The 113,881-nt window shown below is 39.3% G+C and overlaps 4 protein-coding genes across 7 annotated transcripts; 2 read left to right on the top strand and 2 right to left on the bottom strand.

The window, feature by feature from the left end:
* Positions 1 to 27,572: 27,572 nt before the first annotated feature.
* cth (cystathionase (cystathionine gamma-lyase)) lies at positions 27,573 to 39,483 on the bottom strand. The gene is made up of 12 exons (XM_029429008.1): positions 39,203 to 39,483; positions 35,931 to 36,012; positions 35,680 to 35,775; positions 35,370 to 35,479; positions 34,551 to 34,685; positions 34,360 to 34,417; positions 33,973 to 34,050; positions 33,639 to 33,791; positions 32,891 to 33,012; positions 32,522 to 32,574; positions 31,921 to 32,059; positions 27,573 to 29,032 (listed from the first exon to the last, which is right to left on the bottom strand). The coding sequence occupies exons 1-12, from the start codon at positions 39,386 to 39,388 to the stop codon at positions 29,015 to 29,017; spliced, it is 1,230 nt and encodes a 409-aa protein (XP_029284868.1). The 5' UTR covers positions 39,389 to 39,483; the 3' UTR covers positions 27,573 to 29,014.
* Positions 39,484 to 41,475: 1,992 nt separating this feature from the next.
* On the top strand, positions 41,476 to 70,333 carry ankrd13c (ankyrin repeat domain 13C). The gene is made up of 13 exons (XM_029429007.1): positions 41,476 to 42,177; positions 44,117 to 44,158; positions 51,014 to 51,118; positions 57,129 to 57,214; positions 58,291 to 58,336; positions 59,280 to 59,346; positions 61,533 to 61,677; positions 62,324 to 62,455; positions 63,319 to 63,480; positions 67,201 to 67,280; positions 67,702 to 67,800; positions 68,219 to 68,319; positions 68,445 to 70,333. Exons 1-13 carry the CDS (start codon positions 41,796 to 41,798, stop codon positions 68,573 to 68,575), a joined length of 1,578 nt encoding a protein of 525 aa, XP_029284867.1. The 5' UTR covers positions 41,476 to 41,795; the 3' UTR covers positions 68,576 to 70,333.
* Positions 70,334 to 71,012: 679 nt separating this feature from the next.
* On the bottom strand, positions 71,013 to 79,803 carry LOC115006998 (serine/arginine-rich splicing factor 11-like). Of its 2 annotated transcripts, none has more exons than XM_029429629.1 (12): positions 79,433 to 79,803; positions 77,552 to 77,685; positions 74,679 to 74,782; positions 74,362 to 74,451; positions 74,226 to 74,272; positions 74,004 to 74,137; positions 73,645 to 73,726; positions 73,383 to 73,496; positions 73,062 to 73,151; positions 72,198 to 72,269; positions 71,931 to 72,108; positions 71,013 to 71,807 (listed from the first exon to the last, which is right to left on the bottom strand). In XM_029429629.1, the coding sequence occupies exons 1-12, from the start codon at positions 79,552 to 79,554 to the stop codon at positions 71,586 to 71,588; spliced, it is 1,389 nt and encodes a 462-aa protein (XP_029285489.1). In that variant the 5' UTR covers positions 79,555 to 79,803; the 3' UTR covers positions 71,013 to 71,585. The 2 variants fall into 2 exon arrangements, with proteins under 2 accessions (XP_029285489.1, XP_029285490.1); XM_029429630.1 differs by having other exon boundaries at positions 71,586 to 71,795; positions 79,433 to 79,554.
* Positions 79,804 to 80,856: 1,053 nt separating this feature from the next.
* On the top strand, positions 80,857 to 101,857 carry xxylt1 (xyloside xylosyltransferase 1). Of its 3 annotated transcripts, none has more exons than XM_029430369.1 (5): positions 80,857 to 81,300; positions 82,279 to 82,921; positions 87,057 to 87,204; positions 93,803 to 93,935; positions 100,752 to 101,148. In XM_029430369.1, the coding sequence occupies exons 2-5, from the start codon at positions 82,382 to 82,384 to the stop codon at positions 101,146 to 101,148; spliced, it is 1,218 nt and encodes a 405-aa protein (XP_029286229.1). In that variant the 5' UTR covers positions 80,857 to 81,300; positions 82,279 to 82,381. The 3 variants fall into 3 exon arrangements, with proteins under 3 accessions (XP_029286229.1, XP_029286230.1, XP_029286231.1); XM_029430370.1 differs by having other exon boundaries at positions 80,857 to 81,328; XM_029430371.1 differs by lacking the exon at positions 80,857 to 81,300 and having other exon boundaries at positions 82,382 to 82,921; positions 100,752 to 101,857.
* Positions 101,858 to 113,881: the final 12,024 nt, after the last annotated feature.

Raw genomic sequence — 113,881 nt, 5'->3', positions numbered from 1 at the left:
TGTTGACACAATTTACGTAAATCTGGTCAATAAGGAAACATGATATTGAGTAAACTTGAAATAATATGATTATGGAAACAAAGTGACATGTAATATCATTGTTATTTACATAGTAATGTTATTTTGATGCAGATAAAAATGAATGAAATCCCCCAAATTAATCTAAATCAATTTAATCCAGATATTTGGCTAATTTTACTTAATTATAGCCAGAGTTTGTGTAAATATTAATACATTTTCCTTGTAATTTTCCTCTAAGTTAATTAGTTACATACATTTTGTTTTGTACATTTCAGTAACTGTTTATTAGCCTACATTTTAACCAAAGTTGCAGTACTCTCTATTCAATAATAGTATGTGTCACTTTATTGCCATACTATTTTGATCATTGATGGGATTTTTACCGTGAAGTTTTTGTTCGTGTTCCTCAGCAGCTGGGATTGTTCAGCTCTTGTGCTTAACTTGACCTTCATGGACTAATTAATCCCCCATGCTCCCCATAGGCTTGCACAAAGATATATTATTTCCCAAGTTATCATGAACATGTCAGACACTTTCCTTAACGGTACATGTAACAAAAACTAAATTAAAGATAATTGCACTGATAATCCTTTCCTGGAATTATAATGTTTATATTTTTCAGAAACCACTCTTCCTTCTCCAACCTCTTGTTAATAATTTAAAAAAAAACATTTTAATTCAGCTTTTCTCTGGTCCACCTCCACAGGGCACAACTCATATTGCTACTTAATTAACATATGTTAATAATGTTTACACAATAACATTTGTTTTGAAAAACATCTATTATCAGCATTCACTCAGAGTAAAACCTCTCACTTCAAGAGGGTGGATGTTTGCCATCGGGGCTTGAACCCTGCTGCTCTTGTTGAAGGATTGTTGAACTGCTTTCCTCTCTTCCCTGCTGTTATGGAAGAATGTTGGCAATTGTTCAAACAATGAATTACAACTTTGCACAGCTTGTTCTCTCCTGACAGCACGCTGATGTCGGAATGAAATGTGGAAAAGAAAATCAAATGTTTTTTGAACCTGCACTTCAGAACAGCAGCCCAGAAGAAGAAAAACACAAAGGGACAGGCTGTTTAATTTGAAATGTAACAAGATAGTCACATGTTTGTGACAGTGCAGATGGACAGCTCAGAGAAAACAGCTGTATAAACATGCAAATATGTGGTCATCGATTTGGAAAAATGTCACACTTCGAACAGCAAATGTAATTGCTGTAATCTCCTTTTTTTGGTTTTAACCATTGGACAGCAGGATGAGCAAAGAGACTACCAGTCCATCCAAGTTCAAGTCCAAATGTTGAGACATTTCAGGTCCAAGCCATGAATCACCTGTTGGTGGCAGTCCAAGGATCACTAAAGTCATTAGGATTCATCTTGTGAGGACCATGACCAATAGTTTTTTTAATATTTAAGTCTGGAACAAGCTGCTATTATGGCTAAAAATAACTGTTTTAGGGGGCCTTTGTAAATGTTAACATTGATTGGGAAACATCTGTTTATACTAACCTAACCAACGTCATTTGGTAATTTAGTCACTAGAAAAATCTGAGCTTTTGTTGTGTCATTTTGCGAAATGTAATTTTAAATCTTTATGTGTAATTCTCTACTTAGTAAACATTATAACATTATAATCAGGCTAAATTTGAACAGCTGGTGCTTCTGGTCCAGTGCCATTGACAGAAACACTGAAACCAGGGAGTTGTGGCTAGCATCTGAGGGGAGGAATAAAGAGATATCTGTTGCAGGGATCAACAAAGGATCATATAATCATTATTTTTCCATGAGACACCATGTACACACCTTGTATGTTCTTTCTCAGAAAATCAGTGCTTCATATTTAAACAGCTATACCAGTCAGAGCTGCCCAGAACAAGCTGGCTTCAGTCTGAAATCAATTCCTGACTGAAGGTTAAATGAGCAGAATTTGTTTAGCAGTAAGGAATTGTTACTAATTCACTTGTAAAGCCAGCATGTGGATAGAAATGATTAATCATGCGGTATTGGACGCACTTCTCTAACCTTTTAGGTACATATGTGGGACTGATTAAAACAGTCAAATCTTTTGAATTCATACTCAGTCACAGAAGAATTTTGATCTCTCTGGGCAGATACTTCAATAGAATAATCAAATAATTGTACGGTCTTGCATCAGTTTTTATGAGGCCAAACCTTTCTTTGGACACTGAAAACGTCTCCATGCCACTAATGCCCTGATGTCACAAAGTGACGGACTGCTTTCTAATTGCTTCACAAGGGGAATAGTCATGGTCCACAGCTAGCCGGGCCCCCAGCGCAAGCTCAGTTCTTGTTAGCTAATTGTTTTGGGTAGATTGTCCTGCTGTGGTTTCTAAGGAAATCCTCTCAGAGAATTATCTTCTCTGCTCACCCGGAGTGCTTCTGAAAAAACAGCTCCAACAATGCTATATCCCCTCATTTGCAGCATGTTATTTTCCCAATTGCACTCAATGGATCATTGTTTGTGAAAAGGGATTTCTTATCTTCAGATTAAGCTACAGCCTCAGTGGCTCTTTCAGCAGTGTGGAAAAGCCTGGCAATGTGGAAACATTGGACAGTTAACCAAGTTACTCAAATCCTCCAGAGTAGGACAATCTGACTGTGAATGTTCCCATTGACTGCAGTAAGATAAGCATTGAAGTACCATTTACTGACATTCATCTACACAGTCATTAGATACCATCCTAAACATACCTGACCGATGGTCTAAATGGAGGATGTTTGTACTTTGTTGGACTTGAGCCCTGCGTAGCAACTCTGTTGGCCCTGGCAACACATGTTTTGAGGACACAGTTCAGCCTTCTAGGCGCTAAACACTTTGCAGCTTGTTCAAGCACAAAGGGATGTGAGCTGACATTTAGATGGAATTGGGATATAATGGAGCTGCTCCAGTAATACATCAATGAAGGTGGGTATAGAAATATGCACCCAAGTTGTAATAAAAAGGCTTTTGACCCAACAAAGTTGACCGCCGTGCTGAACAGAGGGGCAGGGTTTTCGATTACAGGACGTTAGGTATAAGGTAGTTAGTGACTCATGTGTTTCAGTTAATCATAAACCAATTACATTAAAACAGATGGCTGGCTTGGTGCATGGAGGCCATTGGCTTTGGTTATTGTGTTACCATTAGTGGTGGACCACTGCTGCTCCTGCCTCAGCAATCTCATCATGTCCGAGCCTGTCACCGTAGTTGCATGAAAGCTAAAATCAATACTAAGCGAGTCCATACTATATAAATAAATAAATATGAAAAATATATAAATAAAGAAACAGCAGTATTATTACACTTTGTACAATAAATTTCATATAATGGGATTTTAGTGGCAAGTGAAAATAAATGAGAATAGTTTTAGCCTCAACTACAATAAGAAACATTTAGAGTCACACATTGTACTCTTCTCTATCACTAGTTGAAAACCACAACAACCCAAAATAAAGCATGAGAATATTCTCCTCCCTGATTACACTTAATTAGGACTTAATGTTTCGAGGCATCTCTTCTTCTTTTCAATTCTCAACGACTCAGTAAAAGGTCTCATGCTCCTGAACGGAGACTGAACTGAATCGCAATGAGCCTATACTGGACCAAATGGGAGCTAATTGCCATAGCTTGCACATGCCTGCCAAATCGCATAATTCCATGTACTATAATAAAATGCTGCTTTCATTAGTGAATATGGATTGGATCACCTCCAGTTGTAATGTCCATGATGGAGGCAATAAGGTTTGCATTGATATGTGACTGGAGTTAGAAGTGTTTGTGTACAGTTTATCCAGGCTTACTGAGTACTTCTACCAGAGCAGCACAAATGAATAAACAACTTTCTGCATATTCAGTAACATTCTAGTCCTGTTTGCCAGAGAGCGGGTATGCTGCTTTTCTCTGTTTTATGTACAATAACTAAAAAGTAATTTATGTTTTTCATATTTTATTGTTTTACAATAATAATTTCCAGTCACTTAATTCTGTGAAGCTGTGTTTTTGACATTTGATAGACCAAACAATTAACTCATTAACAGAGACAATACTGAAAATAATCTTTAGTTGCAGCCTTAATCACATACTTACATGTCTTTGTCTCTTTCTACTTGCATTATGCACATATCAAATTCCTTCTACGCCATTTAAGATTCCTTGTTAGATAACTTGCATTCTGTTCTGTCTAGTTCTTTTTGGACAGTTCCCTTTCTGTTAAAAGTAAAGACTTTTACATAAACCGTTTTGTCTCTGTCGTGCTTTTGGGTCCAGTTCCTGCTGGTGCCGGAGTAACAGCGTGATACCGTGTTGAGATTTACTAACTGCTTAGTTAAAGTAACACAGGGCTGGATGCTGCAGATCTATAATCAATCGTGACTGTAATGACTGTGTTGTGGCGATTAGTGCTTCTTCCCCAGAAAAAACCTGCCCATAGAACAGATGGTGTTACTGCAGCCTGGGAAAGCTTGAGCTCCTGTTTAAACAAATTAGACTGTAGGCGAAACCTTGAATATTTGACTCTTCACTGCGCAGACGTGTTCATAAAATCATCCATATCAATGTTCTTGAGCCTGAGCTGGTCTGCAGTTTCTACCAGATGGCTACAATCAGTTGAAGCAGGACCAGATGAATGCAGCCGGAGTATTATTGGCTTAACTGATGGGGATAATGGGTGCTTTTGCTCAGTAAAAGGTCACTGTTCATATTGCAGTTATTTATAGAGTAAAGATTTGTATAAAGTTAGAATGAGCAAACGTGTTTTTTATACGTTATCTCTTCCATTGATCTTAACAGTGTGATCAGTTTGCACCGGCTGAGGCTTAGTTTTTCATTTGACCACAGGTCGAACATCTGCACACATTTGTGTTTTTCCAGCAGCATTTTTATTTTGGAAATAAATGTGTTTTTGTTAAATGCACCAATATTAAAAACTTGAAAGCACCAAAATGTGAGGAGATGACATCCGTCAGTAGCTGCAAATTAGGAATTAGGAATATATTAGGAATATTCGGCCTGTGATTCGGATCCATTGCAAAACTTAGTGGGTTCTTCCTTGGCCAATGCTATACCCTTCCACCAAGTTTCATGAAAATCAGGCCAGTAGTGTTTCCGTAATCCTGCTGACAAACAGACAAACCAACAAACCAAACCAAAAACTTAACCTCTATGACAATCCATGCTGGGTTGTTTCTTCTTGTGCTTCAATCGACTTAAATCTGTCAACCTGAATTTTCATTTGAAAAGGATAGACATATTTATGACATAAACTCACAACAGATTCCAACTCTTTTATAAAGTAGTAAGGAACCGTTTTAAACATCTAGCTGTTCACATAAACCAAAAATGAAACTGTAATTAACATTTAGCATCATGTAATGGTCATTTATTTTCCTTTGTTTATAGTAGAATTCAGTTTACTGTTACCACAAACTGATGCAACTGCAAACTAACATGATAAGATAAAAAAAACACAGGTGTTCAGGAATGAAATGACAGTCCAGCTGCAACACACTGGGTGTTGGCCTTGAATGTCACATCCATTGAGAAATGGTCAGTTTATGACTCGACACATAACACACAGTATAACATGTAGAATGACTGATGGTGATGGTGACTACAATTTATGTGGATTCTGAGTCATTAATCTTATGGTTCAGAGGTCTCGACTGTGTCAGTGTTCAAGTGATGAAGGTCAAGACTTACTTAGAGGAATTAAAGGTAATTAAATACTGCCGGAGAAAAACTCATCTTGTTATTAAATGTAATATTCCTATTATCTTTCATGTGAATGAGTAGATTCTTCTCTCACCAGTCACGTGTAATATCTGAATATTATCAAAATAGGAGGGATTTTTAAACGATACATTTAACAAGAATTTAATTTAAACCACAACAAAAAAGAAACATCTTACTTTATAAGCAATTCTGAAGTCCATGAAAAGAATAACAAATCAGCAGTTTCAACAGTTCACAACCTATTTGAATTTCCATTAAGCAAAGCAAAATCCAGAAACAGGAATAATAAATAATTAAGTAATAAATCAAGCAATGACACTGGTTTGTATACGTTTCAAAGACCAGAGTTGTGTAACACAAAGTAAATAAATATTACATCTGTTCTGAAGTCCAAATGTATTTTTAAGTAATGAGAGAAATGCTTACTGATGTTGACTTTAGCAAAGACTTTGCATACTTGGCCAAATACATCTGAGGAGCATCATTCACCCACTCACTACATGGCCAGTCAATGAAATCACTGTGGAAGAATTATTGAAAAGTCTTCCATATAAAAAGTAACTTTTATTAATGAGTCCATAAGTCTGACTGAAGCTTTTATGAACTAGTTGAAGATTAATCTCATTGAGTGACTGAATACAGCGAACAGTAGTGTATAAAAGTCACCGGGCTAATTTTCAACCCAGAAGTTTATTATGGAGCAGATGTAGTTGGCATGAGGCACAATAACAATGTTAAATATTTAGAACAGAATCTAAATATGCAGATCTTTAGGAGATAATCATAAATTTGTTTTTGGGTGAGGATGTGTCTCTGTGGGATAACATACTAGAGTTTAGCTAAACAATAATTTCTCCCAGGCAGAGCTGTTTACCAGATATAATCACAGAGTTAAACCCCAAAATAAACAGAGAAAAACAACTGCACTAGATAAAATGGCTTTGCAGCCATAGCTTTAATAGGAAGCTCAGTTAACTTATTAACTGTCAGGAACATCACCCTCAAATCTGATAATCATAGTCTGATTTAATCCTGCTGCTGGTAGTGGTGGTGGTGAGGATGGAGCTGGTTGGATGTTGTGGTGACTCTTCCTGAGGAGGAGGGACTGTGTTGCAGATGCATTGAGCTGAAAAAGCACGCTGATTGGCGATTGGCTTCTGGGTGATTTAGACCAAGGAGTGGTATTTCAGGGTTAATTTGATTGGATGGTTGGAGATTGTCTCTTGAAATGATTTACAGTAGACGAAAGCAGGAAAATATAAGACGAGAATCTGATTAAAATGTAATAGCTGAGAGGAAGCAATGAATGGAGAAGAGAAAAAGGTTCATTATGAAAAAAATGTTGGTTGATAGCAAGAGCTCTAAGCTTTTATCATATTATTATTATTTATTCGGGGCTCCAGTCGGATATTATTTATTCAAAAGAAAATAATTCACCCATTATGTCAGGAAACCGTACTCCTGGATAGGGGTTGGACTCTATTCTTCTCCGGAGTTGCCCAAGGTGTGAGGCGTCGGGCCGGGGTGGGGATACTCACTAGCCCCTGGCTGAGCGCCGCTACGTTGGAGTTAACCCCGGTGGACGAGAGGGTCGCCTCCCTACGCCTTCGGGTAATGGGGGGGAAAACTCTGACTGTTGTTTGTGCCTATGCCCCAAACCGCAGTTCGGAGTATTCGGCCTTCTTGGAGACCCTGAATGGAGCCCTGCAGGGGGCTCCGTAGTCTTGCTAGGAGACTTCAACGCACACGTGGGAAACGATGGAGACACCTGGAGAGGCGTGATTGGGAGGAAGGGCCTCCCTGATCTAAACCCGAACGGTCGTTTGTTGTTGGACTTCTGTGCTAGTCATGGAATGGCCATAACAAACACCATGTTCGAACATAAGGATGCTCATAAGTGCACGTGGTACCAGAGCACCCTAGGCCAAAGGTTGATTTTGTAATCGTATCATCTGATCTGAGGCCACATGTTTTGGACACTCGGGTGAAGAGAGGGGCAGAGCTGTTGACTGATCACCATCTGGTGGTGAGTTGGATCAAGGGGTGGGGGAAGACTTTGGACAGACCTGGTAAACCCAAACGGGTAGTGCGGGTGAACTGGGAACGTCTGGAGGAAGCCCCTGTCCTGGGGATCTTCAACTCACACCTCCGGCAGAGCATTTCAGACATCCCTGTGGAGGTTGGGGGCATTGAACCTGAGTGGGCGATGTTCAAAACCTCTATTGCTCAAGCGTTGATGAGCTGTGGTCTCAAGGTCTTAGGTGCCTTAAGGGGCGGTAACCCTCGAACACCGTGGTGGACCCCGGTTGTCAGGGAAGCCGTCCGACTGAAGAAGGAGTCCTTCCGGGTTATGTTATCCGGGAGGACTCCGGAAACAGTTGCAGGGTACCAGAGGACTAGAAGGGCGGCAGCCACTGCCGTGTCAGAGGCAAAGCAGCGGGTGTGGGAGAAGTTCGGAGAAGCTATGGAGAAGGACTTTCGGTCGGCACCAAGGTGCTTCTGGAAAACCATTTGGCACCTCAGGAGGGGGAAGCGAGGAACCATCCAAGCTGTGTACAGCAAGGGTGGGACCCTGCTGACTTTGACTGAGAAGGTAATCGGCCGGTGGAAGGAGCACTTTGAGGAACTCCTGAATCCAACTAACACGCCCTCTATGGTAGAGGCAGAGTTGGAAGCTGATGGGGGATCATCGTCAATTTCCCTGATGGAAGTCACTGAGGTAGTCAAACAACTCCACAGTGGGAAAGCCGCAGGGGTTGATGAGATCCGTCCAGAAATGTTGAAGGCTTTGGGTGTTGAGGGGCTGTCTTGGTTGACACGCCTCGTCAACATTGCTTGGAAGTCTGGGACAGTGCCTAGGGTTTGGCAGACCGGGGTGGTGGTTCATCATCCGTGAGAGACTCGGAGTAGAGCCGCTGTTCCTTTACGTTGAAAGGAGCCAGTTGAGGTGGTTTGGGCATCTAGTAAGGATGCCACCTGGGCGCCTCCCTAGGGAGGTGTTCCATTCACGTCCAGCTGGGAGGAGACCCCGGGGAAGACCCAGGACTCGGTGGAGAGATTATATCTCCTCACTGGCCTGGGAACGCCTCAGGATCCCCCAGTCGGAGCTGGAGGATGTGGCCCGGAGAAGGGAAGATTGGGGTTCCTTACTGGAGCTGCTGCCCCCGCGACCCGATCCCGGATAAGCGTTCGACGATGGATGGATGGATGGATGGATGGACAAAATTCAACCCAGAAGATACAAAAACAAACATAGCAGGCGTAGAAAACAGACAAGTGAGGCATGTTAGCAACAACATGTAAGAAAACATTGGTCATTATTAGTCCGTTTACACACAAACAGCAGCAATAAACAAGTACCAAAATATTTTGTTTTCATCCGAAATGAGCAGTTGTCAGCCCTCCTGGGTAAATCAGCTTTGTAACTCAGACCAAACCGTGATTAATTGGACATCATAGGAGCTCTTCTAAAGGGAGGCCTGAAGTTCAAAGGGACTGTTGATTTTGACTCATGCTCTTAATACTTCAAAATCAACAGGAACTCAAATAAATCACCTCACCCCTCAATCTACAACCGCAGTTAGCAGAGCGTCTTTAAAGTGCAGCTATATTTCCCTTAACATCAAATGCTCATGATGGAGTCCAACAGCAGTAATATTCAGCTGTGATACACCAGAGCAGGATCAGACATGTTCGCTCACATACATGAAGTGGGAGAGCTGCTCAGAGGAGCACAGGAATAATGGAGAGGTCTATAATGTGATTCTGTGCTGATCAAACATTTGCAGCGGTTTCTGCTTCAGACGGGAGCTGCTGATGATTTCAGACCTTGAATTTTCCACAAAGTGTGACTGATCACAGGCCTTCTCAATTTATGAAAGAAAATGGGCTCCAGAAGAGAAATAATTCTCCAATTTCAGCTGAACAGCAGAGTTGGTGGTGGACAGAATCAGAATAAATGGATTTACTGCCAGGAGACAAATGTACAGCATCTGGTTTCACCTCATGATGCTCCTTTATATCCTTCTGGTCATGAGTAAGTTAACGAGTTTACTTTTGTTAACATTGCGAGACAGGGCATTTGTGCTGCATTCATGTGGTGTCACAATAGTCAGAGAAATTAGTTCCCAGCTGGAAAAAAATATTGTGAACACCCCCTCAATTCGGAACAACAAATTAGAAACAGTGTCAAAGTGTTGTTTAAACAAGCAATAAAATACAACACATCTTCTTTTTAGCATCCATGTTGTTTCCACATTATGACTTGAAGCTCATGAACATACCAATTGGAAGAACGACATTCCAAATCGGGACATTGAATCATCCCAGGATCATGTGAATGCATCATTGGCCATGGCGGAGGTCTGCGCTCTCTGAGTGCCATTCTAGTTTGGTAATGAATACGGTCTTTTTTTGGAAATCTTGGTGGACAAAACATTAGAAACATCTTTCAGTCCAGTACATTCCCAAACAACACTGCCACAAAGTACAACTTAAAAAGTTACCATACAGTCAACACACAAACAACCAAGTCAGTAGTCTCAACGATGTTATGTTTTCGCAGGCCTCTTGTTTAAAATATCATAACATCTTCCGGCTGCTTTTATTCTCTTGTACATATGGTTGTAAAAACTCTGCACCCTGCAGTAAATCCACTGGGGGGTCACAGAGTCTGCCAATCGGTGGTACAGTTTGTAGTTGTTATTTTTTTAAGAGACTTCTGCCTGTCCTTATGCCAGCTGCCTGCAATAAGAGCTAACAACTAATGTATTAACTAATGTATTAGTTCAATTGATTCACCTTCAACATATATGACCAGACAATGTATATTTACAGCCTGCAATATGTTGTTTTCACTCTTGGCTCATAAAAGTTTAAATGAGATCAGAGACTGAACCACGTGAAATTATTTATCCTGTTAAAGGTCACAGAGTGAAAACTAAAAGAATAAACAACTGGCTAGAGGGTCAAATATAAATCTGATTTATTGTACATTTGTAGCTTCAGTTTGTGCTGAAGTGAGTCCTTAACAAGAATTTACTACACAACTTAACTTAATGCACCCTGTATTTTATGATCTATTACAACATAAAGAGTATTATTTCGAGCTATAACAGAAAGTAAAAAGAAAAGCAGGACAAGTCTGCAATTTATTACACTCTTACACTGTAGTGGAAGAATTTTGTGAACCAAACATCGATAAATATGCTTCCTCTGGCCCTAACAAACTCTCCTCTCCGCTCCACTCATGCATGGCCCGGGAGAATAAGCAGCACTTTTAATGGCATAGTAAATTGGTGTTGTCAAATGTTGTCAAGAATGAAACTTCAGCATTAATGGTGTGTGTCTTCCATCCTTGTAAAGTAGCTGTTTCATCATTGTGGTCATGCAGTAAATAGTTCCTTGTGTAACTGTAATTCGATCAAGATCTTAAAAGAGTCACCAGGTTAATGTGGAGAAAGAATTACAGGAAACTTGTATTATTCTGATGAGTAACAAAAAGTCCCATCATGGATGATGATCAACCTACTCCATGTCTTTAATAAGTCAATAAGTCAATCATTGTTATTACGTAGACACCACCATGTCATAAAAAAAATATTTAGTTACCTGTGCCTGTAAACATCCCATGATAATCTCAAACATCACCCATTATTGCTGTTTTTGTTTTAAATACTAAACTAATAATACATTAATGCAATCGTCAAATTACAATTATTTATCATCACAATCTCTTGGATTACAAACTAAAATTTAAAAATGTTCTCTCAGAGGTGATTATTGTGTTTACAGCTCTCTAGCGTCACAGTATATTCGTCGTTGCTGTATTTCATGATGCAAATCAGCCATCTGTTGCCAATCGAGTTTATGTCCAATGATTTGAGGAAAAGGCAACACATTGTAATGACATTAACATAATCAATTACGGCATGCTTATTTATTACCCCGGGTTGGCTTTCTTCCCTCAATATGACTTTAGGAAAAATGTGACACCATCAAATAATCACCTGTGCCGTTTTTAAAGAAATTATGACAAGTCCTGTGACTTATATTAATTATTGAATGAATTAAACACATTCCAATTCACTGCTGTGTTACATTGAGAGTCTTTTAGAGTGATTAAATGTTGTATATACTTCGAAACTAGATTTCAGAGCATTTAGATGCCTCCAAACCTTCTCAAACAAATTCAACACCATTGCAGATCTGTCTGCTATAGTAAAGGACCTTATAACTCAGATGTGCCCTAATAGGTCCAAGTATTCAGGTTTAAATTGCTGACTCAAGCCAGAGTTTGGAACCTTCACATCTCTGTCACAGTTTAATATTAAGGTTTGAAAATTGAGTCCAAAGCTGCAGAAGGCAAATTTGCACAAAAGAACAACCCTATCACCAGACAAGACCGTCGATATTGGACAAACCCTGGATTACAGTTAATGAAATACTTTTTTTTACAGCCAATGTCCCCATTTAACAAAAAGAAAAACACAATCTACATAATCTGCAAATGGAAAAGCAAATTGCAGGTCTGTCAATGGACATAAACTCCAATCTCCTGCAAGAACGTCAGACACACTCCACACTTCGCTGCATAAAGTGCACATTATGCCCTGGGTACTGGGTGTAAAAGATGCAGAATTGTCCAATATGAAACTCATTTTAAGGAATACGGTGCTGAATGTATCAGCTATCTGTTTATCAAACAGACACACCAGACTGGAGTTGCAGTGTGCATGTCACCTAAGTGTTTGAAAGGTATACCTCTTATCTTATTTGCATTTATATATATATATATATATATATATATATATATAACCTTTAGTTCATCATGTAATCTCATTGAGATCACAGTCTCTTTTGCAAGAGATTACAGCATGTTTCATCGAGGATTTGCGCAAATGTCAGAAAGAGACATAATAAAAGAGGTTGATTATGTGTTCTGTTGGATTTAAGGTCACACAATTTGCCACAATCAATTTTGTGAGATAAATTATCTGCTTCAGAAGACCAGGCGTAAACAGCGCAGATGGAATTTAACACAAGCCACACGATAGGTTTTTTGGAGGAAAAGAAACATGCATTAAATATAGAGTTGTATATAACTACAAACTGATTATTAGACAGAGAAATGAAGCAGTTAGGCTACTGTTAACTCAAACAAATAGTGGAATCATGGTTTGTGTTCATGAAACTTGAATTTGAACTCACTACAGGCTGTATAGACTGTATAAAATAAATGGACGTAGTCACTGTGAATGTCATCCATTTGTTTGTGGAAATGACCATATATGGACGAGAAGGTGTAGCTGGGGAGGAATACGCATTGCTACGACTCTATTATGATTGACAGGTCGCCATGGTAGTGACTTGTCAATCACAAGGTAGCTACGCCCTAAAGCAGGGGTGGCCAACCAGTCAGAGGTTAAGAGCCAAAAATGTTACTATGTTATTGCAAAGAGCAACATCATACACACAGTCACAGATGCTCACCCCCCCCCCCCCCTTCTCTCTTTTGTTCTCAGCCTTTCTCTGTGCTCCCTCACTCTCTTCCTCCCCTCTCTCGCTCTCTCACACAGACAAAATTAAAATCTAAAACTTTACACACACACACACACACACACACACACACACACACACACACACACACACACACACACACACACACACACACACACACACACACTCAAAGACCCTCCCTCCCAAAGACACACACACCCTCACACAGACAGACACACATAGCTCTGCTCAGACAAATTTATTGTAAATGTCACACACACTATAATATTGAGAGAAATTGAATTAAACCTCTCCTACCAATATTCAGAGGCCAGTTATTATCAACAATGAACATTGTGTGCACTCTCTCACACAAACTCTCAGTATGTTGCTTCTTTAAATTAGTGGGACTTCTGACTTTCCTTGCCTTGAACAATCCTCCTCAAACCTGGCTTGTATTCCGTTGTGGTCACTCGAAGCAATTCTTTCACACGTGTGTCAGAACAGATCAATACTTTGATTGCATGTGTTTCAGGGTAGGTAACACCAACTCACAGACGTATGTTGACCCAAACATTGATAGTAGCTTGAGTGCAGCCCGTTTGACATTGGGAAATTTTTTCCAGTGGCACAGTTTTCCAGAACTCAAAGGTCCCTTCCCTCAGAACAGGTTTCAGTTGTTCTTCCTCAGAAAGTTCAATCATCTCCAACTGGGCCACCGCCTCGTCCGTGACTAGCGCATACCTGTCAACCCTCCCGTTTTTCCTGGAATTATCCCGTATTTTTAACCTTTCAGAAAAAATAAAATAAGCAGAATTAAAAAAAGTGTTAAGTGGCCTCCGGTAAAGCAGGTGGCAGGATTATGTTTAACTTTAGCTGAAAAACGTTATCCGCGAGTAAACACAGAAGAAGAAAACAGGAACAATAACACAGAAGAAGACGAGAACATATGGATGAGAGTCACAGTGAACGGGAGATAGATGGAGATGCAGCTGTACCTGCCAAACAAGTTAAAACTTTATTCAAGTACCTGACAAATGAGAGGAGACCTTCCCTTATTCATTAAAAGCAGAGTCGGGCAAACTTGTGCTTTTTGTAAAGTGTGCCATTCAGATGGAATAAGCAATGTTCGCCAGCAAGAAAAATCGTCCAAGCACAAGCACGCCAAGAGGCACAAAACACACACTGTCAATGACTTTATGTGTGACAAGAACTGTGTCGGAGGCTGACCAAGTGACCAAAGCTGAGGGAAAGATGTCGATGCTTTGCGCTAAAAATAATGTAATCTTCAGCTTCTGCGTTGATTTCAGTCGCAGCGGACATGTTTCCCGACTCTGCCATCGCAAGGAAGTCCTCGTCGGGGGAAACAAAAGCCGCACAACTCATCAATCATCAAATAAATTGATGATAATAACTTTATCTTATAAACATGTCTGTACAAGTAATACATACTTTAAATAAACATGTATTTCCTGAATGTATATACCTGTCCTTTATGTGTTTACGTTTACATTGGTGGCTGAGAGCTGTTGGAGAGCCGGGCGGAGTCCGGTAAAATAATTCCCTTATTTTGAAATTCCAATGTTGAAAGGTATGGACTAGCGGGGCTTTCAAACAGTCCGTCTCAGCATTAAAAGGGTCGACGAGGAACGTAATCTGTGACCTTTTCAGCTGTAGATCATGGAACCGGGTCACAAAGCTTTCGTGCAGGGTTTCAACCAATGTTGCATTTCGGCATTTCGGCTTCCCTCTTGCTTTTAGCAGAGAGGGAAAATGCGCTAATTCTCCCTTTTGAAGAAGTGTTTTAAACAGTTTCAGTTTGTTAACAAACGCAAATACACTTTGCACTAGGTTAGGCAGCATTTTTATATGAATATGAACTCTCCCACTCTACTAAAAACGTCCTATGTTCGTCTTCATATTTTCACTTAGCTGTGCATTTTTTCCCTGACATTTTAGGATCGAACTCAGATGGTCAGATAGTGTTTACTCAACGATAGGTTTTTCCCCCCTCGAAGGTGATTGGTTCACTGCATCGCAGGCATTTTTGTGATTGGCTCTTGGGCCACATCAAAATTAGGCGCACTGTCATGCTCTCATACTGACAGCACACATACACACAAATAATCACAATCACAAATAAAATTTGATATGAACTGAAGAGCCGCATGCGGCTCGAGAGCCGCGGGTTGGCCACCCCTGCCCTAAAGCATACCCTGCTTCATCGTCTATTTTACTCTAAACGTTCCTTTGTTTTGTTAAGACATTTATGTGTGTGTTTGGCTGCTTTTACCTCAGTAATAAAATACACTTGCAAAAACATCCACATCTCCACCTTTTCCACTCTGAGCCGCGTCACTCTCTCTCTCCTTCTCTTAGACAGCCCATAACTGAACAAAAGTAAAACGTTTTAACACAATATTTAGACAGAAATCTATCCAAGTCCTGAATTGAATTATGAATAGAATACAACTTTATTGTCCACCATGTTGGAAATGTTTGAATTTAACCGTTGTATCCACCTGTATTGTTGTGCTTCTTTGGGTGTGTCCTCACAGGTCCAAGGTCTGGCTACTCATGACACACAGAGGTGTCTCCACGTTGTATTGAGGCCTGGTTTTTTTGCCAAGCTCTTCTGGGTTCAGTTTGAGTTGTGATTTAATTTAATTCCCTTTGATGTTTTTCACGTCTGGCTGATGCTCACTCAAGCATCCAGCACTTTGATTCGCTTGGGCTTAAATCATGTTGATGCGCACACATATTCCTTTTAATGGGGCACTAACCCATCAAAGGATACTGTTGAAGACATCAGGCCATAATAAACCCCTCACCAGCTGATGGAAATGTGACAGGCCTGAGTGTAAGAGAAGGTTTGTGTCTGATGTCTTGAGTGAAGTTATCATCTGCCAACATAGATGCTTCTTTGTCTTCCCATGCAAATATCACATTGATTCAATTTTAAACTGCGACAGCAATTAAAAATCACTGGTGGAGAAAATCAATAAAAAGAGACAGAGATGCATTTTGGACTGTTTCTGTAACCAGGGAAGTGCCAAACTATGATTACTTTGGCTTTGAGTCAGTTTAATTACTTTAATTGTAAAATATCTTCTTGAATACAAATATGTTATATTGGCCTGAAAAACATTGAGGACCCCTGTGTTATATGTTATTTTAAGCTAATAAGGGTGAGGGTGTCCCTGTAGCAAATCTTGAAGAGCGTCATTCTGTATTTTGGTTCAACTTTTTCACCTCTTTACTCCGAAATATGCATCAGATTTCATTAAGATGATGCTTCAAGAAGATATAATCATACACTTTTTTAACATATAGTTCAATTTATTTATCTTATACTGCAATGTTGTGTGTTGATATTGGGAAATGTCCTTAAGACTGTATAATGTTGTTCTCAGAAGAAAGAAAATGACACAGTGAAATGCCAAACAAATAAGGATGATCTTTCACATTGAGTGAGGCCTTGAACGTGGGATTTTTCCCAGCCTGAGAATTTAAAAAATAACGTTTTAAATCACCTGAGGCAGAGAAATGAATCACTAACTGTCCAGTGTGCTGAAGATTTGCTCCAGCAGACAAGCGGACTGATCAGGGGACAAATATCAAGCCTATTTATCCATCCGCCTGGAATACAAGTCCAGTCAAAATACCACATGGCATAGTATATAGGGATGCGGCAGATGGGTGACAAAAGAAATGAACATTTCACATGAAATACTGAAAGTAAAGTTTCATCTCAGGCCTGATAACTAACTAGCTAACAGCTGTTTAAGGGAGGAGGAGGGAAAACAGGAGGGATGAGGAATGAGGGTTGAGATGAACAAGTTTAGGTCTGTGTGGATGTAAAGCTCTGCAACCTGCGTAATGTGGACTACACATGTGCTCTTAGATCTATATTCTGCCTGTGAGTGCATGCTTTTATGGAAACTACAGTAACCTCCCGAGCTGATAAAAGGGAACATGTCTGCCAAGTACCAGTGTGTTAAAAGGACCATGCTCTGTGTGGTTGTCGTGACAACTCAGACATAATGTGACTATCGAGGTTTGCTGAATTTACAGTTTTAATCTGTATGTATTGATCTAACAGGGATGCAAATGCTTGTTTATTTAGAGCCCCATTATCCACTGTAACAACAACACAATTCTGTCATTGTGCATATGTAAACATATTTACTTACGACTTTCCTCAAACACGTCAAGAGACTGCTCAGTTCACCGACTTCCCAGCTTTGGGATGATATATTACTATAATAATATATACAAGCTTTCATCTTCATCTCTGTAAAAACTGCATAACATTTAACACTGTATGACAATAACGCACATCCATCTGCAAATACACAATACAGTTGTACTTAAGGAAAAGGTCTACATTGTAGGACAGGGATATTTTATATATATATATCATAATATATATATATATATATATATATATATAGAGAAGAAGAAGAAGAAGGAGAAGAAGAAGAAAAGAAAGAAGAAGAAGAGAAAGAGAAGGAAAAAGAGAAGGAGAGAACGAGAGAAGAAGAAGGAGCAGAGAACGAGCAGAAGCATGAACAAGACGAAGAAGGACGAGAGAAGAAGAAGAAGAAGAAGAAGCCTCCGCCGCGTTGAGAAGCCTTCGAGAAGCAGGCGAATTGAGAAGAAGTCCGCATCGCAGAAGAGAAGAAGAGTGAAGAGCCTTATAAGAAGCTCAGGAGAAGAAGAAGCAGAAGAAGAAGCAGAAGAACAAGGCGAAGAAAGGAGAAGAAGGAGGAGAAGAAGAAGAAGGAGAAGAAGGAGAAGAAGAAGGAGAGAAGAGAAGAGAGAAGAAGAAGAAGGAGAAGAAGCAGAAGAAGAGAAGAAGAAGAAGAAGAAGAGGAGAAGAAGAAGAAGAAGAAGAAGAAGAAGAAGAAGAAGAAGAAGAAGAAGAAGAAGAAGAAGAAGAAGAAGAGTATTTATAATATAGGATTTTTATTGTGGTTTGCTTTACAACTTTGTTGGACCAAAATGCATTTTTATACTTTGAATTTATTTCCTTCACATTCCCTTTTTTCTATTTTTACTCTTTTTCCTTCAATAATCTTCATCTCACACTAAAGAATGTTTATCCCAGCCTCGAGCGTATGCCTGGTATGTACTTACTGTACATAATGTGATCATACACATCTTGAGTCTATTCTGCAGAGCACAGGTTCTCTCATGGTGCACCAGTTTGGCTGTCATTTAAAATCATTTAGGAAAAACACTTCAGATACTCAAACACAGTTTGATATCACTAAATGTTGATGGTTGTTGCATCACAACTTCGATTATTTTGTGTTGTAATTACAATTTATGGTACGCTCACTGACTCAAACTGCCTGAGTGTATTGCTCAAAACATCTAACACAGATTTGATCAACTTTTTCATAATGCTTGCAGCAGGAATAAAGCAGATAGCAGCAGGGTGATAAATGGTACAACAGCCTAGGTAAACAGCAGGTAACACCACCACAGAGACAACATCCCCTGCTAGCTTTTGATGTGCAGATCCAGGTGCTGTGATTGGCTCCCTCAGGAGGATGTCCATCAATGTGCATCTGGTGCAAAACCACACATATCCTCTTCCAAAAATCAAAACCTCTGGGATTCTTTTACTGGGTTTTCATTACAGACACATCATTGTAAGAAGCAAGGCATTCTGGGTCCCATGTCCCTGTCACAGATTGTGCTCATTGTATTACAGCTCAGCATCGGGATCACTTCCATATTCACAACACCGTCAGCAAGAGAGTGAATATGTCTCTTGAGTACCTGTTCGTATCAGAGACATTTAATAAACAGAACAAAAAGTGTGGATGATCTGGTATAGTAGGTACCAGATCATCTTGTTGAGAAAAAAAGCTCTGTTTTTGCTTTTAAAGTTTAGCCTAATCTCCTATGAATTCAGTTCAGATCATTATTGTCCCACAAGAGGACATTCTGTTTGCAGCAAGACAGCATAAAAAAACCAAAAGTAAAACATGAAACAGTCCAAACACACTTGGACAAAACAATCTCCGAGGGGACCCAAGACTCAATTTATAATGTATTAATATTAAGAGCACTTATTGCTCATGGGATAAATAAAAATGTGCCCCTTATTTTAATACATTTTTCTTAAGCTTGTCATTCTTTACAAGAATTATAAACAATTTTAAACAGTTGTCGATGTTAGCAAACTGTTCCTTTTTAAAGATACTCAGAGTTGTCATCTGATTCAACAAAACATTAATCATAATGTTTTGTTTGTGGTCTCAGTATCTGGCAACATGCTGCTCTGTTGGCTGTGAATCACATATGTCTGAATGACTGAGAGTCAGACTTATCTGAGAGGACAGAGGGGGGCGGTGTGCTGCAACTCTGTACGTGATCTAGATGATGATCCAGCAGCAAAGACGAGGACTTCTGGGGAACAAATGAAACATCAGATTGAGACTGAGGGGAGAGCACAATCTGCTCTGTCTGTCCCCTCAACAACACCACACACCTCACAGTGTAAATAATTGATATGATACCTCACGTCCACAGGGTCAGGAGCAGGTAAAATATTCCCTCCAGCTTAACCTGCTGATGCATCCATCGCCTGCATGTTAACACCGACAACTTAATTCCTTACTCAGTAGTTCATTCTACGGTTTGATCTGATGGACTCCTGGTGGACATGTTCTCTCTGAGGAGGCAGCGCCAACACATGGCATATTGGCGACCTCTTAGAAACATGCACAGATGACAGATCCCATACATCTCAGCAGACGGAGGGTAATAATGAGAAACAAGCAATTTTCTGCTTCAGCTATTTCCATGTATGTATAGTGTGCAGATGGCTGCATATCATTGTGTGCTGGTACAGATTTTAGCCCCAAGTAAAGAACATGCTTAGGTATTGAATTTGGCTTGACATGAGATATGCAAAGGCCTCCAAGTCATTTAGCTACAGTATACCGTCACCAAAGTGTTCACATACAGAAACATAAATCATATAAACTAACGTTTCTGTTAGGGCTGCAACTAATGATTATTTTAACAATCTATGGTACGCATAGTGATGCCACTGGGAAAAAATGTTTGGAGTGTTTTTTTTGTTATAGAATAGACCAAATAGACATAATCTAAAGAAATTTCCAATAAATAATTTTGGGGGGGGGTCTTTTTTGGGGTACGTTGCCTTGAGGCAGCACTGTACCATAATGGTAAGTAATGAAAAAAGAGTGTTATTGTTTCAAATTTGAACAACATTTATTTAAAAACACATGGAAAATACTAAATAGCCTCAACAGATTAAAATGCATGCCACTTAAAATATGAAAATAGTTATTTTTAATATTTGAACAAGATTACAGGTCTGAATGTTGCCTGCAGGCAGCATTGTACCATTGTGGAACCACCCATTGGAATGAATGGGTCGAGAGTTTAAGCGTATTTTATCTAACTCTCACTGATTATGGAAATTCATGAAGCAGTTCTTCTCAGCAGTGAAGTATAGATAAGTGACACACTTTGAACACTGCACTTTCCCTATACCCTTACAAACAGGGTATTTGCACCGGCCCTTTTTCCCCACCCACAGAGGCCTAAGGTCAGGGTTGACCTGACACAGAGGCAGGGGCTCTGCCCTTCTTCTTATCCAGGTCTCAACATTCTGTGATGATCAACCCTCTACTTCAAGACTTTCCTCTCGTTGCAAAGGCAACTTGCAACTTCAGCTTTGAATTTCAGCAAGCTGTACAGGAGCCACTTGTTCACTAGAGTTAAATCCATCATTTATCCAATTTACCTTAATGGTACGGTGTTGCCTTTAGGCAACATTTGCACTTTAGTATGTTTCCATTACTTAATTAGCAAATAAAGTACATTAAACTATTAGAAATTAACCTTTACTCATCTATTATTGTGAATATATTTTTTTCCAGATTGAAAAAGGGCAGGAAATGACGTTTTCAGAACATTTTTGTGCAGAGAAATGGCTGAGCTGATCCTTGTGCAACAGACTGCAAAAAAAGTCTTCAGCATGGCCCCCAGAGACTCATGTGACAAATTTAAACACTGCAATTGTTTCCTTATGGTCCTGCCTCTTATTAAAAGTATTGCATTATACATGGGGCTGTATTGTGTGAATGTAAAAGGCCCAACATGGGTATGTTGCCTCGAGGCAACAAGGTACCATAGAGGGTTAATTATTGATTAATTCCTTTTTGCATGAAAAATAGGTTTAATTAATTATTAAAAATATTAGATTTTCTGTCAATAGACTTGATTTGTCGACTAATCGCTACATCTCTATGTAGTATCTGCACAGAGACACATGTCTAAAAATGGAGACCCATGCACACAATAAAAAAATGCATCTCGTTAGATTTTCTTTTATGGCCATCAGACGCCCATGCAGTTTAGGAACGGTTTGTCTTTTAAGTGGAAATTTGCAACTTACAGTCTGTCCGTTTTATAGCGTATGCGTATGGTACCTTCAAGTGAAAATTAGTTTACCGTGTTCATGGTGTGTATGCATTTGAGCAATCCTCTTAAGACGTATTAAGTGGAAATCTTCTGATTAAAGTGCATGACGTTCACTGATGTTTTTAAAATGTAAGAGCCCATGGAAGTTACTTTTTCCTTTTTTGTTGTTGGTTACTCTCCTAGTTTTTAATGTACTATATATTATAGTGACACATACTGTGCAATGATGTCCTTTCATTGTCACATGCACTTAAAACACTTATTATCCATACAATATTTATTCTTTATATTCTTTTCAAACTTGAAAATGGAACAAGCAAAGTTGCTTGAGTTGTCTGTTGCTACATTTGTATGACTTTAAAATTCACTGAGGCAGCTCATGGATAGAAGTATCCACCAAATGGTGCGTACATAAGCACAATTTCATTTTCATTGTAGATTGGTCTCCTGCAAGCAGTCACTCATGACCTTTGGTTTTCAAAGCCACAGGACCATGCTGCTGCCCTGATCAATACCTACTGTAACAGGGATGCAGACATTAGAGTCTAAAGGCTGGTTTTCATAAAGATACAAAACAAACCCAGGCTAAAAATATATGTTCAGTAAATGTAAGGTTGTTCAGTAGCCATATAAATATATATTTATCTTGAAGGTGGAATACTTGTGAGAGATAATGGTGCCATTTACAGAGTCAGTATGTTTTTTTGAGATTTGGCATTTAAACATTATTTTCAGCCATTCGTTGAGTACATTTGATTATACCCTGCTGATTCCATTTCCGGTCTTAACGTTATTATCTTTAATGGCAGCAGTATTTCAGCAGACATCTACTGAATGAGTCATATTACAGAGAAACATCAAAGGTCCAAACATTTCTGTTTTTCAGATCGCTGACATCTGTTAACTTAAAAACAACAGGGGTGGAAGTGTCAGCTGGTGGGATCCAAGTCTGCGTGAGAGCAAGGAAGTCAAGGGATTGCTGGGAGGCGTAGCCAGAGATGAACTTAGTCTTGCAAGTAGCTGACCAGCAGTTCCACAGGCCCCCTGTGACAAAGTGTTGGTATGTGTGACGCGGGTGGGATAGATGAAAGTCGAGAGGTTACGGTGACGTTGTGAGCATGTAATATCTACGAGAAGATATATGTACAGGAATGGAAAGTATACACATATTTGAATAAGTTGAGGGAAGAGCAAACAGCATAAAATACTTGTTTGTTGCTTGTTTAATATTGGCTTTGCTTCCCATTTATCCTCCCACGAAGACTTCTGTGAAAGACTCATTTTGTCTTTCTGAGTCTTCGTCCGTTGTGGCTGCCGCTCCAAACAAATCTTGTTGTTTTTAGACTTGATTACTTGGGGGGCTACAGCTGTGCTGGCCACTTCCACTTATCCGTTACACAATGCTCCTGGCGATGATAGCTGGCAATTGAAACTCGCATCACCTTAATCAGGATGTTTGCCCACGAATAGCGGTAAACAAATACAGTTAAGCAGAGAAGCCTTTAGCAAATATACTTTTAGCTTAAATCCTCACAGTCAAGCAGTAATATTCTGCCAGAGTCAGAATGCACCTGTTCAGTTGTGGGAGTAAATTGTTAAGCATAATTTACCACTTACAAGATCAACAACTGCTGCTGTTGCCATTTCTGTTTTTCCCAGAACAGCAGCAACATTGACATAATTCAAAATCAATACAGGACTAATTAGGTCCTTTCCCTTTTAAAAGAAAAACGAGGGCTGAAACCCTTCAGACATGTAATTATCGTTTTCTCTACACACAGTTAGGATTTCAGTAAGGCCTCTTTGGTGTTTTTAGACCTAAAAATATATGTACTCTTAGTCACCCTCTGATCAAAGAGTAGAAGTAAAAACTAAAACCATTTCCTGTTGATTTTCAATTTCCTAAAAACATTGTTGAGTGTGAGAGCTGGCAGGGCTGACATTTATAACAGACAAGGCGAGGCGGTGATGCGCTGAAAATGAACATTAATGTGGACGTCCATTACAACGACGCTATATAACATGACACCTGTACATGAAGTGTAATACTGTGAAGGTCAGCTACACTGCAGTTATTTTTTGTTTGGTTCATTTGGTTGTCTTATACAATCTACTACTTCTGTATGCTATACATTTAAGGGCTAATACATCAATTACACTAAAATTAAAGGACAATATGCCCTATTCAACATATTTGTAAAAGTGAGAACACACAGATCTGTACTGGGATTATGACTTCTGTTGTTCTTCATTGGAACTCTTTGCTGGTCCTTGACACACATGGGGCTTTAGTCAACTGCAGAACAGGTTTATTTACCTACGGTCATTCACTTCATTGGACATTGGTCTCTCCTCAAACAAACTTTAATGTTACAGAGAGTTAATGGGTTCAGAGATAATTTATTGTCTCTGGCAAAACGATCTACTCCCAATGTTTGATCTGATACAGATTTGCTTCACCAAACAGACAACTTTATTGTTACAAAAACAAACTATGTGCGAGTCCACTAGCAAAGTTGATGAGCTCACCCAGTAAGCATGAGTTTGGAGATTATCAAGTCAAAAGACGTCTAGGTTAGAACTGGACTAAATGTGAGAAAATGTTTGTCACGGTGGGGACAAGGTGAGGACCCAAATGCAAGACGGCAGACAAGGAGGTTAACAAAAAGAGGGCTTTATTTAAAAAAGCTTACAAAAATACAAAAGTAAACTGAAAAGACAAACCGGGAAGACACGAGGGAACACTGGCACGCACGAGGAAGAACGCCGGGGACCACCAACGTAACAGGGATGATGAACTGACAAGAAACACTTGGACAGACAGGGTAATATGACACAGACACTAAACGAGGGGACGAGACACAGCTGGGAGAGAAAGGCAAATACACAGGAGGACCAAATTAACAATCACAGTGGGAGGGAAAAACACAAGGACAGGACGTAAAACAAGACATGACACACAGGGGAGTGAACATTTCAAAATAAAACAGGATACAGAAAATCACGATCATGACAATGTCTCCACATCCATTTAGTAGCTGTTCTGGAGCTTTTGATCTTATCACATGCATTTTCCCAGTTGTCATAGAATTGTAGATTGGAGTAAATTTGGTTGAAAAGTGAAGGTTTTTAGATAGTTAGGTGTAATCTAACTACACATTGAAATACAGCCATTAAAACTTTGACTTTACAAACAAATTTAGAATTTTTCTACTTGTCTAAATGTTTTTTGACCACTAAATTAATGTTTTCCAGTAAATAGTGCTTACTGGGTAGTGCAGCTCAACATTAAACCCGGTTTGTAAAAGTTAACAGCCTCCCAGGTTGTTATCCTGTGTTTCTCTGTGTGTAATGACACAGCTAGAAGGAAGAATGCAGTGATTAAACTGACAGAATGCGAGTCAACCTGAGATCTTCTCAACTGATGATTTGCACCTTTAACTTTTAGGGGGCAACCCTAATAATAATAGAAAATTTGCTACAATTGCAAAGTGAGGCTGTAACAGAAAACAGCAACCCATTCCCATTGGTTGAGGTGCTTTACTTTCATCTCAAAGGAATAGATCAATATTTTGGGGACTACGCATATGGCTGGTTGATATGGAAAAAATCCAATATCACAATATTTTTGACCAAATACTTCAATATGAATATTGTATGGTTGACTATTGGTGCTTTTACAATATATTTAAACAATTAGATTTTTTATAAATAACCATCAGTGTTGTGGATATAATGCCTAAGTGTGAAGAGGTAAATAATAGAACAGCTGGAACTGTTTTGTAAGTTCAGAAAATTACACCACTTTACAGTAATCCACACACTTGTGCCATATTACGATATACAACATCTAAGACGATAACTAGTCTAGTGGATATAATTATAGTGCTACGTATATTCACTTTCTTGCTGAGACTTATAAGAGATGGAAATCACTCTCATGTCTGTACGGTATTAGCTGGAGCTAGCAGCCAGTTAGCTTAGTTTAGCACAAAGACTGGAAAACAGGCTCAAAACTGGCTCTGGCTCCACCAAAATATGTTCACTTATTAATACGTTATACCTTGTTTTGTTCATCCGTACAAAGAAACTGAGGTGTAAAAATGACATGTTGTAGTGGCCAGGCCAAGAACAAGTCCAGCACATAACCGCACGCAAAACTACAATTTGTCGTTCATTTATTTGTCCAGGATAAAAAGCCTGTCCTAAAAAGCACTTCATGGAGAGAAAGCTGGACTCACAACCACTTCCATCTTTTGGTATATTTTGTTAAATTACTGTAGTTCTTACACTCTCCAGACTGACAAACATGACCATGCTGTTTGCAGTTGATGTCACTTAACAGGATTTCTGGTAACCAAAGCCATTTCTGGCGTTGCAGTCTCTGACACACAGCATGTCGCCCTCCAAGCTCTAAACCTCTTATCTACAGATTTGTGTAAATGAATGTCATCTCTGACTTCAGATGTGATGGAGTGCAGACGGCTTCCAGTCAATGCAAGTGGGTGGCTTTAAAAAAAATGTTTTTTAAACCAAACATTATGAGTCAAAACCGTCACTTTATGTTTATATTGAAGACTTTCGCCGCACAATGTGTTTTTTAAACTGGTGATAGCACACATTATTTAGCAGTGACTGTTATTCCAGTCATATTTGTAAAATAAACACCAGAAGCCCACACAGCCACACCATGTACCCTCTTGGTGGTATCGTCAGAGACTTGTATCGGTGTTTGAGGTTCATCTGATAGATGTGTTCTCCAAAAAATACACTGGCTGACTGAAGGGGCTGACAAACACTGACAACCAGCACTGAATGAGGATGTGTTTTTAAAGAAAGTCTAACCACACACTCAGTGACAAGATCCCTCCACATGAGCAAGGCTGGGAGAGGTGAGAGCTGAATTTCAAACATCTCAGTAGCACCTCTACTATAAATGCAGAGCCTCCCCACAGCCCAGGTCTTCTGGGGCACTGTTTGTGGCTGCTAAATTATCACATCAGCCTTTGGCAGAGACTGAAAAGGTAGCCGCATGGCTTACACACAATCTTAATGGCTGATTGAGAAATCCCTCAGATGTAGAAAATCCATTATATGGTCGTAAGTAACAAGAAATTACAGTTCCAGTGAACTAAAACCTTTTAAAAGGTTCAATGTGTAATTCCGAGCTGCCTGCTCCAAAGAAATAGGAGGCAGTATTTCACCTCTAAACTGGGTTCATATTTTAGTTGTAGTAGTTTGGCTTATTTTTTGTATTCTAATTTATTCTTCATACTGTGTATTGCATTTACTCCTGTGTAATGCCTGTCAGTCAGTCAGTCAGTCAGTGGGCAAGAATACCAACATTTGAGCAGACTGCTGAAACTCTGAGAGCCGGTCAAAAAACACTGCTGTCTTATAATCTTCACATCTATCCTTGTTTACTGGGGCACTAATGTTAACCGGGGGCTGTAGTCCGACTAGTCAGTTAGATGCCGATTTCAGTAGATATCTCTGCAACACAACACAGAGACGTCTTTGACATAACGTCAATACTGTTACCTCTTCACACTCTGTTGATGTTAGTTCATTGTTTTAAGTTTATATTCTGACATATCTTACACATTGAACCTTTAAAGATTATAACTGATCGAGTCTCCTCATGGAAATGCTATTGATGGTTTGGTCATTAGAATGACAACTAGCTCACTTCATCCATCAGCTAAAACCCCAGTGTGCAGCCTACCACTATCCAGGCTAAATTAGATGTGGCTTATCGACTGTCTACGGTTATTGATGCTGAACTCACTATTACACTGCTTGAGTTTGTAAAAGCAGGATGGTTGAGAGGAAGTGAGAGAAACAGAGACTTGTACTGCAAACGGATTTTAATGGATTTGTCGGCTAAATAAATGACATTGATCGTGAGTAGCCCCAGGTTGAAATGATTAAATGAAGCGTATATTTGAGCATGTATACATGTGAATACAGAGCAGAAAGTGGAAATGCCTGAATGAAACATTTTTACCATGAGTCCTGACTTGGGGGAAGTATTTGCTTTTGTCTTTGGCCACGACTCTTTGACTTGAGTTCAATAACACATCAACTGTTTCATCACATAAATTCATTAGAAACATTAGGATGAATACTCCTGTAACAGCCCTGAGTTGTTACTATAAAAAAACCTTCATCATCGTCATTGCTGGGAAATTCTGCTCCAAATAAGGTATGTGCTTACCTCATTTATTGGAATATGAATCATATGACTATTCTGTAACCAAATACACACATTATTCTCCATTTTGAATGGAGATGTTGTTTGTTCTTCATAAAATGATTTGAATGGTTTTGAAAAAGCCTCTAAAATCTTTTAAAGAGAAAATATTTCTGACTTTTGAACAGTAGGTGGCGGCATTAGCTTCACCCGTATGAGTTTGTTTAGTCTGACTAATGAGAGCAAATGAACGTCTTAATACAATCTTTTACATAGGAAACTATGCCTGCTAGAATTATTAATACAGAGTAAAGTTGTACTAAGGGCAGTGACGTTTGGAGACATCAAAACTAGGATACAGCCTGAAGTGCACAAGTTTTATTAGATTAAAAAGAAAGAACAGTTTAAAAACAGAAGAAAGGTCCAAGGAACTCTTCTGGCCAAAAGTTTAAGAGCTTTTAAATCAGATGGCATTGTGAAATACTAAACACATAGACAATGCTTGTAGGGTGTGAACACCTTGAAGCCGCTACATGTGGGTTGTTCTCTCAGCTCCATTTGAACTTTGTACAAGCATTGTCTATGTTTTTAGAACGTCACCATGAAATAGCCATCTCATTAAAGACTTTTTAATTCAAGAATAGTGCCTTGGAGCACCTTCGGGACACTTGATTGAACTTTCAAGCACTCCAGACCTTTACTTTTTTGAAGAAAACCATGTTTGTGTTTTTTCCTGCAGAAAGTCATACTGAACAGTCTTGACTGAATGATACTATGACTCTATTAATGCCGTCCAAACCAAACAGAACAAATACAAACATGAAAACAAAACAAATTTAGCATACAGCAAATAAGATTAGGCATTTAAACAATTATCAGGTGAAAATTATTTCACAAGGTTAATTATTCACAAGAAGCACAATTTTTATTTTTAAAGAACAAGTTGTTCCCTGAAGAATGTTGAATCTCTGCCGTTTGTGCGCTGATCTGAGATACCAAGTGTTGGTTTGCAATGATTTGATTCTTCAGCTAACCACCGGTGTTTCATCCCGACTTCGACTTATTTCCCCCTCAGCCTCGAGGAAGCCTGCAGACATTTCACTTCTTCTTTGGATGCTATTAAAAGACAACATGACAAGAACAAAAATGACCAGTGAAATCAATACTGTATACAGTCCACATCCAGGAAGCACAGACAGACAACATGAGCTTCCAGGTGATATGCTACAATTTTTCTGAAATGACACAAACACTTCCTTGGAAAGAAAACAGAACAATCTATACAGTCATTCCTCCTCTTTTCAGTTAAGGTGCTAAGGCGGGATGTCTGTGATTAAGGCAAGTCAAAATCAGATGAACAGAGGGGCAGTTTGAAACTGGTCTATAAAACACAACAGACCCAGCATTATAGCAACAGCAGTGTAAATGGCACCGACCCATTAGAGAGTTCCAAACGATTAACCAACAGCAAAGTTTGTCATTCAAAACTAACCCTGGGATGAAGGCGATTGACCGGAAATGTAACCGCCTTCCCCAATCTGACCTGCCGTCTCATCCAATTGCAACGATTCACCCATCAGAGGTGCCTTTTACCCCGACTACACACCGTCATTAGAGATATTTGTCTCCATTTAATTTCCATTTGCTGCAGATGAGCAGCAGAGCGATTCAGAGACATTATCTGAATCCAGAGGAGAAGAGATGCTGCCCGCCATGCAGGACACGGCTGCATGAGGTGGCAAAAAGGGGTTTTAGGAAACTGAAATTCAGTAATGCAGCAAATCTGTAGGTGGGAATTAGATTAAATCTCAAACAGCTTCATGTGCCAAATTCGATTCTAAATGAGCTGTTGCATTCTAGCAGTTTCATTAGTTTTGTTTTAGTTTCCTCTGAATGCATCTATGAATAATATAAAACACACTAAACAAATGATTCAATTGAAAGACTGTGTATTTGATTAAACCTCAGCTGCTATGCCATATTAGGGCAGAAAGAAAGACAGAGGTGCAATAAAACCTCAGATGTCGACCAGCCATTCGAGCAGAGAGAGGTAATAAAAATGCAGGTGTCCGAACTGGCTCAGGCCAGATCTGAGGGCCAACTGTACACAGAAGTGAGAAAAGCTGAAACTGAGAACATTGAAAATAGATTCTGGGAACACTGTAGTACTTCTGACGAGCCCTCTGTTGCTGTCTACAAAGAAGAAATACTTCAAGTCAAGTATTTTAAGATATTTCCAAACTTCAAGAGGATAAGACATAGACAATATTAACCATCAGGGATTTGATGAGTATGTGCAAATAGAGGAATATCCCTAGTGGATCTTAAAGAGTGACTTACTGCACAGATACATTACAGTGCATGACGGATCTGGTCATGCAGCATGGAGAGGGGGTTTGTGGGATGGGTGGATACACAACCGTCCTCAACAAAGTTCACAGTGTGCAACCACTGCATACCTAACTCAATCCTGGTCTGCAACTCTTCCTGTCCTGGCTCTCCCTAAATGTTTCCCAAGATAATTGCCACTTGTTCTCCAGGCCCCATTTGTCTTCATTTTACCAGACGTGCCTTATTCTGAACTACGCAGGTCAAATATATAGTTATGTGCCTTTTAAACTAAACACTTGGCAGCTTGTTGCAACTGTAAAAGGGAACAGTTTCTTGGATGTTAGAAATTCGATCATCCACTCTAATTTTCTCTTTAAAAAGAGACTTGAATGTCTATTTTATTTTTTTAATTTATATTACTCACAAGTGCAGGCAGTAACTCACGTGACATCCCATACAACTCTGAGATTAGATGTAACCTTCTACTTGTTAAGCACACAGACGCATGGGTGCATTTATCTTCAGTTTAGTCATTAGCAAGCCACACGTGTGGCATCTGGATCTCCTTCACAGCATTCACACCATAAAGCTCAACATGTCAAGTGAGCTGTGGTTAAGTAGACAGACTGCGATGCGTTAAATACCCATACGTCTTTGCCGACATTTTCTGTTTGCCACATTTGGAGTTCAGTACAGGACTTGGTGGAAAACAACTAGGCTATTTTCTTAGAAGTTCATTTGAGTAGGCTGGGGGTTTGTCAGATATAACCCTGGACACCGCCCGTCATCATCACGCTCACAAGATTCTGAGCTTCAATGTCAAAAAGTATCAATAGTTCATCATGAAAAAAGTTTTTAAATTTTCATTATCACAATTTGTCCTAATCCCATTTGGTAGGTAACCATGCTTTAAGTTTTGGAACTACAGTACCCATAATGCTGTTGGGCGTGTAGAAATTCCTGTTTACAATGTACCCATAGATGTACACTGGATTACTTTAATACTGAAATAACTAACGCAATCAATGTTCACTGTAAAAATAATAATTCCCTAAGAATTCTCTGTGCTAATAGATTTACATGTTGTATTGATACATTCAACTTTCTAAAACACAAAAGAATAACTTGCTGTGATTTTGACAAAAACAATGATTTTATCGGTTGCAGCGGTAGATGAAGAGACTCAGTAGTTCACACCTGAGCATCGAACATCTATGTTTTAAATAGTTCTCAAAAGAGATCATGACCAAGTGATGTATTTTCAATTTGAAACTGTCAGTCCGGTTTCTGTGACCTGACTGACAGCTAACTGGCGGCGGTCACAGAGTCGCACGCTGAAAACCTACACGGCCTGACGTACGATCATCGATCAACAAAGCGTTGATTAGAGAGCCTGACGACCTAATGCCTTTAAAACAGCCATAAATAAAACAGCCATTTTTTCCTCATCAGATTACACATTAATACAATCCAGAACTCATTTTGCCACAGAATACAGAGTCATCTTGTTTGTTCTGCATATTATTCTGTATAAATCAGAAGTTGACGCGTGCTCTTGCTTACAATTTCTGAAAAATGAATTAGTGTGCAGTAGATTCCCATCATTTATTGAGAGAGCTGAAAATAATTTAATGTTTCTTTGCTCTGGTATTCCAGTGTTGCATGTTACTTACAGCAGCTGCCAGGGCTTGCTCCAGGTCGTTAATGATGTCGTCCTCATCCTCCAGGCCCACAGAGAGTCGGATGAGTGTGTCACTGATCCCCAGAACAATCCTCTCTTTTTCTGGCACTGATGCATGGGTCATAATCGCCCTGAATTATGATAGAATGGAAGACAGTGCCTCTTATATACGAGCCATGAACAGAAAGACATCCTGCTGTTATAAATTAGATTAGAGCAGAGACATAGACTTTATAATGAAAATAAAGTGTCTCAATTAAAATCTGATTCAGGGAGTGGGGTGTGGATCTTTGGCCTGACCTCTGCTGCCCCCTTGTGGTGCTACTTGTAACATTACATCTTGGATTACAGTTGCTCAACGTTTCAGTTACATAAACCAGTCAAAAGTCAAAGTTGTTTCGTTATTTAACTGTACGGCTATTTCTGTCATATATATATATATATATATATATATATATATATATATATATATATATCACTTGTTTTTCTAAACAGTGTTTTTAGTAATGTTGAATACCGAAAAAAAAAAAAACAATGTACTAAAATAATATCTGTTTAATATGTGTAGAGTAAAATTCAGCAGGGATACTTACGGATGTTCTGCTAAACTTTCATAACCACCAAGACTCTCAGCTATCGCAAACAACTGAAACAAACAGAGAGCATGAAGTGAAACATAATGCAGGATATGAATAGTGTGTACACCACAATAGAAGGAATTGAAAAATTTAGTCAAAAGATAAGTAACCAACTACAGAAAATAACCAAAGCCATGGTCATATTTTGTGGTTCAGATCATTTTCCTACATAGCAACACTGAGCATTTGGAAGTCTGTCAGCCAAATACAATCTTGTCTTCTTGTGACAACATAAACTGAGGCAAAGCAGCATGAAGCTAAAATAAGTAATCCGTTTATTGAGGATAGTTTCCCAGGTGAACAAATTTAATGAAGCAAAATTACTTTGAGGTTACTGAGGAAGGTGCTGGCGTGCTCGAGCGTGCCCTTAATGTAGATGGTGATCATCCCCGGACATCCGGTGCATTGTTTCTTCATCACTTCATGCTGGGGGTGAGAGGGCAGGCCTGTCGAGAAAGGGAGCGTATGAAAAAACAATCAGCTGATTCCAGAAAGTTACAGAAAGCATGGACACATCGGTGTGATGGGCTTAAACACACTTTGTTAATTTGCATTGCTTATTGTTATTTTTAAATATACATGCATAGACTCGAGAGCTTCTTTAAAGATGTGTGAAAGGGCATATCTACTCCAAACATGCTATACCTGTTTATTCTAACCCTTGAGTGTTTACTCCTCCTTTGGTTCACACTGCTATTCAAACAGCTACAGGTGTAGATGTAGGGTGTAGTTTCAGATGTCATAAGAGGCAACGATAAAAAAATGCACGGGTTAAGGGGAAGAGGTGGGTTAAAGACATCTGGCAGCCAGCTGTTGTGAATGATGATTAGCAACCATTACATAACAAGATGAAAGGGGTGTGTGTGTGTGTGTGTGTGTGTGTGTGTGTGTGTGTGTGTGTGTGTGTGTGTGTGTGTGTGTGTGTGTGTATGTGTGTGTGTGTGTGTGTGTGTGTGTAAAATTAGAGGTAGGAGTGCTGATGAAAAAATGATCCTTACATGAGACGTTACGCTTTTTCTGCATAATGCTACTTGTGAGAAGATGAAACTTTTGTTAATGAGCCCTAGTTTACCTGGGAAGATGACCCGCTCAACCCTGGGATCGGCCTCCAGAAACTTGGCAGCAGCCATGGCGTTCTTGAAGTGCCGCTCCATTCGCAGGTGTAGCGTCTTTAGTCCTCGATTACACAGGAAGCAGTCGAAGGGAGATGGTACACAGCCCAGTGCTGAACCAGGGCATGGTGACATGGGGAGTGGGGAGACTTTCTATCAACTGACTTATTGTTTTATCACTCTTCTACTATAAAGTATATCTGATGCTTTCTGTCAAGGCAGTTATTCACTGACATATCCTGATGAACGGCCTTTTATGGTAATGTTACCCAACATGTTGTTCTTTCCACTCACCATTCTGCAGAAACTTCAGTCGCTCATACAGATCGTCCCGGTTCATTGAGGCCAGACCCATTACCACATCACTGTGCCCTTTTAAAATTAAAAGACAGGAATAAAAGAAAGGTTCATATTGTATACAGTCCAACATTTTAAGTATAGGAGAGTTTGTTTTGTTGAGAATATAGTCATAATATTTCTAAATTTACTATTAAAAAATGTTTGTATGTAATGATTAGATTGGGTTAATTAGATCACATGTGCATGTTTTAGCTTTGTATGACTGTCTATGTATATATACAGTTACTAAACAATGTGTGAACTTACTGACTCTTTGGTTTAGATTGTATAAAAGTTTAATGAAATCTTAAAATAAGTAAATTCTAGTAAAACACAACCTACCATTCATGTATTTGGTAGCTGAATACATGCAGATATCAGCTCCCAAAGCCAAGGGACGCTAAGAGTGCATAAGACAAACACACAAGTTGACTCATCAATGACTTGTTTATACATGAGCTGGAATTTGATTGCAGTACAACTATTAAACTGCGGTTTCAAAATTAAAAGAGCATGAAGTGCACATCTGTCACCTGGAAGAAGGCAGACATAAAGGTGTTGTCTACGACCACAACTATGTCTTTGTTGTATTCATGGGCCACGTCAGAACAGGCCTGGATGTCAACAACCTTCATCGTGGGATTGGTGGGCGTCTCAATCCAAACCAGCTACACAAAGAAGCAACATGTTTAGTAAGGTGCATCAAAAATGTGGCAAACACTAGGGCTGCACGATATGAGAAAATAAATAAATAATAATAATAATAATAATATTTGGTTGTGGGTGTGTGTGTGTGTGTGTGTGTGTATATATATATATATATATATATATATATATATATATATATATATATATATATATATATATATATATATATATATATATATATATATATATATATATATATATATATATATATATATATATATATATATATATATACACATACATACATATACATACATATACATATATACATATACATACATACATACATACATACATACATATACATACATACATACATACATATACACACACATACATACATACATACATATACACACACCCACAAGTCATAACACAAAGTGCTGATTCACAATGACTGTTGTCACTGAATGTTTCAAAATTGCGAAACTTGAAATGGACACACCCAATTGCCAACCCAAATTAGACATGCAGCAGCTATAAAAAGGACTTGAAATGATTAACTCTGTTTATAGCTCTTGTGTTTGTAGTTTGGTCTTTCTTCCAACAAACAACACAAAGAGCACTTTATTCTTGTGGCATCATTTGACTTCATTTAGTGTATCTTTCTTTGACTTCATTTAGTGGATCTTTCTTTGACTTACTTTAGTGTTGGCCTTGAGAGCGGCCTTCAGCAGCTCTGGTTTTGTACAGTCAGCAAAAGTCACCTCCAGGCCACTTTCAGATACAATTCTTTGGAAGTAGCGGTTTGTGCCTTTGCAATCGACAAAGTGAAACTAAGTTAACATTTCCACGTGGGGTTCAAAACCAACCCACACAATATGCTTCCACTTTCACACCAACGACCATTTTGTACAAGTGAGTAAATGGGGGCTTTCTAATGGCATATGGAAACATTTCATGGTTGTATAATTTTTTTTCTAAACTGTAGTCAATTACAGAGGGGTGCCTCACCTCCGTACACGTCATCCATGCAGACGATTCCATCCCCCACCTTGAGCATGTGAGTGATGGTGACTGTGGCTGCCAGCCCTGAGGCAACAGCAATGCCTGCAGGGGAAAAACACAAAAGTCTTCAGGACCAAAAATCCTTCTCTTGTCAGAGGAATCAAAGAAAGCAGTTTGCATACATTTCCTCCATTATGATTGGTGCATGATATGCCTGCCATGATTATGTGAGCGTCGGTTATAATAGTCTTACTTACAATACTTTGCTCCATCCAAAGCAGCCACAGCCTTCTCAAGACAGTTTCTTGTAGGGTTTCCACTCCGGCTGTATTCAAAGCCCTACATAAAAACATGATTAGAGGACCTTTCAGCCAGATAAATCAACATTAGACTAATGCACTGTGTTCAAACAACAGCAACAACAACAACAACCAGTATTTTGGCTGACAGGTTTCCCAAGCAACATTGTGCATTGATAAAATTCAGTGGTGGGCCGTCAGGGCCAGCAAGGCCTTCTCTGCTGGCCTAAACATCATCAGAATATAAATTTAATTTTTATATATTTTTTCCACAAATATGTATTAAATTATTCCCCATAGTCTATTCTCTTCATTTCATAGCTTTCCTCTTGGTTGCGCTGCTTCCAGCCTCAGATCGAGATTTGGAGGTCTGGCCTTTATGTTAGAGCTTTTATCCAATCATATTAATGTGTTGCCAGGGTCCAAGAAATCTGCCCTGAGGCCTTCAGAAGCAACAGTGCGGGGGCCTGTCGCTTAAAGTGAACGGAGACAAAACTGTGGCGTTAACCAATCAGATTTCGAGTTGGCAACACCGGGGCCAGCTAGCAGGCGTACGATAACGTCAGCACGTCCACGTCTTTACAACTAAATGTTTCGTAAATATAAATATAACTCTGTTGTTAGGGTGATGCAACGCCCAGTTATACTGCGTTTCTGTCTGTATAGTTTCTAGAGCCATGGCGTCATAATGATGGTATTAAGAGGGGGAATAATTCAAGTAGGACTGTGTAGGACATCACTGGAGGCCTAGGTGTGAAATGCACGGCCCGCCACTGATAAAATGAAACACTGGATGGCAGGCCGACGGGCGGGGTTTAACAACACACCATCAAAACGTGTATTGGCTTGCCACCTTCACATGCAGACTATGCCAGGGTGTATATTTTGTTTTAGTTGGATTATCTCTTAATTAAATGGATTTGTGCCCAAGAATGAAAAGCGTGAGAACCACCATTTAATCACATGTAACAGTAACTGGTGGCAAAAACAAAACGTTGTTCTGGTTTAACTTAATGTAGAAGATTGCCTAATGTCTACTACATGTACACATGGTTTAAACTGTAAATATGAGACACATATAGAGAGATCTGCTGGTTTAATCAAAATGTAATGCAGCTTTTAGATTCTATTATATTAAAGGAAAAAAAGACAAAGTTCTCAAATTCCAACTTCTTAAATGTGAAATTGTTCTGGTTTCTTTACTCCTCTATGACAGTAAAATGAATATCGTTGAGTCATTTGATGAATGTCACCTTGGGTAACAGTAATCTGTTGTTTTCTGTTTTTTTTTAAAAGTATTTTCTGACAATTTATAGACAAAACATTTAATGGAGAAAATAATTGGCAGATTATTGGACAATGAAAATAATCCGTTAATTGCAGCCCTAATTTCCGACACAATAACACTAAAGCTAGACATGTGTCTGGATAAAAATAAAGACTGGATGCTGTTGCTTTCATACATTGAGCTTGAACAACAAGTAAAAAAGCAGTGGTAAAGAAAGTGGTGGGTAAGCTCAATTTTAAATTCTAGTCGCACCAGTATACTCAGTTTGGTTTGAATATTTCTAAACAAGCAGCAGCTGCCGTTTTGAAAGGTAAAATAGATTTTCCAAACATTGTGAAACGGAGGCATTATGAGCTTGGTCAGGATATTGTGGGAGTAGTAGGGCCGAGCATACCAGGGTTTACAAAACAAGGTCAAGAGGTCAAGAGGTCAGGATATCAGCGTGAGCGTTGGGTTGGGATATTTCTTTTACATTTTTTCATTTCGTTGAGGATGCTGATTTAGCTGTTAATTTTGTACATATACCTCGAGATTAGTCTTTAAACTGGGAAACATTAAACAGTACTCATCCCCCATCCAGATGGATTATACCTTTGGGGGAAAATAATTGGCCATTCTGTGTGACATTGTGTAACAATATTCCTGTCTAACCTGCATTGACACATTGACACAAATGGTAGTTGTAAAAGTTTAACTTTGTATGCAAAAAGGACTACAAACTAAACCGCCTGGGATAATATTTTAGTGAGTGGACTAACTGGACATTTAACCCACACACAGGTTTTAGTCTGGTTTCCCAGACATGGCCTCAAGGTAATTTCTACAACATGGCAGAAAACAGTAGTCAAGATGGCTCTTTTAAAATAGATTAAGCTAAGTTTTACCTGAGGAACTGCAGTACAATTATGGTGGTGATTTGACATTTAGCAGGTATTACACGTGTATGACACATGTGCATTTTGACGCTAAAATGGCCATTTTTCATTAGGATAGAATTAACTTTGTTCTGGACCAATTTGTCTGATATCTCTGTCTCAGCAACACACTTTCACAATACAGCCCGTTAACGTTAGTCAAAACTGTGTCAAAAGGTTTTAAGCTAACATCAATTAACGTTCGCAAACACCTTAGCTAACAACTTTTTGTAATGCTAAACATGTTTGTTAGCTGTGTAAATATCCAATGTTAGCAACATTTCATATCATTAGTGCCACTTGTGTCATCTTTACTTATAGAGCATCTTTGGCAAATGTAAATTATATCATTATCATGTGTTCCAATGTAATCTTGCAAAATGTAGTTTTTGGCAAGAAAACACAGAACAAAAAAGACCTAAATAAAATAAATATTTTATTATGTTTATTACCAATACTCCAATGTATAGAATATTACAGCATTGGCATGATCCTAGTTTTTGTTATAATATTTTAGTTATTGTATTTTCTTTATTTCTTGTTTTATAAGAATGAACAGTCGCTGTATTTATTTAAAATGGCCATGTAATTACTAGCCATTGAAGTTAAATCTCAAGTTTACTATTCTTATCTACCTTTGTGTGTGTTTTATTGGAGTTTGTAGTGTTATTCGTGTTTGATGTGGCTGCTTTGAGGCTGGATTGCCTATTGGGATCAATAAAGTACTCTATATTTCCATCAGAGGCAAACAGAGTGATTCAATCAGTATTGATTACATATTAAAAAATACTTTCTGATAAAAAAAATATGTAGAAGAGAGTTTATCTTTATCGACAAAATATTTCTATATTTTAAATTATATTTGAGTAAATATCATTTAAAAAACACCAACTTAATATGTTCGTTTATTGTCCACTTAAATCCTCGTGCAGTGACACTAAATAGAGTCTGCTTCACGCATGTGCACACCACCGGTACAGTCCCATCACCCCCCGCCTTGAGAAACCCAGGCATATCGGGCTACTTACGGCGTGCTTTCCTGGTCCAAACTGTTTGAATGTGGTAGACAGAGAAATCGGCGGTACTACAGCCATCGATTTCCATTGCTCCGGCTCCTGACCGACGTGAATTGCCTCTGTGGCGAAAGATTTGTATGCTGTGCTGAAGCCGGCGAACAAATCGCTCTGCTCGTCTTGCTTGTGGTTTTGATCCATGGCAATGCGCTCCTCGTAATGTGTAGAGTACTACAGTAGATTGAGAGTGAGTATGCATTACCACTGTATGGTTACGGGATAGCTATGTAACGTGGTCATGCGCGGTGCTCGTCCCTGTGAGCCAATCAGCGCACATCGACAAGCAGAGGAAGTGAATGATTGGTGGTTCAGCGGGGGCGTCCAACCCACATGACACTGAACGTTCTTTTTGAGTGTGCATGTGTTTGTGAGTGTGCGTATGTGTACTGTAGTGATGCAACGTTTCCTCAGTCAGGAAGGGTACACGTTTTCTTTTTAAATCTGACTTTATTACAGATTTACTTCAGTTCTATTGAGTGTAATAATCTCAATGTTTAAACAGTCTCAAAATGATAATGAACATAGTTCCGTTAAGTCTAATTTGGATTTTAAAATGGTATTTTATAGGGACGATGCAATTAGATAGATATTTATCTTTATTGATCCCGAGGGAAATTTAGACATCCAGTAGCTTAAAAGACATATAACATTACACATCTGCCCCCCCATTAAAAAGTAAGTAAAAATAAACATAAACATAGTTAAATACAGAGCATGATGTGCTGCTCAGAAAGTGTATAGCTACTGATCATTTTCGACTCTTGTTCTTATTAGGCTTTTACAGTCTAATACAAATGTACAGCTTTCTGTATCATAAAACCACAATACACTACAAATATGGAAATACAGCTCTGGTTTTCTTTTTGCCAGCACTTGACATTTGTTGTAAAGGATTTTATATCTGGAATTAATTAGATTTTAGTTGGTAATGTGTTCCAGACTTTACAGCCCTCTATGGAGAAGCTGAGTGTCACAAATTAGATCTACAATATATAGATACAGTATTTTACAAATCTAAAAGAAATTAACAAAATCTAAACTTCTCACTTTGTAGTTCTCCTCTCCTTTCTTCCGCACTGTCTCTAACTGTAGATGTGTGCGCACTTGTGTGTGTGTGTTGGGAGCGGTGCCTCGCCCCGGAACAGCAGATCGGAGAATGTGAATTGCACTATATATTTATAAAGTAACACAACAACAAAAAACACCTCGAATTTCAGGGAGGGTGCGGCGGCGCAGCGCATTGGATTTGTGTTCCTCGTGGACAACAGACACGTTTAGCTGTGTTTCCATTTTTGAGCCATAGGGGGAGGAAGTGTTCTGTTTTAACTCAGTGTTCATTGATTGGAGTGTTCTGCTGCACCCTGCCTAAACCAGTATTAGGGCTTAATGATTTGAAAATAAATATACAATTGCTATAATGTTGACTGATATTGCAACTGTAATGTGATTTACTATATTGTAGTGAATTATAATATTTGCATTATTATTCTCATTTTCATTGAAATTTTTTTTGAATCTGTACCAAACAAAGATCTGTAGAGTACTTGTAGGCCGGGAAAACTCTGCAGCACCACAGTACTTAATTCATAATGACATTTTGATGCATATTTTTCTTTTTACAATTATTGCGCCTCCTGCAATTTGGATATTGTACTAGTCCATAATGCAATTTTGATAAAAATTATGATTAACTGTTCAGCCCTAGAGTATGTACTGTAGCTAAATAGTATTGTTACTGTATGTTTCTGTGATGTTATGTTATAACATAAGGAAATGACGATCGACTTAGGCAGGCCATTTTCTCAAAATTATTTTTTTCTCATACACTGAGACAGAAATCTCCATTTCAGTAGCACCAGTGTATACTATATTCTGAAGGTTTTCACAGATGGGATTGTTCATGTCATTCATAGCCTAATTTATGTCATAACATTTTATTCCTAAAAACATGGCAACAATTTATTTATTTATACAGTATTTTCTGATTATTTAATGGAGGAATTCAAAAAGAGATATCCAAAATTCCTTCTTTAAAAACCTTTGACTCAACAAAATCAAGCAATCATTTTTAAAGTGGCTCTGTCTAATGTTCAGATTATTTTTCTTTCGGAACTTTATGTAAATTAGCAAATAGGTATTAAGATAATGCTTTATTTGTTACAAATGTTTTGAAGGAATAGGTATTAGATAGCGACCGTTTGTAACCTTTCCTGAACTCTCGCGATACTACGAGGCGGAAGACATCAGCCGAATCTTCCGTACTAGTCAACTGGAGGCGCTTATGTTGTGCATCCACCAGCATCAGTTTTGAACGATAGAAGGAGAGTGAGGTGTCTGTTTTTTTATAGTAAACCGGTGAACTATAGCCGCTACTTGTTCGTCTTCGAACAAACTGTCGTTTTTGCCTGTTGGAGGATTAAATGTGTTTTCATGTTGTGCAGTTTACTGTGTCTGAGTAAAGACCTCCAACTGGCGGATCGCATCAGTTCACCAGGAGGGTCATCGTCAGCAGCGACGACACCCTCTGCTCCGTAAACTGTTCAGAAAAATGACCGGAGAGAAGATCCGCTCCCTGCGTAAGGATCACAGGCCGAGCAAAGACGAGGATTTACTGGAGCCGGACGAAGAGGCTGCAACCGGGACGTTCACGGCATCCAAGACGAACAGCAAGAGCAGAGCGAGTAAAATCTTCAGCAATCACAAGTTAATCAAGTCTTCATCCACACAACAGCAACAGCAGAACCAACAGTCGCAGGTTAATGCTAACGCCAACACGCTGTCAACATCCGATGTCATCGATGACAACAACAAAAACCCCATTATCCGAACCGGGCAGGACTTCCCGGTGCATGAATGTGTGTTTAAAGGAGATGTCCGACGCCTGTCTTCACTCATACGGACACAGAATATCTCCCAGAAAGACGTCCATGGTGAGTATACTAGCACCTTATCTCTTAGCCCTTAAGGCAAGAGCCCAGAACCTATCACAATCCACCAATTTTAAGGTCCAGTGAAGCTTAGTTTTAGTTAGCTATTAGGCCATCAGTCCCCAGCAGCGCTGAAAGTAGGCGAGGCTTCTCCCTACCCAAGGCCAAAACGAGGAACATTTGTATTCTATACAGTCTCTTCAAACCCAGTGCCCCTCAAGTCAACAGAACAGAAAAGTGTTTAGGAATGATAAATCACTGAAATTCCTAATTAACCTGAGATGGTCACAAAAACCCTCTCAGATAAACTATCTTTGGTAAATGCTTATTAGAAAGTTGGTCTATAGCCATTGTGTGTATTTAGGGATTATTTGCAAGACCTTTCCCAGACTGAAAGCCCCTCTTCTGCAGGGCAAAGTCTTCTCAGATAACACCACAATTCCCACAGAAACCATCTCTGAACTAACAAAAGGACGAGATTGTTTTGTTCCGGTTCATGTGCAGAGCCCAAACATGGCCTGTACTTGTGCTCAGTGTCACCACTGGAATGTGTCTTTCTTTAAATCAAAGCTCAGGCGTGGTGTAACGCAACAAGGTGTCAGATAGGGGCATTGGCCACTGGTGTTGTTTTGGCACTTGAACCTGTATTTCTTTTCAATGATTGTGCACGTTTTGTTGAGTGTTGCTTTGGTTCAGAGGCAGCCGTTTGTGTGTTAATGCACTCATTCGTTTAGCTTCCACTGGATACAGGATGAAGCCTGACTGTCACATAATGTCATTAAAATCAGTCAGTGTGTTTACACTTTCAATAAAAATGAAAAAATTAAGCTTTATTATTCTTCACATTAGACACACATAGCAAGTATAATGTATTAATGGTTATAATAATGTTGAATGATGTGATTATTGATTGGTCGATTCATACACAAACAACATTTTCTCACTTACTGCTCCAGTATTTGTATCAATCCATTCACATAATATCAGTATTAATGCTCAGGTGTTTTGAGTTGTCCAGTGTATAGACTGCAACAATTATTTTTATTTTTGATTAATCAGACTTTTTAATAAAACATTTTTTTTATCGGTGTCTGTAAAATCTCAATGAATAATGAAAAATTAAGTTGTTAAATTACTTGTCTGTCCAACTAAATTTAAGATATTCCATTTTTAAGCAGGAGGTCCTCACATTTAAGAAGCTTGAACAATTAATGGTTGTCAATTGATGACAAGTGTAATGGATTTTATTGACTAAATGTTTCAGCTCTACGTTTTTCATACGTTTTGTAGAAGAAATAGTGCCATTGGAAATACTGCCACCAAGATCTAGAGTAACCATGATGCATACAAGACACATTGCTTATACAAATGAAATTCCATTCATCTCCATTCTGTTTATCACAACATTATCCAGTGGGACTGCTAGCTGATCCCCCAGCTTGTATTTTCACACACATCGGGGCTTCTACAAGGCAGGCCCTCTTTACTCTGGATGCTTGCCCACCGCTCTCTCCCTGGAAAAGAAGCCTGAAGGAGCTGACCGGGCAGTTTGGCTTCCTCTTGAGGGATTCTCCAATGTTTATGAGGCACATTAGGGGGAAAAATCATGTGCTTTTCCACACCTGACTCATTTTCATTTTCCACGAATGCATTTCCGTTGTGCAACCAGTACCAATCAGTGATTACTTTATGTCTGTTAACAAGCCATGTCCCTGCCCGCTAAATGCATGTTATTCCGGGGTTGTGGTAGGTTAATAGACTGTAATATTGCTTGTCATGGTAGGAAAACACACAATAGGCATATACTTACCATATAATTTGGAATTTAGTGGATTCTGCCTCCTAATTTAAACATCTAAGTCACCCTGAGTGTGACGGTCCTAGAGGAACAGTGCTTATCACTGACTCTCGTCTCTTATTGTGTTTTTTTCCTCTTCTACAGGAAACACACCGCTGCATCTTGCCGTCATGATGGGGCACAAAGGTGAGTAATGTTTAAAAGCTCACCTCCATGTGGTTTCTGTGGGTCTGCAAGTCTTTTGTTTGTGTTTCTCTTTATCTACCAGACATTTGCTACAGATCACTACACGAAACCCAGACAGCAAGATGCTCATGCATGTATAAAAAGATTGTGTTTGTGTATGCTTATCTTGCTTGGTCAACAACAGAAATGGGCGAAACAAAGATTCTTCCTTTCTTATGGTATGCTATTTAATACGTTTATAGAGAAAGAACATATTTAGTCAGTGGGGATTAGATATTGATGACACCGCACTGCAAGACATGGGATCCTCTCGGTGGCTTAAGTGTCTTGTTCTGACTGATGTTCTACTGCTGGCTCAAAGACTAATAGTTTGAGGCTGACGAAAGGGTTAATTAGTTGAGATACGAGAAGTCATTTTCAACTTCCATAATATTTGCGTAGTATGCTATTATTGCTTTTCTGCTGGCGTTTCTTGTGCTGAAGAAGTTACTTGGTTATTATCATATTTACTAGTTGATTTTAAACCGGTTGTGAAAAAGATGGTGCAAACAATGTTTCACTCGGATGGTTCAGCTCTGTGTAGTTTCCCAAAAGGAAATCAGAAAGTGGGTTGTGTATTTATGTGAGACCTAGAATAACAATCAGTTTGGCGTATAAGATGACTATGTCATGATGTATCAAGGCTTTGTAGAAGTATTTAGTTGATTGTGTTCTTAGCTGAATTGCACTGGCTGGACTGAAAGCATGTGCATAAAATATTAATGCAATGCAGCAAGTTCTCAGTGAACAATTCAAGCATAGGGTCCACTCACTGCACGTTCCCATTTATTTAGTGTCTGTCAGTGTAGCATGGGTTTCAAATGATTTCAGAGTGAAGTCCCTGTCAGTGGATTGCCGAAGTGCAGTGGTGGATGGGACGCTACGGAATTGATTTAGCTAATGAGGTTGCCTATCTCTTGCCGGAGCTGCTAGCCTTTCCTCCAGGGATGCTCAGGCCAGACAGACTGAAGGCTTCAGCATGAGATCATAGTCTGGGTGTGGCTGGTCTGTTGGGGCTGGACAGGGAAAGGCTCTCTTTGTGTGGGGTGTGTATTTACCTCTCACTAGACTTCCAAATACAGTGGTGCGTGTCCTATAATTCCATAAATTTGACCTTTTACTATTGCACTGGGAAAAATAACTTGTAGAAGAGATATCATTTTTGTCACTTAACCAATTCTGCCCATTGTTAACAAATAAAACACTGAGAAAGGAGTGTTGTATGTTCATAGGTGCAAGGCTTGTTTAACATTTGTCCAAAAAGGAACAGCACTGTGTACATTTAGTCTTTTATTCTTGTGAGATACTACAGTGTCTTCACCAACTCTCTCGCTCATAATTATAAGAACTGGTCATAGCACATCCAGGAAACATCCAGGAAGCATCCAGGAAACATGGATTACGCTGTCTCTGCTGCTATTACAGGGAGCTTTCTTCTCTGGGGGAAGCCAAAAGTCTTCAGGGGAAATATATATATAGCTGCTGCAATTTACAATTATTTCATAAGCGATTAATCTGCCACTTATTTCCCTAATTAATTTCAGTTATTGTTTTTCATAGCCCAAGCTGACATCTTCAAAAATCTACTTTCCACCCCAAATACATACAGCTTAAAATCATTTAAAACAAGCAAAATTACATTACAAAACACACAATAAAGTGCATGTAAATGTAATTATTCCTTTTTATATTATGCACATTATTTGATTTTTCTAGATAAAATACCCTGCAGACTAAAAATGTTTACAATAAATATTACCAACACAAAAAAAAACCTCTTTATGTGCGGCCCGGTACCAAATGTTCCACGGCCCGGTACTGGTCCGCGGCCCAGTGGTTGGGGACCCCTGAGTTACACAACTCCTAATTGAGGTGAATGAACAACAATGTGTTTTTCTTTTCAATAGATACTCTCTCGGTCACTATCTGACTCATCATTGACAATGTTTCCCAAGTGCATTCTCTGGAAAGTGAAATGACTAAAGTGCACAAATTATTGAATTTCACCCCCAGTTTCTTTTGAAATGACGCTGTGGTTAGAAGAATGAGATTAACCCACTTTTCTCCAGAAGCCTGTTTCCTCTCAAATGACAGAGTGTTTTCCTTTTGTCCAGAGGTTGTAATGTGTGTTGCCAGGGCCACAAAGATAAAATCACTAGATATTTTAAATGGGTTTCAGAGATACAAGATAACAACCTAGTGAGCCAAAGTGCAAGTCTGCAAAGTTAGTCTTCCTCTAAAACTGCTCATAGGCACATTTTATCAGGTCATCACTAATAAAAAAAATAAAAAAAGAAGAGCTGCCTGGATCAGAATGGGTGGTGGTGATGTGGTTTTTAAAAGCCCACAGAAGTGTCCAATCTGTAGCCACTGCAAGTAGTGAAGCACTTTATTTCTCCACTGTGCTCCGCCTCCCTCATTCCTCCGTTAGAGTTCTATATGACTCGAGCAGGTCCTCCACACAGCTGCTGCTCACTCAATCAATCCAGAAACCCACAGGGAGACTTCCTCTTATCAATACTTTAACGACTGTGTATCGAATCGGACAGCAAACCATTGCTTTAGAGTTATAGGCTAGATGTTAATGTATCAAAGCTGCTCTTTTCCATTCGATTCAAATGAATCACCTTCTGTTTAATTATTCTTTAACAGCTTCCAATTAAGAAAATACAAATAACAACAACTCAAAAGAACAGTATTTATATAATGCAACTGTCTTATTATTATTATTATTATTATTATTATTATTATTATTATTATTATTATTATTATTATCATTATTATGTCTTATTTTTCAAGAACAATTACCAAACGTTCTATGGTTTCTAGCTTCTCAAATGTTAGATTTGCTGCTATTCTTTGCCATATATGTTAATATTTTTCGGACGGAAAAAAGACGTAATAAATATGTATCCTTGGGTTTTGGGAAATCTGAAATGATGAGGATTAACATGATTTTGTAATTAATTGTAAATGATGTTCCATCATATAGGACTTCTCTTGTAGATTAATAATGGACAATAAGAACTGTGTGAGTTTTCTTTTTGTATCATGCAGCCAAAAAGTTGTAGCATGAGGTGGTTTGAGTTCATTGGCCTTACTTGACATTACATGCGCACAAAGCAATGCTGATGCCTAAACAATGTTGTGTAACCCTCACTCCAACCATCAAATATATTTTGTCTATCAGTTAATCCTCAAAGCCTGACAGTCGACTCGTGGTACCTTAAAGTCTGAAGCTAGCAGTTTGGCAGCTCAGGACACATGGCTTGGCTGTTTTCTCCATAGTTATATAATGCATATATGCTCAATGTAGTCATTACTATTACATAATCATTGGTTTTAGCAGGGTGATATAAAGTTCGAAGGCCAGAGGGGAATGCAGGGCTTACGTCAGAAAGAAAACGCTCGTGCACTGGGCTGCCTGTGTGTTCTGTACATCAACCTCTGTTATCAGCTGCTTCATCCCCGAGCCCGAGCACGGGATCGGACTAATGCATAAACACAGAGGTTTGCTGATGTAAGGCTCTTTGTGAGGCACTCTGCAGTTACATCCACTCTTTCTGGTGCCAACGCAGCTTCTTTATTTCATTAAAGCATGCAATATGGCTGATATTCGTCAAGCTTTCTGAAGTGCTGAGCCTCGGACAATATTCAGAGTTTAACATGCAGATCGCGTCGAGCAGAAATGTGAAGACATTTAATAAGAAAAAAGTCTTTGAACCTCAGCTGCTTCCCATTGGTCTTTGTACATTTTTCTTTGCCATGCTGCACATGGAAGAAAACTGTAAATTAGAGCAATGTGTTGTGTTTTTTTACAATTGCTTCTGTAAAGAATATAGACGGAGTGATTGGGTCCTGTCACAACTTTTCATTCATCTGTAAATGCACTCCTGGTTTAGCCACATACCTCTTTGTTGTGTGGATAACATGTTTAATTAGGAAGAGTTTCAAAATGTATTCCTCTCTGTCATAAAGAATGCATGAGACCCTGGCCTCTGTGTCATTAATAAAATATTGCGAGTCTGTAGATCAGAGGGGTGATGTGGTATTTTAGACGATGTGACAATGTTGTGATGTGCTACGCTCTCTTTTCAAAAGGCAGAAGTTATTACTTCTGGTGTTGGGCACCAGGTTGGCATTGTGAGTACACTACTTGAGGCAAGTTTTTAAAAGCTTTCATATGGATGTTAAGCAGAGAAACACGTCTGAACATGAGGACAGTAACCAGTTTGAATTTGTTTACATGACTAATAGGGTTGAGTCAAAGGTTTGAAATGAAAGAAGGGCTGTATTGAGAGCTTCTATGCATCAAGTGAGAGCCCTGCATATCCACTCAGCAGCAGACTGTTAGTAGGTAGCCTCTGCTTTGCGTTTTGACTGGTTTGCTGCTCACAAGCCTGTGACTGTGTCAGCTACTGGCCAGCACGCATAGACTCCAACACCATCATGAACGATGTCACGACAAAACTGACAGCTGAGCCGGAACAACAGGCTTCATTTTTGGCTTGCTGTAGTTTGTTGACAGGCTGCCCAGAGAGGGAAGGGATTTTGCGCTGCACTTACTGCTGATCTCGCCATTGAAAGAGGGATGAGCCTCTTTGGCTGTTTTCCCGCTGTTAGAATTCAAGCACAGCTCTGACAGGATTCTACACAGTACTAGGGGATGTTTGACATTTTATTCACTTATAACTTCACTTTTTATAGCAGTATAGATTCTAAAGTAGGATGCTGAGCGTTGTGTAACTGTAGGTCCCATATGGCCCTTTGGTTATTGGGCCAGCTGACATCTCAATCCTGCACACAATCTGCCCTTCTATAAAAGCAAGATTACACTTTATCATTGATTTGATGCTTCAGGAAACTTCACACATATGTATAGCAGTCAGACAACAGTTGCATCTAACATGTACAGCACAGAAGGAAACAATAAAGCCAGTAAAAGCATCTTGGACTTAATCTTTTGCTAGTTTGTCTTATGAAGAGGAGCTGGACGCAACATTAGAGCTGGGCACAGTGTTGACATGGAGTTAAAAATAGTTTCTTGAGCTTTTCTTGGGCTCTGATTATGAATTAAATATGTGTCACCATAGCAACAATAAAGGTGGTGACAAGAGGCAGCTCACAGGGAGAGATATTGGTGAGATATTGGGTCAGTCTCAACTTCTTACAGTAATTGTCACAAGTCCATTTATGGTTTTCAAATATACATGCCCTGTCCATGTTTGAAGCCAAACAGACTAGGCACGTCATGAGAGTCAGGTAGTTAACGTTAGCTGTTATTGAATAAATGCAGTTGTTTTGAAGGAGATGTTTTCACAGCAATATAAATCTAGAAAATAGATATTAGAGAAGGGATTATGACCCGTTAAACTTTCCTACCATTAGCTCTAAGCAGCTCTAATTAAGACTATTAATGCCAAGATCAAATTTGCTTATTCAAAGCAAATGTATGTTTATGTTTTTTACCGTGATATTGAATTGGGTATCCAGAATTGTGAAAATTCACTGGCATTTGTATAAACTACTAAATTTCTGATATCGTGGCATCCCTAAAAACAGACATCATTTTCCTTCATTCTGTGTCTTAACATTTTAATTCCTGGGTTGTGGATGCGTAGCATTAGGACATCAGAAAGTCAATTGAGGAAAGCCATTAAGCAGAAGCACTATAAAGCTTGTTCACCCATTGGTTTTTGGCCTTTTTAATAAAGGTAATTCTTGCTAAATACCACACCACCATCCCTTATGTTTCTCTGTGTATTGTTTTATCTCTCTAGTTAAAAGAAACCCATTTCCTGGTACCTGTGAGACACTTTTTATGATTAAGTGCAGAGTCTTGTTTTGCTCTGGTCAAAGAAATCTGTTAATCTTTTAATGGGGCTGCATTTACCACTTAGCAGGAATCTGCTCATCGTTGTATCACCTCTCTTTTTATTGCCTTAGTTGATTGTGTCTCTAGTGCCTCCTGTTAAGCAGAAAGCAGCCGCCAAGAGTTTAACCGTTAGTCAAAACAAAAAAAAGAAGACATGTTGGACTTTGCTTCACTGCTTACTTTACCTGTTTGTAGCTGAACCACCGTTTACATATTTGCTGATGTCAAGGTTTGTATAAAGTCTAGAAAGTTTGGTAATTTTCTACCGTTGGTTGAACACACAGATATTGCTGGACTCGCTGTTCTATTCAAACATTTAAACTCTAACGATTTAAAGACTCTGTTCTTCGACACCCTTAAAGATTCAGAAAAGGAAAGTTATATTCTTGTGTTCACTTGTCATTTATGGCTAAATAAGTCCTCTGTTCATCCCTTACTATGGAAATGAGCAATCATGATCAAAACACACAATCAAAGTTACTATGAACAGCTGTCAGTATTGCTTTGTTTCTTGCATTTGCATTTATAGTAACACTTTAGGTGTGATGATAAAGGCTTCCAAAGTCTGGACATGTTTTAATTTAGGTATCTTGAAACTGCTTTAATTTTACTTTTAAAGAGCTGTACAAACCCTGTAACCTTTTTTAATAAACATAGTAAGTTGACTGCTGTTTTATTCCAGGGATATCAATCTGCAAATTCTAAATTTAAAACTAAACCCACTTTGTTTTGGGAGCACCTAGTGAATAATATTTGTAAGCCATATGTGTGTAAAGATGTCTCTCTTGTCTTCTTTTTTTCTGCTGGTCTTTAATTTGCATACTGTATGTTGTTGTGTGTCTTGTGACGTCATTAGTTAAACTTATCATTTAAAAAAAAAAGTTATTATGATTTAAGCAGTTATCTATCTATCTGACCTTTTGTGCTTGTCCTTCCTACAGAGTGTGCACACCTGCTGCTGGCCCACAATGCACCAGTGAAGGTGAAGAACGCTCAGGGATGGAGCCCCCTTGCTGAGGCCATCAGCTACGGAGATCGACAAATGAGTAAGTATCTATGACCGACTGAGTGGCAGTGCTTAGTAACACAGTGAAACCCAACCACCGCTGCTACCAACTGGGGTGACGTTGGTCGGCCGGCGTATTTACTGAAATCAATGTGGCTTCAATTGGGTTTTAGTTTGGGTTTTTCACGTGGGAAACCAGTGATAAGGAGGAAAAAAAACGTCCAATCAACAGATGCAAATCAACAGTTGCCTCTGCACATTCTTCCACGCTGCTGCCTCCAAGTGAAACCACGACACCGACTTGCCTCCTTTGTCTCTCAGAGAGAGGGGGGGGACATTCCTCAAGGTCCTCTGGCTTTTGTGCTCCAATAAAAGGTAATTCATTAGACGTTTCTCTCTCATAGGCCGATTATGCTCAAGCCCTTGACTCGCCAGTTTTCTACCCACAGTTCATAGTGACTCGACAATTATTCTTAAAAAAAACATTTCAAATTGAAATATCTTCGTCTTTATTCAACCAAGGGCTTGTACAAAAAGCATCACTGACATGCAAGTGAAAGCAATCATGTTTTTATACGTACTGGGCGTTGGATGAAAACATGTTTGTACTGGCATATGTTTTTACTTATCTACTATTGAACTTCTGCTTATGAGCTTTTTTATTTAATTTTTGACTGCGCTGTGCCAAGTCACATTTGTTTGTACATTGTACGATTGGTGAATAAAGCGACAATCACAACTCGCCATCTGACAGTTATTCCCCTTTTTGTACTGGCCCTTTAAGACTGTATAGTCGTTTGATATCTCAAAGCCTACTTTTAAGTGACACATGGTACATTTAATCCATTATCTATTTAAAGCTCTTGATATTCTGGTCATGGCAACAGGAAGGCCTGAGGTTTCGTCTGTGTGGTGGAGCTCTGTAGTCAGGGTGAGAAACTAAATGGAAGTTGAAACTGCCATTTACCTACAACAATATTGCTACCAAACGTAACCCACACTGAGATGTTGATGGGCCAGTGTTGTTAACTGATATTGGCATATCACAGGTATATGGGGTTGTAGCATTATGTTTAAGCGTATTAAGTGTTTCTTCCAGACAATCCCTTTAATTCAGTAAATATAATAAGCCCTTGATGAATTATTATCTTGTTTTTTAGCCTTCTCCATGGTCTTTATTTGTATAATATATGTATCATTTGCACATTAAAATGTAAAAAAACAACTAGACCTGGGTTATGTATTTACATTAACCAAAATGTTTACAACAATTTTCAAACTTAGAGAAATATGGGTCAAGGGGGTCAAGAATAGGGTATGGCAAAAGTACTGCTGCAACTAGTTAAAACTGGAACTTGCTTTAATTAGTGTGGCCATTATCTGCCAGACACAGCCCCACTTCCTCCTTACCAGTTAACTGCTTTCTCTCACAATGAAAACCTAGGTCATCTTGAGGTCATATCTTCACACTGTAACATTTCCAGGCCATGGAAATGACGGCAATGGTTGTGAAGATGTCCTTTGTAATTGTTTTTGAGGTAGAGACTTGGGTTGTGTGCGACGTTATTCCTGCAGATAACTTGCCTTGACATTAATGTGACAATATTACATTGAGACATTTAGATACAGCTACAATATAGCTAAAACGTAAAGATAATACTGTTGAATTGACTGAAACGCATGATGAGTGTCAGTCCATCAGAGTGGAAGAGTCGGGGCTTATTAGCCCAGCAACTTGGCAGCAACAATAAGCAGCTTAAAGTGTCTCCATTGACTGCATCGTCTCTTATGCCACTTACCTTCGCTTGCCAGGTTTACAAGTGTCTGAAGCCTCCAATGAACTCTGTAACCCTTTTGTACATTACCGTGGACAGGTCCTCACCTCATCTAGGTTGTACAGATGCTTTGTAATGCAGCTACATGACATACTGTGTGTTTCTTGCAGCTGCTGCAGTTTGCTCCTTGTGTCTGAATATTGTTAAAATACATTCTTGGAACTAAAGGAAATCTCTGACTAAAGTTACGGTTAAAGGTTAAGTTAAAGGCCTGTTGAGAGGAAGCCATTGTACTATAAAAGTAATTCACTTCATAACAAAAAACTAATGTAATATAGTGGTGCATGATTATAAGACTGTAAGAGTATCTATGGGTTTTCTTTTAAGTAAAAAGCATGGAAGTTCATTGTTATCTCCGCCAAGCAGGTTATGTTTTCAGTTTGGTTTGTTGTTCGTCTTCTGTCAGCAGGGTTGTGGAAAAACTGATGCACAGATTTGCATGAAACTTGGTGGAAGGGCGTAGAAATAATAATAATAATAATACTCAAAGTACACTTACTAGCTTTTTCAAGGCTTCAAACGCATCTCAGGGTCTTAAAATGTGAAATGTGAAAAATCAAGGACTAAACTACTTGGGGTTGATAAAAGAAAAAGCCCCTCATTATCTTGCTCAAAATGGATTTCCTGGATTATATTTCATTGTCTCAGTGGTACCTGCAGCAACACGCACCTAACACAGCCCCCAGTATTGTTTTGAAGCGGGGCTGCTACTGTCTGTAAGCCTCCCAAATTATTCATTTATTTCAATGGGCAGAAGTTATTGTTTTCTTTGTTGTGGACACTATACGGCAAATGTACACCAGGTGAGGGGACAAACTAAGAATGATTCATAGACCTCTATGTTTGGTCAATGAACGAGCAAATTCACCAGGACTATACCTCTCTTGGCTGCGGGCCAGTAAGAGGAGTTTGTAGTCCAGATCAGTGTAAGAGATCAGTAGACAGGTCCGAGGTAACCCTACTGGCAGAACAGGTACAGTAGGTCAGTCTAGTCATTCCAAAAAGAAGAAATGCAGCTTCTGTTGCACTAAAGCAAAAACTCTGCTACTGAGAGACTGTTGTTGTGGTTTAACCTTCTTTGCCTCTCGGTGTTCTTTAAAGTCGCTCCAAAGTACAGAGCACGGCCTCTGTTGTGACAGCTCAGCTACAAACGGCTGAGTCTGCACACTGTAAACTAGACAATCGCATACAGAGTTTCACCTGGCTGCCACAATGACATGAAAGGATGGCGCTGAAGGAAACTGTGAATGTTTTCCCTATTCGGTGCAATAAATGTCAAGTCCTTTTACTGGCCTAGCCCAGCAGAGCCCTGCCGAGCTGAGTCAGCGTGTGTCAGGAGTCTGTGAGGGAAGTGGAGTACTAGGAGCTTTGTTTGTTTGATTTACAATAAGGCAAATGTCCAGGGCTAGACAGGGCATCATTTTATCATCTAGTTATAGAGGTCTGCTTCTCCATGTAACGGCTTCTTCTTTCCTGAAAGTGATTGATGAGAAACGATGCATGTTATTACCAATGTTTGTGACTAATTCCCATTTGGCAACCCGCGTTAGTTTGTGATGTGATGCATTGATCACCTGAGCGTTTGTCACATGCGGCTTTATCATTCGAACAAGGAGCAAAAATGTGTCTCTGAAATAGTATTTGTCATGTGTTTTGTTCAATAAGAGCTATTTCTGTCCTTCCACTCACAGCTGCAGGAGCTTGTTTAAAGGCTGCCACAGTCATGTCTGTGTTTATTAGATGGGGGAATTGCTTGCTTGCTTGCTTTCATTGTTTATTGCCTTATTTAAAGAACATTGGACCACGTTATACATTTACAAGATCAAGTGAGAAAGATTAATGATAAATGAAGATTATTATTGCTACCGTGGTTCTTTATGGTACTATAAGTGTGCCTGTAATATCATTTTCATATTTGAATGATTTTATTTATTTATTTGTGGACGAGCATTGGGGTTAGGCCGTGTGTGCCGTGACTATCACCAACCACTGCCCAAAGTTTGATTTAGTTTATGTCTAATCAGTTTGTCCACTTTTACAGACAATTTAGCTCGTAAGCAGCCAACATTTAGAAGATTTGCAATATTGTAAGTACACTGCATGTTGCTGCCTAGTCTGTACTGTAGTCATCTATATCTATAACATTTAGTATAGTTTCAGAGCAAAGTGAAGTCCTATTCTATTTGAAACGCAATAATACCAAAATTAAAGATCCAGATCCGCTGTGCTGAAGCTTTACGAAATATTTTCTTCCTCCCCAATACATTCAAAGCAGCTTATGAATTGTAATCAAAGATTAAGAACTCTCGTCCTGCACATGGTGTGTTATCTCCAGTTAATGTTGCCATTTTGAGTCTTTTAGTGATGTCTTGTTAAATGAATTCACCGTACCTCCAGTAAGTTTAAATATTTGAAACTATATTCAGATTGGCCTGTTTGCTACTGCCTGCCTGCTTTGCTCCACCACACAGTGACGCCACAGCGTACCTGAGTCAATATTGACTGTTGGAGACCTGCCAGCAGTTGTCCTGATCCAATGTCTAATTGTTAAATAGTAGCAGTTTGTGGTGATGTAAGTGCAAAATGGTGCTGACTCAGTCTCTTTTCATTAGTGTGTGGACGTGAAATAACTAAGATCACTCATCTAATTAATGCCAGGAAAGTGCCCTAATCAGTATCTGGGTGAAGTAGCTCCAGCGTGGAGTGTCAGTTTGGTTTAGTGTTAGAGCGGGCGCCTTTGGTTTCTGGGTCTGTGTTGGCTGGGTGGTCTGTGAGCAGATGGTGAGATTGTATCTTTTTCCTCGTCCCGCTGAGAAGCGGCGAGGATCAGGAGGAGCCCCATCCAGAGCTTGTCCACACTCATTAGGCAGCCGGGCCACAAAGACGCCCTCGTCACTTCACTTGTGTCTTTGTCAATTGGGCCGTGTGTCGTCATGCGTATTAGTGTGTGTGTGTGTGTGTGTGTGTGTGTGTGTGTGTGTGTTGTGTGTTGTGTGTGCGTGCCTTTGCTCTCATTTGGCCATATTTTACCATCGAGCCCTCTGTGCTGCCTCGTTGGGAGCATCAATAATACTATATGAACAACATGTTTGTGTATTTGACTCACCACATGGAACACACAGTTACAGTAGGCTAATGATTATGTCCACTATTGCTTTTAGTTCTATTCAAATGTAGGTCACTCTGAGTGTCACAAGCCAAACATTTATTTTTTTGAATTACTGTTTCCATTAGTTTATAAATCATGTTGTCATTTAATCCGCTCCTGGCTTCCTCAAAGCTCCACAATTATGTCAGTGAGCAACTGATGCTCCCACTCCTCCTTATAAACAGCAACTAACATTTTAATAAATGCTTGCTAGTTGGGTGTTGATCGTTTTTTTTTCTTAACCCTGTTTTGCTTTTGCATAAACAAGCAAGTCTCCTGCTTTCAATAGGCTTAAAAGCTGTGAATGCTTTTTAATCTGCCCCGCCATGGTTAAAAGTCTCCTGTGAGTATGTCTCTCCCCCAGGTCGTTAAGGAGGTTAAAGGCGCAGCTCATTAGCAGGAAGCTTCATATCTGCCAGGCTGGTTGTCTTTGAACTTCCTGGAAACGTTTGATCCCTGCAGGCGGTGTGCAGGGACGCTGCTGGGAGTGTCCCCTCTGGCCCCAGAAAGTCAACGTAACTTTGAGCTGAAAGCCATCGTTACTGTAAACTGCGGGATCTTTACTTTAACACGTCACATTGCTCACCATAGTGAGATAATGGTGGTGACTCGCAGTACATTCATACAGGCATTAGCTTAAGCCTTAACCCTCACACAGACCACCCTTGTCAAGTAAAAATAATTTTTTATAAATGTTTTAATGAATTTATTAGTTTTAGATTTATTTTCAAATGAAAAATGTTTTTCCAACTAATCATGATTAAATAGAAGCTGGATGTCATGCCATGTAGAGAAGGATACTTGCTGGTTGCCAAAACAAGAGCAACGTGGTAGAGAAATTAGTTTTTGAATATAGGGAATAAATCTTGGAGCAAGTTAAGTGGTGGGGTCAGATTCAGTAAAAGCATTTGGAAAAGATTCAGTTAGACGTTATGGGAAAAAGATGACATTTCTCTAATACACTTAATATCATTTTCTGTGTAGAAAAGGCTCTTCAGCCATCCCTTTTACGCTGCATAAATCTGCCTCATTGTTGATGCTGTTGCTCTCACTTTATTGTCTTTCAGTCACAGCGCTGCTGAGGAAGCTGAAGCAGCAGTCCAGAGAGACTGTGGAGGACAAGAGGCCCAAACTACTGAAAGCCCTGAAAGAAGTTAGTCTTGATGCTGTTCCTTGTTTCTGCTCATCAGATCTTCTTACTTCTCATTCCCCTGCCATCTTCTCTTTCTCTTCACATCACAACAAAACCAAGCCACGAGGGACACACACATACACACATTATGAACAAGGCAGAGTAGTAGTACCAGTTAAATGGTAAAGAAAAGCTCAGTGCTTTTACGTACATACACACACTGTAAACATGTAACTGCTAACAGACAGACAATTACCCTTCAGGGTTTCTCGTGTCTCTGTGTGACATGATGTCCCACTTACATAAACACACACTGTAAACATTTAGTCGCGTACAGACAGACGGCGAGGAGCCTCTCCGTCTTGTTGTTGCTTACAGGAAGTTTTGGAGGCCAAACTGTAGGCGTAATTATCTGGTGATTTTAGCTTCCAGGTCAGCTTTGCAGTCACGCTGCCCCCACAAGAGCGTGAGCAGATGGGCACAAAACAAGACCAAAAGCAATCGACTATCCTAAACCCTGTGTGTTTTTAACTGCATTTAAAGAGGTCTCTATAGTACAGGCTTCAGTCTTAATGTAAACGGCAGGTTTTTGATGTCTGTACAAGTTGGGTAGCCTGTTTTTGACGTGACGGGATGTGATCCTTCCTGGATGATGAGGCAGAGATGCCAGTCAGGAGGTTTTTCTGCGTCATAATCACAAATGAGCTCTGGGAAATGATGATCCGCTTCCTGCCCGACGTCATCGGCAATAACTGATTGAGAGCGCCAGTGATGGTGATGAGTTCAGATCATCCCATTTTAGTACCTGGCAGGATAATTGGGCTGCATTGAGTTGCGTCAGTCAGGCGTAATTAGTTGTGGATGGAGAGAAAAGCTCATGTTTACTCAGGTCCACGTCAACTGAAAGGTTTTGATGCATCAATAGATTTCTATTCTGCAAAGATGTCTTGTTTGTAAAAATTGGTCTAGTTTCTTATTTTTTCAGTTTTTGTTGCATGCACACAAAACACATCTTTTCACAAGTAGCTCTGTATTTTCCATCTTTTCCACTCGTGTAGTTTCGCTTGTGATTGAGATGCATTTGTCTTTGTTTGCAGCTCGGAGACTTTTACTTGGAGCTACACTGGGACTTCCAAAGTTGGGGTGAGTCGACCAACACCTTCTGCTGTCTTACGATAGTGACATCATCCACTCTGGAAATGAAACATGTGTCCTCAATAACAGTGTAGTCTGAAACACCAAGAGAAGAATGCATTACAGACAGAAACATGTGATGGGGGGGGGGTCTGCCAAAGTCTGCCTGGTTAGTGAGTGTTTATGTGCCTTAAAGGACATTGACTGTCAGATTCATCAGTGGCTGCAGGCTGAAAATGACTCCTCCTGCTGGACATGAAGTGACACATCATCCACTAATGTCAACATCCTTCCTTTTTATGATTATATCAGAACTAGCTGCTGATAATAGAAGCAAAATGTTTTCTCCTGCTGCACAGATCTGACACCTCATTTCACCTGATAAACTGGATGCAGATGAAATGTACCGTGTGACTAAAAGCATCTGCTGGTGCTGGTGTAGAAGCATTTGCTTAGTCGGCACAATTCTGGCCTCAGACTGTGAGCCTGGACTGAATTCTGTGTACTCTGTGTACTCTGTGAATTATTGACAAGGTGGACAAGATTATTACAGGAACACGAGATAGTAACTAAATGTAAACTGCATAACAGTGTATTTGTAAATGGAAATTGTGTATGAAATAAATAATTTGTAGGTTAGAGAGCTGAATATTTATAGAAGCATTTGGTTTTTTGTTCAATGCAGTTGTTTACAGAATTATATTTGGTCTTTTTAAAATACCTTCTTGAGTTTTGAGCAACGATAGAACAGCAAGGGAAGTTTCTTGCTCTGTTACTTCAGTAAGTATTACATATTTAGCCACAGACGTGCACGGTATACAGCCCTCTAGTCTACAGAGCTATATGATACTGAGGATGAAGTATCCTTTGGAGGATGATGGTCTGCATTATTGAGTGTGCTTTCTAAATATAGACATTTCACATGTCCTTACTGTATTTCTTCATGTTACAGTGCCTTTGCTCTCCAGAATCCTGCCTTCAGATGCATGTAAGATCTACAAGCAGGGCCTCAACATCAGGCAAGTCCTGTCCACAAATGAATTGCATTTTAATAAAGTGTGTGATGTTTGAAGACCATAAAAGGTTATTCTACAGCTGCTTTGTATCAGCAATATATTGTGTGGTTTTGTGTAAACAAGAATACCAACTTATGGAAACCACAGCAAAGTCTTTCTTTGAAAACATTTTATCGAGACACTTTGTTACTTTTTAAGTCTTAATTAATTAATCTGTCATCTTGTGCTGCAAATACCAACCGCTCCTCTCCACCGCTCCATTTTCTCTCCTCAAACTTGTTTGGTTAGCTAAGACTGTGAAATCAGTGCCCGGCAGTGTGAGGAAGAATCACAAGAGGGACACCTCTGTGCACAGATCTTTTACTTCTGTGTTACAGTTTAAATCAGAGCCTCATAGAAGGAGAGTTACAGTAATGTGCCGCACAGCTCGCTTACAAAGAACGTCAGCAGAAATGTGTCACACTCTGACACGTAGTAACAAAAATGAATCTACATCACAAATCCACGGTGCTGCGTTTCATGGCCTTGTGGGCAAAAAGCTAACACCGAGCAGCGTTCAGCAGCCTTGAGGTTCAGCTCTCACAGCGAGGGCATATACACAGACATCAACACTCACTGGGTTATATGTTAGACCAGGGGTCGGCAACCTTTACTATTATATTATATTTATATATATATATATATATATATATATATATATATATATATATATATATATATATATATATATATATATGTATGTATTTTATATATTATCTAAAGAGCCATTTGGCCCCTCTTCCACCAAATAAGATTTGTCTGGAGCCGCAAAACATATTTGATAACACAGCTTATAGATTTAACATATAGTTATACTACATTTGTTGCATTTATGAAATTACAGAATGACAATTTGTACCTGTTTTAACAAGACAACACACAACTCTTTAAATACAGTGGCATGTTCAGGCCTACTTTGAAATAAATGAAACACAGAACTCTGCAGCCTATTTGAGTCCTCTCCATATTTGTTGAATAAAATAACTCAAGATAAGCCCCCTGCAGGGAAAGGCACCGCGCCCGTAGACGCAGGAGAATGTGACGCATTTTTTAGTTGACGAAATATTAAAAAAAATATTATATTTCAGTGTCACAATATCACCTCAAACTCCAAGATAAGAGGCGTTCCCTTTGAAAGAGTGTCCACTGTGCAACAAAAAATACATGTTCCATGTTTTGTTTTTTTGTCAAAGCTACAGGGAGCCACTACAGAGGGGTTAAAGAGCATGTGGCTCCTGAGCCGCAGGTTGCAGACCCCTGTGTTAGACAAACCAGGGCAGCTCTTTATCCAACACACACACACACACACACACACACACACACACACACACACACACACACACACACACACACCGGTGCTTCTATATTTGGGTATCAAAAACATATCGACTACATCCATTTGAAAAATGAAGTCGACACATAAAAGAGTGTGTTCGTGTCTCTGCATGCTGCATGAGATATCCTTGATGTGGAGCTTGTCATTATTCTTTGGAACTGCTCCTGGCGGTGTAATCTGGTATTCAAAATGCCCTCTTATTAACCGGGAGTTGCAGGGAGAAAGCGAGAGAAACTGTCACCGCAAGTTCATTTACATTTTAGTGCTCCAGTGTGTCAGGCCTGTCATACCTACCCATAGCACCTACCACTTTGTGTCTGGTCTTCACAAACAGAGCAGATATTCTCTTTGCTGGCGCACCTCATTTTAGGATTACCCACTTTGACAAAGTGAGGAGAAAAAAAAAAAGATTCTTGAATTGTGTTGTTGGTTTCCCATGGCAATGATTACCATACACATGGTCTCTAAACTCTCAGAGCAAAGGTGTGACATCCATCACAGGTTTTTCTTTCCGCTTACAGTTTTGACACTGTGTGTGCTGGCGTCTTAGTGTTGGCTAAAGTTAAACTCTGTGCAGCTCTTTTGTTGTCATCCTCCGTTTCCTTTTTCCTTGTTTGGCTGTCTTCTCCTTTCATGAGTCTAAAGTTCCCACACTCAACCCACTCTGTGTGTGTGTGTGTGTGTGTGTGTGTGTGTGTGTGTGTGTGTGTGTGTGTGTGTGTGTGTGTGTGTGTGTGTGTGTGTGTGTGTGTGTGTGTGTGTGTGTGTGTGTGTGTGTGTGTGTGTGTGTGTGTGTGTGTGTGTGTGTGTGTAGACTGGACACTACCTTGATAGACTTCACAGACATGAAGTGTCAGCGTGGGGACCTCAGTTTCATCTTCAACGGCAATGCCATCCCCGCCGAGTCTTTTGTTGTGCTGGACAACGAACAGAAAGTCTACCAGCGGATACATCATGAGGTGTGTGTGTGAGACACGAGCTGATACAAGACTGAAACACTGCAACTGTCAATTGTTTTCATCATTGGATTTATAGTTTTGTCTACAAAATGTCAGAAAATAGTGAAAGATTGCATTCATATGTTGCCATAGCATATTGAAATATCTTGTTTTGTCCAACTAACAGTTAAAAGCTGAAAAACATTTCATTTACTGTCACCGTAGACAAAGAAAAGCAGCAAATGGTAACATTTGAGAAGCTATTTTTGCTTGATGAATCACGTCTAACTATTAATTGCTTATCAAAATAATTGCAGATTAACTTTCTGTAAATCGTTTAATTGTATTAACTCTACCGCATTAGAGGTTTTTGGTTGTGGGACTAAAACATGTATTGTTTGTTCTGAAGGTGACGCTAGAATAAAGGCTGTTAAAATATAACAGTATGTTTACGTTACATAAAACATTCCTATTTTGACCTGAGAGTGAAACTAGACAGAAGGTCAGATGTCATTATCACTTAAATATTCATACCATATTGAGATCTCCTGCTCTTGACCAAAGTGTTGGAACAACAGACCGACATCAACGTGACGCTGCTCTCCAGACACTGAGTCCCTGCTTGTGTTGACCTCTGTAGTTTCCTGACTCTGTGCTTTCTGCTCAGGAGTCGGAGATGGAGACAGAGGAGGAAGTGGACATTCTGATGAGCAGCGACGTGTACTCCGCCACTCTCTCCACCAAGTCCATCACCTTCTCCAGGGCGCAGACCGGCTGGCTGTTCAGAGAGGACAAGACGGTCTGTGTCTGTTCTTATCATAATCATACTCCCAACCACTACACCTCTTCAGAGTCAGCTGGGGGTCACAGGGTTTCACCTGGATGTGGAATTTCTGGAATTTTTAGTAGCTTGACTCAGACAGAATTTGATCAATTGTCTGGGTAAGGCAGGAAATGGAAGTTACACAGATATACATCAGAAGATATATCACAGGTTATGTTTAACATAACATCAGTAACTATATATGAAAGGTTTCAGCTGGTTTACTTAAAAGGAACCCAGACTGTTGAGCCCTTTACGACATGTCTGATCTGAAGAACATGGACAATATAAAGGCCTTACAATATTTGAAGGTCAGGGGAAGTGCTCTGACTGAGTGCTGCATTTGCTGTTTTATTAAATTCACAGAAAGATATGGATCCCTGGAGTCTCCCTTTTTACTTTTACTTTACTGTAACAGCAATAGTGGCAAAAGATTGCAGATAAATTAGCAATCGTTTGACAGGTCTGGACTGAATGAGCCTTTTTTCTCTTTTCTCTCCATACCTAAGGGCAAATAATACATTTTGTCGCCATTATGTGTTATTAGCCTGACCCCTCTGCGTCTCCTTGTTATCTCACCGTGTTAGAATATGACTCTTGTTTCAGAACTACAATTCTGCTATTCATTGCGGTAAATAAATCAGTGATAACCCCGGGAAGGAACCACAGGTGATAGGCTCAACGTTAACTGAGACGGGGCAGGGGGCAGGAAGGAAGGATGGGTTCTGTGGGTATTGCTTTCCGTCCTCTCGCTCCTTTGTCCTTTTTGACATGTGTTTAAAAGATGATTTGGTGACTCGGCGGGGAGGGACTCATCTTACTGTTTCTTCTACCTCCAGGAGCGTGTGGGAAACTTTCTGGCAGATTTCTACTCTGTGAACGGTCTGGTGCTCGAATCCAGGAAGAGACGGGAACATCTGAGCGAGGAGGACATCTTGAGGAACAAAGCCATCATGGAGAGCCTGAGCAAAGGAGGGAATCTCATCGAGCAGAACTTTGAGGTGAGTCAGCTTTCAAATATGGCTGATGGAGGAAGCAGAGGGACTTCCACCAGAGCATCAAATGTACAGCCTCAGTGCCACAATGCCCCGCCAGCATCACCCAGGATGTGATTTTTGGGTTTATGGGGCACCACAGATTATCACATCACAAACATCCTGTCATAGATTGGTGCTCTAAACATTGACATTACACAGGAGCCAAAAGGATTAACATCCACCTTGACTTTTTTTTAAAGACACATAATATTTAATGACTCCCACAGTGCTGTTATGTACTGGACAGTACAGTCTGTACTTTAATACGCAGTAGAGCATTTGTACTTGTGCACCGATGCATCTGCAATTAAACCTTTCTTTGCCAATGGCGACTTAAACTGAGCGGATCATGTTGGAGCTGGAGCTGGAGCTAATACATGTTGAACAACAGTAGTACATCAAATGATGAAACATGAATATATTAGCCCTTCAAAGTCTCAAAAAAGGTCAATAACTAGCTTTGTTGGCAGTATAGAAATACATCAGCAAAGTTATGCGCGTAACAAACCAGGCTGCAGCGGCTAACCATAGCTACCAAGCGGACCAATCACAGTTGTCTGCGTCGCCGCAGCGTGCCGTTACATTTCTCTATGGCGTACGGTACTAAAGTATAAACCAACATCCAGTGTCAAGTGTCTCCAGCCTACAGATCACAACACTGTAGATTTAAGATTCTCTATCTGACCTATGTTATTGTAGAATGTTTAATTTAATTAGTTTTATGTATTTCATCAGCCCTTTTTGACCAAAATGTTCCAGGAACCAGAGGAACTTAAAGTCTCTTTCCTGTATCCCTCTTTGCATTTCCCCGTGCATCTGAAGAACCCTGAAGAAAAAACGTTGGTTTTAAACATTCTCACACCGAAGAAACAATAACACAAAGTGATTCTCTGAACAATCGGCGACATTCTGCCCCCGCAAACGAAGTAGGGAACTAAAGGTTTCACACCTGAAACTATCTCACAGGATCTAAATGTAGTCACAGAAATTCCTCGCAATGTATCTCCGCTACATATCCCCTCCGGTTGTTGTCGGAACGGGTTCTCATTCTGTAAACAAGCAAAACCTCACTAACAAGTTGACAACTCTGTCTGCTATCAGGAGCAGAGCAAAGTACAAACGAACAACCATGTCGGGCAATATCGAGAAGATCTGGCGTTTATGGTGCAAAGTAACCTTTAGCCCCCTGCGGCGCTCATTGATTGATTGATTCTTTTTTTTAACTGAGAAATCCGGATGCCAGAAGAATCAGTCAACTCGAACCCGGTGGATGAGAAGGTCCGGACCCAGAAGAGGCTTACTCAGTATGAAACAGAATACATGAGGGCTAATGGAGAGCAAAGACGCACATTTAAACATTTGAAGTTACTTTGTGACTCACTTTTTTTTTTTTAGTAAAAATGAGAACCAATTGGAGCATTGCTCTGTCCATAAACATCCTGTTTACTTCTGCCTTCAGCGTAACCACCAGTCCAGTCCTGAAACTGTCCTGTCCCGCTGGAACCTTGGGGTAGGACTTGAGTCTCCGACAAAATAAGCCTCACAGTTCTCACTATCTGCACAAAGATATATTCTTTAGAATCAGCACCTGACTTCCTTTCAGACCCTGTCAATCAACTTTGCATGGTTTATTGAAACATTGCTGCCTGACTCCCCGTGGTCGTTTCCCCCCCCCCCCCCCTCCTCATCCACAATGCATGGATCCCAGCACTGCCACCTAGTGGTGGAATCTACACAGCCGCACATTCACAGGAACGACTCTCCCATCCATTATCCGTCACTGTAGTATGTTCCAGAGCTTGCTTAGAAAGCCCTCGTCTGAACACTGACACATAATAAAGCCACACAGTGAAGTCAAAGCCTCTCGACACTCAATGGATGCCTTTTAACTGCTCTGTTTGTTTTTCTGTCGACTCTCCCTTGTTCTGTGCTGGCCTTGGTCTCATCACAGTGTCCTCTGTTGTCTGTCGACCTATTTATACTCTTTGAAATTACTCATGTTTAAAGTGGAAAAGCTGTGTTTCAGTGGGTGTTGGTTTCCAGCGGAAAACGATACGTGGAAAGTGGGTGAGACGAAAATAAGCAGCTTCTGTGACGTTGCTGGAGAGCGGGTCAGCTCTGCGGCTGTGGACCCAGGGAAGCCTGGGGGGCTTTTTAACAGAGCTTGACACTATTGGTCACATGGATGAAAGCTAAAACCCTGTGCGATGGAATGATGGAGGGGTGGGACCAACATACCAGCAGATCAGGGCCTCGGCAGGCTGTGTGCTCTGTCCTCGTCACAACAACACGCCAGAACTGATACACACAGTGTGAGAGCGAGCCCTTAACATGGCCGCAGCCCACGGTGAAAACACCAAAACATTTCTGTGATGACTGCAGTGTAGATAGGGAAGAAGGGGAACTAAGATATCGTCTCCATTTGTATCGCAGCAGACTCTCGGCACAATCAGACGCCTCGTCATCCACAACATGTTCCCACATTATTCTGCCCTAGTTGCCTTATTTAACCACAGCTTACAACGGAGGTCAGCTGGTCTGATGCAAGGTGAATGTTGCCAAGAACAGCGAGTTCATTTGAGGAGAAAGTCACATTTTAGGAGGGATGTTCAGTTTTAATTCAGGGTCAGCGAGAGCAATCTTAAAATAAAGTGACGCTGAAGTAGAACTTGTTTATTCAAGAAGGTTTATTTTATCTGGGTGTTCTGGTGAGAAGGTGATTACAGTCACAGCTGATGATACAAATGATCAGAAAAGCCTGTTCTGTTATTATCAGTATTTTGAAGTGTGGGCGGAAGGACAATCATATTTTGTACCAACTGGAAGCAAATCTTCGAGTTAGTAAAAACTGGCCTTGCTTTTCATTATTATGATTGACTGATGATCTGTCAGTATCATACTGTATGTATATTAGTGTATGAACTGCTTCCTCTGACGTATACTGCCATGATAGATGTTGATGTCTAACATTCTGATCATAAGTTATTTTCTTTCTTTGTTACAGCGATGGGTTCGTACATGTTCTGTTTGTCTCTCCGTCCGTCCGTCCGTCCGTCTGTTTGTACGATGCAAACAACAAAATTCCTAACCCTCAATTTGTGCTCCCACCTCAGCAAACATTCATATTGAGCTGCAAATGAAACCGACTGCAGTCTGAGTCTTTAAAGCTTTTCTTTGCTTACTGTTTACTGCTGCTGTGTTTGTAGAAATGTGATCCTGTCGAGGATTCAGAGCAGAAACGCCGTTGTTCAGGGCAATATGTACGAAGAACACTGTTAAAGAGTTTCACGTCTCAGATATCGCATGTTTACTGACGTACTAAATGATAGTAGTTCAGGTTCACTTTGTGTGTGAAGTCTGAAAAGGCCAAACGGAGGTTAGTGGGTTTAGTGATGCAGCGGGGCCCTCTAGAGGCCTGTGCTGTGCACGTCATCGCTCTGTGACAGTAAATCAAGAAGGAGATTCCACTTTCTTAACTGAGGTCTTCTTGTGACCTTTCTCAGATCTGCTGACGAGCAGAAATGTCCGTATTATAAGCTCGACTTGTCAGTTTAATCAGGAATCTTTCTGTTTTGTCTGACAGCAGCGTGAAGTTGAGCCATTGTGTTGACCCGGTGTGTGACCCTGCAGTAGTTTAGTCTTCAGATCTGCTTTTAACTTTTTTATTTTCTTTCTGCTCTTCAGCCGGCGAGGAGACAATCTCTAACTGCCCCTTCACCCAACACTATATCCTGGGAAGAATACATCACTGCTGACAATGGAAAGTATGTTTTAGAGCCGAGCCCGAGCATTAAAGAAAAACACTGTTCCTGTAATTCATAGACAAAATGTTTTTGATTGTCCTTCCAAATGAACCACTATTATCGTTTCCCTTTCTGAAAGAATGGAAAGTTAGTTTCTATAGTGAATATATTTCTGCAGTATCATCGTTGCATAATTTATTACATTTCTATACACATCGTAGACGATGTTGTCTTCTCGCACGCTTTATTATTTACATTTTTGGGGGGATTTTATGGAATTCTTTACAGGTAAACATCCAAGTTTCAGTGTCACACAAAGTTTAAGTTAAGTTGTTTCCTCTGACTGATGAGTCACACTCAGTTTCTGTTTAGAAAAAAAGAAAATGAGTGACGAAGCATGAAAATCCATTCTGACATGTTGTTGTTTATCTCTCCTTCTCAGAGCTCCTCATCTGGGAAGAGAGCTGGTCTGCAAAGAGAGCAAGAAAAACTTCAAAGCCACGATAGCCATGAGTCAAGAATTCCCTCTGGGCATCGAATCGTGAGTCTTCCCTTCGACGCGGCATCCAGACTGCTATTAAAAAGCAGAATCCCTCATGTTATTGACTCCTTGCATGTGCACCGTGGTGATAAAAAAGGCAAATTAGTCATTTGTGCAAATGACTGAAAAACCTTTTCTTGGAATGATTTGTTCCTTTAACAGTAATTGGAGAAAGACGAGTTACAGTTCTGTCCTGTGGAGCTTAAAATAAAAGTTGATAAAAGCAGCCAATGAAGTTAATACTGTTGTAATCAATATTATAAACTAAGACATCTAACGAAATACGCCAACATCTATCTATATCTCTCTATAACCAGTAAAGTTAGCCTTATTTTAGTTTTTTATTTCAGCTTTAAGTTTATTTTTTAATAGTTTCCTTTCTGTAAGCGTCACCATTTGTGTTTTTGTTCTCCGTCAGGTTATTGAATGTTCTGGAGGTGATCGCACCCTTCAAGCACTTTAATAAGCTCAGGGAGTTTGTTCAGATGAAGCTCCCCCCTGGCTTTCCTGTCAAACTGGGTAAGTAAAAGTAACTCAAAGAAGCGTTCTGTGTAAAAGAAGATTGAAAGGGATTTTTTTTCATTTGAGACTTAAAAATATATCTACCAAAGATACGATTTGTGATTCTGCTCGTTTCCCTGCAGACATCCCCGTCTTTCCTACGATCACAGCCACCGTCACGTTTCAGGAGTTTCGCTATGATGAGTTTGATCAGTCCATTTTTACCATTCCCAACGACTATAAAGAAGACCCTAGCCGCTTCCCCGACCTTTAACCTCTCAAGCTGGAACAGGAAACAATCGTGCGAAAAGGGAACATTACTACAAAACATACTTTTTCAATTACAAAACGGGGATTATGGATTTCCATCGCAGAACCCAACGCTGAACACAAACGGCAACAAGACGACCAGAGTTTGACATCCAGGACGTCATCAGAGCTGCTGGAAGCCCGCCGTGGCGGAGAGGTCGACATCTCCTCGTATTAACAAAGTGTTTTTAAGCTCAGTGTTGCAGGTTTTTATTCTCACCTTTTTTAGATTTTTGTTGAATCAGCGGCCGAGGCAGGAAGTGCAACTAACCTGGAGCTGAGAGTCATCAGTGAGAGGGCATTGAAGTTAAAATGAGTTTTCCGTATACGGGGTACAAGTAAAGTTCAGTTGATGCTATGTATTTAAGTATATAAGCAATGTTTATAAAGGGAATGTGTTTAACTGACCTGTAGTGAAGCGCTGATATAGTGTGACACGTTGGGGAGAAACTCCACCAATTCTACAATGAAAATCAATTTTGGAAAATGTTAAGGGAATTGGCATCTTTTGTAGGTTGAAAACCTAAGAATCCGTTTTTGTGTGTGTGTGTGTGTGTGTGTGTGTGTGTTGTGTGTTTGTGTGGGAGAGAGGGAGAGATGGGCATGGAGTAGCATCACTGAACTTTCGGGCACTATTTAGAATCCACTACATTCAGTTGAGTTCATAAATACTTATTTTGTGATACTCGACCTTTAACCCTGCATTTGAATTATTATTGTTTCATCGAGTAAATGCTGCAATTTTTATGGTACCACAAAGTTTTCTCTTAGTTTGTTGGAGTGGCAGCATGTGTAAGTAATTATGTCTAAGCCTTGTGTTTCTTACTACACCTTTGTAAACTATGTAACTAACTGTACAATCGTGCTAAAAAAGAGAGAGAGCTGGGGATTGTATAGTAAGTAGATATTAGGGAATGAATGACGTTCATGCCATTTTTACACCATAACAAGAACCAAACGTTTCCCCTGCACATTATGTAAATACATGTTTCATGGGTTTTGGTTTTTTTTATGTTCTCTTTTCTTATTCTTTGTGTTGGTGAGTTTAAGATGTCCTCTGCAGGAAGAGTTGTGTGGTGTTTTTTTTATGTAGCGTTACAAGTTAATTGAGGGTTTGTTGATTTGTAACATGGTGGCAGTTGCTATTTTTGTACATACTTGTAATGTTTTAAAGGAACAATGAATCTTCTTAATTCTTCTTCTTCTTCTGTCATTATTTCACCTCCAACTATATCTGACAAACCTTATGAACCTCCTCCAGATGTGTTACACAGACAATCTTCACCACAGGGTGAAAAGCTCAAAGCAACAAACTTCCTCTGGAAATGAACTTGACTGGAGGCTGGAAAAGTTAAACTCTTGGTTCATGAGCTCTTAAAATGTGTTTATTAAAAACAGATGTTGTGCTCATGTTTGTTTAACTCTCCTGCTCCTGGAGTTTAAAGTTAAGGTGTTATATTCAGTATCACTATAACCAAATACAGTACATTTAATTTTTCACATAGCTTTGTACAGACAGGTGCATCTAACGTTATTGGAAGTGCGCCTCGTCACTGACAACACTTCATCTCATCCTCCTTCCTGTCAGCAGCTGCTTGAATTTTCCATGTAATGAGGGAATTCCTCATTCTACATGTCCGTTGCACGGCAAAAACTGTACAAGTCTGCAACACTATTTTCATATGAAATGTACTAAAAAATAAAAATTACACATAACTCAAGAGTTTGGTCTCCCGTGGTTTTTTACGCCCATAATTTACCGTTAGACTGAAACCTTTTGATTTAAAGCTCACGTTCTCTTTGCATTAGAAGAATGATAAAGATAAAGTTCATATCTGTCTGTTAAAGCTATAGCTAGCAACTAGTTAGCTTAGCAACGGTCAACACTAGTCCAGCGCATGTCATAATATAGTGGGTCATGAAAATATAAATAGTATAGTGTCATGAAAGTCATAAAAATAGTATGCCATAACAATCATTAAAGATATGGTAGTGTTAAAAAATGTCATCAGAATATCAATTATACAGTATGCCATAAAGATTATAAAATGTAATGCAGAGTAATTTGTCTGTTGGGTCTCTGTAAGTAATATTATAAAGAATATGATGTGCTAACCTGCTTTGTATAAAAAGTGCCACAAGATAACTTCTGTTATGATTTGATAACAGAAAATCATGAAAGTGTCATAAGTTTGTAAAACAAAATTTTAAAAAAGACTAACTAAAAACCTATACTATATAGGTTTTTAAAATTCAACCTAAAAAATTAATTAAAAAAAGTCCTGGTATGATAAGTCGTAAAATAAGAATGTTTGAAAACGTCCCAAGGATAGTGAGTCTTTACCCTGAGCAGTTTCCAGGCAACCAGTGGCAAAGGTAGGAAGTTACAGACAAAACAAATCGACAGTTTGACCCAATTTTATTAGTTTCCTTTGGAAAACCTATTGACTTCATTGCAACAACACATTTCAATCTACAGTGTACACTTACAAAGGGTTGTAAATAGGAAGGTCAGCTGAAACAAGACTTTGTGCATTACAGTTAAAGCAAAATGGTTCAGCAACCAAAAACCATGAAGTTGGTTCTGGGTGGAGAGTGTCTAACAGTCTGAAGGAAGAAAGGACTTAATCCCGACTAGTAAATATTTACACAGACAGCATTTTAGTGGGAAATGCGGTGTAGTCTACTGTCAGGAAGACAACGTTTGAACACAAAAGGCAACAAAAAGAAAATCAGGATCTTAAAAAAAGTACAGCAATGACAATTAAAAACCACGTCTCATGTTATTTATATTTTAGTCCTTGTTTTCTTGTCTTTACAAAAATTATTGAACCGCTTTCCTTCCCTGATGCTTCTACAGTTAATACAACAAATCTTTTAAAGTTTGAGTGAACAGGCACAGACACGTTGTGGCCTATATTAAAAATATAAAAAGAGGACAGTGGAAAGAAAACACGGTCAGGTTCGGGACGCTCTCAGTCGCTCATCTCCATGTCTGCCTGATGGTGGTCGTCTCCATTCAGCTTGGACTTTTTGGGGACTTGGGTCACTGATCTCTCCATCTCCTTCTGACCTTTAGGGGACGAGGCAGAGTCAGAGTCGCTCTTCCTCTCATCTTCATCCTCCTCCTCTCCTTCCTTTTCACTGTCATAACCCTGCTCCTCTTCATCATAATCCCGGGTCACCTGTGGAGACAACTGAAGTAATTTTAAAATGGGAATTTAGAAGAATTAGTAAAAATCACATGAAATGTAGCACCAACTGTGATGTTCAGTTAGATGAAAGTAATGTCAATCAGTCAATCCGAGCTCTAAACGTACCTTTACGTCTCCTTTCTCACTATCGGACTTGCGATCGCGATCTCGCTCCTTGTCTTTGCTCTTCTTCTTCTTACTGCTGGAGCGTTCTCGTTCATCTCTGCTCCGGTCTCTAACCTCCCTCCTGTCTCTGTCCCGGTCCTTCTCACGCTCCTTGTCCTTCTTTTTCTCCTTCTTGTGACTATGAACATGACAAACATAACAATGTTTTCACTTGTTGTACTAAATATAAATAAAGTAATTGCATGTAAAACACGTTTGACAACTCACCGTCTGAGCGATGGAGACCTGGACAACCTCTTCTTGGGGGACCGAGATGCAGTGCGGCTTCGCTTGTGCCTCCTGAGACAAAGTAAAAAAGAAATGTTAATATTTTTGTCATTCTTGCCAAATCACGGACCGCTGCCATTTGAAGTTAATTGCAGTTTTGAATGTAGCGTCACATTAACGGAAAGGAAGTACACCTGTTACAAATTATTTTCATCAAAGCGTTGTTTAATCTGAACACATGACACATGAAAAAATATATAACACTGAACTCTGTACTGTTCAGGGTACCGACCAAAGCACGTCGATACTACCGATTCACATTACATCAGCCGTGGCTGAGAGCATCTGGGTGAGCGAGTATGAACTTCATCAGCTTCATCAGTACAGGGCAACATGTGCTTCTTCCAACACACTTTGAACAGCGTTTCAGGCTATGCCCTGGTGACAGACTGACAGGCTGGAGATTGTAGGGAGTGCGCAGTGTAAAATGTTCTTAATAAACAATGTTGAAATTTAGAAGGTGGGACTTATCGTTTACAACTGAAATTACATTTTTGTTATTAGAGTTACAATAACGACTCAAGTATCACATTGAATTCCTGGTACCAGTTGAAATGTAAACGGTTCCCTACCCTGACCTTCATAGTCCCTTTCAAAGATTTGTATTTTTTATAATAAATACACCAAATTAGTTTAGACAGATATTTTATTCAATTTAGGTAATAAAAAAATATATTTTTCTAAAAAAGGAAACCAATTATTCACCCGACTTATTTAGGTTTATTGAAAAGCAATAGCAAACATACAAAAGTATTTCTTATCCGATTACTCGATGGAATAATCGAAAGCTTCGGCTCGACTCACCGAGTGATGCTTCGAGACCTCCTGGCGCTGCTATAGCTCTTGGGGGGCGTCTTTGATCTTTTCTTAGCCTTTTCCTCCTTCTTCCGGTCCCTGATCAGACACAAGCGCGGTCAACAGCAGCACATCACAGGAAGCATAAACTGGATGCACTGGCAACTCTTGCCAGTGAATGCAAAGTATTGTGTATTCAGAAGGGGGCAGTTTTAAAATTAAAAAGCGTGACTACAAATACAGAATTCACAGCAGTGGTCAACACACGTGGTTTGCAGTAAAATAACAAAAAGGCATTTCAGTACTGAGGATGACAGTGGAGATGCTGACCTAGATCTAGTGCGGCGGCTTCTATCCCGGGAGTGAGACCTCTTCCTGCGTGGACTCTTGGTCCTCCTTCTACTCCTTGAATGGGACCTCCGCCGAGACCTGCTCTTCGAACGTCTGCCAAAAATGAAGAAAGGGCACATTTAAAACATAGCAAATTACTGCCAGAAATACTGTTTACGTCTCGTTATTGACCCCGCATTTCAAATTTGCTATTACATCAGACATTGCGAGTCCAGACAGTTCGTCACGGGGGGGTCCTTACCTGTGTCTTGAGCGAGATCTGGACCGCCTGCGGCGTGAACGCGAACGCGAGCGGGAATGTTTGCGCTTGTCATCTTTCTTATCTGTAGAAACAATGGCAAAGTTAAATATCTTCCAGGTAGTAGATTTATTGCTCACATCAGAAATGAACATCTGGAAAGTGCCAAATGCTGGTAGATTATTTATTCTCAGAGGGCTATCCGCCACACTAGTTGCTCCCATAATGAAATAAATATTCCACAGATGACTGAACATAATTCTAGCACAAGGTTCAATGAAACAAGACATTAGCATAACTACAAACGGCTAAATAATAGTAGTCTTTTCTGTAAAAGGGACATGAGGAAAGGGAACACTCACTTCCTGGTTCAATGGCTGCAGAGATGAGAGATTGGGCCTCTCGGACTCTCTTCATGGCCTCTTCAATCTCCTTATTGGAGGCATCATTCTTCATCCCTGGATTCATGTTCAGTCCGGCCGCTAATGGATTCAGTCTGCAAGTGCCATCAATTATTTAGTTTTTCTCTCAAAAGAAATATTTAGGATTACATTCCCTGGATGAGAGTGTGTATAGTTTCTTACTTGGGGTCCATGGACTGCATGAGCTTAAGGAAGTCTGCAGAAAGAGCCTGAAAAAGATACGAGGAGGATGTTACCGTCAGAAAGAAATTGTGTTTCAACATGCTGTGACTGTGAATGTGACAGATCAGGTGTTCACCTGGGGGTTCATGTTAGGGCCCTGCATTCCCATGGCAGCCATTTGCTCCATGTTGGGAGCTCCAAGACCTCCGAATGGCGTTCCCCCCATCTGAAACAACAAATGCAGACACTCTTACACTCTGCAGTAAATTAAAAGCACTCGCAACAAAACGTTCGATAATAGTTATGGGTCAACACTCTTCCCTTTTTTCTGATATTTTACAGACCAGTTTCTCAAAGTCCAAGGTTTTTCAACCAGAAATAATCTATTACCTTTTAGATGAAAGAAACTCGTATAGCAATAGAAACACAATGCAAGCTTTTGTCAAAACTCACCAGAGGATTGGGTGTTGGCAGAAGGCCTCCCCCGGGCATCATTCCTGCCACGGCATTGGCTGGAGCCAGCAGCGACATAGCTTTAGATTCATCAGGAATGACTCCTGGAGAAAAACAATAACATTTCAGTACATGCTCCAACCAAACATCGATAAACACTCAGACAAGACTTGCAGACAAGCCTCCTCAGTCTTACTACTCTGAAGTAAAAAAACAATAAAAAAGAATTCCACTTTTTTTGTCTTGTCTGTAAATCTTGATCCCTGATTTTTTTTTGTGAAAGTATGATTGTAGGATTAGCAGCTATGAGTTTATAAGTCACAATACACACTGTGGTCAACACTGCCAAGATTTTATCACCTGTACTTGTTTTTTAAGTCATGAACCAAACGTAAGCAAGCACAGCCAGTTGTCCCGTGGGATGTGCTCTCAACTTTCATTAGATGTTTTATGAACAAGCGACTCGTGCCGGCTGCTTCGCTATAAAGTACACAAAAACATTGAGATACAGAAAACAAAGTTCATGATTTGGGTGGAGACAAGGGTACATTTCAACATCACTTACCATTACCAATACAAAAACAGAAACGGTTCAGACATATTACCTTTTCTGGGCTTTAGTTGGTGGTTACTTTGTACAATCCCACCACAAAACAGAAAAACGTATTTTGCCAACCAGATTAAGTATTGCTAACAAGCTACAGTTCCGCTAGTCACTTAAAACACTAAACAATGTCAAAGATAAAACGGCACTAAAACAGTTATGAGCTATTACCAGCAAAAGCCGTGACAAATGTGCCCAAAGCTGAAGAAACCAAACAGTAAAATCAAAGGGAAAATCTTATGGAGATGATCATCCATGGTGCAATCTGAAAACAGGCTATTTTTAATCTGACATTTTACTTTAAAAAAGAGGAGAGAGAGTGGAGAGAGAGAGAGAGAGAGAGAGAGTGGAGAGAGAGTGAGAGTGGAGAGAGAGTGGAGTGAGAGAGAGAGTGGAGTGAGAGAGAGAGTGGAGTGAGAGAGAGTGGAGTGAGAGAGAGTGGAGTGAGAGAGAGAGTGGAGTGAGAATGGAGAGAGAAGAGAGGAGAGAGGAGAGTGGAGAGTGGAGAGAGAGAGTAGAGAGAGTGAGTAGAGAGAGAGAGAGAGAGAGAGAGAGAGAGAGAGAGAGTGGAGAGAGACACACACGCTCACACACACAACAGAAAGGACACTTGAGAAACAGGATAAGGCTGCAGAAGACAAAACTGTTGGTGGCATTTTCAGCAGGGCCTGGTATATAGGGCTGGCTGAACCAGGAAAAAGAACTGTAAAACACAACAACAAAAGAAACACCACTGTTAAACGTGAGATTCACTCAACTCTTTCAGAGTCATGTGTGGAGAAGCATTTTTACTGCAACATCAAGCAGAGGCTTAAAACTACTTTTATCTCTTGTGTGTTAGTGAAAATTTTGGAAATACAGATGCACAGTAAAATAATACAAGACTTTGGCACATAAAGCAAGTAAATGCCAAAGGCAGTTTGTGCGCTTATCATGATTAATAACCAATTTTTTACGCTAATCAACTCCCACAAAATCTGCTCAAATCAACTGTGTAGATGGTACACACACACACACACCTTCAAAATCTATTCTAACATGCACAGCTGATTAGTCAACCTATCCTGCATGCTTTGTGCTGGTGTAGGGATGTCCCGAACATTTTACCCCAATCGGAGCCATTTAATATTTGCGTTCTGCCAAGTCCTGATCCAGTATTTATATTTACCTTTGTTATTTAGCTATAATCAGGCCTAGAATATGTTTAATAAGGGAATCCAGTTAGGATATTTTGGGAACAGCTCTGCATTAAGCAAACAGAGCCACACGGGTAAAGTTTTCATTTATTTGGCTGATTCGACCTCTTCTCAGAAATGTGGGGACCTGTGCTTGATTGACATCTGTTAGGGCGGGGCAACTTACACCTGGAGTGTGGTGACCCAAGCAAACTCCCACCATAGCCCTGCACAATTTAAACCAAAAAGAAATGTCTAATCAGCCAGTAACTGAAAACACCAGTGTGTATGTGTAGGGTCTCTAATGGTTTCCTACATAATGTCATGGACAGAGTGGCTGTGTGGATTGTTTTAGAAAAAGGAGGTGTGTAACCTATGCAGAATGTTTACATTTTTGACAACTGGCTTACCGAGAGTACAAAGTGTTTAAATATAAACAGAGGATCAGAAATGGTTCAAGCTTGAAAGTCGATAATAAATAAATAAAAATATCTTGATCTGTCTTGATACCGATCCAGCAGATCTGCTCGGGGCATCCCTAGTCTGGTGCTACTAATTGAAATGCATTTAAATTAAAAAATATAAATATGATTGCACATGTGAGTAATTGAGATTGCCCTGCACCCTCTCCCACCTCCCCCTCATTTTGTTTAAGAGTTGTGTGGCTATTTTTTTAATAGAAAAGATGCCTTGAACAAAGAGAAAAAATAAAGAGTTAATATTTTACTGCAGAACAAGAGAGAGAAGGGGGCTTGCGAGCCTGGTGCCATTATTTTTTCTAATCTCCTGATGGCAGCAGAGGACCACTTTCAGTCAGCAAGGAAGGGGCTCTCTGCAAATGACTTGTCCACTATGAAAACCACAACACAAATAACAGAGAGAGAAGTTTACAGCTAGATTGTCAGACATGGGACACAAATTTACATTTCCCTTTTACATACCTAGAAATGCCAAGCACTGAAAAGCTTAGCGAATTTTGCTTGGTCACAAAAAACTCACAATGTGTTTGCAATAGCTATCAAAACAACCTACACATTGTGATGCATGTTCAGAGATAGCCATGTGAGCGAGACAAGAATAAAACAGACACCCACCTTCAGCAAAAGGGACCACGATCAAGGCTCGGTCCACGAAGACGGTGTTCGTCAGGTGTTGGGAAACTCCCACCGACTCAGACTCAAGGAACTTTACAAAACAGACACGTGAAGTCACAGGCAAGGGAGAGTCACTGGAAGAAAATACAGATATGTTGTGCAAAGAATACAAACAAGGACACCAAACATGCCTTCTTCTAACTGACCTGAATGATTTGTGTGTCCCTGGGGACAAATAACTTAATAATGTATCACGGGCTGTACAATCTCATCCACTCTCTGACTTCTACATCCTCTGCTAGACCAACAGTTTATCGTGGAAATATATATTTTTTTATAGTGTGTTATGGTGTTATCACAACTCTCATCGACAATCTGTTGAGAATCAAAGATCACGGTCAATCACTGACACTTTGAACCTTTGTTGTTGTTAGTCCTCGACATCTCCTACCTGCTGAGAAGCCAGGTGTAATTCGATACAGGAAAATACAAAGCAGAGAACAATTATTTCCTATTATAGTCAATGTTAAAATACTGTAGAGTATGTATTGCAATAACTCATTAGAAAGTGATCTAGCAAGAAAATGCTAACAGGAGGTCACTGATATATCAATATTAGCGTTGAGTTCATTTGTTATTCCACTTTGTATAAATAAGTATTTACTACATTAAGAAATTCTGCAGCCGTTAGCCTACATCTAGGCCTGCAATGTGTGTCTTTTATTGATTAATCTGAGATCACAAATTGTTTAATTTACAGTGGTGTAAAGAAGCAAAAGGCAGAGAAGCTTGGACAGGATAATGTTTAGTATTTTTCAGGGCTGAAACATTAAATCAATTCACGCTCATTTTAAAAACAATGATTTTTAACAAGTTATCACACAAAACTGCTTTGCTTACGCTACTATTAGTTACTCAAATATGGAAAAGTACTGCTTTATTTAAGTGTGTTTTTATCATTGTAAACTGAATATCTTTGGGGTTTAGACTATTCAAACTTGACTAACGCTATGAGAACTTGTAACTACTTTCTGACATTTGAGGGAAAAACAAATAAATGTAAAATAATTGCCAGAGTACATTAACTCAAGCACAATTCTCAGGTACTTATACTTTAGTGTTTTTAATTCATGCCACTTTGTACTTCTACTCCAACACATTCATTAGGTACTTGTAGTTACTTTGCAGGTGAAGATTTTGAAATCTTATTAAAATATGATGCATTGTTATAGATTAGATTAAACCACCCAACAATATAAACACATGAATAAATTAGCTCTACTGCATCCGGCTACAATATAAAAATGCATCTTACAGGTCACAGCATCAATGATACTAATGTAATAGTATAATAGATGATAATACATAAAAGCAGATTTGCGTTACATATTGAGTAACGTTACTTTTAAACTTGAAGGTAAGTTTCTTGTTAATACTTTCCTACTTTTATTGAAGATTTTGAAGACAGGGGTTTAACTTGTAACCAATAATTTCTAAATTGTGGTACAGTATTGCTACTTATATGATCTTAATAACGTTCCTGAGTCCACTATTGTCAATAACTGACTCAAACAATTAACAGATTAACAAAGTTGTTGGTTAGTTTTCTTTTGACTGGGCATTATTTACACCCCTGCATCTGTGCAATACCGGATAGGTACATCTGTGCAAAATCCCTCATATAAACACACAATAGAAGAAATGGTCAGTATGTGTCCCTCACGCGGGGGAGTGACTGCTGCTGCTTTCACTAAAGGCGCGGGCAAACGTTAGTATTAGCACGAGGCCTACTCGATAATACAGGCCTCAAGAGAAGCCCAGCGTCAGTCGCGTATGCTAGGTAAAACAGCGTTTTACCAGTTTATATTTCACAATACTCACTCAGGTGGAAACAGTTTGAGCTCCTCTATGTTTCCGAGGAATCCAAACAGAGTCCTCATTTGCTCGGATGTTGTGCTCGGGGAGACATTTGTCACCTGAATGACGTGCGTGTTAGAATTCATTTTTGCGATGAGTGCTAATCAAGCTAGCTAGCTTTTTTTTGCTAGCAACGTGCCTGAATTGAAAACAAAAAAGATACGAACTAAGTAAGGTTTACGAGGAAAACAACATCAGGCGAATACAAAAAGCTTGCATTTCCCCTGTAAATAGAAGGTTAATGTTTGCTGTGGGCAAATTATCCACGACGGCCGCGAGCAGAGAGCAACAATGCCGCTGCCGAAAATATCGTGAGGCATAGATGCCGCTTTCAGGTGCAGTTTTTAAACGTGTGTCTTTGAGTTTTCAACTAGCCGACACCAATTGTTCCAGTGAAGAGTGGCAAAAATAATGTTTTTGGTTTATATTTATTTACCAGAGGGGGGAGAAGTAAAAATAGTAATACCATGGTATTCTCTTAAATCATATTTTATAAGATATTGGTTGTCTTATATGTAACATCCATTCCCTGACTCGATTTTGAGGCCAATACTGATATGAGTTTTAAACATCCAATAATGAAATATTACCACGTAACATTACTCAAAAAACATCTTGTTACAAATATCTTGTATTTAAATATCAAGACAGTGGGAAATCAACTTCTGAGTGCTCTCTGGTGAACAAACGATGTAATATACAACACACTGTTTGTAAATGGCCTCAAATTAATTATGGCATTTCTGTACTGCAATATCTTGTTACTTATTATTGGCAGAGATATACACCTATACCAACACATCTTCAATAAACTCGAATCAGCTGATATATTGACCTGAGCGGTTTAGCAGTCACGATCTTGTAAAATGTCATCATGGAAAGTAACTTGTAAATATAGCTGTCAAATAAATGTAGTGAAAGAAAAAGTACATTATTTTCCCACTGAAATTCAGTAGCATGATCAAATGGAAATACTGAAATAAAGCATGTCAGTTAATGTAGGCTACTTAGTTACTTCCACCTTTGATATTTACATTGAGATCCAGAAACAGGACAACAAGGAGAATGTGCATGATTTACAATATATCAATATGATTCCTTAGGTTATTATGTTTCCATTAAACAACCTAACCGATTGTTTTGACACATTTCTGCAACTCCATTAATCCCTTAGTTGAGTTATTTATATTTTTCAAAATTGTTTTATATAAAGGCTATGTTTGGCATAAAAAAGTATTTTTTTAATAAAATGTAACTCATCTACAGCCATTGTTGAGTCGTTGATGTCAAAATTGTAACATGCATTTTTCCAGCAGTCCATAAAGGCAGCATGGCTCGGAATACGGCTGAACCAAAAGTGGGTGTGGCTAAAATTGCGTCAGAGCATTTTGTTGCTAGGTTGCTAGCTAGTGATTTCTCCAAATACTCGTATTACCGTTTTTCTTCTCGAAATCACAAAGCCATACAAACACCGTGATACCGTTAGAACGACACATGTATGCAAAGATGCATCAGCAATTTTAAACAATCAAACAACTTGGCTTTGTGCTCAGGTTAAACAAACAGCGTCGGACTCAACGACCCACATATAGGCGCTAAATCGTCGCTTGCTAATTTAGCATCCTCGGAAACCAATTGGCATGTCAACAGTTTGCTGCAGTGTTTCTTGCTGCAGGTATTTGGATTATATGCCATTCCGTGGACGTTAACGGTGTCGTTAATGTCAGTGTAACGTTTGCAAATGTAGCATTGCTTCAGAAACGTGAGGATCCAGTTACACAGGGCGAACAAGCTTGCAAGATGAAACTGCAGAGATCAGCGACATGAGACAGGCAAGTAGTCTGCCTCTTTTCTGTTAAGGTAAATTATATGTTCTGTGCATGGTAACAATTGGGATTTAGAGCTTTATAGACGTAAGTGTTTACGATGCAACATTGGCCCGAAATGTATGTAAACACTGTCCTGCAGAGCTTTGGGAAACTAGTATATTTTCCAATAAGTTTCAAACGGTGCAATATGTATGGAAGTCCAGTTCTGCAAGTAAAAGAAAAAAATAACATAAAAACTTGTGATGGATAAAAGTCGTTTTAAAGACAAACTTTCTTGAAATAATTACTTACTATCACAAAATAATCAGAAACGTTCTGACTAATGATTCATTTATCTGAAAATAATGACTTAGTTTCTCAGAATAAGGATACACTTTCTCAAAATAAAAATGTAGAGATATTAGGTCATTATTTCGAGAAAGTTTCTCATAAAACCATACATGATTTTTTTTTTTATCACATAAGTGGAAATGAGCTTCCATACTATGAAGATGGAAAGATCACATTTAAAAAAAAAAAAAAAAAGATAAAATAAGAATAATAAGCATACAAGTTGCACATGTGTCAGGACACTCCATTTACTTAGTCGAGGTGAAGACACCTGCAGAAAAGCACTTAAATAGTATAATAGTAGGAAAATGTTGAAAATTCAGGTAAGAAATTAGATAGATTACATAAAATGTGTTTATACTTGAATTGGATATTCGAGGATATTATTCAAAGTGAATTTTGGATTGTAATCAAGCTATATACAAATAAAATGTTTCCACGTCAGTTTATTAATAAAAAGTGCAGAAAATGTTTTCACACTAAACGTTTTTCATGCTAAAATTAATGTACCTAATAAATACCTTTTTTTTATTTTTTTTTATTCTTAAATGTGAGTGTATCATACTGGAAGTCAGTTCACACAATTGAATCCTTTATTACTAGTGCAATTTCTGTGCATCAAGACTAAAATGAGTATTCTTTCTCTTACAGGAAATGTTGGAAACTTACCAAAAATAACTATGAACTGGAGGGACATAAAATGGTGACTGTATTGCTTTGTACACCCCTACTCTCATGACACCAACAGGGAGATATGGGCATCCTCAGACTGGTAGCCAGAATCATGGGTAGGATCAGTACTTTCAGGTCCTATCAGTTTATGCTTCTCCTGGCTGCTGCACTTGCTGTTGCAGCTTTTTACTACTTTGGCTCAGAGAGGCAGAACTTCTCCAGCACCACAAAGAGGATCAAGCAGACCCAGGCCACCCACAACGCCAACAGAAACGATGCTGATTTAACTGTGGACACCAGGCTCTTGCACCCAGCTGCATCTGATGAGCAAGAAGAAGAAGAGCGAGATGTGGGAGGAGCGAGCGAGGGATTTAGGTACAGGAAGGGGGACATTGGTAGCGCTGGTGACCAACGCTACCATGCACTCATGATGTTCACCAAGGTGGACAAGAGCCGGAGCCTGCAGGACAAGTTCAGGGTGGCCATGTTGTCTATGGTTAAGCACGGAAACTTCATGGAAGGAGAGGTGTTGGTCCTTCATTTTGTGAGCGACCAGGCCAGCAAAGAACTGGGAGAGAGGATGCTGCAGGAATTTCTCCTTGATGCAACGTTTAAGTATGAGGTAGGCAGTCTAAAAATGTGTTTACACTGTACCAGGGCTCTGTTATCAATTGATTTCAATATAAGAACAAATCCTCACAATGTTTGACTTAATGATGAGTTTTATTTCTAGTTGCCGTTGATGTGCATTGAAACCACTTGAGTTTGGTCTTATGCTATTAAAATTGTTAGTTTCTTTTATAAAGAATGTATTTATGGAGCTGAGTGAGGGCAGATTGATGGAAGCTAATATTGCAAATGTATTTTGTTTTATTAGTTCAACATCCAACCCTTCAGAGTTGGAATCAATAGAGCATTCACAAGTTATCTTCTGACTAGGTCATTTTTGCACTTAAACACATCATTTTGACACATTTCTAACAGGAAGAAATAAGAAATCCTCGTTTAAGACGAACACATTGACTGTAGTTGCTGTTTAAAGTTGAACCACATGGGGGCAGTGTTGGCCTGCCAAACTAATTTGTCACCCATGGACGTATCCCTCCCCTACTGTGTTTTCTCTGCCAAAACAGAATATTATGTTCCCTCTCTGTTGCTCTTTCTGTTGCATGCAATGTCTTGCCCAGTTTCTCCTCTTTTGTATTCTTCTCAGACCACAAGATCATAGAAGTTGTTTACAAATGACTTATCCCTTTCCAAATTCTCCTCACCTGCTAGGCCTTTCCTCTCAGGAATGTCTCATCCTCGACAACATCTGGTGTTGTTGCAGCTCTGTATTGGCTCAGGCTGATCCCATGCCTGCTTGGGTTGGTTCGAGGTTTACTCAGCTTGGCATCTTGGCAGTTTTGAGCCTGTGGGTCGGGATTGCTTTCTGCTCATTTCACTCTCTGTACCCAGACCAAGCTCAAAGTCTTCTAGGAGCACAACTGAAGTGTGTAATGTAAAAATACTGCACAAGCACACTTAAATTAAATGGATGTGTTTTGTTAGAGAGGGCTAAACAAGAACTCTTTCTTAAAATACAGGCCAAACTGACATGCAGAGATTATCTAGCCAATGGCCCGTTTAGTGGCTTCATGTTGCACGGTCGTGATGCTGTCTTGTGACAAAATCTGTCCACAGCCAGACAGAAATATAAACACCGTTCAAAGTACTCAAAATGTCTTCTGTGCTAGTTCCCACTACAGAAGTTGTCTCCAGGACCACATTTTGCCATGATGTCACACAGACTCACAACGTGAAAAACAATACAAGTGTCGCTGTTAATAACATTTTGGCAATGACAACCAGCTAGAAAAAGCTTAATCTAGAACAGAGTGTTACTGTAGAAATACAGTATAAATATCGTGAGATATTTACTCACTAACCTCAATCTATGGTGCCGTTAGGGGTTGGTAGTGTGTGCTCTCAATGCATTAAAGCTAAATTGTGTAGAGCCGGACTTATACTAGATTTGGATTTTCTTATTTATTTTTTTACATTTTGACTGAGGCTGAACTAATAAATCTGCGAGGCAGATATATCGGCTTATCGTAGCATATTGCAGATATATATTGTTGGTGTAGGCCTGTATGTCTTAATTATCGGCTTACATTCACATTGATGCCAGTATATCTATGATAAACTAAAACTGGCTGAAAATATCAACGCTGATGTATCAGTCAGGCTGCAGTTAGTACATGAATGCAACTCTTTCTTACATGCTTTTGTAAATCAAAGTTACATGCTCCATAAATCGTACCAGCAGGCGCTACTCCCAGTGGTTTTATCATAGTCATGGTATCATTCCACACCAGTGCTTTTAAACGTCATGGTTTGACATAATTAATCATGATGTTCTGCCGCCACCACTGACACAAGTACAGCCACTGTCTCCTCTGTCTCTATCGAAGTGCACACAAACAGGCGCACACTTAAGTCCTGCCAAAGTTACAGATGGCACTCGGACTCCCCGGGGGCTGACGTTCACATCCTTGCCTGCTCATCTCGAGCCTCGTTCCCTTTTACCCTTGTGTTCCTTTTTAGATAAATCATTACGACAGCAAGTTATGCAAGAATTTTAACCTCCATCACTTCTCAATGGTGGTACATTCAGTGAACCACTTGACATTCGCAACAAACAGCCTGCAGAGTCACACTGCCCAGAGTCTGTGCTCATTACTGCTGACCGTCATTCACACAACATACTGGAGACTTGTGCTTCGTTGCTGTTCAGTCATTAGCACAAGATAACACAGTGTTGTGATATGATTTGGGGTAAGAGTGTACATGCAATATATCAATATCATGTAAATGACAATTGGGAAAATCACAAGTAAATTTAGCGGGATTCAGAACGTACAAAAACAAGCAGTCAATTTGTAAAACGTCTTTGGACCCTGTTTTTAGATCCTGTATTTGAAGAGAGCATAGAAAAAAGCGTCAGGAGAGGGCTGACGGCAAGGTAAAGCGGTGAAAATATTCTATATATAGCGTACACTAAAACTGATAAGATCTTTGAAGTGAATATCTTCAAAAGACACACAATAAGGGTCATGTATATTAACGTAGAACAATGTGTTGAGCAAATCACACTTTATGCTAGAAATATGTCAAACTATTTTTTAAAGAACTTGTTGCATTATTTATTGTGGCCGGTTGGGGAAAGTAATAAACTTGGTTTGGCTGCGATACCTCCATGAATTGTTAATGGAAGGCCATACAACATAGTTGATTTAAACATACAAGATACTATAAAAGGTAGATTTAGGGTAGTCCGTCCTCGCATCATTTTCTCTCATCATAGTTATTGGTAATAAACAATATTTATTGCAGCGGAAGACATAATTGTCACTCTTTTACCTTAATTTGACTTACTTGTCTTCCTGTGGACTCTGAATAAGCATTTCAGGCTTCCTTCCTCTCCTGCACTAAAATGAAGTACGTAATATGTAGTTTTAGTAATAAATAATTGTATTAATTCTCTAATAATCTAAATAATTGTGCAAATAGACCAAACTAAACCAGAGCAGCAAAAGTGGAAAATGAGACTCTCCATGTAGTGTTCATTCTTGTAGCGTTTCCAAATGTGTTCTTTCATATGAAACAGCGCACACAGGTTCTGATATTAACTCTGTCATGCAGCTCGTATAACAACCGTACGTTTTGTTTTTTGGCCGAGTTATGGAAATCTAATAAACCCGTCAAATGAAAATGTGTCCTTTGCAGTCCCAGTGAGTGAGAATTATACTTACGGACTTAAGCAATATCACTTTATATGATTTATGTGCCATTACATCACATTACCAACAGCAGTCCCGGACAGCACTGATTTTTCACAGAGGGTTTACCTTTAGTATGCCAGGGTTTATTAAATGATTTTTGCCCATTGAGGCACATGGGCCTACTGTAATACGACATATTGTTTATCTGAGGCCTCTAACATACACACTTACTGATGTCAGGCTTAACCAGAAAACGGCACAATCTCCTTAGGAAACACTGTTTGTCCCAAACCAACACATTATTTTCCTCCAGCCGGAAAGCTTTAATGATAATCAGTGCTTACTGTATTTTATTTAATCCCCTTTCAGTAATCTACTGTATATCTACTGTACATGATCAGAGCAGAGACCGCTGTCTCGCAGCTGTTGCGTAATTTAAAGCTCAGAGGAGGAGCACTGAGAGGCAGGGAACTCGGACACAAGCAGACGGCGTTTAGTTGTAGATCAGTAAGACTGTCTGATCAGCTGCCATGATGCATCATGTGCAGACAACAAAACTTTGACAATTACAAGTGTAGAGTGTTACACTTCTTTTTGTTTACCCTTATATCTATTTTTCTTATGCTTTTAGTGGCAAGCGAGGGTCAGATTCCTCCGAGTCACTTCCCATGTTTATGGTCAAATCTGCACACTTTTGACCCGTGCCTTCCTTTCCTCTGTACAGCTTGTCATTATTGCTTTGTTCTGATTTTAAATGACCTAAATGAAAGAAGTACATGTGTTTTTTAAACGAATTGTCAGTCAGATGCGTATAAAGTAATATTCCCATAATAGGCGTATGTCACTTGTGAACTTAGAGCTATCAGATAATGTTTGTATAGGTTAATATGTACCAATGGTCATATAAATATCTTAAGTGGTTCTACATATTTTCAGTTGGGACTGTGTTGTACTAACGTGACTCCACTGTGTTGATCTGCCGCCGATCTGCAGGTGTTGTTCCATGACGTGGTAGCCCTCACACAGAAGCTGTTCCCTATTGTGGAGGCCATGCAGAAGTACTTCAGCGCTGGCTCTGGGGCTTACTACAGCGACGCCATTTTCTTCCTGTCTGTTGCCATGCATCACATCATGCCTGAAAGTAAGAAAAAGCGAATGTTGTCACATTTCTTTGTCAGTTAAACAAGCATAGATTTGGCTTAAGATTCACAGTTATGGCTGATCTATAAGTGTGTCTGATTAAATGTGTCTTACCCTTATTATTAAATATCCATGTAGATAGTTTTGGTTTTATTTGCAGATGTTTTGAGATCTCTGTCTCTGGGATTTCGTTCTACAAACATGTCAACATGTCCTTAAGATGTCAAGTACATGTACAAGCATTTTGGGTGTTTTTCAACAGATCATAATTAAAACATGTACAGACATTAATGATGTAATCAAACAGAAAACAGAACAAAAAACTTAGATTTGATTGATGTTTAATATTTTTTTCTATGTATTGAAAATCCTTCAACATAAAATTAACAGCAGGTTGTTGGAGTTACTCCTTTACATTTGCAGTGGGGTTAGTGGGCAGTGTTTCACTTTATTAAATTACTTAATTTACCTGTTGGCCCAGAAAAGGGCCTACGCATTAAATCTAAGAAACGCATTTTTTTAAAATACTAAATATAGTTTTTAAAATGAGTATTCTGCTTTTATTCTCTGGCAGACCATTTTCTAAATTAATGCTCACTTCTCTAGCCTGGCACTGCTGGTGCACAGCTGGAAAAAGGCAGTATCTGAGAGACACGTGGCAGACTGCAGAGGCCCTGGAGAGTGAGGAGGGAAGGGTGTGTTCTGTCTCTGCTGCCCACATTAGTGCCCCCTGTGTTGGTGCTGACCGATGGCAGCCATCTCTCTGTTGTGGTTCACTTCAGTGGATGTGCAGCATGGGGCATCACTCCACAAATGAACCAAACCACTGGGCTTTGAATCAACTGTCACCAAAGGCACACAACCTGAAGTCTCCGTCTATCAGACAGCAGGGCACCGTCCTATTTTAGGTTTTTAAACTGTAAATCAAGGTGCACAGTGGGTACGAGGGAAACATTTTCGATCATTGTGTTTTCAATGTTGACACTTAAGGTCATGACTTTTGAGACGATTTAGAGATGATAAAAACGTTTGAATAGGGGGTTGACCTATCATCAACAGGGGGGTGTAGTGATCTGTTTTTCACTCTGAAGCGAAGAGTTTTTCAGCAGTTACATGCAATAAACTATTTTCATAAACTTGGCAGTTCTGGAAATTGGAGTCGTCTGCAGGAGCTGGAAGCTCAATCTCCTTCATTTATTAGCTTTCACCAAAGATAGATGCTGCCTGTCCACATTTGAAGGCTTGACAACCCCTGTGGTCAAATTCGGGTTTTCTTCAAGGTTTTTTAAGCACATCAAAGAATGCTATTTACATTACTCAGGATATCACTTAAGGAGCAGAAGAAGAGCCTTAAGGCAAATCTGGATGATAAATAAAAGATTGTTCTTCGGAGGGGAAATGTTTGAGTATGTGGTTTTCACTCAGCTGTCAACTCTGAGAAGTAAATTGTGGTGAAGCACAAAGTTGTTTTGACAGAATTTAAAACATATTTCCAGTGTGGCATCGGGTGTTTTGTATGACAAACATTGTTTTTTTCCCCCCCAAGCAGTCCCTTGTAGGAGCTGCAGGTGTGTCTGATGGCGTCTGTTAATACGCAGCTCACTAGAGGAAGGGGAAGCGACAGGAAACCAGGTTGAATTGGTGAAATAAAGTTATTTTGTTTACAACAAACTTAGATTAACCACAAAAGAAAAAGCTCAATACGGACAAAATAGATCTGGCCCAGTCTCTACGTGTCTCAGTATTAATTCACAAAAGCCTCAACGATAATTAACAGCCATTAGTCGGAACGCAACAACGATGAAGACGGTAGCAAGCCGTTCACGTGAAACCCCATCGATGGAAATTTGGCATAAAAGGGTCAGACACATGGGAGGGGGGCGGTCTGGGGCCTAACAGTGTCTCACGTTGTGTCCTTGAAATTATTATTGATCAACCACACGTGCACCCGTCTGCTTTGTGCCCTTTTATCTCTAAAGGGCATAATGTGCTTGCCTTATTGGGGGTACTAGTTTCCTGAAACTCTTCAGCCTCACAGCAGACACAGAACTTTACTTATGATTAAAGACACGGCGAAACAACAAACGTCATATCCATAAATATAAATAGCAGCTGCAAGTGGGAGGGCTGGAAATGTAACATCCTCTAACTTGCAGAGTGGGAGATTTCAGCAAGTCTAATGAAGAAGAAGAAGAAGAAGAAGAAGAAGAAGAAGAAGAAGAAGAAGAAGAAGAAGAAGAAGAAGAAGAAGAAGAAGAAGAAGAAGAAGAAGAAGAAGAAGAAGAAGAAGAAGAAGAAGAAGAAGAAGAAGAAGAAGAAGAAGAAGAAGAAGAAGAAGAAGAAGAAGAAGAAGAAGAAGAAGAAGAAGAAGAAGAAGAAGAAGAAGAAGAAGAAGAAGAAGAAGAAGAAGAAGAAGAAGAAGAAGAAGAAGAAGAAGAAGAAATAATTTGAGGTCTGCATTTTATTTTTATTAGACCTATGGAGGCTACACGTCATCAAAACAGTCTATTTTATACTCAACAATATTTTATAGGATCAGCTAAATAGCTATTAGATGTTGCAAAACAGCTTTCAATAATATATCACGATACATTTGCTAAGGGAAGATATTAAAAGATGTATGTGAGATACTGTATATGTGACAGTTGTTGTTGCAGTCAGCAGACAAATGGCTTTAAAAGTAGGACTCTATTTTCACTCCATCTGTCCTTGGAGGATGAGAAATATTATTGCTCAACGGAAACCTGTTGTAATTAATGATACGGTTTCTAAGAAACACTTGCTGTTGGTGGAGGTGTTCCATGTTTTGTTTCCTCTCTAGAGGTCTCAACATGCTGGGACTTGAGTCTCTCCCACAACCTCCACCTCCATTTTCCATCTCAGGCAGAAATGGCACCGCTGATGTGTGAATTGCTTTGCTAAAGGGAGAAAGGTGGTACCTGGAAGCTAAACTATTGGTTATCCCACAGGCATAACATTACACAGCAGATGGATGTCAAAAATGCTGATTTATTGCAATAGTTTTTAGGTTCTATCTTTATTTGCCTCTTGGCAGCCATCTGGTGAAACTGCAAGATGAAGCACCAGAAAGCTTTTAATAATTTCTATTGCTTCAAACAAACGGTGTAACTAAACAGACATAGTAGCAGATATAATGCTATAATCCGACCTCCTACTCCGTTTCTCCAGAGCTGATAACACAGCGGCGCTGGAGCTTAATATTTACATGTCCCGACTTCCTCTCACTAGTGGAAAGAGTCAATGTGTCTTACTGAGCATCCCTTGAATCCACAATTACATTAATATCAGACGGATAATATCCTACTTTGATACAAAGTTTACAAAAACAAGACATAAAAAGATTGTGATTTATTCGTATAAAATCATTTTGAGGTTAATGTTTTTGTAAATCAGTAATCATGTGAAGTTGTTTGAGTGTAGTCAGTGGGTGGCTGGAAGGCTTAAACAGTCTTAAATGATTGACAGGTGTCATAGCGTAGCTCAGCTAGCTATTCATTCTGTCGCTCATGTAACTGCAGCAGATCTGTTTGTTTACTGTTTTGTGGCTGATGAACTGACAGCAAATATTAAACGGGCATGGCTTTTCTTTTAATATTCAATCCGACTAACCAGCATATTTTCATAATTTAAACTAAAGTAATAGCATCATGCTGGAAAAAAAGTCAAACTTGGATTGCAGTCCAGCAAAACTAGTTCTGCCTACTCTTGTCAGTTAAAAAAGATATTCTTATGTTTATAATTCTTTAGGGAAAAGGGGGATAATTAGATAAAATGTGAAAAGCAACATTGTAACTATTGACTTTTATCTAATGATAAACTCATGTTCTGAATCCTGTTTATGTTTTCTCTAGAGACATTGTCTAACTAGTGTATGTGACAAGAGGTCCCTGATCACTGCAAACAGCAGTAGACAGTTTTATTGTTGCAGCAGGAAACGCATTAACCTTTGCATACATGGAAACATAACGAGGGTGAAAATGAATTTCAAGTGATCCCCTCCTTTGAAAAAAAAAAGGCAGGGTGTTTTCCGCTGAATGTTTTGTGAAAGCTGACAACAATGACCCTTATGAGTAGACTGTAAGTGCTCACATCATGACTTATATTAGGGCTTAATGAGGTTGACCCACTTTTTTCCTGGAAAAAAATGTGATTTTAGATGACAGTGTCTCTGTTGTTTTGTTGATGTGGCTGAGTTGAGGTTTACTCTGATCTGACCAGAGCCTCAGGTGAGTTCTTTAGCATCGCTAACAACATTATTCCTGCAACACCCACACACTGGGCCAAGCGTAATTTGAACCCCCTTTTTATTTGTATTACGTACGTCTGTTCTTCATCCTTACAAGACCAATAACTCTGAGCTGAGGTCCGCCATGATTAAGAAGAGTTTGCTTTATGCTTTAGGTATTTCTCAGTGAAAATTGCCAAAACTACCATTACCATATATGTTTTAATCTTTAACAAGTGTGAAAGAAAACGTATACAAGTTTCACATTTGTTATAAATAATAATTTAATTGAATAATGTATTGATACTGTCACCTCTAAAATATTGTTGTGTGATTGTATGAGCAATTAAAATACGCAAATGTAACTAATGTTTCATGGATATGCACACTGGCTACATTGAGGTTGCAGTATAGAACAGTTGTGCACCGACAGCAGAAAGACTTTAGTCTGTGTAGGTAAGTTCCTTTTTACAAAAAAAAAAACTGTTGCTTCTTCCCCTCCTTTTAATTCCTGCTGAGAGGACATGAAGGAAGATAAAGAGGTGCAAGTGGGGTAAGAACAAGATGCCACTATCTCTCGTCTCCTCAGGCTCATACCCAGCTTTCTATAAATAAGAAAGCTGTCAAGCCTGAGATACTAATACACTAATTGCTACTGCAGAATCTGTCTCACACAGTTTTCAAGATAATGTTTTTCCCTTTATGCTTCTGCTAATCATAAAATGGTTTTGTCATGGACGTATGTTTTTAAACATACACAAAATATACAGCTCTTTAACCAATAAGCATACGGTGCCACGTTGTATTTTCTGGATAGTTTGGACCTCAGTTGGTGTCAATAAGTCCGATGGCCCTCTTGTTATCGGCAGACACTTTATAACAGAGGTGGCATTACTTCTTGTATCGAGTCATGTATGTGAGCATGAGGAATGTTCAACATGTGCTTAATGTCAGACACAGACACAGCTTTAGTTGCGGTGTAATAACAGCAGCAATGCTTCACTCATTGACTAGTTACCGTTCTTATGATAAGAATATCTATCGGTAGAAGAACACTATACCATACACTAGTCTTGTAATGAATTAAAATCACCTTTTTATCGGAATCATTTGCTGCGATCAAACACTGCCATACTTTCACCTTCGCAGGACTTTGTTTAGAGTCATTGATCTAACATCAAACCCACCACATCACGGTGTTGTAACAACTCCATGCCCTCTTCCTGTTATTCTCCCACCAGTTAAGCCCCGTCAGTACAAACAAACACCGATGACCACTCGTAGATTAGTCATCCGAGCCCCTCTCTGTTGCCACAGTACATGAAGGCATTGTGATGGCAGCTTCCTTGTTTGGAGAGCACAGAAAACGGGTCGCTGCTTCATTGCTGAGTCTACTTTTTCCACCCCTTGTTTCACCAGAATCCCCCGCTCAAATATCTTTGCAGCACCAACTTCACAAAGTTGTGATTTTTTTTTTTTCCTTTCGTTTGTGATGTCCGGCCTCGAGTATAGTCCTGCATTGTACACCTTTCTATAAAATAATACTATGACGGATAATTAGAATGAAGAATTATGTTTATTAACCTTGCTTTTACATCTTATTTACATACAGGATGGATGAGTCATCACATTTTTGCCTCTTTATTATAGTACACATTTATGTACTGCCGGAATTATAATTATCTTACAAAGTATACACTTGCTGAAGAACTCACCAGCTCATGTTGATTTGAGCTCTGAAGGCCCATAATGCAGGAAACCCATGCAGCTCATTATTTTTAAGTACTCATCATCTCAACAGTCGTAACAATTCTTCAGTTGTTGTCAAATCGACCGTCTGCCAATACATGTTTACTGCCTTCGAACTAGAGGCCGTCATCTTTGACAGTTCATCTTAAGCTGACGAGTGTTTTCGTCAGTTCAATAATCCTGTTGTGCCCCCGGCAAACCGCTCCTAAGTATTTCCCATCCTTTCATCACCATGCCTACCAGCAAAACATAGGAAGCTGAAACAATGAACTGATGAGGGCCTGCATATCCTGGATATTGCTGTTACCATTTCATCCAAAAACAGCTGTGTTAATGATTTACTGTATGTACGCTCACAACTGCCAAACACGCACTTTTTTTTGTTATACTCATGCTCAACTTTCTACACAGAAAACACCCCTGGAGGTCAAAAAGGCTTAAGCTTGTCAAGAGTCTTGTCGGAGTCTGCTCCTATTTCGTGTAATTGTGTATTCCTGGACTCTTGGAAGTGATTAGGCAGGCAGCCGGTCACTGGATGATGTTGATCAGAGAAATTCAGATGTTGTTGTTGCTGCTTTATTAATGTGTTCTGCTCTTATTTCAGGTCTGACGCGCATAGTTCAGCTTGACCTGGACCTTAAATACAGGACCAACATCAGGGACCTTTTCCAAGAATTTGACCAGTTTCCTCCAGGAGCCGTAATAGGCATCACCAGAGAGATGCAGCCAGTCTACAGGTAGGCAGTGTGGCACAACACATCATATATTAGTGAACAATACTTTGTGATATAAATGTGTTAAACCAAAAGTCTGTGGACTCAGTTATGTTTTCAATAAATAGATCCCTGGTCTTAGATGGAGAGACATTTTTTGGACCAATTCTTCCTGATTTAATTCATACAAGATGGTCAAGTGCACAGCAGCCATAAACTGATTACAGTCATTCAGTGTGTCTACACTATGAGCTGGTCTGTACATAATCTGGTTTAAAAAAGTTTTTAAAAATCATCAAACTGATTGATGAAAGTTCATTTTGCAATGCTGATATGCTATATTTATGCATGGAATTGTCGAGAACAGCCACATCAGCACTATCCTTTGGGTTAAAAGCCATGGCACCAATCTCACTCAATTGTTGTCACCAGATGGATTTTTAGTTTTCATGGGCCTCACTTGCACATTCACAGTTTCTAAGTGAGAAAGAACATCAGACTTCTCCCATACAGACTGATTCACAAGAACCTCAGCAGTGTTACCAGTCTGTCATTTCCAAACTACAGGCACAACTTAACAGAGACCATTAGTGGCCTTTCTGATGATCCATGTAATGTTTGTCAGTCCAGGACTTTCATGGTGAATGAAATGCAACCTGAAACATTTCAAATGTGTTTCAATGATGGTCAAATATAAAATCAAACCTGGGATAAGACTAGAGATGTAAATGATCAGACTGTCTTCAAATACAAAGTCTACTGTCAATGATGCAGCAGGAGCTGCAGGAGTAAGAGCTGCAACACTGACGTGCTGTTTTCATGAATGAGCTATTTTAGGTTTTTCATATCGCTTAAATATTTGAGGATTTGGCAGAATGACTCCTCTTTTCTGGAAATGTTTTGTTCTCAACCTGTGACTCAGATGTTTCTCCTGTCTCTTTGTTAGACTTGTCTGGAGTAAATAAACAATCTGTTCATCACAGAACTGACAAACACTGATATGATCCACATAACCTTCTCTAACTGGCTGTATTAATTTTCCCTACATCAGATTATTCTCCTCGATGAACACAGCTCATACCTTTATCAATGTGCACGCTGGAAGGATGTTAGTGGAAGAGACAAAACAAGTATTTAAAGCTAGCATCAAATGCTTAGTAGGATTCTTACTCTTTGTCATTACTTTCATTACGTGCGTGCGTGCGTGCGTGCGTGCGTGCGTGCGTGCGTGTTCCTGAGCTGAGTTTCCCGTCCCTCTCAAAGACAGTGACATAAACATGCTTGCTTCGTTTAGACTACTTCACTGTTTTCCATCCAAACACAGCATCAAAACAGGACGTCCCTGCGTGTGTGAGTAACACTACATGAAACGAGGTCAGGTGGGAACTATTCATGTAGCAGCTGCTTACTGGGATAAACATACAGCCAGGTGGTTTTAACAACGTTGTGAATGAAACAACAATTCAGAACATTTTGATTTTAGTTAGAAGACATATTAAGATATCTCACCGCCTCGTCATCAATGGAGAATAAATGCAGTAATAAATGGAGAATTATAAATGTCCTGAGCCATCTAGATTAGCTAGCTCATGATGTCATATGTTTGCTCATGCAGCATGATTCTTGGGTAGCTGTTTGACTATCATCAATGTTCTATAAATTAAATAGTTTGTTTTACTAGGCCGATTTATCTTCGCAAATAATATGTTGCTGTAATGTGTATTTTAGACTTAACTTAAAGAAAATAAACTTTCAAAACATTTTAAAACAATAATTTGACCCCCTTAGGGTCACTGTTGAAGACCCATGCACTACAACAAACTATTCCTAAGTTTTTGGACAACATGGTTGTCATTGTGTGAAAGGTTTGTGGGAAATAAGTACGTGCATCAGTGTATTGTTGTGTGCATGTGAGACAGTAAAGCGTACTCTGTTGTGAGTAGTAGTTTTCCTGCCAGACTCCCGACTGGCACCAGCTTCTCCAAACAGATCTGTATCTCTGCCCTGTCACTGAGTTACTAACCCGGGGAAGTCCCTGCTAATGTTGGACCTGCGGGAACGGACACACTCCTTTTTATAAAAAGTGTCGCACACTGGTTCTCTGTCTTTGTAGACCAGTGTGGAGTCTGAACGTGTGTAGCGTCATGAAGGACATCAGCTCGTTCTACCGGCATGTTTGACTTTCAGTTCAGAGTTTTGAAGCACATTCCAAGACATCATTGCTATCCACCCAGTCAGTGGTGGTATATGTCTTGCTGTGGTGACGGGTCAGGTGTAATTTCTGGATACAAATCAAAGCATGTCATGCATGTGACTGGGGTTGAGCAACATCAACAGTATAACATGCTTTGATTTGAAGTTGGTGTTGTATGATATTAGAGACGATTGCATAAGAAAAAAATAATTTCCTAATGAGTCAAAACAAGTTAAAAGTATCTTCCAATATCTTTCACTACAAAAGCGAACAAAGAACCGAATCATCTGTCTAGCAGGTACAAATTATAGGTGTTACATGGGGGATTTACGCTTTAATGGAAGTAGTTAAAGTTTCAATTTATAATCAGGGTTGTCTTTTGTTCGGAGCAATTGGAGAAAAGAGAGAAATGGGTCTATGCTGCTGCACTGCACCCCAAAACCACCCAGCATGGTTACACTGGCTCGTTAGCCACTAGCCAGTGGTCAATGGACTTTTAAAATATTTATATTTTTAGTCATGAGATGCATTGTGTGCGATCCTTACACCTGCTGTGTTTTCCTATGTTGAGTGTAGAGGGCTCTCAGCTCCCACTCTGTTCTGGTGCTAATGTGCAGAGTATTATGCAGGATAATGCGTCCTCCCACCAGCTGCATTCAGAGCACATCCTGCCACTGAAAAGTTCATTATTAGAAAAAGTGCACCATGTCTTTTCCCTGCAGCTGCACTTGTAATGTTTTAATAAACCCAAGAGCCGCTCACACAAGTGTCACAGTCGAAGCCACAAACACACACACACATACACAATGAGAGACATTAGCCAGAAGCAAGTCCCTCTCTTTATGCTTCATGTGTTGATTCTCCGTTGTGTGATACATCCCACGTATTTTCAAGTTTCGCTCTAAGACAGAATTCAATTAAATGTTGACTGTGAAATATTTAATTTTGCGATGGCTACATATCTCAGTGTTTTACAGTCAGATGGCTGTGAGCTATGTAGCACCCTCACTGTGATATACTTGTCTGACTTTGTTCTGTAGTACATCTAGTTTTCTTGAAAACATTATACCATCATAATCCTCAACGGACAGAAGGCGTTAAAGTCTAGAACAAACCTTCTATTGTAAGGTATTCAAAACATGATGTGTGCTTCTTGCAGCAGCAAATGGGGAATTTCTTGTTTTGAAGGTGATGAAACTGACCAGACAATTAATTTGTGTCCCCCAGAATCAGACTCCCCTCTGTCAGAGAGTGATTTACGCAGCTTTCAGAGAGCGAGTTGTTTCTCGTCTTTAACACATTTGGATGGGATAGCGGCACAGAATGTCCCCGTCACCTGCTAATGCTTTTCACCCTTTCTCAAGTGATACTTGACTTGAGTACAAATTACATTACACACTTTTCACTGTCAACCTTTCAAGTGATACTTGAAAGGTTGACAGTGAAAAGTGTGTAATGTAATTTGTACTCATCCTTGAAACCTCTCAAAGGCTGAACCAGGAGAAGCTACGTCAGAAAAACATGACTTATTTAGGGACTGATATACTGTAAGTTATCCCATGTGCTTTATATGAGCAGGCAGGTTATTGTGTCATTTTGGAAAAACCTTTTCCACATTCTTTATGCCGCAAAAGGAGGACGACCCAGAGGTATTTGATTTGAGAGAGGGATTTAGTTAAGCTAAAAATTGTTAAAGCATGCCTTTGCACATTCAGTTCTTCTGCAAAATAGTTCCTGATGATATTTCGAACTTGCTGGAAAACATTTCCATGCATATACAATGCTGCTAATGTATTTTATTGACATCTGTAAAAGTATAATAAAAAGGTTTTACATTTAAATTCATGTGGGACCTTTGCATCATATCTCACTCGAGGGCTGTGGACAAAATGTCTAATCCGATATTGGCTCATCTCAGATATGTCAGTGTCTGTATGTGTTGGCTGAACAGAAATGCCACATATGTTTTCAGTGTCACCATTACACAGTTTTTTTTCTGACATTTTGAGAAATACACTTATTCACTTTCTTGCTGAGAGTTAGAGGAAAATGTTGATACCAAATATCTGTCAGCCAGCACACAGACTGGAAACATCTCTTTGCAGCAGTGACAACATCTGTCTACCAGCACCTCTAAAACTTAACTAACACCATATTTCATTTGTTTAACGTGTCAAAAGAAACGTAGTGTAAAAGTGTCAATTTGCCATTTGACGTGGGGGCTATATGCCCGACTATTTCTTAGGTGGGAGCAGTAACTTCCTGGAGTCTCCACTGGTTGCCTGGCAACTGGTCAGAACCTAGAATTAGTCCAACACATACTGTAACTCCTTGTGAAACGGCAAATTGACGTTTTTTTAAAACAACTTTAAGGGATTCTTATCAAAAACGTTTGTTTGTGTTATGTTGCTTGGTCGTCATCGTCAAAAAAACTGTCAAATATCCATTAGTATCAAAATTCAGTATCTGTCAAACTACAGTTTTAATTTTTGAAATCTTAGCTGTATTCTTAACCACTTTATTGAAACTAAACTCCTCGGGCAGCCAAACAAAATGTCAGTAATCTGTTTTATTAAAAGACTACTGACAGCTTTGTGTGTAAAAACAAAAAGAAGAAAAACTGTATAATGTTAATTAACAAAAAGTCAATTGTGTCGCATCTCTTAAGGCGCTGTCACACAGTTCCGTATGGCAGAAACGTGTGCTGGCGTATATTAAAATTAGCATATACAACGTACAGTTAGTACTTGAAATGAAACCATCAATTAAGTGCAGACTTTCAGCTTTAATTTGAGGGTATTTACATCCAAATCAGATGAATGGTGGAGGAATTACAACACATTTTATACGTGGTATCTCCTTTTTAAGGGACCAAAAGTAATTCCCAAAAGTAAAGGGCGTAACAATGAAATGAAAAAAGAATTGAAGAAGAACAGAAAAGTATGTAAATGTTCCCATATGAACTTCCTCACCCTGAATGTGTCTCGGCGCACGTAGGCCCAGTGTATGTCTTAAACATTAGAAATGCTCCACAGAGGCCACAATCCCCCAGCTACCAAACCAACGGATTGTATTAAACTGTGTGGACAAGTTCCAGCTGCTAAATATAGGTCAGTAATAATATCAAAGCGTGACTCAGAGAATCGGCTGCTCCCACTAGATTTGATCAACCTGTACAGAGAGAGAGAGAAAGGTATCCTTGACTATATGAATCATAATTATTCTACTCAATTTCCCCACATATCTGCATCAACAGTGCATCAACAGTGCAGTCGGAGCTCAGATGATTTTATTAACGTGACCTAAAGGTTGATTTTGTTTTGTGTTTAAAAAAATAAATAAAAAATGTATATACAAAATTGACTAACCTGCGACAACTTGGTCTGTCTTTTATTCCCATGTGTTTTAAGCCAACACACTTTACTCCACTAATAGTTGATCTACAGAAGTTTTCCCCAGGCTTTGCCAGTACTAAGAATAATCTCAATTCTGTAGAGCGTGTAAACATTCATGCAATACAGAGTACATTCCCATTCATCCTTGTAGTTAGTAGCAATGACACATCATTGCACTGGCAACTGAGTCATCGTATGGGAAAGAGCATTTTGTACTTTCTTGAAGCAAAACATAAAAATAGTACACCAACATCACAGAAGCGAGTGGTCTCTATAGACCTGATACAAGTATTAAAACCACAGCAACATGTGCTTCTTACTGCTGTAAGAAACGTACGACATTAGACAGGACCCAGGACCCTGTGTTCTCCCTGCTTTTTTTATTTAGTCCCATATGAGTTGTGTCTGTCTCAGGGGTTCAATAGGCAAACGATTACATTCATATATACACGTATATGTATAAATATTCTCTTTTTTTGGATGCAAAGGGGTTTTTTGTCCCAGCTAAATATCTCTTCCCTTCTCAGAACTGTACTTCTGAGAAATGCAGCTCCTCCTCTCAAAGCTCACTGTACTTTGAACAATAAGATAATATTAATAAATCCCACTAAAGGTCTTACTTGTGTGCACACAGTAATGTCCGTGCATACAAACGCTGAATGAAGCTCTTTGTGTCATTTAGCTCCTTCAGAGTTGGTACTTTGGCAGAACAGGGTGCTGAGTTGGCACAAGCCTCTGGCACACCAACATGCTCTGACACTCCTGGACCAGCTCTCTTCCTGTTTTTGGCCTCAGTGCTGTTTGTTCAGCAAACGTAGACTGAAACAGAGTTTACCCTCACTTTTCTTAATGTGCAACAACCTAGGATTGGAGCATATGTTAAATATATTGCCTCCAAAAAAGAACTAAAAAAAAAAAAAAAGATTTGCTCCAATATATCACTACTGGAATAGGACACAGCATGAATTTCCATCAACTCTTGTGACATTGGACCACAGAAATTAAACAGACTTGACATTCCATGAGATCGTGGTATGCCGCAATTGCTTCACAATTAATCCCTGTTGTTTCTCACATGCGGTCTGGTCTTGCAGAAACAAGTAACGAGAACATGATTAAAATATTATAGTTGATCAAATGTCATTTAACCAACCTATTCAGAGGTCTATCAAAAGAGTTAAACATTACCGCTGTTCCTACACAGTTCTCCAACCATGTATTTTGTACCAACCTCTTTCCCTCTTTCCTCAGACACACCTTCTGGCAGTATCGTAAGGAGAACCCTCAGACCAGAGTAGGTGATCCTCCTCCTGACGGCCTCCCAGGCTTCAACAGCGGCGTGATGTTATTGGACCTAGGTGCTATGAGGGACTCGGCTCTCTACAACCAACTGTTGGAGCCTAGCAATGTGGCCAAACTAGCGGACCAGTATCGCTTCAGGGGCCACCTGGGGGACCAGGACTTCTTCACCATGATCGGAATGGAGCATCCCAAACTGTTTTATTCGCTGGCATGCGGGTGGAACCGGCAGCTGTGCACCTGGTGGAGGGACCATGGATACGGAGACGTGTTTCAGATGTATTATCGCTGTGAAGGACTTGTCTACATCTACCATGGGAACTGTAACTCCCCTATACCAGCTGAGTGATGTAGACACTGGACTGATGCTGGAACTGAAAAGGAGTCTATGACATCTACAATATCGTTTAAATGAAATATTTTCCTGCTTTTTGGAAGGGAGGATTGTGACTTTAATGGCAGTTTCCTTTCTTTCCTTCTGCTGGTGCAGTCGCAGACTCTGCCCCCTGCTGGTCCAGGGGCTACTCGAGGGCCTGCCCATAAAGATTTCTACATATATGGCGTTCATCTGAGTCATTTCAGAACACAGCCCTGTGTTACATCAATGCAAGGAGCTGCAGTAGTTAGGGCGTCTTTCTTCAGGTACATTGAGCCCGCTGCGTCAATGCTGGAATCATCCTAATTAAATAGGGGGCTAATGTCAGTATGAATGATGCCTAATGCGTCATGCATTGTCAATGCCAAGTCATTATTCCCTTTCATTTGATTGTAGAGTAATTGATTTCAATACATTTTAATATTTGTTTTGAGAAGAATCTACAAGACCACTATCCATTACACATTGTGGTGTAAGCGATTGTATGTTTGTTTATTTTTGATCAATTTAAAATGAATTAATATTGCTAACAAATGTTGAAATGTTTTCTGCAAATGTGTTAATGAGCATCTATACACAAGAAGAACAGGAGGAGTTTGTTCTCCATCTGTCCGTAATCAACACACTGTCATAGTTCCTTTCGAACACTTTCTTTCTGCAGGATGGAAGACACGGGGGGGGGGGTGGGGGGGTGAAAGAAATCAGAGAGTGGAAGAGTGGTTGGAAAGGTAATGGTTAACAATGATGGCTGTTTGTGTCATACATAAGCCAAACACACTCACGTTTCAAAAGGAGTGAAGCGCCAGGCACTGACTCACTTTTAAGCTTTTCCAGCTGTGCTCACTGAACTGCCACTCGGATTCAAAGAAATGTCAACACTCAATATTCATCAGTCGGGAAATTGCAGGTGATGCACATTAACACACACGTGCACACAGTGAGAGTGAAGCAGCTGAATGGCCTGCACCACAAGTCGAGTCAAAGGCAGGCTACTGAAGACACTTGAGAATTAACATTATCCCAAATCAATGCGCTTTCCTTGAATTCACCCTGAAGCTGGTCAATATGTTTCTGGCTCTTTCAGAACAAACATTTTTAGTCTCCACAGCTCTAAAACACATTGAACTATTGAATCGGTAAATCCTGAAGAAATAACTTCCATTCTTCGTTCCTAATTGCACTTTACAACTTCAAAACACACTTTATAATGAAGGGTTGTGTTGCCTAGACGATGGTTGGATGCATGTCACTGCATTCATTATTTGTTCTTTGTTTTAAAGACTTCCAATGGTTTTGAGAATGTTGGCCCATAAATTTGTATTTGTAGTTTTTGATTTATTTCCTACTCTTTAGGCAGCAATTGCTCTTCCAGTGCATTATGACGATTACAGAGACCAAAAATGGCTAATCCATCACATTGAGCACTTTATTTTGTATTTTTTGTCAGTACATAATGATGTTGTATCGCAGTGGAATATAGTTATTCATAGTGGTGCATTCGAGGACCCAGACGGGATAATAATCTGTTGAAGAATATTGCATCTGTAATGTAATCCAGAAATGAAAATACAGACATGGACACTGAAAAGTATTAATGTATTATGATCATTAATTTCTTTAAAATTCAGTTGCCAACTCTCAAATCTCCTGTTATTACGAGCATCTTTTTATGCCGGCTAGATTAAGTTATTCCTGTTCACAACTGCGTTAAAACGGTAATCAAAACCAAATGAGAAAAATACAATAAATAATTAAATGTGATGGATTACCTTTTATTAAATACAATTAAAGTTTCTTTAAGTTGACTTTCATAGTGTGGTGTAAAGAAGTGAAACCACAAGAGATAAAGAAACTAATATTGGCATATTGCAAAATGGTAGATTATGGTTTCAAATGTGCTAATCTAATCATCATTTAAAAATATCCTTTTTGTATTTTGTCCACTGTTTATCCCTGCGCACTGTTTACGTGTCACAAGTTTTAGTAACATTGTATTTTACGGGTCCATAATATGCCACTAACTTCCTAATGGTAGCTGCTGTGAAGTTTCCTGGAAATATCTTTGTCATTTCTTAATAATAATAATAATAGGGATAATATAAATGTCCTTGAAAGAACTACTCTATTAAAATCAAAGTCATAGTTTATCATTAGAAACTCTTTTCCTCAAATGTATTGTTGTAGCCTGGAGACACATTTCTCATTTTGCATGTTTTACGTTTATGACAGCAAATCAAATTTTATAGGAAAAATAATGGGTATTATAAATTGAAAAAGAGAACCAATTAAACACTTTCTCTATTCCCCCTATAATTAATATCACATTACACACCTGTAGTTCTTAAAGTATTAGGAAATCATAGACCCGTAAAATATAGCGTTACCCATTTTGTATGTGTTGTGTTACAATCCTGTGTATAATGTTTGGATGTTTAAAATAGCTGGAGGTTCAAGATGGCGTGCAGTGAGAATGATCTAGTTTAACTTGATAAATGTACTGAAGGTAAAAACACTTTTCCCAGTCCATTTCAAAAAGAATGTGCAATTATAATTTTAAAGGGCCGACAGATGTTTGCAAATAAGTGTTTAATAAATGTTCCATATCCCACTTAGCAACTCCTTTGACAGCTTAGAAAGCTGCTGTATTCAGTGTTAAAGACATGTTTTTTTAATGACAAAAGCAAATGTGAAAGTAGCTTTACATGAAGCCAAACGTTTTTTTTTTTATTGTCTTTTCTAAGAATGTTTAAACAACGGCCTTTCTTAGATGAGCTTCCTGTGACGCAAACACAGTGAACTTCCTGTTTTGTCTCAACATTATTTCACAACTTTGAAATGTTGTTTTCAGCTTTCCCAAATAAATTATATGATAATTTTACACTTTTTTTTTAATGGTGTTATTGTTTTATGTAAACTAATATTGCAGCTTGTTTGAGTTATTAAACAGCTCACATGAGACAACCTTTTGTTTGTTGTGTGGGAGGGAGAGCTGACAACACTCATGAACAAGTGGATGCTTTTATTCACGTGAGGGTTAGAATGAGATGGTAAAGAAATCAATGCAATGGAGTGCCCTGGCATTTCTCATGCTACGAACCCGCGACTGGGTTATTGTTTGTCTGCTACACAATAGACGTGACCCTTTTCTGTCAATCAAATGTGCGGGTCACAGGCAGCAAACACTCCTTAGACAGAAAAACCACATCAATCAGCCTTGATCCCCGAATGTGCTGACATTGTATCTATGCTGGAACATAACGAGTACTATAATGTAGACAAAAGATGAGAAGAAGCCAGATTCACACATGTCTAGCTCTTATGACGAGTTAGATATAACAGGCAGATATTGTGCCATAAGCCAAAGTGAATATAACGGCACCTAAAATCTGACATTTTGGTTGTGAGTCATTGGTGGAATTGTACACATGCATACACTCCAAATGCCAACGGTTATATATATATATATATATATATATATAATAGATGATTGATAGGGATATATGATAATGTATATATATATAGAGTATATATATAGGGATAGTAGATATATATATACATAGATGTATAATATATGTAAGATAGACAGAGAGAGACAAGAGAGACAAGTAGAAGATAACTCTAAGATAGAGATATATTATATATAGCTATATAAGATACTATTTCTCTATATCTCATTATCCTATATATATATATATATATATATTATTTATAATACTATATATTAGATAATATATATCTATATACTTTATACATATATCTATTATTCCCTCATATATATATATATAATATATATATACAGGTATATATATACATATATATATATATATATATACACACACACACACACACACACACACACACAAGTATACTAATTGCATGGATATTTAGACATTTTAGCAGCAGGTAAACGAGCAACAATGTTTCAACTGTCCATCCCATATTACGAAAGCAGACTGCAGCATTTACACTTTGAAGTTCCAGTGCCTGGCCTTATATTACAGCTTCTACACTGATGAAGTTACAGTATATTAGGTTGGGCATATTAACCCTGGGCTTGTGCCTCAGCCTGGATTCATCGACAAACACTTTGAGCACATTTACCTTCAGGGTGAGCAGCGGAATCAGCAGGCTGGTATAGATTTGATTCAGCAGGAGCACTGATGTCTTATACAAGGCAACAAACAGCTCAATGTAAGACTTAGTGAGGATTGAGAGTGTTTCTGTGCAGCTCTGTGTCCTTCAGATTGACAGTGGAGTGAAGACAAATGCTCGCCAGACTATTGCTGCTGTAACTGCTTATCATAGACTCACTAAGTCAGCGGCGCATTAAAAAAAAGCATCATGAAAGAAACATCACATGATGATACTCCTCGAGACAGGAACTCTAAGAGAACAGCATATGGACTTGTGTAGCAGTCTACGCTTGTGCGTATGGCAACAAGTCGATGTCTAAACAGGTGACCTACTGACCTGGTTTTTGTTTTGTCTTGTTGCTTTTAGCATACAGGAACTCGGTATAGTTTGGCAATGTGTCTGTGCTAGCAGACAGCATGGACACATTGACTTTGCCTTAAATTATGTCTTTCTTGATGGCTGGTCTGATGATTGTTCTGTCCGACAATTTGACATTTTTTAACTTGGCTAATTATCTAGCGATATTGCATTTTATAGTAATGATGACTATTATTTGCAGATCACTTAAAAAAATGTTGTACAATCACATTTATGATGATTGCGAATATTAATTTATTTTTATTTGACTTGTGTGGTGAAGAGCTCTGGCTCACTGCCATCATTGCTGTACCATGTAAACACAACATTTTGAGTCTCCAAATTAGTTTCGAAGGCTCTCATTCTGACACTGGCACTGTAATATTTGTTTAGTCTCTTGTGCCATCAGACAAAAGTAACAAAAACAGAGCATATCCAGCTACTGACATTTGTTTGTATTAGTATGCTAAAGCATACTTTTTTCATTCCCTTCTCCACTTGGTGTTCACACAAACTGATTTTGATTAAAAAAAACATGATAACATACGATGACACATTAACTATCTCAAACTGATAGCTTATGTTGAAAACCGCTTTGGCAGAGAGAGTAAACTAATTGAAATTCCACAGACTTTGCTGACAATTTGAACACTCAGACCATATCAAATCTAAAATATGGTGTGTTCTGAAACACATTTACCTGACAGGAGCTCTACATGATGTGTGTGACAATGTGAAAATAATTACATTTTTGACAGTATACGTTAATATGTGCCTATGGTTTACAAATGAATTAGTACCTGTATGTGCAGCTGACACAGTACTCCACTGGACAAAACGCGCCTGCACACTCTCTCTGGAACTGAAAATAAGTTAAAGAGTATTTTGAGAAATATTCTTGGCTGCTGCTTTGCCAAGGGTTAGATTAAAAGATTGACTAAGGAGAATTAGACACTTATCATTATTAAGTAAATGTTGATTGCATAATTTAATAATTTATGAGAAAAGAGCTGTGCACTGAGATTACTCTAAGCAGCATTGGGAATGAATTATAACATCATATATTTGAATGTGCTTCTGTTTTTTTCCCCCTGATGGTCTGAATAAATCGCCAAATGTGTCGTCAGTAGTAGGGTCTGAGGGAAACGGAAAGTGATCCGGTTGTCTTTGTGACAGCGGCACCACCACGAGGAATTGATAGCCTAGTTTTGCTCAAAGACTGGAAGCTGGGGAAACAGCCGAGCCTAGCTGCAAGGTACAGTCAAATCACTACAAGTTTGTCTCATACAGGTTGAAAAGAGACATGGTTTAACACTTAGCTACAGTGCTACTTTATGTCTTTATGTACTTTATGACATGCAACTAAGGAGCCAAGCCAGGCGCGACAAAGGGAGACGTTGAGGTTCATGGTTGCCACCTTAACCGCTGCTCCACCACCACCTGTGAAGTTCAAATTAATTTCATGTTCTGTACTTCAACAGTGGTCTGATTTCCCGGTGCTTGTGTGTAAGTTTTTACTACAACGTTGTCTTTTACCAAACCCTCTGACTCACCTTTAAATGGTGAATAATAGTGTTTCAATCACTGCCACAAAGCTGTTGAACTCTTGTCATTTCCTGAAAACTCAAAAGTCTGCTCACAATGGGCAATCTGAAGGTGAGCGAGCGTCAGCAATGACAAACAATGAATGCTGCTGCTCACAAATGGAAAATGTTCACCTGCCTGTGGATCCTGTGGCTTTAAGGATCGTAAGAGGAAGGAAGTAAACACTTGCTATAGTGGACTAACCAACCACAAACATGTTAAAACCACCTTTTAAGCCTTTAGAGGGTTGGTATTTTATACTCATTTAGGACTTCTAATAAAACCTTCAGACCAGAACAACAGTACAGATAAAGGACAATTTAGATTATGCAAATATGCAATTGCGACTGTCGTTAAAGGGCATCTTCTTCTCTCTCTCTCTTTTTTCCATCATGCTCCCTTACACCCAAACGTGTGCAAAGTCATAACAAGACACAAATTAACATGCACTCACACACACCACCACCATCTGGGGTCCTCAGAGATTGCTGTGTTTTCAAACTCTGTGTCAAAACAGCTGTAACTTATAAACAAGAGGGGAGATTATGATGACAGTAGAGGGTCTTTTTGTAAATCACCAACAGATGAATACATCAGTCTAAATGAAATGACTCGAAATTGGCCACTAAGTGTCAACATAATTTATGCGGCTCATTAGTTTAAGTAAACTGCAGGTCTGAATCGTGTGTATAATTTTAAAATGCATCTTATACACACTGATTTGATGCTCTTATCCAAGCTGACAATCAATGACGGCAACAATAGAATAACCTGTAATCTGTATGTGAACAATATTACTAAGAACTGAAGAGAGTGGTATTGATCCTCTCATTAAGCGCTCTGCAAAAAGCAAACTTTTCAAGAAGAATTTCCAAAATGTTGAAATATTCCTTCAAGCAAACCCTGATAATTAATAAAAAATTGGACCTGTATACAAATTAAGTTTAGCAGTTTAGCAGAAATTAGGCTAATACAAAGTTAATTGCATTTATTATATTTTAACTGATAGATTTTTAAATACATTCTTATCTTCCATTTCTGTGAATTTCCACTTTTGTGTGCATAACTCTCCCATATTTGACAGTTTATGTCTTTAGTGGTTTGCCAATCACCAGTAAAGCTCTTTGAGCTGCACTGACTGAACAGTACTGATAGTTCTCTTTTAGCGCTCTATGATAATCTTTCTTAGACACCATGCACTTACAGCCGGGGGTGCAACAACATGGTGACAGTACACAGTGTATACACGTATGGTATCAACCTGTACTGTCGAGCCAGTTTAAGTACATTATGTAACATGGATATTTTTCACAGACTATAGCTGAAAGTGTGAATGATTTCCAAATATTGAACACACTGTGTAATAATGTGTTACCAAAAAGCCTCAAAGGGATTATGTACATATAGTTAAGTTAAAGTATAGCAACATGAAGTATGACCCTTGAGACATGTAAGCCTGTTGTAATCATGTGTGCTGTATGTGCTTAGTCATATCAATGACACCAGATAAGCCATGTGAGATTACGTGGGTGCAGAAGATGGATTCGGGAGGTGCGTCACAAACCACAGGGAACACGCCGTCTCACAATGAGCAGACAGTGAGATATATGAACAGACTGTCTCGAGAGCTACACCTAGACACATTACAGCCATTTATTCACAAGATATGGAATCACAATGCCTTCTGGGAGGATACAAATTGTGAAAACTGGCCGGGAGGCTGACCCACATAATATATGGCTCTATCTAGCAGAAATTAGGTCTCTGTGTCGCCCTACTTCAAAGCCCACAGGGAGAAATGTCCATGTTAACGTCTAATCTTGTATTCAGTTACAGAATCTGATTTCAAATTTGAGTCGGCAAACTTTTCCTAACATGGGGTGACTTTGATTATATGTGTCGTGGAGTTCAATGATTTTATATAACTCATGTGTAAAATAAGTAATTTCTTATGGTAGTAATTTGATTTATTTGTTCCTTTGAATTATTAACACAGACTAGCCATATCTTTTTGCATTGGGAACTGCTGTTTCAAGTTGTTGTGGCAACTCCAGTAAGTCAAGTCAAGAGTGTTAATGTGGCATCAATCTCACCTAATTCCCTTATATTAATATTGTATTAATATATTAAGTTATCACATACATGTGTTGTACACACTCTGTCATACAGCTTTTGATTCTAAATTGGACAATCTTTCAGTGATGGAGCATCAGTTCAGAGCACTGAAGTGATGTTTGCATTAGTTACATCAGCTGCCACATTCAGGCTTCGCCATCAGTGGCTCATTCACCAACTTGGCTACCAGTTGAGTAGTTACGTCAAATCAATAGCCATTATATGTCACTTTTTACTCTTACGTTGCTGACACCATCCCAATTTCCTTCTTATACACTAACCTTTGGGTATCTTTGATTTAATTAATTTAGATTAATAATTTAATGACGCAAGCACAACAACCAACGCAAAGAAATAGGTCTTGTGTGGCCGTCTCAAAGCGCTATATTGGTTCATGTAGGTTCCCCAGCGCAAAATGCCAAAGGGCTTGGTGAAGTGGAATATAATCCGAGGGTGTGGTGCTGTATTTATGTTGTTGTCTGGATGTGATTCTTAGTATCTGTAAGAATGCATATTGTTTTTATTTTAATCGCATAAATTGGCTGGAGAGTGTTTGATTCGACCTCCCACCTGTGCTCCAAAATAACACACAGTCAGGCAAAAACAATTTCAAGGTCAGGATACCAAATAAAACCAAATACCAAACTGTCAGAACGTTGCCCTAAATGTTCATGAATCCTCATTTCTGCAAATAGCAGAGCCTTTTCTGCCCAATCTTTTTGCACAGCCGTTTCCTACTGTATAAAATAAGTGGTCAGTTCCTTGATGTACGTGTCTCTGATTGAACTCCTAGTTTATTCTTTGCTTGCCAGTTTTGGCTTCCAGGCTCACACATGCTACTTTGTGTTAATGCATTTCAAAATACACAATGAAAGTTGGACTTTGACGTTTTAGCTTTTAAACACAACGTTGTGTAATCTTTGACGTTCCTAAATTGTTGTATTTTTGAAGTGAATTAGTGATTCATAAACCGAGAGCACCATATAAATCACGTCTTGGTGAATCAAAATAAAAAAGCTTGTTTTCCTTTCAATAGCTTTCACACATGCCACTGAAGATAATTGATTTGTTGACCTACTTCTTGTACCTTTGTTCCACTCTGTTAAGTACTGTCAGTAAAGCCTGAGGTCAGAGAGGATGTAATTGAGCAGAAAATAAATCTCCTATTGGATTTATTGGAGATTGATCATTAAAAAAAATCAATTGAGATTACAGCAGTCAGACTGTGCCTCTTCTGTGAAGAACATCTTTGATTAGAAGACACTACAGGGACTAAAAGTAGGCGTCAATAGAACTTGTTTTAATCTTGACTGACAGGACCTGTACACGACATCAAGGGGTGAATGACCCTTATGTTGGCCGGTAGAACTGATTGGATGAGGAGAGCTGAAACGTCTTTAAGACCAAACAGCACATCCAGTTAGTTGCTCTTGAAAGAGTGAGACCTGTTAAAGATGATTATTTTATGATTATTAATCTGATGTGTTTGTGCAGTGAAATGACACACATCTCCGGTGACTCTGCTCTGATGATAGCTTCGCTCCTTAATGCTTAATGTGCTTGTTGTCCTGAATGGATGTAAATATTGACGTCATTTTGTGGTATTTGTTGGTGATATGACAGCTGATGCTGCAGGAGAATTCCTAAAACCCAGAAATGAGTCAACGTTTTTGAACTTCTGGTTCCCTCTTTTGATGTCACCAGGGCGCCGTTTACACCGGCAGCGACCGCTCTGTCCTCTGCACAGCTTCATACCAAAAGTTTACAGATTGCCTCCTCATTAACGTTGTCAGGTTCCCTATTAGAATAATTGGGTTTAAATCGGAAATATTGCCAAATAGGCCTGCACTTTTGATTTTTGATTAGAGTTTCTTCAAAACAACGGTGGGGGAGGTATGCCAGTAATGTAATTGGTGTATGCCTGAACACCGTGTAACACCAGTATCATATCAAATTCATAAAAGTGGTGTTCATTTAGGAAGATTATCTTGCTGAACAAAACGTGTAAGTATCATCATTTTTCTATTCCCACAGAGTTTATTTTGCCATTATCCAGAATCCAGTGGAAAAATGACATTCGGCTTTTTGTTGAATGAATCACCGCAATGCTAACTTCCAGGTTGCCTACAAAAATACAGTTTGTCTGCCACACTCTATTGAGGACAAACAGATTGCTTCTGGTGAGATCATAAGATGAGATTTATGGCAAATCATAAGAAGAGATGGCCAGCAGGTGTGTGTGTGTGTGTGTGTGTGTGTGTGTGTGTGTGTGTGTGTGTGTGTGTGTGTGTGTGTGTGTGTGTGCGCATGTGTGTTGGAAGTTTCAATGTCAAACGGAAGAAAGGCGGTGCTTACAAAACATGTTTAGAGTGCCTGCACTGAATATACTGTGAGCCATCTCTCTCGCTCATTACACAGATATAATGGAGCTATTACATACATGTCTACGCAGTCCTGCACACACACACACACACACACACACACACACACACACACACACACACACACACACACACACACACACACACATACACACACACACACACACACACACACACACACACACATACACACACACACACACACACACACACATACACACACACACACACACACACACATACACATATAACAATATAACTTTTATATTACACAAGCTGGTGATAGAAATATCCCAGAGTCTGAGAGGAAAATGTTATGATAATGAAGCCCTTACTCATCGGACCATTATGTGCTCTGTGCAGACCACATAACTACGTCAGTGTTGTACAGTTCATGCAACAGGCTGTATAGTAGCTCCAGGCTTGATCAACAGCTACTCAGGCCGTGCGGCTGCATATATTACAAGAATGACACACTTCATAGCAGGAGGGAGGTACTAAGTTCACAGTTCAGGGACCTTCTTTGGGAGATTCCACATTTTTCTCCACCATGGCCTGCAGGACGACATAATAAACAGATGGAAGCTTTCAGTCAAGCAGAGGCATCGAGTTCAAGCCTCATGACAGTGAGCAGCTGCCCTGCTGAAAGCACTGAACTCCCATCCGTTCAAGCAGTGCTGTTCTGCATTTGACCCTTGACCTTTTACTTTCACTTGGAGAAGAGCAAGCAAAAAGACCACCATGAATCCATGAAATACATATCAAGGCTCTAATAACTAAGGGTGTAACGATTGTATCGATTCAATGATCCAAAATCCAATATCATCGATGCATAGTGAAGACATAGATACATATCTTCTTTAAGACATGCCTTTATTTTGAAATTCCCATGGCACATCTGTGTCACCACCTTCCTACAGAGCCCAGTAATAAATGTAACAGATTTCTTTAAATATGCATATAATATTGTTTCATATTCGATCGCAGGCCAGGAATTCAATAAAACCAAAATCATAACGTGGCAGACTTTGTGAAATCAGCAAATATCATATTGTTGTCCAAAGAATCTATATAATAATGTATTGTGATGAAACTTGTGATTTACATCCATACTAATGTCCAATAAACAAGTGACTAAAACAAAATACTTTACTATATCATTGGCATTTTTAACTCACATTTTGTGAGAACAGCTGAGCCAAGTACATCTAGTAGTCTCGAGTAGTATCGAATAATAGCTGTAGTAGTAACTGGTAGCCAAATCAAACAATGTGGAGTCTGACATATCCAAAAATGACTTTTGTACACTTGATTATTCTCTTTTTCTCTTTTTATGCCCAGAAATGTCATGTTCTGGTATCTAATGAGCATTATATCCGTATAGGACTGCTAGCATAACCACTAACCCTAGCTAAAATAAAGAGACAGTGAATATCAATCAAACAATCCATAAATCAATTAGCAATTACTGGACTAGATGCTTGGTACTAACACTCAGAATTGCCATAGCAACAAGCACACTAACTAATCAACAAGCCGAGTCTCTATTGTCGGGAGCATCATCATTAGCCAGCACTAAATAACTGCATTCCCCGCAGGCAGTCTTCGTGTCCACGGCTCTGTCCTAATTCTTCGGCCCAGATGGCTCTGCCAAAGCAGTGGTGCTGACTCACTGGCATATGACACAGAAGTCAAATCGTCAAAGCCTTCCGATGCACATCCTGTTCTCAGACTGACATCACTGACAGGGAGGCATCTTAATCTCAAGTTCCTTATATTACAGTATATAGTCCACACAGAAAATAGGAAAGTGTCAGTGATGGGTGGACAGGATGGCTTGTGACGAACAATTGGCAAGAGAACCCTGCTTTCAATTTCAACTTTTCAATACAGACAGTACTTACCTAAAGTGTAAACCCACGCAAACCCCATATTAAATTCTTATTCATCCAAACTGAGTTCTGAAGTCGGGGGGGTCGGCCTTGATGTGTCATCAATGAACACTACTGGAAATTGCTTTGACACTCGCTGTACGTTGCTCCGGTGAGATTTTACTCAGGTTATTTTTTTCTTTTCTTTCTGTCCTTTTGCAGTGCACTGGACCACTACTGTATATGTAGTAAATATTAAGATAT

This window comes from Cottoperca gobio, chromosome 4, assembly GCF_900634415.1.
Source record: "Cottoperca gobio chromosome 4, fCotGob3.1, whole genome shotgun sequence".
In the NCBI taxonomy this organism is placed as follows: Eukaryota; Metazoa; Chordata; class Actinopteri; order Perciformes; family Bovichtidae; genus Cottoperca; species Cottoperca gobio.
This window is presented reverse-complemented; position numbering and strand designations above follow the sequence as displayed.

What these genes read in the sequence shown, in the direction of transcription:
- cth (XM_029429008.1), bottom strand. Translation starts at nt 39,388, where the DNA reads ATGGATCAAAACCACAAGCAAGACGAGCAGAGCGATTTGTTCGCCGGC. An exon ending in TTATGTCTGCCTTCTTCCAG is followed by an intron (nt 34,418 to 34,550) that starts GTGACAGATGTG and finishes ATGCACTCTTAG; the next exon opens with CGTCCCTTGGCTTTGGGAGC. An exon ending in CCTTCCTCAGTAACCTCAAA is followed by an intron (nt 32,575 to 32,890) that starts GTAATTTTGCTT and finishes TGTTTGTTTCAG; the next exon opens with TTGTTTGCGATAGCTGAGAG.
- ankrd13c (XM_029429007.1), top strand. Translation starts at nt 41,796, where the DNA reads ATGACCGGAGAGAAGATCCGCTCCCTGCGTAAGGATCACAGGCCGAGC. An exon ending in TCATCGAGCAGAACTTTGAG is followed by an intron (nt 63,481 to 67,200) that starts GTGAGTCAGCTT and finishes TCTGCTCTTCAG; the next exon opens with CCGGCGAGGAGACAATCTCT. An exon ending in ATCACTGCTGACAATGGAAA is followed by an intron (nt 67,281 to 67,701) that starts GTATGTTTTAGA and finishes TCTCCTTCTCAG; the next exon opens with AGCTCCTCATCTGGGAAGAG.
- LOC115006998 (XM_029429629.1), bottom strand. Translation starts at nt 79,554, where the DNA reads ATGAATTCTAACACGCACGTCATTCAGGTGACAAATGTCTCCCCGAGC. An exon ending in CGTGGTCCCTTTTGCTGAAG is followed by an intron (nt 74,783 to 77,551) that starts GTGGGTGTCTGT and finishes GTTTTTCTCCAG; the next exon opens with GAGTCATTCCTGATGAATCT. An exon ending in GCCCTAACATGAACCCCCAG is followed by an intron (nt 74,273 to 74,361) that starts GTGAACACCTGA and finishes TATCTTTTTCAG; the next exon opens with GCTCTTTCTGCAGACTTCCT.
- xxylt1 (XM_029430371.1), top strand. Translation starts at nt 82,382, where the DNA reads ATGGGCATCCTCAGACTGGTAGCCAGAATCATGGGTAGGATCAGTACT. An exon ending in ATGCAACGTTTAAGTATGAG is followed by an intron (nt 82,922 to 87,056) that starts GTAGGCAGTCTA and finishes GCCGATCTGCAG; the next exon opens with GTGTTGTTCCATGACGTGGT. An exon ending in GAGATGCAGCCAGTCTACAG is followed by an intron (nt 93,936 to 100,751) that starts GTAGGCAGTGTG and finishes CTCTTTCCTCAG; the next exon opens with ACACACCTTCTGGCAGTATC.